Source organism: Macrotis lagotis, chromosome 1 (genome assembly GCF_037893015.1).
Source record: "Macrotis lagotis isolate mMagLag1 chromosome 1, bilby.v1.9.chrom.fasta, whole genome shotgun sequence".
NCBI lineage: Eukaryota > Metazoa > Chordata > Mammalia > Peramelemorphia > Peramelidae > Macrotis > Macrotis lagotis.
The window spans coordinates 700,244,828-700,389,006 of record NC_133658.1 but is presented as its reverse complement, the minus strand read 5'-3'; the positions used below and the strand labels follow the sequence as shown (position 1 = coordinate 700,389,006).

The 144,179-nt window shown below is 35.0% G+C and overlaps 1 protein-coding gene across 5 annotated transcripts; it reads right to left on the bottom strand.

Moving 5' to 3' along the window:
• Nucleotides 1-49,038: 49,038 nt before the first annotated feature.
• On the bottom strand, nucleotides 49,039-127,663 carry SLC38A11 (solute carrier family 38 member 11). Of its 5 annotated transcripts, none has more exons than XM_074236574.1 (15): nucleotides 127,618-127,663; nucleotides 126,858-126,893; nucleotides 125,567-125,650; nucleotides 120,861-120,924; nucleotides 120,314-120,434; nucleotides 118,783-118,857; nucleotides 109,567-109,701; nucleotides 107,167-107,232; nucleotides 99,197-99,303; nucleotides 94,851-94,930; nucleotides 72,026-72,096; nucleotides 71,257-71,418; nucleotides 67,946-68,058; nucleotides 62,933-63,064; nucleotides 49,039-49,363 (listed from the first exon to the last, which is right to left on the bottom strand). In XM_074236574.1, the coding sequence occupies exons 4-15, from the start codon at nucleotides 120,921-120,923 to the stop codon at nucleotides 49,076-49,078; spliced, it is 1,413 nt and encodes a 470-aa protein (XP_074092675.1). In that variant the 5' UTR covers nucleotide 120,924; nucleotides 125,567-125,650; nucleotides 126,858-126,893; nucleotides 127,618-127,663; the 3' UTR covers nucleotides 49,039-49,075. The 5 variants fall into 5 exon arrangements, with proteins under 5 accessions (XP_074092675.1, XP_074092683.1, XP_074092691.1 ...); XM_074236582.1 differs by having other exon boundaries at nucleotides 126,810-126,893; nucleotides 127,618-127,657; XM_074236590.1 differs by lacking the exons at nucleotides 120,861-120,924; nucleotides 125,567-125,650; nucleotides 126,858-126,893; nucleotides 127,618-127,663 and adding exons at nucleotides 113,047-113,140; nucleotides 117,532-117,583 and having other exon boundaries at nucleotides 120,314-120,327.
• Between the last annotated feature and the right edge of the window lie 16,516 nt (nucleotides 127,664-144,179).

Sequence of the window (144,179 nt, the reverse complement as noted above, 5' to 3'; positions counted from 1 at the left end):
GAGGCTGATGACTTTGTGCAGCTCTGCTTCCCTTGGTATTTAAGTATCTATCCAACATTTTCTTACTCCATAGGCATAATAGGAATAACTGCAGTAGCATAGACAAAACTACTTTAAAAAATGAAGAGAGAAAAAAATCCTAATTCTGCTTTGCTTATCTGAAGACTGAGATCCCTATGGACCATCCAAATGGACAGAGCAGGCTTTTAGAGATGTGAAATATTTATAGAGGTTATAAATTCCTCAGAGATTATGATATCACTAGGGGAGAGAAATGGACAGATAAAAGAGATTTCAAGCTAGGATCTGGGGTCAGGAAGGAAAATAGCTCAACAATCATGATGAGTCTATATAGGAGATTAAAAATGAACTTCTCAAACAGGTAGGAAAAGAACTAGGAAAACCTGTCAAAAAAAATACAAAGAGAGGGGTGGCTAGGTGGTACAGTGGATAGAGCAGTGGCCCTGGAGTCAGGAGTCCCTGAGTTCAAATCTGGCCTCAGACACTTAATAATTACCTGGCTGTGTGGCCTTGGGCAAGCCACTTAATCCCATTGCCTTGCAAAAAAAAAAATCTAAAAAAAAAATCCAAAGAGAAAAGAATACCTGATATCAAAGGTTCAAACTGTTTGAGAGAGAGATAAAGTCTGAGAAAGGGCTTTTTAGATTTAGCAACAGAGAGATCCTTGATGACTTTGCAAAGGGCAATTTATTATTGCAGTGGAAGTCAGATTGTATGGGGTTAAATATTGGGAAGGGAGAAATTGAAGGCAGAGATTATAAAAAGCTTTTAAAGTATATGTTGTGTTTTCTTCTTAAAATTTGAATTCCATTAGAGCAGAAATTGTCTTGTTTTTGTATTTTTATTCCCAATGCTCAGGTCATAGTAAATTCTTATAAATAATTTTTCATTGATTCATTTATGATGACAGTCATAGGTAAGGTCAAGCAAAGGTCATTTTCATAAAAGGATATGGCAGATTAGGATATGATTAAGGAAAATTTGGAAATTTATGAGAAATATAAGAAGACCCAGTGAAGATGTGGGATAATTTCCCAGAGGAAACGGGAGAAAAATAAAACCCCAATGCTACCATAAAAAGTATGCGGAATGTTAAAAACCTAAAGTGATTAAAAATGATATTCAGAGGGAATAACAAAGTTCTCATTGATATTAGGCCACTCACAATAAGTTTTCTTTATTGTAAAGCAGAGGTGTCAAACAATACAGTCTGTATGAATGCCTCAACACTCTTGAGATTAAAATATACTGATAATCTGATTCTAATGTGTTAATATGAAGATGGGCAGTTTTCTAAAAGTGGCCTGCTTTTTCGGATCTTTATATATATGTAATGGTTCCTGTTTCTATTTCAGTTTGACACCATTGTTGTAAGAAGGCATTTCTGCAATGGTTGGGGCACAGTAAAGCCACCTGAGGTTACATACAATACTAACCAGTGAAAGCTCATAAAAATCAAAGAAATGAAGTTTAAAAACATGCTAATTAAATACCTCAGGAGCTTTATTTTTAAAAAATGGATTTTTCCTGTTCATCTGTACTTTCTTTTCTTTTTTTTTTACACAAAAAGTCTTTATTGATAATGTGCAGTCTACTTGAACCATGTCTCATCATTTTCCTTTAGATCATCCCCAATTTTAAAGACTTCTGAGATCATGGTATTCATATATTCAGCCACATAGCATCATCAAAAGAATATTGGTGTTCCTTTTTTTAAATTTATTTTTATTAAATATATTATTTGAGTTTTACATTTTTCCCCCAATCTTGCTTCCCTCCCCCCTCCCCCCCACAGAAAGCACTCTGTCAGTCTTTACTTTGTTTCCATGCTGTACCTTGTTCCAAATTGGGTGTGATGAGAGAGAAATCATATCCTTAAAGAGAAGAGAAGTCTAAGAGGTAACAAGATCAGACAATAAGCTATCTGTTTTTTTTTTCTAAATTAAAGGGAATAGTCCTTGCACTTTGTTCAAACTCCACATCTCCTTATCTGGATACACATGGTACTGTCCTTTGCAGACAGCCCAAAATTGTTCCCGATTGTTGCCCTGATGGAATGAGCAAGTCGTTCAGGCTGAACATCACTCCCATGTTGCTGTTAGGATGTACAGTGTTTTTCTGGTTCTGCTCATCTCACTCAGCATCAGTTCATGCAAATCCCTCCAGGTTTCCCTGAAATCCCGTCCCTCCTGGTTTCTAATAGAATAATAGTGTTCCATGACATACATATACCACAGTTTGCTAAGCCATTCCCCAATTGAAGGACATTTACTGGATTTCCAATTCTTTGCCACCACAAACAGGGCTGCTATAAATATTTTTGTACAAGTAATGTTTTTACCCTTTTTCCTCATCTCTTCAGGGTATAGACCCAATAGTGGTATTGCTGGGTCAAAGGGTATGCACATTTTTGTTGCCCTTTGGGCATAGTTCCAAATAGCTCTCCAGAAGGGTTGGATGAGTTCACAACTCCACCAACAGTGTAATAGTGTCCCAGATTTCCCACATCCCTTCCAACAATGATCATTATCCTTCCTGGTCATACTGACCAATCTGCGAGGTGTAAGGTGGTACCTCAGAGAAGCTTTAATTTGCATTTCTGTAATAACTAATAATTTAGAACATTTTTTCATATGGCTATGGATTACTTTGATCTCCTCATCTGTAAATTGCCTTTGCATATCCTTTGACCATTTGTCAATTGGGGAATGGATTTTTGTTTTAAAAATATGTCTCAGTGCTCTGTATATTTTAGAAATGAGTCCTTTGTCAGAATCATTAGTTGTAAAGATTGGTTCCCAATTTATTACATTTCTTTTGATCTTGGTTACATTGGTTTTATCTGTGCAAAAGCTTTTTAATTTAATGTAATCCAAATCATCTAATTGGTTTTTGGTGATATTCTCCAACTCTTCCTTAGTCATAAACTGCTCCCCTTTCCATAGATCTGACAGGTAGACTAGTCCTTGATCTTCTAATTTGTTTATAGTATTGTTTTTTATGTCTATGTCCTGTAACCATTTGGATCTTATCTTGGTAAAGGGTGTGAGGTATTGGTCTAATCTAAGTTTCTTCCATACTAACTTCCAATTATCCCAGCAATTTTTATCAAAGAGGGAGTTTTTATCCCAATGGCCAGACTCTTTGGGTTTATCAAACAGCATATTACTATAATCATCTCCTGCTTTTACACCTAGTCTATTCCACTGGTCCACCACTCTATTTCTTAGCCAATACCAAACAGTTTTCATGACTGGTGCTTTATAATATAATTTTAGATCAGGTAGGGCTAAGACACCTTCTTTTGCACTTTTTTTCATTAAGCTCCTGGCAATTCTTGACTTTTTATTTCTCCATATGAATTTACTTACAATTTTTTCTAACTCGTTAAAGTAATTTTTTGGAATTTTAATTGGTAGGGCACTAAACAGATAGTTTAGTAGTTGGTAGAATTGTCATTCTTATTATATTATTTATATTATATTTATATTTATTATATTTTAATTTATATATTATATATATATTATTTATTATATTAGCTCTACCTATCCATGAGCAGTTGATATTAGCCTAGTTATTTAAATCTAATTTAATTTGTGTGACAAGCATTTTATAATTGTTTTCAAAAAGATTCTGAGTCTGTCTTGGCAAATAGACTCCCAAATATTTTATATTGTCTGAGGTTACTTTGAATGGGATTTCTCTTTCTAGCTCTTCCTGCTGTTTCTTGCTAGACATATATAGAAAAGTTGAGGATTTATGAGGGTTTATTTTATAACCTGCAACTTTGCTAAAATTGCTAATTATTTCCAGTAGTTTTTTAGATGATTTCTTGGGATTTTCTAGGTAGAGCAACATGTCATCTGCAAAGAGTGAGAGTTTTGTCTCTTCCTTCCCAATTCTAATTCCTTTAATTTCTTTTTTCTTCTCTAATTGCTGATGCTAACATTTCTAATACAATATTGAATAGTAGTGGTGATAATGGGCACCCTTGTTTCACCCCTGATCATACTGGGAATGCCTCTAGCCTCTCCCCATTGAGTATAATGCTTGTTGATAGTTTCAGATAGATACTGCTAATTATTTTAAGGAACAGTCCATTTATTCCAACACTCTCTAGTGTTTTTAATAGGAATGGATGCTGTATTTTGTCAAAAGATTTTCAGCATCTATTGATATGATCATATGATATCTGACAGGTTTGTTGTTGATATAATTAAATATACTAACAGTTTTCCTAATATTGAACCAACCCTGCATTCCTGGAATAAATCCTACTTGATCATAATGTATTATCCTAGTGATGACTTGTTGTAATTGTTTTGCTAAGATTTTATTAAGGATTTTTGCATCTATATTCATCAGGGAGATAGGTCTATAATTTTCTTTCTCTGTTTTAACTCTTCCTGGTTTAGGTAACAGTACCATATTGGTTTCATAGAAAGAGTTAGGCAGAGTTCCATCTTTCCCCATTTTTCCAAAGAGTTTATATAGGATTGTAACCAATTGTTCCTTAAATGTTTGGTAGAATTCACTTGTGAATCCATCAGGCCCTGGAGATTTTTTTTTTACTGAGTTCAGTAATGGCTTGTTGAATTTCTTTTTCTGAGATAGGGTTGTTTAGGTATTTAATCTCTTCTTCATTTAACCTGGGCAACTTATATTTTTGTAAATATTCATCCATTTCACTTAGATTATCATATTTATTGGCATAGAGTTGGGCAAAATAATTTCAAATTATTACTTTAATTTCCTCCTTATTGGTGGTGAGTTCACCTTTTTCATTTATGATACTAGCTATTTGGTTTTCTTCTTTCTTTTTTTTTAATCAAATTGACCAGAGGTTTATCAATTTTATTGGTTTTTTCATAATACCAACTTTTTTGGTTTTATTTATTAATTCAATAGTTTTTTTGCTTTCAATTTTATTAATTTCTCCTTTAATTTTTAGAATTTCTAATTTGGTACTTAATTGGGGGTTTTTGATTTGTTCTTTCTCTAATTATTTTAGTTGCATATTTAGTTCATTGATTTCCTCTTTCTCCAATTTATTCATATAAGCATTTAGAGCTATAATATATCCCCTGAGAGTTGCTTTGAATGAATCCCATAGGTTTTGGTATGTTGTTTCATTATTATCATTATCTAGGATAAAATGGTTAATTCTTTCTATAATTTGTTTTTTGGTCCACTCAATTTTTAAAATGAGGTTATTCAGTTTCCAATTTGTTCTAGGTCTATATCTCCTTGGCCAAATATTGCATATGACTTTTATTGCATTGTGATCTGAGAAAGATGTATTCACTATTTCTGCCTTTCTGCAGTTGATTATTAGGTTTTTATGTGGTAGTACTGCATGTACTGCAGAGAAAAAGGTATATTCCTTTCTATCCCCATTCAGTTTCCTTCATAAATCTACCATATCTAATTTTTCTAACAATCTATTTACCTCCCTAATTTCTTTCTTGTTTGTTTTATGATTCGATTTATCTAGATCTGATAGTGGGAGGTTGAGGTCTCCCACTAGTAGAGTTTTGCTATCTATGTCTTCCTGTAATTCTTTCAGCTTCTCCTCTAAGAATTTGGATGCTGTCCCACTGGATGCATATATATTCAATATTGAAATGACTTTATTGTCTATGGTACCTATTAGGAGGATAAAGTTTCCTTCCTTATCTCTTTAAATGCTATCTATTTTTGCTGCTGCTTTGTCTGAGATAAGGATTGCTACCCCTGCTTTTTTTACTTCAGCTGAAGCAAAATATATTTTGCTCCAACCTTTTACCTTTACTCTATATGTATCTCTCTGCTTCAAATGAGTTTCTTGTAAGCAGCATAATGTAGGATTCTGGTTTTCAATCCACTCTGCTATTTGCTTACGTTTTAAGGGAGAATTCATCCCATTCACATTCAAGGTTATGATTACTAATTCTTTATTGCCCTCCATGCTATCTTCCCTCGGTTTGTCTTTTCCCCTTTCACCCCCTTTTATCCATATTCCCCAGTCTTTTGTTTCTGAAAACCACCCCCTTCAGCCCCTTCAGTGTATTTGCCCTCCTATATCACACCCTCCCCTTTCTTTCCCCTTTCCCTTCCCTTCCTTTTGTTATTTCCCCTTATTTCCCCCACTCCCCTTCCCTTTCTCCATCTCCCCTCCCCTTTTCCCCTTTTAATACTTGAAAGGTTAGATGTTTTATAAGTTAACTGAGTATGTGTAGGTTGACTTTAAGCCAAGTCTGATGAGAAGAAGATTCAGGTGTTTCTCCTCTGCGCCCTTGTTCCCCACTATTACCATAGGTTTTTTTGTACCTCTTAGTGTAATGCAATTTACCCCATTCAGTCCCCTCCCTTCTCCCCTCTCTTTCCTGTCTCCCTTTTTAGGGTGGTAGTGTTTTTTTTTATATAATTCTATCTAAGTCATAGAAAATTCTAAGTGTCTGACCCTTCTAGTTCTGTATATTCTATCGAATAGAGTCTAAATTCCTGAGAGTTATTAGAGTCTTTCACCCAAATGGGGTTAAAACCAGTTACATCCCATTAGATAGTAGTCTCATGGATAGGTCATGAATGTCCATCATTTCTGGCAAGGTGTATTCTCTCTGTTAGAGTTACATTTATTGCATTTTTTTCTTTTACCGCCCCCCCCCCTTTTTTTGTTACCTTTTCATGTGTCTCTTGAACCTCCTGTTTGATATCCAAATTTTCTGTTTAGCTCTCGTCTTTTCATCAGAAATTTTTGGAATTCTTCCGTTTCGTTAAATGTCCATCTTTTCCCCTGGAAGAATAGGCTCAGCTTTGTAGGAAAGTAGATTCTTGGCTGCATTCCAAGCTCCTGTGTTCTTCGAAATATCTTGTTCCAGGCCCTTCGATCCCTTAATGTTGATGCAGCCAGGTCCTGCGTGATCCTTACTGTGGCTCCTTGATATTTAACTTCTTTCTTTCTGGCTGCTTGTAGGATTTTGTCTTTTATCTGATAGTTCTGCAGTTTGGCCACAACATTCCTTGGTGTTTTCATTTTAGGATCTTTTTCTGGTGGGGATCGATGTACTCTTTCAATAACTACTTTGCCCTCTGATTCCATGATATCAGGGCAGTTTTCCATCACTAGATCCTATAATATTAAGTCCAGGCTTTTTTTCTCTTCAATGTTTTCAGGAAGTCCTGTAATTTTCAGCTTGCCCCTCCTCAATCTATTCTCAAGGTCAGTGGTTTTGTTGATGAGGTATTTTACATTTGCTTCTATTTTTTCTATTTTTTTGATTTTGTTTAACTGACTCTTGCTGTCTCGTGGAGTCATTAGTTTCTGTAGACTCCATTCTTTTTTGGGGGGAGGAGTTTTCTTCATTAACCTTTTGCAACTCCTTTTCAAATTGGTCAATTCTACTTTTGAAAGAGCTTTCCATTTGACTAATTGAGGTTTTGAGAGAATTAATTTCTTTTTGCATTTGCTCATTTGAGGATCTCAGAGAATTGTTCTCATTTTGTAATTGTCCAATTGATGATCTGAGAGATTTATTCTCCTTTTGTGTTTGTCCAATTGTACTTTCTAAGGTTTTGTTTTCTTGTTGCAAGGTATTAATTGTCTCTCTCCCAAATTTTTAAGCTCCTTCCTTATTTCTTTGAGGAAGTCTTTCTGTGCTGGAGACCAGATTGTATTCTCATCAGAGGTTTCAGGTCTCTCTGAGTTGGGGTCTTTCCCTTCCAGGAATTTTTCTATTGATCCACCTTTTGCTGACCCTTCTTCATTATGCTAAGATGTTGAGTTGGGTGGGGGGCTGGTTCACCTGGGCTTGGGATGCCTAAACGCTTTACTCACTGAGTGCAGTTTCTCTGGCTGGCCAGTAGGAGGTGCTGATTGCCCTCTCTGTGACCTTGGTTGTGAGGCCTTCTCCCTTTGCCCGAAGGGAGGAGTTGGAACTATTGAATTCTTTTGCCTTCAATCAATGGTGGGCTTTACCCTGGCCTGAGGTCATTCCTCAGCTGGGCTGGTTCTTCTGCTCACACACCTGGGCCTGAGGCAGTTTGCAATTGTTTGTTTTGGAGGAGGCGTCAGTGCAATGGAGGCATGGGCTCAGAATTTCTCAGACCGAAGGAGCCCAGGGATGGTGTTTGCAGCTCTCCTGCACCAGACTTCTCCCCACAGCCCCTTCCCCAAGCTCCAGGGGGACAGCACCAACACCAGGGCCTCTGCTTCCCCACAGACCCAAGCCCCTTTCTTCCAGCCCCACCGCTGATCCAGCAGGTCCGGCTCTCCGGCCCTCAGACTCCCTGTTCCAATTCAGCTGTTACTCTGGCTGATCCGGGTTTGATACTCACCCGCCTGAATTCTACCAAAGCTGCAGCAGGAGACAAATCCTGAGGTAGATGCTCTTTCTCCTGGCTTTTCTCTCTGGGTTCCATGAGTCGGACTTCCTCTAAGAGGTTTGTTTCATGCGATAGATAGGGAAGAGATCAGGAGACTCTAGAACTGTGCCTGTCTTCTCTCCGCCATCTTGGCTGGAAGTCTGTGCTTTATTTTCTATCAGGTTTTATACCTCCTCCATTTTGACTTAGAAATGTCTTCATTCCTAAAGGTTTCTTCACCCTTGGAAATCACACATGCAAAGCACACTCAATCCCTGGAACTCTTTTCTCAGAATGGAGGGTTCCTTCCAAAACCTCCATTTAGGAGGGTCCCAGGCTAGCCAAATCTTCATTTTTCCACCAGGCTGACTCCTTTGGTCTTTTAGTATCTTCTTTTCTTATCCCCTTTACTTCACCACCCCCTACCCATGTGTTGCCTTCCCCATTAGAATATAAGTTCCTTGAGAACAGGTTCTGTCTTTTTTGCAGGATTTAGCACATGGGTCTTAATAAACATTTATTGATTGACACTCTGTATGAGATAGACACAGGGGAAAATTCTATAGACTTAGAAAATTCTATAAACTTCATATTGAAATCTGGGCAATAGATAATCCTTATCCACTTAGACTTTCCTTTGTGTAAAGACAAGCTCAATTGCTTTGGAATTTAGAATTTTTACCCAAGAGTCCATGATATTTAGGGATGCAATCACCCTATTACCAGCAAATAGGAACATCCGGAAGACCCTCTCTAGTCCTTTTTGATCTGGACTCTACATTAGAACTCCTCTACTATTGTTGGGAAATATTTTCTCCCTGTTTATGATATTTATGATCAGAGAACCATGAAAAAGAACTATTTCTATTATTTTACATACTGAAGAACTTTGGATAACATAGGTGGAGGATATTTTGTGGTAAAAGAGCATTAGGTAGTTATACTCAAACAATTTATCAAATAAACACTAAACCCAATTGAATCTTATATTCCCTATATCTTTCACTTAAAATTGTGAAATAGTAAAGCTGTGATCAATCAGAAAATGTCAATTATAAAAACTAATTTTTTTTCTTCTAAAGCCCTTTTAAAGTATGTCCTTAATGACTCTCATAAAGATTTTGTATGAATGGGAAAGCAGGCATATGGGTAAGAGGTAACTTACAGTTTTTCTTTTGTGTTTTTTTTCTTTATATTAACATGTTCCAGGAATGTCTTTGGCATCTTCCTATTTTTTAGAAACCTCGTATGTTGATCTCTCAACTTTTCAATTTCATAAGCATTTATCAATGTTGAGAACATAAATAAGAAAAAGAAATAGTTCCTTGCCTCGAGTTGTTCATCCTTCAGTTCTGAAGAGGATCAATGGCAAAACAGAGTGATGTTTTGACTTGCATGTGAATTGAATTTAAGAGATGCAGGGGACAGCTAGGTGGCACAGTGGATAGAGCACTGGCCCTGAAAGTCAGGAGAACCTGAATTCAAATACAGCCTCAGACAATTAATAATTATCTAGCTGTGCAACTTTGGGTGAATCACCTAACCCCATTGCCTTGCAAAAAAGAAAAGAAAAGAAAGAAAAAGTTAAAAATTTAAGGGAGGCAAAGCTGCACCAAGTCATCAGACTCATTCTTTCTTTAAAAATCATCCAAGTCCTGAGCCAGGACAAAAAGCAAGATGACTATGGCCTAGGATGTAGGGGTTGACCTTGGTGTCTTTTATTTCTCTAAGCACTTAATGGAGTCAAATTCATGACCAGTGAAATAAATCATTCTCAAAAGTCATTCTGTCAGGGTAATGGTGGGATGCTTAGAGCAAACATCCCCTAACTTAGTAACAGGTTTGAGGCCTGTGAGTTATCCTTACTTTAGCCCATCTGCTGAGACAGTTTTACCAGGGAGACCTCTGCATATGCTACAACTTCTTAGAGTCACAGGTGAGAGCTGAATGACAGTTGGATGCCAAAGTTAGATGAACAGTTATGAAAAGGGCTTGGCAAAATTTCACACCAGAGAGTCTAGTCCTCCCTGAACACCCAATACATCCTTCAAGTAGTTTTTAATCTAATAAGGGAAGACAAGGAAGCTGGAAAATAGAAAGGATTATGTTTCTTGAAGTCCAGACCAAGCAATATTGTTGCTGGAAAGTAGAGTTAGCTGGAAAGTTCAGATCCCAGCTCTCTGTAAAGGAAAACTTTGGGAGAAAATTAATGCTCCCTTATCCAGTCTTGTAGTAGGCTATAACACATAGCTATTGATGAATTCTGAAAAACAAGAGTAAAAGATATCATGAAAGAATTATAAGCTAGGAAGAAAAGACAAGAATAAAGGATGACAGGTACTCAACAACATTGCTTTACCGGTGCCTTCATAATGTCAGGCAAAAAGTGAAGAAAGCCTCTGAGCTTTGCCATTAATTTAAAGGACCATAAAGAAGATGGGCTCGTATCTTTTGAGGGAATTCCTGAATCAATGTGATTCCATATTCATTTGACTATTTTCCCATCCAGATTTTAAATATCTGGAATTCATTATGGTCAAATGCCTCCTGGAACAGGAGGTAGAATGCCCAACCTCTATGTATCTATGCCAGCATAAAAACCTGAAATTCATGCCAGATCTTATAATTATCAAGGAATACAATGAGAAATTACAATGAATAATTTCTTCTACCTTAGACTTACACACAGAGAAAACATACACACTAACATTCACAAAACCCAGAAGTGCATCAGCAAAGGGAAAGTCAGCAAAACCAATGTCAGTGCAGACAAACTGGCAGCCAGTTTAGACTCCAAGGCTCTATTCCCCCTAGACCACAAGAGCAGAGGGCTCTTTCTAGAAAAACCTATGGAGTCCTAAATCTCTTGGACAGAGAGCATGGGAGTCCTAAATAGTTACAGTAACCAGAGCAGAGTATCAACGTGATTAACTAGGACAGCCCAGGTCCAGAGGCTTCAAAGTTCCAAGATTTTGTCCTGAGACAGCATAGGGAGCTTTGAAGACAGAACTCTAAAGCTCCAAGGCGGCCTATCTCTGGGAGGTGGAGGTCATCACAGGAACCCAGGTGACTCAGGGCAAGGCCAAGTTGGGTCAACCAACCTACCTGAAAACATATCAAGGGATGGCATTTTGCTTTGGCACAAAATTTCAATTCAAGAAGTAAAGTTTAAAAGATGAGTAAAATCAAAGAAAATGACAATCAGTACTGATGCTATTATAAATCTTGAAATATACCCAAAGAAGAATTAACTCCATAACAACTATAAACAATGACAGTGAAAAAAATGGTTATTCCATAAAGACTATAAGGAGATCAAGAAGAAATGAAACAAGATTTAAAAAATGAAATAAAAGATCTGTAGAAAAGAACTAGGAAGAATATAAGTAGTTTAGAAGTGAAAATGTTTAATTCCAACTAAGTTATTTGCTTTGTGAACATACTAAATAGAAATCAATAACTATATGAGATAGGAAGAAATTTTAGAACAAAATCAAATTATCTCAAAAAAAGATTATTATATAAAAACAACTGCAAAAATATTTCAAAGAAAGGTAATTTAAGAATTAATGAACTCCATGAAAACCATTATTATTTTTTTAAAGCTACTGGATAATATATTTCATGTCATTATAATTGGAAACCACTCATATCTATTGGAAAAAGAAAATAAAGACAAAGAATCTATGGTTCATCTTAAAGAAATCCCCAAAAGAAAAATGTCATAACCAATATCCCAAATTACCTGATCAAAGAAAGAAAACTAAGCAAAAGTATAGTCTAGAGAGAAACAGTTCTAAGAAAGGGGAAAGGGGAAAGGAGCCAAGAAGGTGGCATTGAGGGCAGGAATTCCCAGAAACTCATCCTTAAAAAGCTACAAAACCTGTAAAATTATGACTCCATCCACAATTTAGAGGGGTAGAACCCACAGAAAGACTGAGTGATACAGTTTCACAGTCCAAGACAACATGAAAGATCCACAGGAAAGGTCTGTTTCACTGGGATGGGGGTTGGAAAGCGCCACAGTGCATTCAGGCCACAGCCTTGCCACCCCAACCAGAGCAAACCAGCTCCAGTCAGCCCAGAACAACCCATGGGGCACCAGGGTTCCTGGGAGCTCCTGTGTCTGAGACAATGGGACAGTTTCTAGACCTTTTGTCCCAGGGATCAACGGGATGGCTTGAAGGGGTGGTGAGAGAACTCTGCCGAACTAGAGTGAGCAAGGAGCCCGGGGCCTGCACAGGCCTCAGAGCAACCCTGTGGTGGGTACTTGCAGAGTCACCCAGCCATTCCATAGCACTCAGCCCACAGATAGTAGGGGGGTGGGGTGGGGAGAAACTGCAGAGGTCTCTCTGCTCTCCCTGGGGCAGGATTCTGCTGTTTTGTTCACATTCAGATCTAGGTTGCAGTCTGAGTCCCCATACTACCATAGAGAAACAGGGATCCTCCTCATAGCTCCAGGGCAGAGGGAAGAGCTTGTGGTGTTGTGGTGATCCACAGCCCACAGCACACTAGGAGAGTAGTCAGAGACTCTCATAAGATCTTAGAGGAATTAAGGTTCCTGTGGGGTGTCCCATAACCCCCCCCCCCCCAAAGCTTTGGAAGTGCAGTAAATCGGTCATAGGCTGAGGAAATGAGCAAATAACAGAAAAAGAAAAACCAGACAATAGAAAATTACTTTGGTCCCACGGAGGACCAAAATATACACTCAGAAGTTGTCAAAGTCGAAGTTTCTATATTCAAAGTTTCCAAGAGATATAAGAAATGGGCTCAGGTTATTGAAGAGCACAAAAAAGACTTTGAAAAGCCAATATGGAGGTAGAAGGAGGTATGGAGGTATGGGAAGAGAAATGAGAGCAATGCAGGTAAATCATGAAAACCAAGTCAGCAGTTTGGTGAAGGAAATAGAAAAAGTTACTGAAGAAAATAATATGTTAAAGACAAGTTTAGGTCAAATAGGAAAAGCAATCCAAAAGGCAAATGAGAAGAATGCCTTCAAAAGCAGAACTGGCCAGTTGGAAAAGGAGATATAAAAGCTCTCTGAAGAAAGTAGCTCCTTCAAATGCAGGACTGTTCTTATCATCTCAAACCTTTCCTCTGTTCAATAGACTTTACTGACATTACATAATACCTCTAAAATCAAATATTAACTCTATCATTTAAATCTCATCACAAATTTACTAATTCTTGCCTTTCCAGTATTCTTACAAATTACTCTCCTCCATACTCTGTGATCCAGACGTGTTAGCCTATTCATTGTTTTGCCTTTTTGATGCTACATTTCCCAGTTCCATGCCTTTGTACCAGTTTGTTGTCCCCATGTCTGAAATATATATCTTTCTCCTGTCCATGTCTCAGAACCATAGGTTTCCTTTAAGACTAACTTTAAATACTGCCTTTCTCACTAAGCTTTTCTGATCCTCCAGATGCTAGCCTATGTCTCTTCCAAATTATCTCTAATTCATTTTGTATACATTATATTTACTTATATATGCATATATTTTCTTCCCTTACACCCAGAAATATATGTCTATGTATTTTAAATATATAAATATACTTCTATCTATTTTTCTATTATCTATCTATCATCTCTCTATCTCTCTATCATCCATCTGTCTGTCTGTCTATCTATCTATCTGTAGGCAGAAACTAATTTGACTTTTGTTTATGTACCCACTTTGCTTAGCACAGTTGTGGCACATACTTAATGAATACTTAGATGATTGATCCAATAAATACAAAGAAATCCAGAAAAAATCTTATGAAAGAATGCAAAGTGATAAAAGTAGGATCAGGAGAGTGGAGTACACTGTAATCAGGGGAAAAAGTAAAGGAGGATGAAGGAACAAAGAATTCTGATGGTGATTTAGGAGTGACAGAATTGATAAAATATATCAGGGTATCAAACACTCTTTTGGACTCATTACTATATCACTCCTGAGTATTGTATCCAAGTTAAAAATGTAATTAGGAAATATTGAAGAAAATAGGAAAAATAAAATAAAATATAGATAATGCTAATATGTGATTTTTGAAGGCAATATTCTCCCTGCAGGATTCCTTATGGTACATTTAATATCTGCCAATTTCTTTTTGACTTTGACACTACTGCTTTATACACTGAAATTAATTTAAATGTAGTTACTAAGTAGACTTAGTTGTTTGTATTGATGTTTAATTTTTTTTTTAGATAGAACATAACAATAATGACAAAATTTTTTTGAGGAGTCATTAGATTACAAACTATTACAGCTGGAAGGGACATTAGAGATCATCTAATCCAATATGACAATTAAGTGGAACATGAACAACTTTCCTTTTTTTTTCCTGTGTTATACATTTCAGATTTGGTTCTTAACAAGATTGCTTCACCTTTTTTTTTTCTATTCAAGAAATGAAAAGACAAATTAATCCAACATTGAATAAATTGTGATTAGTAAATCATAATTTTAAAATCTTCTTTTGATGATGATATTGAAGCCTGGAGAGGTTAAAAGGCCTGCCTCAGATTAGATATGATTGAGACTATCCCGCCCCCCCCCCCCCCCCCCCGGTTTTGTTAGCTGTTTCCTGTCTTCTTCTAGCTTTGTCACTTGTTTCTTTGTGTCCCTATCTTAAGTTTAGGGTCTCACCTCTCTCTTTTTTTTTTTAGGTTTTTTTTTGCAAGGCAAATGGGGTTAAGTGGCTTGCCCAAGGCCACACAGCTAGGTAATTATTAAGTGTCTGAGGTTGGATTTGAACTCAGGTACTCCTGACTCCAGGGCAGGTGCTCTATCCACCGTGCCACCTAGCCGCCCCAAGGGTCTCACCTCTCTTGACTAGTTTCCTCATCTTTAAATTAAGACACTGGATTTGATGATCTTTAAGGTCTCTTCTTTCTAGAGGATTTTTATGAGATCAAAGAATCTTGGTGGACTTTTTCCTAGGAATATAAGAAAATGTACTTGATTTCTTATTAAGAAACTAGAGTAAAGGAACAAGATAGAGATCTTTTGCTTCAAGATTTAACAAATGCAGGGGCGACTAGGTGGTGCAGTGTCAGGAGTACCTGAGTTCAAATCTGACCTCAGGCAACTTAATAATTACCTAGCTGTGTGGCCTTGGGCAAGCTACTTAGCCCCATTTACCCTGCAAAAACCTAAAAAAAAAAAAAGATTTAACAGAGGCAGAAAGAGAAGTGATATTGTCATTGGAAAACAATATACATGACTTGGACTGAAAGAGGAAATAGATGTGTTTGGGAAATAAATCCCAAACCTGACCTGAAAGCACAATGAGGGACTTAAATTATCCTGACATCTACACTTCTCTCTCTGATTAAGAGAGTTGTAGTTAACATTTTTTCTCCTTGTCTTAATGGCAGTTTCATCATTCACAGGGTTTAGGAACCAGAAAAGAAAACTTTTGTTCTGAATCTAACTTTTTCCAATAAGAAAGAGCAGATTGCTGGATTGGAATTGATAGCAAAATTTAAGGGAAGTGATCGTCCCATTTTAGAGGTTTTGATAAAAGAAAGGAAAGCCAGACAGGGTCTAATATGCAGCCTAGATTTTGAGATAGAGAAAAATTCAAAGGACTCAGAGAGATGATAAGTAGAGTACTGTGGGCTACAGAGACAGTTGGGGACAGGAACCTTTTAAGTAAGAATATCTGGAGAAAAGGAAAAAACAAATCTGATAAAGGAAGAAAAAGACAGAGTTGTTCAAAGAGACTGATGAGGATACTCAGGGAATCTTTCAGCTAACTTAATCTTTTGAAGTTTTCTATGCAGAAAAAACATGAAGACCAAGTCAACAGCTTAGTCAAGAAGATCCAAAAAATGTTGAAGAAAATAACATACTGAAAACTAATTTAGGTCAAATGAAAAAATAGTTCAAAAAGTTGATGAGGAGGAAAAAACCCCTTAAAAATCAGAATTGGCCAGATGGAACTAGATAAGAAAGTTCTCTGAAGAAAACAAATCCTTCAAATGTAGAATGGAGCCAAAAGAAACCAATGACTTTGTGAAGAATCAAGACACAATAAAACAATATCAAAAGAATGAAAAACTAGAAGAAAATGTGAAATATCTCATTGAAAAAACAACAGATCTGGAAAACAGAACTAGAAGAGACAATTTAAAAATTATTGGGCTACCTAAAATCAAGATCAGGAAAAGAGCCTCATTTTAAAAGAATTTTTACAAGAAAATTGTCCTGATATCCTAGAAGGAGAAGGTAAAATAGAAATTGAGAGAATTCACCAATCTCCTATTGAAAGAGTTGAAAGAGATCCCCCGCCCCCCCCCCAAAAAAAACCTACCAGAACTGAACAGAAAGTACAGGCCTAAGGTGAAGCATAGAGAGGGTGGAGGAGAAGGGCAAATTATGAGGGATTTAATGATGATGAACTGAGTGTGTTCCTGCATGGGAAGCTGATACTGATAATATTCATATGAACTTTCTCATTTATTAGAGCAGTTAGAAGGAGCTTATATAGACCAGCACAGGAAGGAGCTGAATATGAAGGTATACTATATTTTTTAAATGGAGTCAATGGGTAAAAAGGAAATGTAATGGGAGAAAGGAAATAGGAGTAGAATAGACTAAAATATTTCATGTAAAAGAATCAAGAAATGGCTTTTGCAATGGTATGGAAGTGGGGAAGGTGGGGGGGGGATTGAGGGAACCTTCATTCTCATTGGAAATGGCTCAGAAAGGAAAGAACATACATACTTAATAGGGCATAGAAATCTAGAAGGAAAAAAAGAAAAAAGAAAAAAATGGGAGAAAGGGGATGTGGGAAGGGAGAGGGCATGTAGGGGATAGAGGCAAGGGTAGATCATGGGAGAGGATAGTCAGATATAATACATTTTCTTTATTTACCTTTTTGCAAGGTGGTGGGGTTGGATGCCTGTCTGGGACCATGAGAGTGGGTGGTTGCTGGATCTCTGTGGAGTAACGTGGACTTAGGGCCTCTTAGTCCTAAGGCTGGTGTTCTTTCCACTGTGCCACTCAATTGTTCCATAGTACACTTTTGAAGAGGGACAGAGTAAAAAGAGAAAATATAATAATTGGTAGTGGGGAGAAATGGATGGAGGGGAATTACAAGCAGCAACAGCAAAAATATATGGAAAACTATGGAAGTAGCTTCTCTGATGGACTTTTGATAATGTAATCCATCCCAGAGACAGTGCTGATGGTATCGGGACACAGACTGAAGCACATTTTTTTTTCTCTTTCTTTCATTTTATTTTTCGTGAGATTTTTTATTTTTGTTGGGGGGGGATTGTTTACTCTTACAACAAGACTATTTTATTAATGTGTAAATAAATTTTAAAAAAGTGGAAAAAATAAATATATTAGTCAAAAAAAGTGAAAAAAAAGGTCAAAGGATTTTATATTTGATCATAGAGGCAATGGACAGACAACTGGTACAGTGGAAAGAGCACCAAGCTTGGAGTCAGGAAGACTCAACTTCATGAGTTCAAATTTCACTTTAGATAGTTATTAGTTGTATGATCCTGGACAAATCACTTAATTCTGTCTACTTCATTTTTCTTATCCATAAAAAGTTGAAGAAGGAAATGGCAAGTGACTTCAGTATCTATGCCAAGAAAACTCCAAAGAGAGTCATGAAGAATTAGACATAATTGAAATGACTGAACAACAACAACAACAACAACCACAAAATAGAGACAATAGGGAGTGACTGGAATTGATTGTATGGGGATTGACAGGTGAGATTTGTAATTCAAGAATGTTATTTTGACCGTTAAGTCAAAGATGGACCAGAGTGGGGAATAAGTTGAGGAAGAAAGACCAACCATTATGCTATTGCAACAGTCCAGGTATGAGATGAAGAGGCTCTGCACTAGGCTAGTGGTAGTGTCAGAAGAGAGAAAGGGATATCTATGACATACAAAGGTGAAAATGGCAGAATTTGATAAATGCCTGGATATCAGTGGTGAGAGGAATCAAGAATAATGCTTGGTTAATACTTTTATAATAATAGGGAACTCAGAGAGAAGGGAAAGAATTTTGGGGAAAGATAATGAGTTCATTTTCAGCCTTGCTGAGTTTAATGGTGTCTGTGAGACATCCAATTTGAGATCTCTAATAAGCAGTTGAAGATGAGAGACTTGAGGCCAGTAGAGAAGTTAAGAATTGAACAAATAATTCGACATAGAATCATCTACATATCATTATAAAGATAATAGTTGTATCATGGGAGCTAATGAGATCACCAAGTGAAATAGTAAGGAAGAGAAGTGTCAACCTAGCCTAAATGAGGACCACAACACTCCCAAATATCACTCAAACCATATTAAAATGAAATTGAGAAAAATATAACAAAATAAATGAAAATACAATGAAGCATAGTTAACATTACATTTTAAAAATAAAACAGTATACAGTCCACAGGGATCTTATGCAAGCTTAATGACTCCCACTTCTATTTGCATTCCACATCATTTATATAGGAGAAGAGGGACAAGAATAGAACCTTGGGAGACACTCAAGATTAGCTAGCACGGTCTTAATCAAGTTTCAGCAAAGATTATTGAGAAGGAAGAATATGCCACAAAAAATTTTAGAGGAGGGAAGGAAAGAAGGAAGAAATAAAGAAAGAAAGAAGGAAATCTTTTTTTAAAGGGTCTACTATGTTCCAGGCATTGTCATCTGATGTTCTCCATAATACTATAAGCTACTTGCTATTAATGTCCCCATTTTTTCAGTTGAGGAAACTGAAGCATATAGAAATTAAATGATAAGTCCAGAGTCATACAAATAGGAAGCATTGAAGATAGATTTAAATTTGGGGTAGCTAGGTGGCACAATGCAGTCAGGAAGACCTATCTCCATGAGGTCAAGTCCATCCAAAGACACTAGCTGGTGTGTGATCCTAGACACATCTCTTAACACCATTTGCCTCAGTTTCTCATCTGTAAATGAGCTGGAGTATCTTTGCCAAGAAAATGCCATATGGGGTCACGAAGAATCAGCCACAACAGAAAGGACTCAGAAACAGCAACAACTTCCTGACTCCAAACCCAGCACTCTATTCAATGTGTGATCTTGTTGGAAAGAGCAGAAAAGAAACTTTTCTTTTTCTTGATCTGAAAATTTGCCTCTCAGAAATTGTCACTCATTGATGCTTGTTCTATTTATTCTCTGTAGTCATGAAAAATAAGTCCCAATCCATGTGACAATGCTCAAATATTTAAAGATAGCTGCTATTGCCTCCACCCCTCCCACCCCCAGATACACTCATTTTGAAATGACCAGAGGAACTTTACAGAAATGAAATATATAATAGCTAAATCCACTCTGTTTTTCTTGAACAGCAGCCCTCCTTAAAATGTATCTACTTTAATCTTTGACCTTGGCCTTTGGGTCCTTATTTTCATTTTTTTTCATTTGTTGTTAGCTAACTGTGACATTTCTATAATGTTTCATTATTCAATCCAACTGAATTGTGAAAGCAAATAATAGACTTGTAGAATCTGCTGTAGTATTACAGCTGGTAATAACAGCTGTAAAATAGCACTATCTTGATCATTTTCAAAGCTCAGAGCTAAGAATCTTCATAACATGGCTAGGGCTGATGCAACTGGAAATAGCAAAGCTGTTTGGCTTTGGAATTCAGGAATTAGAAGCAAGCTGCCAATTCTTCCCTAACAACAGGCTGAGTACAGTTCATTCTTTTGAGTTTCAAATACCAAAGCAGGACAGAGGTTTCAGACATCTCTTTTCTTTTCTAGGAGGAAAATCTTCCCATTACCCCTCTCCTCCTCCAACTCTGCCCCCCCCCCCCCCCCAGAATTTCAGGACACTAGAATTTTCTAGACTAAGTTTTGCACTGATGAACAAGGAAGTAAGCAATGGAAAGAGGGTGGGGGACTAACATCTTTAAAAATTGTTATCATTTTTTAAAAAGTATCCATAATTATCCCTCACTTCTTACTTTTTGGAATTAATGACTAACCTCTTAAAATATTTTTCTAGCATGCTAGGATATGTTTATTTTGGTATCTTTTTTGAGGTCCCTGGACTCCACCACCTTTTTTTCAAGATGAACTGGAAAAAATTTCAGAAGAAACTAAAAAACCTGAGAGGGAACCTTAACAACTGTGAAAACAATACCAAATTTTTAAAGTTTATTTTTATTGTTAAAAATTTATTTATTTATTTATATTCACATTACTATAATAGTTTTGTTGTAAAAGTAAACATAATTACCTTCCCCCCACAAAGAAATAGAAACCTCACAAAAAAAAGAAAAAAGAAAAAAATTCTGTACTTCAGTCTGTGTTCAGATACCATCAGCTCTGTCTCTGGGATGGATCGCATTCTATATAACAAATCCATCAGAGAAATTGCTTCAATATTTTTTCCCACAGTTGCTAATTGTATTTCTCTCCTATTCCTTCCCACTCCCATTTATTGTGTTCTCTCTCTCCTTTCACTTTGTTACTCCTCAAAAGTATGTTGTGGGGCAACCAAGTATTGCAGGGGACAGAGCACTGGCCCTGGAGTAAGGAAGACCCAATCCCAAATCTGGCTCCAGACACCCAACAGCCACACAGTCATGTCCCTGGCTAAGCCACCCAACCTCACCACCTTACAAAAAAAAAGTGTGCTGCATCTGACTACTCTCTCCCATGATCTTCCTTCTCTTCTATCACCCCTCCCCCATGCCCCACCCCCTTTTCCCATCACTTTCCTATCTTTTTTCCTGTATGATAAGATAGATTTCTATATCCTATTGAGTGTGTATGTTGTTTCCTCTTTGAGTCATTTCCAATGAGGATGAAGGCTCACTCAATCCTCTTCACCGTCCCCCCTTCCAGGCCATTGCAAAGCTTTTTCTTGATTCTTTTACATGAAATATCTTAGCCATTCTACCTCTCCTTTCCCTTTATCCAAGGACATTTCTTTTTTCACCCATTGACTCCATATTTATACCCTATTTTACCTTCATATTCATCTCTTTCCTAAGCCTTGTCTATATATGCCCTTTCTAACTACTCTAATAAATGAGAAGGGGACAGCTAGGTGGTGTAGTGGATGGAGCACCAGCCCTGGAGTCAGGAGGACCTGAGTTCAAATTAGGCCTCAGACACTTAATAATTACCTAGCTGTATGATCTTGGGCAAATCACTTAATCCTATTGCCTTGCAAAAAAAATCTAAAAAAACCTAAAATTTAAAAAAATCCTACAAATCTAATAAATGAGAAGTTTCATGAGAGTTATCAGTATCATCTTCCCATGCAGGAATACAAATAGTTCAACATCAATTAATCCCTCATAATTTGCCCTTCTCCTCCACCCTCTCTATGCTTCGCCTTAGTCCTGTACTTGGAGATCAAACTTTCTGTTCGGTTCTTGTAGTTTCAACAAAAACATTTGTTTCTTTGAAAGTTCATCTTTCCCCCCCTGGAAGAGAATATTCAGTTTTACTGGGTAGTTGATTCTCAGTTGCATTCCAAGTCTTTTGCCTTCTAGAATATTATATTCCAAGCCCTGTGAGCTCTTAATATGGATGCTGCTAAATCCTGTGTAATCCTGACTATAGCGCCATGATATTTGAATTGTTTCTTTCTGGATGCTTGTAATATTTTCTCTTTTACTTGGGAGTTCTGGAATTTGGCTATAATATTCCTGGGAAGGTTTTTTGGAGGGAGGGGGAAATCTCTTTCAGGTGGTGATCAGTGGATTCCATCAATTTCTATTTTACCCTCTACTTCTAGGATGTCAGGGAAATTTTCCTGGAGAAAAATCTTTAAAAATGAAGTCTAGCCGCTTTTTCTGGTCATGTCTTTCAGGTAGCCCAATAATTTTAAATGATCTCTCCTGGATCTCTTTTCTAGATCTATTGATTTTCCAGTAAGATATTTCACATTTTCTTCTAGTTTTTCAAATCTTTTGGTTTTTTAAATTATTTCTTGATTTCTCACAAATTCTTCAGTTTCCCTTAGCTCCATTCTACATTTGAAGGAGCTGTTTTCTTCAGAGAGTTTTCTTATCTCCTTTTCCATCTGATCAATTCTACTTTTTAAGGCATTCTTCTCCTCATTGACCTTCTGGACTGCTTTTTTTCCCCATTTGACCTAAATTGGTTTTAATATGTTGTTTTCTTTGGTATTTTTTGTATCACCTTTACCAAGTTGCTGACTTGGTTTTCATGATTTTTCTGAATCACTCTCATTTAACTTCCAAATTTTTCCTCTATCTCCCTTACTTGAGGTTCAAAGTCTTTTATTGAGCTCTTCCATAGCCTGAGACCAATTCCTATTTTTCTTGGAGGCTTTGGATATAGAAGCTTTGATTCTGTCTTATTCTGAGTGTGTGTTTTGATCCTCTATGGGACCAAAGTAATTATCTATGATCAGATTCTCTTTTGTTTACTCATTTCCCCAGTCTATGACCTGCTTGTAATGTACTTCCCAAGCTTTTGAGTGCTTTTGGGACACCCCTATCAATTCCTTCAGTGTCTTATGAGAGACTCTTGACTGCTTTCTTGGCTGGTGCTCTGGTCTGTGGATGACCATATACACTCCCCTCTGCTCTGGAGTTGTGACGAGGGTCCCTGTTCTGCTATGGCAATAGGGGACCCCAGACTGTGACCAGGATCTCAGTATGGACAAAGCAACAGAGTCCTGTCCCAAGGATAGTGGAGAGACCTTGAGAGTCTCCCCATCAATGGACTTGATTCTGGAAGCAGCTCCTGGGTGACTCCCTGCTATCTGGCTCTGCAGACCTGCTTCTGTTTCCTGGGGCAGGGTCTATACTGAGGGCTGAATTGCATTGGATTCCTTGCTTACTCAGGCAGAATTTTACTGCTGACCTTACAAGTTGTCCTTGGTGATCCCTGGGTTGGGAGATCTGGAAACTGTTCCATTGCCACAAATCCAGGCACCCCCAGGGATCTAGCTCCCTTCAGGCTGAGCTCTTTTGTTCTTATGCAATGCCCTGGCTCTGCTGTGGTCCTTTCTGACCCTGGTGGAACAGTGTCTTCCTAAGGATCTTCCAAGTTATCTTGTGTTGGAAAATTGTTTTGCACAATCTTTCAATGGGTTCTGCCACTCTAGAATTTGGCTAGAGTCATAATTTTAAGGTATTTGGAGCATTCTGGAAGAGAGCTTCTGGGAATTCCTGCCCTTATGCTGCCATCTTGGCTCCAACTCACCAATATCAAATTTTAAAAAAATCATTAATTGATTCAAGTTATAGTAGGGTATCTAGATGTTTTTGAAATGTCAGTCAGTCAGAAAAACAATGATTAGGTGCCTACTATTTTCCAGTAATTTTGTTAAGCACTGGTGATATGAAGAAAGGCAAAAAGATAGTTTATAGTCTCATGGGAAAAGATAACATACAATCTATATATAGTATAAATTAGAGATAATCAACAGAGTAGAATTAAGAAGCATTAGGAAAGGTAGGACTTCAGCAGGTGTTAAAGAAATCCAGAAAGGTCAAGAAGTGGAGATGAGGAGGAAAAGCATTCCGAGGAAGGGAGACAGCCAGAGAAAATGCTCCTGGGTTGGGGGATGGAGAGTCTTGTGTAAGAAGGAGCAAGAAGATTCATAGTTTGGGGTAGAGAGGAGAAAGAAAGGGTTTCTTGAAAGCCACTTCTAACTATCCATAAAGTTTACTTATGCTCTCATTAATTTAATACATCCCTACTCCATGGCTACATCAATTTAATACATCCCTACTCCAATTAACCCTCTCATTAATTTAATGCCTCCATACTCTATAGCTGTCTATTTTTTCCAACTCTCTATTTCTTTTATCCAGTGCAATATTATTAAAAATAAGTAAAAAAGAATTTTTCAAAAATATATCATATGGACAGTTATATTTTTCCTGTAAATGAATGCATCATTACTTGTGACCTTAACACCCATGTTTTTGCAATCTTTTTTTAAAAGAATGCTCTTAGAGACAAGAGACTGTCTTCTGTTATTAAATTTGTAATGAAGGATGTTGCTCATAGTCAGGTGCTATAACTTACTGCCAACCATGTATATAATAAAGGCAAAAATTTGAAACAAAACCATCTAGGTGTTTGAAATGGAGGGTGAAGACCTTCAGGGGCTTCACTTTGCTTTCCCTCTATTATTTGAATGAGAGATCAAAAAGAATTTTAGGATTATGGAGGTGAGGTAGGATGGCGCATTCAGTCAGCCCTTGGTGGCTTACTGAAAGAGTGGGCTCTAAAATGTATCTGAAGAGGTATGGTTTGGCAATCAGACATGAAGTGGGAGTTATAAACTTTTTTTAACCATAAAACAGGATTAGGGATGGTAACACTGTTCTTGTTGAGTAGGAAGTTGGGGCTAAAAATAAACTATGCCTCTGGTTACTACTTCTCTGAAGTTAATCCTGAGGAAAGGAACTCCTTCGTGGGAAGGAAAAGTCAACTGAGCCAAAGCTCTGGGAACAGGTAGACAATATGGACAAAATAGCTAAGACTTGGATTTTTTTCCCTTAGCCTGAGACTGGGGTTGTTCCTGTCTTGCCTTTCTAAAAGAGCTGAAGCTTAAACTTGGGTACTAGTGCTAAAAGGAAGATGGCAAAGTATCCTTTTATAAGGGAGAGGTATCTGACTGAGGATCCAGCTGAAGCCAGAAGCTAAGAACAGAGAGTTTTACAACCTTGTGTTCATGAGAATTATGTCTGATGGTGTACCATCAGATGGTACCAATGAAGAACACATATTCACAAGTATAGGGTAATCGGCAAGAAGCAATAGTCATCATGCTAAGGTAACCTACAGAGGCTACATATTCCAATAAGTTAGTCAGGATTAGGTTCACCACATGAAAAGTCACCCAAAGACAATAATGACCTTGCAGCATGAGAGTTATTAGGCACATCAGTCATGGAGACCCTATCAGAACTTAGGAACTTGGAAGAATTCCTGGCAAAGTGACAATCATTTTGCAATGCCTGTTGATGTCACTGTTTGTTTTGGCCTTCCTTGGGAAAATTTGGTAGGTAGCCAAGGGAACAAAGGGCAGTACTCAAAATACAGTTGAGAGAGGCAGTCAGGGTGGGTCTCTTGGGAAAGAGAGAGAGAAAAAATGCTTCACTGGACATAGTTTCAAAGGATACATGAGGTCAACAAAACAGATGTAAGTTTGAACAAGTAAAACACCACCAAAAGCTTGAGAACAAAGTGAGTCACTCAATATATACCTTACACTGGTCTATATCTCTTGAAAATATATGTATATTATAAAATACATATCTTATATATACATATACACACATAGAAACAGAGATAGGATTTCCATATGTATATCATGCTATTGTTCAGTCTTTTTCAGTCTCTTTATGACCCCATTTGGGATTTTCTTAGTAAAGATAATGGAGTGGTTTGTTATATCTTTCTCCAGCTCAATTTATAGGTGAGGAAACAGAGGGAAACAGGATGAAGTGACTTGCCCAAGTGTTACAAAGTGTCTGAGGGCAGATTTAAAATCAGGAAGATGAGTCTTGCTGATTCCAGGTCTGGCACTCTATCCTCTACTCCACTTAGTTAACTATATCATATTATACACCCACACCCACACAGACACACATGTGTATGCATGTGTGTGTATATATATATATATATGTATATATACATATATATGCATATACACACATAAACATTCTATCACCCATAGAAATAGAGATGAAAGCAAAGATAGAGTCCACTGGACAATCTTGATCACATTTTAACTTGAATACTGTTAATTGACACATATGCTTTATAAAAATTGATGATATCCATTAAATATGTCTCACGAATAAATGTGGAAGGAGGTTAAAAAAATCGAGAAAAGTCTTTGATCCATCTCCTTATTTAATTTCTCTAGAAGGAAGGAATGCAAAAAAACATACTGAGTGGTTAGTTGTTATGTGAATATAATGAATACTTATAGCTGGGAAGATATAGGACAAAATTAAAAAAGTTTTCTTGTTTCATTCAGAGAGATTTAAGGCATTATAATTCTCTAGTGTTCCATACTTTAATAAACCCACAAACTAATTATGTGGTCTTTCTGGCCAATTAAAAATGCAAACAGAATACCATCTACATCTTTTTTCTCTCACACACTTTTTATTTATTTATTTATTTATTTAATTTTAAATTTATGGAATAAAACAAGCATTTCTATATGGCTGCACACAAAACTGCAAATCCATTATGTACCACTATTTCTTTTCAATATATAATAAAGTTATCAGGTAGATTTTTTCTTTCTTTTCCATCCCCCTGCCCCAAGATGGCTACTTTTAGACACAAATGTACCATCTACATTTTTTCACACTTGTGCTCCTCTGGTGAATCCTTGGTGGGAAAAGGAGGAGTGACTTCCACCTAGTTGGAATTTTCACTACCTCATAAATCATTACATAGTGCTCTGCTGATCAGACCCATTTCTGAATGAGATGAAGGAAGTTTCAGTGTATAGAAACTAAGTGCCACTGTAGCTTTATTGCACATCCTTGCCAAGTTTTATTAACTGTTCAATAACTCACAAATGCCTTATTTTATCCACAAATCAAACCAGAACCAACAGGGTACCAATATCAAACCCACTGGGAACTATAAACCATAAACACAGAGGGAACTTGGGGTCTCTACACATTTCAGTCAATTGCGTCACTATATAGAGAGTATTGTTTGTGAAAACCTTCCTTTTCTCTTCCATTGCCTTCATAGAAGATATAAAAGTAGATTAGTCTCATTTTTTTTTGTAGAGATGGGAAAGTAGATATATATGGATTAGAAGATGTTAAAAGTCTCTCAGTCCCCTTTTTGGAGAGTACCAATAAGATACAAGTTTTCCCCGTAAGATTTTAGCTTCCAATTCCTTTTTACATTTCTTTGAAATTGATTCAACAACCTCAAAATTGTGTCTTATCCATTTCAGACTTCTTCATATATATTGTCAAGTTATATTTTTATTCCCATCTTTATTCTCTTTCCTTTCCTACTTCCTAATTCAGTATGACTGTACAAATATTATGATTGATGGAGACAAAACTTTGCTTTAAAAATTCTTTTTAAGAGTTATTTTCCTCTCACTGATTCACCTTTAAATGATTTTAAAATGATTTTACTTAGTTGGGTCTTTGGACAGATTTTCTCTGTATTTGTTTTGCATCCCATTACTCATCCCTATTTTATGAGGTGGTATTTCTCATAATCACTTAATCACATAATCACTCTCTTGAAAGATTTTACAAACAAGTTTATCAGAAAGATACTGAAAATTAGAGTGACAAAGTATTCCAGATGTTATCTAATCCAACCTATACTTAAAAAAGAATCCCCTCCCCCCTTTAATACATTCAAGAGGGCATCTCAAAGCCCTTGTATGAACACCTTCAATGAGGGAGAACCCATTACTTATTAAAATACCTAGTACAGTTTTGTTTGGTTTTAGTCTTTAGAATTTATTCCTTCTATCAAGTCTCAATTTGCCTCTTTGCAACTTCCAAATTCTGCTATCTGAGATCAAGCAGAGATAGTTCAATTCTTTTTCCATAGTCCATTTAAATGCTTGACGATAATCTCATCAACCCCATCTGCAGTCTTCAACTTCATCTCTTCCAAGCTAAACATAAGTTGTTTCTTGAACTGAAATTTATGTAGCATGAATTACAGATCATTCATCAGCTGGGTTGTCTTCCTCTGGATGTTTTCCAGCATATCACCAATGTTCTTGCTAAAATGAGATTCCCAAAACTGAAACAACAGCAACAGCAACAACAACAACAACAACAACAACAACAACTGATAATAATCACAAATCAGAAACAATACTACAGTTTCCTTATCAGGGGAGGGTAACAGCAGGATTATCACATACCTGGAGGCTCTGCTTCTCCTTGAATCCCAGGGCTAAGTTAGTTTTTGGCAATGCCATAATATTTTTAAATTTGTACTGAATTTGTAATCCACTTCCAAAATCCAGTTTTTTCAGATGAACTTTGATCTACTTAGTTTCCTCATCTTTAACTTGTGTTGTCAATTTCTTGAATTCAAATATTAAGGTTCACCCCTATTTAAAAGCCAGAGCCAGAGGGAGAGACAGAGAATAGAGATTCAAAGAGAGAAGAAAGAGGGGAAGGGGAAAGAGAGAGAGAGAGAGAGAGAGAGAGAGAGAGAGAGAGAGAGAGAGAGAGAGAGAGAGAGAGAGATTGTGTGTGCAGAAAGAAAATGGAATTTACAAGCTAGGTGCCTTAAATTTTGTTCCTTAGAAAATTATTATTTAAACTTGAATTATATTTTATATTCCAGGAAAATATTTATTGGGGAAGTCAGGTAGCAGAGTGGTTAGTGTGCTGGACCTGGAGTCAGGAAGACTCTTCTTCCTAAGTTCAAATCTGACCTCAGACACTTACTAGCTGTGCAATCCTGGGCAAGTCATTTAACTACCTTTGCCTCAGTTTCCTCAGCAGTAAAATGAGCTAGAGAAGGAATTGGTAAACCATTCTAGTGTCTGCCAAGAAAACTCCAAATTGTTTCACAAAGAGTCTGACGTGACTGAAATCATTGAACAGGGATAAATTGAATAAATTCAGAAAAAGTAAATTTTTTAAAAAATCAACTTTGTTTTTCACAATATACTTCAAATTACCTTTAAAGGGATAACTCTTAAAAATTAGCATGTATACACATGATATAGATTTCTTTATTTACATCAGTTCTCTGATATAATAGTTCACTGGAAATTTGGTATAAATCTTTCTTTGACAATCCATGTATTGTGTTTACTGATAGCTGAATTTACTTTTGATCTCCAGCCCAGGTTGGTTACAGTGTGGAAAGGAAATTAAACTTAGAACCAAAGAGGAGATCTGGAAATCTTGGGTAGAAGTTAAAAGGAAGTTGATTTCATCTTGATGTAAACATGAACTAACAATTAGAATTGTTCACTCCATTTCTGGACTGACTTCAGAAATAGTAAGTTTTCCATTAGTTAGATCTTCAGGATATCAGGGTAACTGAAAATGCAGGTGCTTAATAAATTTTAAAAATTGATTAATTATCCTATTTTCTAAGATTTTTATATTTATGCATAAATTATACCAAAATTCCTTAGAGGACTTTTGAATCCTCTTATTTTTCACTGGAAGAGCCTTTGTTTAACTGGTATCACCTAAACCATTTTATTTAGGTTTCTCACAAACAACGCAGTTAATCGGAATTTTCTAAGCTTTGGATTTAGAGACAACACTTCTAAATATACTGGTTATACTATTAAATCTAAATATACTATTAATATGTTGGCTTTGACTTCATGTTTATAATCATGTAGTTGGTACAATTAATTACAAATTTCTTTCCAATATCTAATTTGAATTACTTTAAATTCCATCCAAAAGCAAGAAAATTCAATTTGATTTATAGTGCCTTATGTCACAAGAAATCAGAATAATGTAGAACTTAATTTTAAGTTTCATTTAATATCCTTGTAACCCACTTCTAGTCACTTTTCTGAATCTTACTTTTCCCATTTATAGAGGAAGGAAAAAGGAATCAAGCCTCTTTTTGTTTTCCTAAAATCCTGAGTCCCATATTTTCTGTTTTTTTTTTCATAAAGCAAAAGTATTAGTATTATGTGTGATATCAATAAGAAGACATTAATAATTCCAGAATTATTAGATTATAAAAAGAAATTCAAAATGTAATAGAATGCAGACAAACAAGCCAGTTATGTACATTATGTTTATCTGTTCTGTTGCAGCTATCTCCATAAATCAACTTTTTTTACACCCTTATCTATAGTAGTCTATTTCCATATAAAATTAGCATTTTTTGTTAAGAATCTCTTCCTAATGTCTTATTTCTATCATTAAGAATTATTCCATTTTTCTCTAGTTTTTGTCCTTTGGGAAGAGAGAGGTAAGAACCCTGATCAAATGATAATTTATAGTTATGTGAAAATGAATATGTTAACTACCTTGATTTGCCTAGAACTCCCCAGTTATCCAGATAATTGAGGGGAGCTTTATGGGACTGACTTGATGAATCAGAATATAGCATAACTTGACAAATCAACAGTCCTCTGTGATGATCAAGAATAAAGCCAGGGGGCGGCTAGGTGGCACAGTGGATAAAGCACCGGCCCTGGAGTCAGGAGTACCTGGGTTCAAATCCGGTCTCAGACACTTAATAATTACCTAGCTGTGTGGCCTTGGGCAAGCCACTTAACCCCATTTGTCTTGCAAAAAAAAAAGAATAAAGCCAGCTGGAAGAGCAGAATCAGTGACCCTGAGACTGGCTAAGCTCAAAGCAGCCTTGGGCTGTCCCTGAGCTATAAACTAGCCTTGGACCCTTGGAAACAACCCATTTATCTTGTCTGTATTTGAGCCTTGGTTTCTTTATGTCATTGTCGACATAAAGAATCTTTGGTTTGTTAAACCATTATGTATCCTGATTGGTCAAGTCTGTCCTACATAGCTCCCCCTAATTACCTGGGGGTTCCAGGCAAATCAAGATGGTTAGGCTATTCATATTCATATTGATAGTTATTATTAATGAATACTTATCAAATGAAAAACTAATTAAGTTTAGATGTAATATTTTGTTGACTTAACCTTCAATCTCTTGATACCAAAAGGGGAAACACTGAGTTCAATTGAAAATCATATTTTAAAAAAGGAGAAAGTAATTGGCATATAGCTCTGAGAATGTTATTTCAATACTAGTTCTGTTTTTTCTTTTACTCTATTTTGTTATTATGAGATGTATTATTTCAGTGTAATTGATAGGTGATCTACCTCTAAAACTAAATGCAAGATAAAACTAGTTCATTAGTCTTGAGTCAAATTCTTAGATATTCTTGGAAAAAAGTGAATTTGAACACATTTGGAACTATTATGGACAACTGTGGATCTCTCCCAAACCCCTGAATTGTTGAAAAATCTGCTAATATAAACTGAAGATAGGTCTAATGCAATAAATGAATTAATTTTTATAGTCAGTTTGTATATACTACGTACCCTGTAATGTATTCTAGACTCTAGCCAATGTCCTTAGTGAGGGAAGAATAATTAGCAGTTTCTTTCTTATACTTTTTGTTCTCCTGGCTGACTAATTAGGTACTTACTTGTATAAGTAAGGTCTTCTTTACTTAAAAAGGTTTTTTTTTCATATGACCAAGAATCTTGCATTTCACAGCAAGGATCTAAACTCCGGGGGAAAATTCCCCAACTTTCATATGCTAATGTGTCTACACAAAAGACCTGTTTAAAAAATAAGTTAGTGGAAAGTTGAATTCAACAAATAATTTGCTAATGATTCTTCTCTCATTGCAGATGCAGAATATGAATATTATTTGTATTGTTAACATAAGGGATGTCTTGCAAAAGTCAACAAAAATGTATGTGCCTTCTTGAGGAAATTTTTATCTGATAATTTTAATTTTTTCTCACATGATTTGTTCATTATATTGTTTTTGTTTATGTACCATAAAATTACTTTGAAATGTGTGGTACATTTAGACTCCTAAACAAAGTGGAAGTTTTAGGAATCTAAAATGGGCTATATTTCTCACAAATCAGTGGTAAATAATAAATGATTCAGATTGTTTGGAAGCTACATGCTATTCCTATAGCTAAGAATAAAAATCAGTCCATTCACAGTGAATCTGACTGGAGATTCATCAATTCTCAAATCCCTATCTCTGGTGTTTTTGATCTTCTGAGCAAATATATACAGGCACCCACCATATATATATAACTTCTTCCTTGCTCAACACAGTGAGAAACAAGGAACCTGAGTCTGGATTCAGTTTCATGTTTCCCTCCTACTTCAATAGTACTCAACCATCATTACATACTCAAATTAAAATCATATTTAGGGTGCTATGATCAAGAACCAGCCATTCCCATTTCCCTCACTCCTGGTTGTGCTAAATATTCTGGTAGAAGGAAGTGGCAAGCCAGTCTCCAAGAATCTTAGAGAATATTTTGTATACTGTAAAAGACAATATCTGTACATCCTTCTGTACCCCATTCTTCCCACACACTAGGATACAGATCAGTAAATGAGAATTTGTGTGTTCAAACTGCTCTATAACTTCTGGAATTGAAGCCAAGGAAAAAAATCTTAACAGATTTTTAGTAATGGAAGTGAAAATTGAAAATGTTATTAAAATCTATCATCAAAGAAAAGCTCATTAGAAATTTAAAGTAAATTCTAGTATAAGTTTGTTACTTTAAAAGTTTTCCTGAACAAAGTAGCAAGGAACAGGAATAAATATCCTTTTCTCAGATAGAAATTTTGGTAGATTCAGGGCCATCAGTCTGGTTATACAGGGGTGCTGTACTAGAATTAAATGGAGACTAAATGGGGATTTCTTTAATTTGATAAGGGTATGCTTGATGGAAGTGAATTATGTGCCAGCAATGTAAGCTAATCTTTGATGAAGGGATGAAATGTGGCTCTGTATCAGGAGGGTTGGTGAAAAGCTGAAAGGTTTGGCAGACTAGTTAAGAAATAAGTATAAATGGCATTTCTGATACCTCCCAGAAGTTGAGTAGGAGCAATAGATCAGCAAAGCTTAAAGAAGGTAGGAAATGTGAACAGCCAGGCAATTCTCAACACACTTGAATTTTCATTTCCTTTGAAAAGGTGCTTGCCAAGAATTTGGGATGCAGGAAAAAGGAGGAAAGAGCAGTACCAAGCACCATATTGGACAAGCACAGGGGAAGAGGTTTTTCCAATGGTGAAAGGATTGAAGGGGGGAAGAGGGGACAGAAGTAATTATTAGTCTGGGGCTTATTCTCAGAGATCCAGATTCTCATTTTAACTGAAACAAAGGAAAGAGACTCCCAGAGACCATTGCCTCAGAGGTCCCAGAAGCTGACTCAACTGGAGATCTGACTTAGCCAAACAATGCCAGCTTTCTATAGTCTGAGGAGCCAGCTTGTCCTCTGGGTTTGTCTTCTTGGGCCTCATGCTGACTTAGTGAAACAGATAAAACTTGGGTTGCAGTTTTAGGAGAAGCTGCATCCACTGATGTCAATCTAAGCAGAGCAGCTGATTACTCTCTGGTCAGAATTGCCAACAGGACTGTGGTTCTCTTTCATCTACCTCTTGGTAGGGAGTTTCTTCAAAAGTAAAGGGAGCAAAGTCTTCAGGATATTGGTAAATATGTATCTGCACACACATTCTACCATCTCCATGGCAATTTCCATGACTCATGTCAGCTTTCAGGAGGCATTAGAAATATCTGTTTCAGAAAGATGCTATTAGAAGATCTGGGAAAAAAGAGGTTTTGGGGCTTTTAGGCTATAGGCTCAGAAAGGAGATAGAATTCAGAATGAAATGATCAATCCATTTTAATTCAGCACACACTTATTAAGTGCCTAATATGAGCAAGAAACTACAATAGCCAACATTTACATAGAACCTTGGGGCAGCTAGGTGGTGCAATGGAAAGTATGCTGGACCTGGAGTCATGAAAACCTGAGTTCAAATCTAGACTCAGACATTTCCAAGCTGTGTGTCCCTGAAGAAGTCACATAATCCTGTTTGCCTCAGTTTCTTTGCCAAGAAAACCTGAAATGCAGTCATGAAGAGGAACAATCACAGACCTACTTTAGCTTTCCAAGGTTATTTTTTCATGCTTTTCTTTTTATTTGTCTAATATATTTTCTTTCTTGTCTAATATCCCTTCTTCATAAGTGTTCTTTTTAGCATTAAGGCTATTATTAAATCAACTTTGTTACCTATTATTTCTAAATAGAACATACCATCTGATGGGTAGAGTATCTTAAAAATTTATTATGTGTCTCCTTTCTAAACACTTCCAAACATGAAGTTGTTCTTCTGTGTGACAGAAGAGTATTTTCAGCGAGCCTTTTTTTTGTGTGTGTTTTTTGCAACGCAATGGGGTTAAGTGACTTGCCCAAAGTAACACAGCTAGGTAATTATTAAGTGTCTGAGACCACCTGGCTGCCCCTTCAATGCACCTTTGAGAACAATTCAGGTCTCTCTTTTACAATTTCCCACTCTGGAAGCAGCACATAGAGCCAGGTCACTAATTTGACTCTATCCTTTTATAGGGCAGCTAGGTGGTACAGGAGATAGAGGTCTGAAGTCAGGAACACTCATCTTCCTGAGTTCAAATCTGATTTCAGATGCTTATTATTTCTGTGACCCTGGACAAGTCACTTAATCCCTGTTGACCTTAGTTTTCCCAATTGTCAAATGAACTGGAGAAGGAAATGGTAAACCAGTCTAGTAACTTTGCCAAGAAAACCCCAAATGGAGTCATGAAGAGTTGGACATGACTGAAACAACTGAACAACAACAAATCCTTTCGTAGATTATTGATGTATTTTAAAACAAGCTTAAAAATATTTTACTTTTTTTTTTAAATAAAGCTTTGAGATATTATAGAAATTTGGATTTTCCTGAAGGTTACCCATCCTACTTTTCTTCTCTGGTATAATTGTGGTCCTAAATCCTTGTCTATTTATACTTATTATTCCTTGTACATACAAACAAGGGCACATTCATATACACACATACACATATACATATATGCTATATATATATATATCAATATCTCAAAATACATATATGTGTGTGTGTGTGTGTGTGTGGACATTCATACACACACATAAACACACACACACACACACACACACTCTCACTCCACCTAACTACACATCATAGATTGGGCCCTAGGTGATCTTCAGCTATTTGGCTTTTTCTATATGGATAGGTACAACTCTCTTGAGCAGCTGTAGATCTCTTCTAAGAAGCTCTGAAATATTTTTGTGCTTCATATAAATATTATGATGTCATCTCCAACAAGAAGGAGAAAGTCACAATACTTCCCCACATGGACTCTACATTGACTCACTTTCATGATGGCTATATATCAAGAAAAAGAATGATCCCCTAAGAATTAAAAATAATTACTGCTTAGCAAAAAAAAGAAAGATACATACTCAGTATGAATAGGCTGAATAGTAAGGATATTGCAAAAGAAACTGATATCAAGAATGCTATCAGGGCTATGAATGAAAAAGAATATGAGATCATCATATGACAAGAGATAACATATAGATACCCTGAATACTCCACTTAATGTTAGGAGAAAGTAGAGGAAGATCCTTTAACATGTCACTGGAGTGGTGGGACTCTTGAGGCCAAGTGTTGATAGGATATAGATCAGAGTCATATAGCATGGGCAAAGATGGGTCATGTTAAGCATTGGTGGAGAAAAGCATCTAATGTGATGAGGTTACAGGTCCATTTGGATATTTGCATTCTTTTTTTTTTTTTTTTATATTTTTGCAAGGCAAATGGGGTCAAGTGGCTTGCCCAAGGCCACACGGCTAGGTAATTATTAAGTGTCTGAGACTGGATTTGAACCCAGGTACTCCTGACTCCAAGGCCGGTGCTTTATCCACTACGCCACCTAGCCGCCCCTTACTACGCCACCTAGCCACCCCAAGATATTTGCATTCTTAAATAATGGATTTCATTCATATATTTATGTATGAACTTTTCTCTGTACATTTACACATACACATCTTGTCCAGTGTTCCATGACTGGGCATTTACATTCATCACAGCTTTCCTTCTATCATTCCTTTTGTAAAAAACATTGAGCATAAATTAGAAATACTTCTCTATGAGATAAAACTTTTCTCATCTATTTGTCATAATTATAAATGTAGAATATTTAGAATTCAAAGGGATATCTTTTACTCTCTAATCCATTGCATTGCCCTTCTGGTCATCTTACAGTGAAGCAAACTTAAACACTGTATTTTTGCCAGTTGAACTGATAAATATGGTTTTATGTATATTTGTTTACAGTTAGGTCTGTTATATATTTATGAATGAAAATAGAACAGAATAAAACCCCATAATATCTGTAAGCACTACTAGGTCTGTATCTCAAAGACAACAAAGAAAAGGGGAAAAGATATACATGTACAAAAATATTGATAGTAACTCTGAGATGACAGAACAAGGAGAGCATTGTACAGAGTAACAGCAATATTTTAAGGATGATCAATTGTGAAAAACTTGCTACTGTGGTCAATATAATGATTCAAGATAATTCCAAAGAATCCATGGTGAAAAATGCCATCTCCCTCCAGAGAGACATCTGATGATCCCTGAAGGCAGATTGAAACATACCTTATCATTTTGTTTCTTGCTTTTTATTATTATTTGTACTTCATGACCAATGTGACTTCACATGTAAAATTAATATCATATTGCTTGCTTTCTTAGAAGGTGAGGGAGGGGAGAGATAACTTGGAACTCAAATATTTTAAAAATTAATGTTAAAAATAAAAACTTTGAAAATTGTCCCCATTGTAAAGAGCTCAGAATCTAAATGAGAAAACAGACAAATATGTGAAAAAGTTAAACAAGAAGAAATAATTGTCAGATTAGGTGGGGAAAAAATCTAAGGGTAAGGGAACTTAATATATTTTCATCCAGTTTAGCTTCTTGACAAAATAGGAATACTCTCTCTGATCAGCTTTCAGTCTGAAAGTCTACTTATATCCATCTATATACCATATTGTTGCTCAGCACTGAAGCTGACTCATTCTTTCCTAACCTGGATGGGGTCACCTCTCTTTAGGGCTTCCCTGTTCCTAGGGGTCATCATATTATCGCTGGACATCATATTGAATGACTGGGAAGGTTTTTGGTACCATAGTTCAGGACTCCCCAACTCAAGCAACTCTCTAGTCTTATTGTTGCCTAGTAGGTATTATAGACCAGTACCACTTCACTGGGTTCCTTTCTGAAACTTCTGATTTGTCTCTGCTTATATTGACAAGGAACTTACTACCTTGCTACCTTACAAGAGAGCCAATTTTTCTGTTGGATTGCAAATGGCAATTATTTTCCACTGTATTAAGAAACTTTGAAAGTCTTCCCCCTCCTAGACTGATTCTTTTGGGAAGGCAAACTAGACCATCTTTTGCCTCATTTCTTACCTAGCATTTCATTACTAGCTTGAAGAGGTCAATGTCTTTGACTGCATCCATGGTCATCACCAATGATTTTGATCACCAATGTCTTGATCAATAGACTTGCATGACCTGCAGAATGAACTCAGATGACTGGAGGAGAGATGAGACTGATGGCTCTACAGTTCTGCTTCACTAAAAGTCATTTCACTAGCAAGTCAAGACATCACCTTACAGAGAATGAAGGATGAACAACAAACAAGAAATAACAGCAACAAAAATTCTTCTGTCAGTAACATTAAGTATTAGGAAATTCATCTTCATTTGAACTTCAACAGAAATATGAACTATACAAATTCTAAGTCTATCTTGCTTTTGAGGAAATAGAGGGGTGAATCCTCATAAAATGTTTCATGCCCAGAGCCTTGGCTGAAATTTTGTTCTAAAACAATGATTCCCTACAATTTCAATAGATTACTTTATTTGGCAGAGAGAAGGTCAGATAAATCTGGGATTTAATAGCTAATTATAGTAGTGTTGACCTCTAATAACTACTTCCATTGTTTCAAAGATCACTGGGTTGGCCAACATCCTGAAAGAGAGATTCACCTATGCAGAGGTCTTGGCATACTTGATAAGGCAAAGTTCTTGGATTTGGCTAGCCCTCTTAGACATGCTACCTCATGGTTATGTTTGCTATCCAGTCCCAGACTAGGTTGAAGCACATGCTCTTTCTTTGATAGATAAACCAGAGGTTAGCTCTTTAGATCCCAACTTCTGATAGTAGAAGATATAAAGACTTCTTAAGAGAAAGATTAATAAATGTTTTTGTTAACCTAATTCTGTTTTGCTCTTTCTGAGCAAACTTTAGAGGTTAATGTTTGTCCCTTAATAAGGCACACTCAACCCTCAAATATATATTTATTTATTTTTAAGGTCAAAATTCAATGAACACCTCCCCTCCTCATTTTGGGGGTAACCCTTTCTCAATAGCTGTTCTTTATAGATTGCTTTATGGTTTTCAAAACACTTTACAACTATCATCTAATTTGTTTCACAAACAACTTAGAATGTAGATAATAGTAGTTCCATTTCATAGATAAGGAAACTAAAGCAGGCAACACTTGTGAATAATCTGGGGCCACACAGTGTCTCTTGTTGGATTTTGTTTTTAAATTTGAAGGCAATTCAGGATTACATGACTTGTCCAGGTTTACACAGTTAGTAATTGAGCCTAGATTTTAATTCAAGTCCTCCTGACTCACCAGCACTCAATCCACTGTGCTACCTAGCTGTCCCTGACAATGAATTTAAATTTAGTTCTTGGTGATGCCAGATCCAAAGATCTATCTATTGTGCTTCCTGGTTGCTTTGTGTTCTTCTGGAAGGTACTTTTAGAATATCATTTTGCTCCTGAAATGGCTCATAGCCATATTATTATGTAAGCTTGGGGAGGAGGTGTCTAAACCCTTTGGTAGGTAGTGCAGAGGATAGAATACTGGACCTGGAGTCAGGAAGACTTGAGTTCAAATCAAGCTTTTAACACTTACTAGCTATATAACCCTGGGCAAGTCACAACCTCAGTTTCATCAATAATAGGAAATAATAATAATAACACATATTGTGCAGGGTTGTTATGAGAGTAAAAATATTCATAAAAGTGTTAAGCACAATACCTAGGCATTATATGTGCATATTTATTCCTTTCCTATTTCTTTCCTGAAGGTTTTTTTTTAAATTCATAGTAATTTAAAAAATATTCCTTCATGGGAAGGAAGTGCTAAATTTTAGTTAGAGACTAGTGAAAATAAAGATGTACTTTTTTTTTAACATATGTTCAGAAACCTTCTAAAATCTATCCACAGAGAAGAACCCCTTTTATAGAGTACCATGTTAGTTGGGTCTATTGTAACTTTCCTTTGGAAAATCATAGTGTATATCAGTAGTGGTATACCCTACACAGACAGAACTCCCATTAAAGATCTCATCAGGAAATGGAAACTGGGAAAAACATTCCTCCAAATTATGCTTACAAATGAAACATATATCATGTGTCAGAATTTTTTAAAAAAAATTTATTTTTTGACCAGAAGAAATCTCCATAAGTTATAGTAGTTAGGAGAGGGTATTGGAAAGGAGAGGATTTTGAGTTTGAACTCTAAGAATAAATAACATTTCAATAGATGGAGAGAAGAGGGCTATCAATTCAGGGAACATTCAAACACATGGTCAGCAGCATTAGAGTCATTCATTCCTTCTGTTTCAATAAGCACCTAATACCACCCAATAAATACAATACTATAAAGCAGCTCTGTCATATATTAGCTATTGAATGGTAAGAAAGTCCCTAACTTCTCACTTTCCTAGGATCTATATCAGGGAAGAGTTTCCACACTGATGGAAGCATAAGTTCAGATCTTCCTCTCCTCCCTCCTTCCTCTCACTTAAGGAAAAAAAAAGTAAAATTATCAGATCTTGTTATTTCTGCCTTCATAGATCTCATAATTGAAAAGAAACAGGGACATAAATGTAATATATTTCTACTCAGGAAGTGTCCAGTCTTAAAAGAAACCCATAATTTTAACTAAAATGTGTTTTCTCCTTTAAAGAAAAAAAACCCCCACAGACTTTCCAGACAAAGGTCAAATTGTATTGTAGGACAAGGAAGCTTGTTGTGAAAATAGCCAAAGACCAGATTTCAAAACCTGTTTCCTTACTACTTTCTAACCTTAGATTATTGGACAACCCATTTTCCCTTCTTAGGTCTTCAATTTCCTTACCTGTACAGTGTGTGTGTGTGTGTGTGTGTGTGTGTGTGTGTGTGTGTGTGTGTGTGTGATGATTGGCCCCTCCAACTCTAAAAAATCTATTCTTTTGAGACATTTTCCTGATGTGTCTTTATAATTCAGAGACTCTTTTGTTGAGTATTTACATAGGTTGTTTCTTGCCCTCTTCAAAGATTTTTAAATTTTCTTTCTTCCTTACCTTTAGCCTAGGACCAGTGCTCCTGTCTTATCTAAACTGAGTTTAAAGTAGAACAGCTGAAAATAGTGCATCTGTCCATCAAATCTCTCCTTTTAAGGTCAATAATATCCTTTGAGATAGCAGAAAGCATCGGAATGGGTTGCCAATAGAGCATATCTTCCCTATGACCCTATAGTTATGTGAGAATAAATATTTCCCTGTTTAGTAACTATTATATTAGGATCAAAGTTACACCCCATTTTTACTTCCTCATCCAGAAATCAACCAGTGTTTTTTTTTTTCATAGATTTTTCTCATAGATTTCTCAGAACAAGAGCTACTCAGACAAACAAATTCTGAGTTTAGACTAATGGATGTATTCCTGTTCATTCTGTTTGTTCAGACAGGTACCTATTATCCAGAGAGGTGTTATGGAAATTAATATCTCTTTGACCAAAATTTGAAAGACCTAAGTCACACACCTCAAGATATCTCTGCTCCCATTTGATATACTAATCAAAACTGAGTAGGCAACCTTTGGGAATACCTTCTTTTTGAAGGGCATATAAACTGTGACTTCATCACTATTGGGGTGTCTTTGATCTATGAGAGATGGCCAAATGATCATCCTGTTATTAATAACCCACAGGTCTTATTAATAAAATAATTAAATTATCCAGAAACATCACTCAACCCTCAAACACAATTTAAATCTATTTATTTTTAAGGCCAAAATTCAGTGAAGACCCCCCCCGCCCAAAGATAATATGGTGTATCTTCCCCTCAAATCTCTCCTTTTTAGGTCAGTCAGTCAGTCCTAGTATTTTTTGGTTATGTACAGACTAGAATATTCTGCTAAAGGATTGTTAAAAAAAAATCACAAAAAAATTGAATTTAAAGGGACAAGAAACTTTAAACTTATTTTTTCACAATATGCTTTCATTTTAACCCTAGCATCTATAAATTTTTTTAAGTGTTTTGTTGCTACAACTCAGGCTGATTTGCAAGAAGCCTGTGCTGAATTTGTTTTCTGGAACTGGCATTGCTACCCTTAGGCCAAAAAGAATAATGCAAAGATAAATAAATTTGTGCCACAGTGCTTTGGAAATAAAATTTTCCAAAGCCTTTGAAATTCTAAATTGTAACCTGCTACTTTTGCCTGGAGGGATTTTCCTAAAATTATGTTTGTTCTTGAAATGTCACCTCTGTTCAGGAGAGTATCAAATTACTATGGGGTTTTCTGAGGTTAAGGTGACAATGGTTTCTGGTCTGTAAACAAATTTCTTCAAATTATTAGTTCATTTCTTCATGTAATGACTCAAGGTAATACTGAATGAGGACAAGGCAGCAGTGTCATATAAAGGGTCCTTGGGAAAGTTTCATGATTGAGTATGAAGTTAAAAATCATAAATATACTTGAGTGACAAATGTATTGAGGCAGTTTCCATCTGCTAAAAGGCTCAATAGCAAAGGGAAAAGTTTGTGGTGAGGGAGTATGGATTTTAAGAATTAAAATTCTCTAGAATGATTTCTTCAAAGATTAACCTCTGGAAATATTTCTGGATGAGCTTAGTTACTCCTATCCTCCTAGATTGTATGGCTTGTTATATAGTTATACTATTGTACAGTAGTGAAACATTGAACATTATATAATAAACAATTGGATCAAACAATGTCTTTACTATCTATCAACCATTTTCTGAGTATTTGATATACAAAAGATAATGTGCCCAGCTAGGACTGTGGGGGTAAAAGAGAGACATTGTTTTACCTTCAAGGAATTTACATTAAAGTGAGGACAAGTCTTATGTACATGAAAAAATAACTAAGCTACCAGGCAAATGGAGCAAGTGACAAATGAGTGTTTTGCTAATAAGAATCCACAAGAATTCAGAGGAGTAGGGGAGAGTATATGTGTCTAACCAGGCTTCAAGAAGTTGTGGTAGAGGGGAGACAATGTGTTGTTGTGGATTGGAGCACAAAACTATAGTCAGGGAGACTTGGGTTTGAATCTCCATTCAAGATAAGTAGCTAGTTGTTTGATCTTAGGAAAATAACACCTCTGGGTCACAGTTTCCTCATGAACAAAAAGCAGTGGTCAGAAGATTTCTTAGGTCTTTTCCAAATCTAAATCTATGATCCTATAAGTGAAATTTGAACTAGATTTTGAAAAATTTTGATTAAGCGAGAAAGAACATAGGAGATGGAAAGAAACTTGATAAAGTTACTGAGGCAGGATAGTACAAGCTGCATTTGAGGGACAAAGGGTTTGCAAATTTGGCTGAATCTGTTATTAAGTAATATTATAGTGATTATAAAAGCTAGGAAAGTAGAATAGGGAGACTAGGTTTAGACCTAGTGAACATACAGTTTTTAATGGAATAAGTTGAATCTATTGTTTTTATGACCTAGAGAAAATAGTGAAAAGGTGACTTGACCAAGTAGAGAGTTGAGGGACATCACCCATCACTTGCTTCCTACCAAGTAATTATACTATGGATGAAGAGAGAGAGAGAGAGAGAGAGAGAGAGAGAGAGAGAGAGAGAGAGAGAGAGAGAGCAATTTTGGGAACGGAAACTCATGATAGTCAAGATTCTAGTGGAAGAAAGTTGCCCTAGAGAGACTGAGCTTTGTGTTTTGTTTTTTTTTTTGGCAAGGCAATCAGGTTAAGTGACTTGCCCAAGGTCACATAAGCCAAGTAATTATCAAGTGTCTAAGACTGGATTTGAACTCAGGTCCTCCTGATTCCATGGCCAGTGCTCTATCCACTGTGTCACCCAGTTGCCCTGAGAGTGATTTATGACAAATAATAATGTTCTATAGGATTTGCTAGGCAGAACATTACTCTTTTGCTTCTTTGGTACTAACCATTTTTCTTTAGCTTTTTTTTATATTCTAATCTATCATCTCAGTAATATAGAGCTGATTCATACTCCCTAGAGAACCTGTCTCTTTGTTAATTATATTGGATTAATGTTTTTTATGTTTTCAAGTAGCTTAAAGTAATAAAGGTTTTGCTTTACAAACTGCATGTCCAAGGTGGGATGTGGTTGTCACTAGAGAAGGTGCCAGGCAGGTCAAATGAGCTAGTTCAAGTGTACCAGAAGAGTCAGTCAGAATGACAAATGTTGAAGACTTTCTGAAAGCCAGAGTGCCTTTCTTTTCATAGACAACAGACTGGGGAAGGTTTTAAGAGTGAAGTGAAGTGAAAGTGAAGTGACTTAGATCTTATCTTTCATTCTCTTTCTCTCACAAAACACCTATCAGATGTAGGACTTTTCCTTAATACATATACACATATACATATATATATATATATGTATATATATATATATATAACATACATATCATATAATATTCAGTAACACAGGTCTATTTTGCATTATAAATGCCATTATGTGGAGTTTTAATTTGATCCTTTGGAAATGGAGAGCCATAGATAGTTGCTGGCAATAAAATGGCAAGATACGGAGAATTCTTTAGTGATTAATGTGATGGTGGTGTATTGGTTGGAGCATTGATTGTAGGAGGGATAGCCAATTTATGAGATTTAGTGTAATAAAGCACAAGGTATCAAGGCCTTGATTGTATCAAGGTATTGATTGTATTAGTACTATGTGGTAGATAAGAATTTACTTCAGCTTGTCTTGTGCTTTAGGTTTAGAATTGAAACAAAATGAGACAATCATGGATTAGGCATACATAACCATATCTTGAAAAGCATAACTGACTAAAGGTACAGCATTGATTTCAGTTTTGTGCTGGTCAAACTGGTCTGCTGATCCAAAGCTTAAGAATGTGTCTCCTCCTGGATTCATATTGGCTAGCTTTTTTATTTAGGTCACTAGGAACTACATCAATGGCTCAAGACTTAGTTGAGCCAATTAAATTTTGAAGATGTTTTCAATACATTTAAAGGAGAAACATGGCAGATAGTGCTTCTACCATATGGACAATAAATGAATAAATAATAATAATAATAATTTAAACTTGGCTAGATTAACCTGTATCATATGTTGGAGAAGACCATATCTCCATTCTTGGGGAGCTCACAATATTAAACTGATAATTTATCTTTTAATTAATAATATATGGTGATTATTTGGGGAGGCAGGACATATACCAATAATAGGAATAATAATTTATGGAGACTTAGAATTAAAGAGTTAAAATCAATAGTGCATTAATTCAATGAAAATTTATTAAGCACAAAATTAAGAAAGGTCACATCCTTGTTCTTATGGAGCTTACAGTCTACCAGTGAGACAAACTTAAATACTATGGTATACAATGTTACACAGTAAGTATACCGCAAAGGTACAAAGTGTTTTGAGAGGCCAAAATGGAGAGGAGTCATTACTGAATGGAGTGAGGGATAGGTCAGAGAAAGATGAATCAGGAAAGATTTAGTGAAAAAGCAGACAACACATGTTACAGAAGTTGAAAGAAAAAAATCAATGTGGATCAGAATGATTGAAGAGGATTCCATGAATGAAGCAGGACTATTTTTTGACTAAATTACTTCCAAGGGTTTTATCCAAGTAAAAGAAACAATGGAAAGGATTGGAATAGAAACGTTTATTGATGTTTAGTTCATATGTAATTTGCATGAGCTTACACAAAGACACAGTTATTTCTCAGGTGATTTCAGTCTCCTGTAAATATACTTTGTCCTTTTCATTGTCCCAGATTCTAGACTGCCCCAACTCTCAAATAAAAAAACAAAACAGAGAGCTTGGCAGCAAGTTATAACAAGAGTGCTTGTCTTGTATTTTGAAATTGGTAGTTTGATTTCTAATTCTATCGCTATCATAATCATATTCATGGATTATGAGCAAGAGGATAGAATGGAAATGTCACTGGTTTTGAATCAAAAGATTTGGATTTGAATACTAGTTTTGCTATTTTTTATATACATCATCAGAGATAAGTCACAAACTCTCTGAGTTTCATTTTTTCCATGTGTAAAATGAGATGACTAGACTAGATAATATTTGAGGTTCCTTCTAACTAAAGATAGGGATCCTCATAACAAATATCTTTCAACCACCTGTTGGCTATCCCAAGAACGGGAGTACAGTTGATTATGATAAAGATAGCAACAGATTCCTATGAAAGTTTTATCTATTTGCCATGTGATAAGAATTGAACTTGATGGAGATTTCACTGCTATGGAGAACTCCTAAATGCAGAAACTTCTTTTACCAATGCAGGTCAGTAGTTTTTCTGCAATTTATAATCTTAGTGAATTGCCTAGACCATTAAGAGGCTAAGTGACCTGAATGGGATCACATTACCACTATGTGTCATATGTTACTGATTTAGAGGTCATATATGTGTCATATATTCCTGATTTAGAGGTCATCTCTTCATCTACTGTGCTACACTGGCTTTCTAAGCTCTTAATAAACAATAGTAAATAATAGTTTCTATATGAATGAGTTAAAATTATAAGTGAAAGTCACAATGAAAGTCATTTGTGTATTTTCTAGATTATTTTTTGCTAGTAAATGTTGGAACTTTTACATTTACTACATTCAAATGACAAAACTGAATAATAATATATTTTTATGTGATAGCATCAAATTCAAAGACTATACATGATAGGGAAAACAAAATGAAACAAAGCTCCTTTTAAAAAAAATAAAATGGTATAGCAATGATCAGTAAACCTCTTTTACTTGGCAACATAAATTGGTTACAAAAGGAAGTTTTACTTTAATTTATGATATACCTATATTTGTCACAGTAGATGTGCAATGAATTCTTGAATAAAGATGCTCCAAAACAATGATTTGATTTGTGTGTGTGTGTGTGTGTGTGTGTGTGTGTGTGTAATGTTAATGATATTGCTGGTATAATGTAGCATTTATAAATATATTCCATTATATATAGTCTATTCTAATTTGTTTGTATGTGCATACATACATTTATATACATACACATGTATACATATATGTATATATGTATGTATGCATTATATTGGAATTCACCAGATTCTTACAAAGTAGCAAGCAAAGAACCAAATATTGCATCATGGCAATGTTGATAGAATGAAGCATAACAAGGAAAAAAAAGCAAATTAGAAAGAAAAAATATGTCCTACACTTTTAAGTATAACAAATCTATATATTTCTAGAAGGGAGGGTGGGACATTCCTCAGAACATTGCCTATGGTCAGTGTATTAATTAATGATCCCTGTTTACCAATATTATTGACCTGACAATAATGAGCGACTTGCCCACTATTATAAGTTATGCCTTTTAATACTTTTAAAAGGAAGGAAAGAGGCACTACCCTGTCAGTACTGGTAATTCAGCTGAGTGCCTAAGCATCCCTGGCCTACCTTGGAGAAGCAGTTCAGTCTTACTAATATAAATGATGATTTGTCTAAATAAATTTTGGTCCAAAACTTCTATATATAAGTCATTTGTGTTCTATAAATCTACTGTTTTCTGCATCCACAAAAAAGTTTTTTTTACAAAGTTTCTAAGAAAAATTTCAAATCTCAAAGCAGATTTATAAGTAGCAAGATGCAGTAGGCATCTTACTTCAAAATAATTGAAAACATTAAAAAAAAACCCAATGCAGAAAGAAGGTGGACACCTTCTTTGAGAAGGAGTCCTTGCAGCTGTACAAAAAGGAAGAATGAGGGCACCATCATAGTGGTGTACTTTTGCAAGTTTTTATGAATCTCTTGGAAAAGTTTTATAAACAAACACTGGCATTTTATTGAAAATATGTGGAGAAATCCGTCAGCACATATTCCTTTTGCTTTGTCAGTTCTACCAAACAAATCCCTTTATTGTTAAGATGCTAAAAATGGGAAAGTACAATCATTTACTATTTCTCCAAGCTGAGTGAATAGTGGCAAAGCTATGTGTCTAAATTAAAGAGACTATGCATTTTCCTATAACTGTTATTTTCCTCCAAATTTTAAAGGAGTTATCTCAGTGTTTGTCATTGGTGGAGTAGGTATCTTGGAAAGTAGCTTCTGTGTGTGATGGAATATATCAAAAATTCTTAGATGTGGAAATCAGTGGTGGTGTTGTAAGCAAAGAGATTATGTTTATAAGGAGATCAAGGTATGACTGGTTTATGCCTAGGTATGGATGAAAAATTTATCCCAAATCATTATTTTAGGAAATGTAGTGAGACTAATGATTAGGGCAGAATGTGGAGATATGTACCTCTGGACTGTATTGTTGGCCAGGGGATTAGGTATTCTGTATTCTTGCTGTAAAATGACTACTGTCTTTTGAGGTCATATCTTATCTGTTAGCAATGATATGTTTGAATGGCTTTGGAAGAGAGATATCCAAGGGACCAAATAGACCTAGAATTCAAGGTGTGATTAAAACAAATGTCTTTGAAATTATTGTTCCCTAAAGAATAATGGTACACTTTTTGTAGTTAATATTCATCTGGATACTCAAATTAGTCAATAAACATATTAAACATCTATTATGGTGCCAGAAACTATACTAAGCCTTGGCTATATAAGGGGAAGACAACATATAAATAACTGTACAAACAGAACATATAAAAGATAAATTTGAGATAATCTACAGAGGGAAAGTACTAGCATTAAGGGAAATCAGGAAAGACTTCTTGTTGAAAGGAGGATTTTTGTTTTGACTTGAAAGAAGCTGGGGGAAAACAGGACATGAGATGATAAGGGAGAGAATTCTAGGCATGAGGAAAAACCACTGAAAAGTGCTCAGGGTTTCTAGTTCTAGGCACAAGGAAATTAGTGTTCCTGGGATCATCAAGTATTTGGGGAGGGGTGCAGAAAAAAAGGTCTAAGAAGACTGAAAAGGTTGAGGTGGGAGGAGAAGGATTTTGATTGCCAAATAGAGGGTTTTGTATTTGATTCTGGAGGTAATAGGGAGCCACTGAAATTTGCTGAATGGGAGGGTAACATGCTCTGACCTGCATTTGGGAAGGTCATATTAACAATTGAATGGAGGATGGACAGTAGTGGAGAGAAACTCGAGGCTAGGCAAACAAACCAGGAGACTATTGCAATAAACCAAGCATAAGATGATGAGGGCCTGTACCAGATGAGTGTCAGTGTCAGAGGAGAGAAGGGGCAAGAGATGTTACAAAGGTAGAATTCCTAGTACTTGGCAAAAGAGCAAATAGGTGGTAAAGGTGAGGAATCAAGGAGGATGACCCCCAGGTTTCAAGTTTGGGTGACTTGAAGAAATAGAAGTTTGACAGTAATATGGAAGTTAAGAAGAAGGAAGCATTTGGTAGAAAAAGAGACATGTGCTAGAAAGACACAAAATAGAATAGGTAGTTTATTTTATCACTTTACTCAAAAGAAGGTATATCACTGGATATTTCCTTCTTATCTGCTTTCAATGAAGATATCTTTGTTGGCTTTTGTTCTTTCCTTTTAAAAACTTGATCTTGTAAATTTTAAATTATGATGTAAAGAATTGCAATCTTACTTACCATTCCTTATTTCAGAAAACAATGGTACTTACAGATTAAGTGGATGAAATTATAATTTTGATTTTGAAGACTCCAGTTCTCATTCTATTTTTAACAATCATTCAAAGACTTGTGAACTAATGCAAAATAAAAGTCCATCCAAGTTTACTTTCTTCTTTATATCACAAGTATGGCCTCACAATAGAAAAGAAAATGAAATCTAAATAAAGGTCAGGGTATCAAGGGTATCTCCTGAACCAAGAATAGGAAGGAACAGAGAGGTATATAATTACACAGCTCAAAACTTATGTCTCACATAAAAAATATAATATCATATTTTTATTAGCAACTAAATCAGTAGAAAGTACTAATATTCAAAACAGGAGGTTGTGTTGGCTCAAGAAAAGGTGAGATATTGAAGAAAGAGGCATTTGTGGAAAAGCAATAGGCCATTTCCTGTCCGTGGCTGCAGTCTTGGGGACGTGTAACTGCCATGATGAATCCAACTACCATCACAACCACACCATTAAGAAGCATCACACTGGACATAATCTTATCTGGGTGGATCCATCTTTCTTCTGAGAGCTTCAGGTAACAAGCTGATGGGATAATAAAAATAAGTGGAGCTGCACAGAGGACACCCTGTGAGTTGGAAATGAGAAGAAATAAGGTAATTTGGCAGAACAAACATTTTTTTCAGACAGTTACCAAACAAAAAAGTGTTTGTAATGGTTCTTTAAATCTTATTTCATGACCTGCAACTGAATTAGAAAGATGAGGAGAAAATATCAAAGAATTTAGAAATTATGTTTTATTTTTTTCAGAGTATGTTTACAAATAGAGGATTTTGCAACCACAGACACAAAGAATATTAGAATTGGAAAGAGCCTCAGAGACAATCTTATACAATCCCTTCTTTGAACTAAAACCTACAGAGATCTAGAGTGATCCACCAAAGATCAGAGAAATGGTATAGAACTCAGGCTTCTATAAAACTTCAAAATATGAAAATTAACTCAAAACAGTGTATGAAAACAACTTTATTAAACTATTGTTATTTCAACATATAGTTAAGAATAAGAATATTTTTCATGACTACCAATGCAACCTTTTTTTGCAAATGCATTTTTGAATCATTTTAAGAAATTGTTATCTATAATACCACAATTTTGTTCAAATATCCCATTTATTAAACTAAAACTTATAATTCATATAGTCAATAAAATAAGTTATAAAGATTTATTTTAGATTTATTTTGGGTTATGTTCCTTACTTTTCTACACCACTTGGCAGACTATCAAATAGAAAATGCCTAAACCTTTAGTTAGTATGAGATTAGACTGTTTTGGGGAAGTAGATCTCCCTTTTTTAGCAAGGAAACCTTCTCAGTATAAATTTAAGTGTATACCCATAAATAAAAATAGGAAAAATAGCTCTCTAAATGCACTTAGCAATAAATAGCATGTCTAAACCCTTATCTGTGTAAAAACCAAACACACTCATTACCTTTACAAGCAGACACAAGGGCCTAAATAGACTAATTTTCTTTTTTTTTTTTAAGTTTTTTGTAAGGCAATGGGGTTAAGTGGCTTGCCCAAGGTCACACAGCTAGGTAATTATTAAGTGTTTGAGGCTGGATTTGAACTCAGGTACTCCTGACTCCAGGGCAGGTGCTCTATCCACTGTGCCACCTAGCTGCCCCCCTAATTTTCTAGACCAGATTAGCAAATGGATAAATTCAGCCAAAGGGGAAAGTGTCAGACTTAAAACAGAGATTGGGAGATAAAATGCAAAATTAAGAAAGAGGGACTTGGTCATTCTCACAATTGTCAACATTCCCTTCCACCCCCCCCCCCCCACCATGGGTGTTATTGACAAACCTCTGTGGTATATTAAAGACAGGCTAGAAGCTTTTAATTTAAACAATGAATAACAAAAAAATCTTGCTTTTCAGGTCACACAACTATTGCACAAAATAGAAAGTTGTTGGATTTCATTGGATCCATAAATAACATTTTTCATAAAAGTAGTATTTTCAGTTTTTAGGGTTTGTTTTATTTTCTGGTATGCCACACTTTGTCTTTGATAGATTTGTAAAGGCAGATTTTCAGAATATGAAAAAAAAGGAGAGATGATATCTATAGAGTAGCTTTAATGGAAATACTTTTGCCAATGTATGTCAATTTGGAAAATGTCTTCTATATTCAATGAGAAGTCACCAGGTATTTTGCTACCACAACACTCTTAGAAAGACTTTTTTTTTAGGTTTGTTTGTTTGTTTGTTTTTTTCAAGGCAAATGGGGTTAAGTAGCTTGCCCAAGGCCACACAGCTAGGTAATTATTAAGTGTCTGAGGCTGGATTTGAACTCAAGTACTCCTGACTCCAGGGCTGGTGCTCTATCCACTGCGCCACCTAGCTGTCCTTAGAAAGACTGATGAAAATAATGAGCAACTGTGATTTACCAAATTATATAATGAGTAATAATGATAATTAAAAATGATAAAAGAGAATGGCACTATTTTAAAGGTTTCAGGATTTTATGAATAAGAAAGGTTATCACAATATAATGCTGTTATTGGAAGTTGGGAACACCTGGGTTCAAATCCCTGCTTTGATACTTCCTAGCTGTTTAATAGCTGTAAATTACTCAGCCTTATCAAGTCTCATGTATAGAATGGAGGGAGTACCTGTAGTCATTATCTCACAAGGTTTTCGCTAGGCTTAAACCAGAAGGAAAAACACTTCCACAAGAATTCAAATTCCTTGAAGGCAGAAATTATTTCAGTTTTGTCTTTTCATTACCTGATGCTTATGGATGTTGAACTGAGTTGAAACAGGATGAAAGAAGAAAAGAAACAAGAATTTATACAGTGCTTACTATATACTAGGCAATGTGCTAAACATTCACAAATTTTCTTTTCATTTGATCCTTACAATCACCTTGGGTTTATTGTTGTTCAGTCATGTCCAAGTCTCCATGATTCTATTTAGGGTTTTCCTGGCAAAGATAAGGAAGTGATTTGCCATTTCATTCTCCATTCATTTTACAGATGAGGAAACTGAGGCAAACATGGTTAAGTGACTTTACCAGCATTACGCTGATAGTAAAGTGTCTGAGGTTGCATTTGAACTCAGGACAAGGAGTTTTCCTGACTTTAGTCCCAGAACTCTATCCACAGTGTCACCTAGCTGACCCTTAATCTTGCAAGATAAGTTTTATTATTAAGCTCATTTTATACTTAATGAAAATGAAGTAGTCAGAGGTTCAGTGGCTTACTCAGGATCACACAACTAGTTAAGTGTGAGACTGGATTTGGAATCAGGTAGGACCCAGTGCTCTATCCACTTCCCTCTGCAGTTTGGGGAAGAAATCAGCAGACCAGAAAAGGCACTGAACTATTAATAATCCTCTGTGGGAATGTGATAACATGATAAGACTATAAAAATGCATTCCAATAAAAAAGCTCAGATTCTCTATATAGTTTCCATTTAGAAAAGCTAATTGTAAAATGGATGACTGGTAATAGACATGGAGAACAAAAAAATTTGCTTTCAAGTAAACCAGGTTTGAATGTATCAGTAACTGCCCAGATTTTGGTCACATAATAAGGAGCCAATTAACTATACTTAGGTGTATTATAGAAGATTTTATTTCTATGAAGTAAGTGCTAACTATTGGTGTGAAATAAAGGCTTATAAACATCTCAAATGTAAATATAGAAAGACTTTTTAAAAATCAACTTTTTGGTAGGGATAAATTTATGTGGTGTTTATTCCTCTAGAATCACAGAGAGGTGTAGAAGCACTACAAAGGCTGGCAATAGTTCCTCTTGAGTTATCGCTATCCAGAATTTTAGAACTGTTCCAATGTCAATGTTCTAGGAAGGGCAAATCAATAAGCATTCTGTTTCTTTTATACTTCTCACAATTGAGAAAGTAGTTATTAAGAATAAATCTTATTAGAAATGAAGCTAATGTTTGAACTAGAGGAAGTCTGGTCAGATGTTGTATCTGAATATAAGATTCCTGCCTCAAAATCTGCTAATTCCACCAATATGATGGCAAATCTGATGACAAATGTCAACATTGACAGCACAATCATTATCATTTTCTTTGCTTTAAATGATTACACTTTTAAATTGAGAACACTGTATGTGCTTTTGGAAGCATGTCATTATATGTTATACAACAGAGAAACAAGGCAGGATCTATAAAGGTCCAATATTTTACCATCCTTTTAATGGTTCATTAATTCAACTGCTAACATTTACAGCATGATGGGATCTTTTATACATGGCAAGTAAAGTTTCCACAACTTCATATTGGCTACTACAAATAAAATAAATCTATTATGAGTCATTTCCCGCCAGCTACCACTCAAGCTCAAATTAATTTTTGCCCAAATTTTATCCTTTAATTTCTTTCCTACTGGGTCAAATGATTCTTTTCTTGTTATTAATCCAATTCTGGTTATTAGATAGTTAAGTAATGTAATGACTTTAATCTCATGGCAAATCCAGTCTCCTTGATTCCTTTAATTATATTGTTTTTTTCTCTTAGTTCTCTTCAATATAACTGTATGTGCCAAAAATAAGCTCAGGACTTCAGAATCACTCAGAAATCTATTATCTTGCCTAGGTATTACTTTTAAAGTTGTTTTGATAACAACCTTTCTGGAGAGTAATTTGGAATTATGCCCAAAGGGCTACAAAAATGTGCAGACCCTTTGATCCAGAAATACCACTACTGGGTCTATACCCTGAAGAGATTATGAAAAAAGGGTAAAAACATCACATGTACAAAAATATTCATAGCAGCCCTCTTTGTGGTGGCAAAGACTTAGAAATTAAGTGAATGTTCTTCAATTAGGGAATGGCTTAGCAAACTGTGGTATATGTATGTCATGGAACACTATTGTTCTATTAGAAACCAAGAGGGATGGGAATTCAGGGAAGCCTGGAGGGATTTGCATGAACTGATACTGAGTGAGATGTGCAGAACCAGAAAAACATTGTACACCCTAACATGGGGGTGATGGTCAACCTTAATGGACCAATCATTAATGAGCAATCATTCTTCAAGGACAATTTGGGCTGTCTGCAATGGAGAATATCATCTGTATCCAGAGGAAGAACTGTGGAATTTGAACAAAGACCAAGGACTATTACCTTTAATTTTTTAAAAAACGTTATCTTGTTATGTAATTTTGCTATCTCTTATATTTTATTTTTCTTCCTTAAGGATATGATCTCTTTCATCACATTCAATTTAGATCAATGTATACCATGGAAATAATGTAAAGGGGGGAAGGAAGCAAGATTAGGAGAAACATTGTAAAACCCAAAATAAATAAAATCTTTCTTTTATTTTAAAAAAAGATTGTTTGGATGCTATTTTACTACTCAATTAAATGGCATCTATTTCCAGTTTTGGACAGTTGGATGGCACAGTGGATAGAGTGCCACAACTGGAGTTAGGAAGACTCATTTTCCTGAGTTCAAATCTGGCCTCAGACATTATTTATTTTGGGGCAAGTTACTTAAATTTGTTAGCCTCAGTTTCCTTATCAATAAAATGAGGTGGAGAAGGAAATGGCAAACCACTCTAGGGGTTTCTTTGTGAAGAAAGCCCCAAGATACCCTGATTTAAACAAGAATAGAATTTCCAAAGATGGTCCTAAAAGAAAATTGGAGACTATGATTGGATGTGGATTCAGAGGATCTGTATTCATATCAGTCTTAGACATTTACTTGCTGTGTGATTGTGGTCTCAGAGTTCAAGTTAAAAAATGATGGGGCTGGACTTCTAAAATTTCTTCCAACCCTAATCTACCATACTATGACAAAGGTCACTTCTAACCAAAAATCTGTGATCTTCTGTTTTCAACAGAACATTGGACAATGATAGAATTGGAGTCCATTGCTAATGGAGTCATGAAGACTCCATTCATTTAGATGGTTTTTTTTTTTGTTAGCAATCATGAGTTTCTGTGAATCAGACTCAGTAGAGCAGGTAAAAAAACATAAAAGTTAAAGAAAAGACTGATTGGTTCTTGTTCTTCATTATTGAAGAAGACCAAAATGGCATCATTATGTTGGAAATATAGTGTGTCTGATTGTGGCTGATCAGACCGACATGAGCACAAGGACTTATGTATCACACATTTCTTCTGAACTGTTTCAAGTCTGCCTTGCTCACAGAGCACAGCAACCTTTCTGATGAATGGTCACCATGCTGGATAGTCCTGTGCCAGTGTCTCTCATGCTTCACAATGAATTCTAAAGTTCTCCAAGAGAAACCTTCAGGGTGTTCTGGTATCGCTTCTTCTGACTCCCTTGAAAATGCTTTCCCCTATGGGAATTCTCCATAAAATAGTCTTTTTAGCAAGTATACTTCTGGCATTCTAGCAATATGCCCAGTCCATTATAGTTGAGTTCTCTATAATAATGTTTGAATGCTTGGTTTTTTAGCTTGAGGAAGTACCTCAGTGTCTGGTATTTTCTCCTGCCAGATGATCTTCAGAATCTTCCTAAGATACTTTAAATGGAAATGATTCAGTTTCCTAGCATGGAGCTGGTAGACAGTCCAGATTTCACAGGCATACAGCGACGAGGTCGGCACAATGGCTCTGTAGACCTTCAGTCTGCTTAATACCTCTTCTCTCCCACGCTTTCTTTTGGAGCCTCTCAAATACTGAGTTAACTCTGGCAATGCCTCAATGTGTACCTGCCTAGAAATACACTGCCAAGGTAAGGAAACTTATTTAGAGTTTTCAAAACTTCTACATTTGCTGTAACCAATGATTCCATATATATGGATGGTGTGGTGCTGGTTGATAGAGCAATTGTGTTTTCTTGTTGCTAATTGTTAGACCAAATTAGTACAAGCAGGAGAGAATTAATGCATACTTCGTTGAATTTCAACTTCAGAGGTTGCACTGAGTGCACAATCATCTGTAAACAGAAGATCATGCACCAACACTCCTTCCACTTTGGTCTTGGTTTGTAGCTTTTTCAAGTTGAAGAATTTACTATCAGTGTGGTAACTTACCTTGAGGTTGTATTTATCCTCAGTGCAGGCATTTGATAATATGGCTAAAAATATCATGATAAAAAGCATGGGAGCAAGGACACAGTCTTGTTTCATTCCATTGGTGACCAGGAAATCATGAGAACACTATCTAGAACCCAGACAAGCATACCATCATGAAACTGACTTACAATACTTACCTGAGCAACCAAATTTTGACATAATTTTCCATAATCCCTCATGATTGATGGTTTCAAAGGCCTTCAAATGTCATTTACAGACCCCAGTTCTACTCTTAGCATTTTTCCTGGATTTATAAGGCAGTACATATTGTTATTTGATTCTTCCTGAAGCTACTGGCTCTCTGGGAGATGACTCTGGCAAGAATCTTACCAGCAATGACTAAGAGACAAATAGCCATGTGATTGGCACAGGACAATCTATTCACTTTTATAGAGATGGGAGTTAGATGACAGATAACCTGGAAAATTTCAGTCAGCTTTTGGATGAACAATGGACCCCCACCCCTACCCCCACCTTGTAGGCTCAGTGGGGATAGAATCAGCACCAGATTTGCTTTGCCACTTGAAAGAAGCCTAATGACAATCAAAATTTTTTCAGTTGGAACTTCAGCTAGGGATAGATTGACTTCAATTTGGGGTAAATGGTCAATGGCTTCTGCATTGATTGAAAAGAGTCTATAAAAACACTGGGAAGTGTTAAGCCCATCTCTCTAAGATCATGGTCCTATGGAGTAGTTGAAATGTACTACAGGTCTTTTGACCCTTAAATAGCCTTCAGTATGTCATAAAAGCACTTTGGTTTCTTACTATTGAATTTCATCTACCTTTCTAGTGAACTAAGAGTCCTGCATCTCTCTAAGCTTCATTTAAACTTTAGGTTTGATGGAATCAATGCTGCCTTCTTAGAAATGGATGCCCTAGGGGCAGCTATGTGGCTAAGTGGATGGAGCACTGGCCCTGGAGTCAAGAGTCCCTGAGTTCAAATCCGGCCTCAGAAACTTAATAATTTCCTAGTTGTGTGGCCATGGGCAAGCCACTTAACCCCGTTGCCTTTCAAAAAAAAAAGAAAAAAGAAATGGATGCACTATCCTTCTGGTAAACCCTGTGGAGTTTTCATTTTTCATTTAGTAGTATCTGTAGTTCCCCATCATTTTCATCAAACCAGTCTTGGTATTTGCAAGTGTTCTGGCCCAGATGAGCAAATGCAGTGCTGTATACCAGATCTCTGAAAGCTGCTGTTCTTTTTCTGCTCCATTGTTGCCAACTGTGTATTTTCTCTCCAAGTTAAGAGCAAACTGTACTCAAGGAGACATTCTAATGTCTTGAAGTTAATTTTTCTAGTATTCATTTTGCCTTGGGGTCACCACTTTGGTTGAATGTGAATATTTAGCTTGGAAAGGATGAGTCTGTGACATTCAGTACTCTGTACTACACATTTGTCCCTTCTTACAATCTCATAGTCTATTAGATGCCAATGTTTGCTGTGAGGTACATCCAGGAAGTTTTATTGCTCTTAGAAGACAGTGTTTGTGATGAGGTCAGGAGATGCATAAGTCTTCAGTAGTAAGCCTACTCTAGGATTAAAATCACCTAGAACTATAAATTTGTCCTCTTTTGGTACATTGATGATAAGGTTCTTCATGGTTTCATAACATTTTTCTTCAACTTCCATTGGAGTTCATCATGGTGGGAGCATAGGCACTGATGATGGTGGCAAGGCATTTTCCCACAAGTGGCAATCTCATTCACATGAGTCTGTCATTCATTCCTTTTGGTAGGCATACAAGTTAGTTGACTAGATTAGTTTTGATTGCAAAACCACTCCAGTTTCCTGGTGCTTCCCTTCACTGTGGCCACTCCAGAAAAATGTGTATCCAGTTCCAGTAAATTAGAATTGGTAGAGTCGGTAAAAAAGGCAATAAAAATTAAAGACTAGATTAAAGACTAATTAAAGGCTAATGTGCAACAGCATCTCATTGTGAGGAGTGAAGATACAAGCCCGTTCTTCATTTTAGGATTCTTTGTGAAAGGTATTTACTGGAACTTATCTCAGCAACAACTACATTGTTTTTTAAAAATGTCTGTCAAAATGCATCTACCTTAGGTCTCTTCTACATGGTACAACATTCCATACCTGTGTTGCATATTATTTTCTCCAAAACTAGGAATTTGCTTTTTTATAAATTTGAATTTCCTTCTACTTTTGCTCTAATAACTGGGTTAGTTCTTTCTCTATTAACCAAATATATGAGCTCCTTTTCATAACATGGAAACTTTTCCTGAACTGCTTACTCCCTTCTTCAGATCAAAAAAATGAAGGATACAATCTTTGAGGCATGCTTTCCCATACTCTGAAATAACATTAAATGTTAGAAAAAGAACATTTAAGAAAAGACTCTACTTTTCAGTCTTGTCCATCTCTCTTTTGTCTCTTTCCCCAATAATTTGAGTTCCAAAAATACAAGCAGGAGAGCTACAATGACTTAGGAAGTAATTGGGATTAAGTGATTTACCCAGGGTCACATAGCTAGTATCTGAGTCTGATTTGGACTCCAGGGCTAGTGCTCTATCCACTGTGCCACTGAGTTCATATTGACTTGGTTCTTGTTTATTTGACATAGGTTTTCCTAATCCTAATTTACCTGTTTTCTGCTTTGTCCATTCATTTTCTGGTTAAGATTGGAAACTGAGGTATAATTATAAGAAGAGGGGAAAAACCCCCAGTTGTCTCACTGTCCCATGGAGAAGGGACTGAGAACATTTAACCTGATTATCTTCCTATCCTGGGGAATCAGGGAGACGATGGTGCCACATCACCAATATAAGGTTGATATTGTAACCCTTACATCAATACCAATGCTAGAATTGCATTACTTCCTCCCTTCCACCAGTCTAACTCCTTTACCATTTCCTCAGTCCAAAGATGGCCAGAATGCAAAATTCCCTGATATTATCGATTCTTTAGGGTTATAATAGTTCTTTTAGCAAGAGGTTTTTAAAAGTGTGGTAGGTCAAAGGAGCAGTCAGAGGAAAGTAGAAACTGAGTATTCATTAAGGAATTCAAATAACAATCCTGGTAAATGTTACTATGGTTTTGTAAAATGAAGACTGGGATGCTTTGTGCACATCTCATTTGTGAGGTTCATAGTTTACCACTGTTTCTCAATAGCTGCAATCAAACAGGATTGCCAAAGAACTAAAGCTTATTAGCTAAAATAATATTTTCCCCTTAAGGTTTATTTTTATTTTCTTTTAAACACAATTCACTATCACAGCCTATCCATAGATATCACTTTCCAATAAATTTTTTAAACTTAAAGAATTTACAGAGAAGGGAACTGAGTTATATTGTAAACTTTGAAGTTCAAGTTGAAGGGGAGAACCTAGTTTCAGGATAGTCTTTTAAAATGTTACAATAATAATAATAATAATAATAATAATAATGATAGCTGACATCTACATACATGATTAGAAGGTGGGTGCTATTATAATACCCATCTTACAGTTGAACGAAATTGAAGCAAACAGAGGTCTAGTGACTTGTCCAAGATCACACAGCTGGTTGATATTTGAGATCAGATTTGAAGATATTCCTGACTCCTTGGCTTTCTATTGTGTCACCTAAAAGGCAACTAGCCCTTTTAGTCTTTGTTACTCAATTTAGTATCAGCTGCCAAAAAGTTTTTCTTGTTTTTTTTTTTTTTTAGACATAAGACTTATTTGTCACCAACCATATCATAAAATCTTGTTTAGGCCAGGGTACATGTCTTAGACATCTTTTGTCTTTACCCCTGTCCCTTATCACTAACCTCTTTTCTGTAACTTTCAAGACCAAATACTTACTGACTTCCTGGCAGTATGTTATCAGAGGCAGTCAAATGGTTAAAAAGGGTTTTCGATTTGGAAATATATTTCTCCTTTTTATAGATGGAGGTTCAGGGAAATAAGGAACTTGATTTATGGCCAAAAGGGCTGAAATGCACTGATTTTGTAGCATGAGGAAGGCTGTCTGTCTATTTTGAAGGAGGAACCGAGAGCTATTTGGATGTTGTTGTTCAGTTGTTTCATGCATTTCCAACTCTTTATGATCCTCTTTAGGGCTTTCTTGTTGAAGACTCTGGATTGGTTTGACATTTATTTCTCCAGATCATTTTATAGATGAGGAAATTGAGGCAATAGGGTTAAGTGATTTGTCCAGTGTTTGGGGTCACATTGGAACAGGATACTACATAGTAGTAGTGAGTAGGGTGAGGAAGTTACTAAAGTTGTTCATTTCTCTTGTAACAAAATTCCAACTAGTTAATATAATGAACTCAAATGAGACATTTCACAAAAGAATTGAGCCAGAAATGACCATGTTGATCATTTACTGTACAGATGATGAGATACTTAAAGGTATTTGTGTTTTTCGGTGCTAGATATTAGGTGCAGAAATAATTTCTGAACTACACTCTCTTCTGAAGAGAGTAGAGATTATCCTCAGTATGTTTTAATTTCTGTAGTATTTTGTGTGAGGGGTATAGAGGAAGTATAAACTATATCAGACCCTCCTCTCAAGGAGTTTCCAATTGAGTTTCACAGTCATAACTAACAGAAAGCAGGTCCACATGAATTTATTAAGCATTTACTATGATATGTCAAGCAAAATTCTGTATTAGGGATAAGCAATATTGGCATAGAAAATGACTTGTAGTGATACAATAAGAGTTAAGGGACCAGAGGAGGGTTAATGTCTATCTGGTAAATTAAGGGGCCCTCACAAACTAGAATCCAGTATTTCTAAAGAACCGATAGATGAGAAAGTATGTATTACTATTAATGACCTTTGAAAAAAGATAGAGAATAAGATCATTGCCTTAGGATTTAAGAAGGGTAAATGCTATACTGATTTTCTTTAAAAAAAAAAGTGAAGAGAGTAGATTTTGTAAAACTGTAGTCCAGTGAGTCTGACATTAATCCTTGGTAAATTTCTAGAACATATTATTAAGGGATGGTTTGTAGACATTTGCAATAAGAAATGATGATTACTAAAAAGTAAACTCATCTTCATTAAAATACCTAAATTTAAAAGGAGTATGGAAATTCCTACATTTGTTTTCAGAAACTGGCTTCAGTTTGACTGGATAGCAGTTTATGCAAAAAAGATTCATGAAAAAGAGTTTGATTTACTCTCAGAAAAATGTGAATCAACTTTGAACATGGCAACCAGAAAAGTTTATGCAATCTTAGGCTGCATTAAGAGAGCCTCTGAAAGAAGAGAATATGATAAAGGACCTAAGGTTGTTAGCTACCCCTGTACTTGGAGTGGGGTGGGACCTAATTGCTGTCTTCAAGGATTTAAAGGGCTATCATGTAGAAGAGAGATTGGATTTATGCTGCTGGTTCCAGATAGAAGAACTGGGAAGTTATAGAGACAAATGTTAGTTTTAATAGAAGGATCATGGGATCAAACATCTAAAGCTAGAAAGGAGCTTCAAGGCTATGAAATCCAATCTCTTCATTTTACAGAAGAAAATGCGCCACAAAGAGGCTAAGGAACTTGTTTAGTATTACCTAGCCAGTGGCTGAGGTGAGATTTGAGTCCAAGTCTTATTAATTTCAATTTCATTGTCCTAATGACTACATCATGCTACATCTTTAAAAAAAATAGGAAAGGATCTGAGAGACCTTCTAATGCAATATTTTCATTTTATGATTAAAATGAAATTTAAGGAATTTATTAGCCCAAGGTCATTAAAACAGGAAATGTCAGAAACAGGGTTTGAACCCAGGCCCACTGATCACAGAGTCAATGCTTCTTCCATTATACCAAAAAGGCAAGTAAAAAAAATTGCAAAAGTAGTGGCATATTCAGAGGTGGCTAGGTGGTGCAGTGGATAGAGCACCAGCCCTGGAGTCAGGAGGACCAGAGTTCAAAATCGACCTCAGGCACTTAATGATTACCTAGTTGTGTGACCTTGGGCAAGTCACATTTAACCATATTGCCTTGCAAAAAACAACAAAAAAAATGAAGTGGCATATTCAAAAATGGCATGGGCTTGAAGCAGTGGGCTTGACCTGTTTTCAAGCAGAGGCTGGAGAATCACTTACCTAGAGTTTTATAGAAGAGATTCCTCTTTTATGTTAGTTAGATGAGATGTTTCCTGTGATTTTATACTACTCCTAAGATTCTGAACTTGATAATATAAATGAGTACAAGTGATTAAGATTAGAATGGTGTTTTGAATGGATGAGAGGAGAAAACCTGGAATCAAAGAGAATAGCCAGAAGGTTTTGTTAAAATCAATTTAGACTCGTGTCTAGATTGAACTGAACTGAAGAGAAAAGAATTGATATTAAAGATAAATTGAATTGATGTATTGTTTCTACATTTACGAAGAAAAAGAAGGTTTTGAAGGGCGAGTCATAAGGACTTGATGACAGGTCAGATCTATGATATGGATAGATACTTAACTTTTACATACATGGAAATCAATCCATCAATAAGCATATTAAGCAATCATGAAGTGATAGGATGCAGATAAAAAAATGAAATGGTTCCTCCCCTCAAGAAGATTATATTCTACAATATGTACATCAAAGTATTAGTCTGGAAAAGTAGTTTGGAATCAAGTTTTAAAGGTTCAATCAAGTTTTTTAAAGGAATCAAGTTTTAAAACTTGCTAACAGAGGGGCTTATCTTTGGTTCTAGAGGAAAGAGACACTGGAATCTATTGAGTATGGGAAAGACAGCATCAGATATGTAAATTTAAGAAAATCACTTTGGAAAACTTTGTGAAGGATGTGATGGAGAGAGGAGAGACATGAGGCATGGAGATAAATGCAGAAGCTACTGCAAAAGTCCAAGTTAGAAAGAATGAAGACATGAACTAAGGTAGTATCTGTGTATGTGAGTAGAAAGATGTTATGGAGGCAGAAAGGCATGATTTGGCAACTGACCATATGTGAGGAATAAGTGAGTCTCTCTGAATATGTTTTTGCTTGGCAAAGAAAATTCAACATCTATAGGATTATACTTTAGCAGCATATGAAGGCACTACAAATACTATACATCATTAATCATGGAATATATATATATATATATTTCAGAATATATATATATATATATGTTTCAGAATGTGTTTTATTGCAATTTGAAAATAACTTAATTATACTTACATTGAACTCCAATACAATCCCAAGGCAATCAACAATCAATGACACTAGTGTAGCCATAGTAATAATGACTGTTGTCACTATAACATGAGAAATTTTTGAAAGGTTCCCACCAAAGAAAACATTGGCAATTACCTGTCAAAAAAGAAGATTAAGAAAATTGAGTGTCTATTTCATGTTTATGTATTTTTTCTTTATACACAGCTCTTTGTTACATCAATTGTTTCCTAAGAAATAATACTTTCCTGTAATTGCTTTCCAGAAAAAAAAACTAACCATATGCAAGTATTGGATAGGATATTTTTAGTATTATACCACTAGACTATAGATGTATATATATATATATATATATATATATGTGTGTGTGTGTGTGTCTGTGTGTGTGTGTGTGTGTGTGTGTGAATGCACATACACATATTTAAAACTTTTAAGGTCAAAATAAAATTTAATAATAATGTCTCTATTCCTTCCAAAACACATGCTTGACATGACCAGTTTTGCTCAGGAAATAAAAACATTACAGCTATACAGACAATTGAATGCCAACATTAGGATAAGACATAAACTATCCTTGGGATGGAAAAGGCCTTTTCTCTGGATACAAACAGATCTACAACTAAAATAAACTAGACAGATGGCTATTTGAAAGGTTTCTAAGGAAGGAGATTTCACAACTTTGCTCAGTGATCCATTGCTTCTTTGTTTTCATCTAAACTCCATCTTGTAGTTAAAAGCTGTTTTCACTTATCCTTTTTTTTCAGTGAGGATAGAGAGTAACCAAACATCATCCTTTAGAAAATAATCAACTTTTATTGATCATTTACTATTTATCCTCCACTATGTTAGGTGTTATGGGGAAAATAAAATATGTGTAAAGTATGAAATTCCTGCTCTTAAGAGCTTTTAAACAGTCTTGGAAAATAAAAGTGTGAATATAAAATTAAAGGGCTAAAATGGTTAGCTCAGTGCCAATCTATAGGAACCACTTAATGAATGTAATTTACCTGACTGTTTGACTCTCTGGCATATTAGGAGTTTGTGGATAGAGTTTACAGAATAGCAGAATTTAAAATTGCAAGAAAACCTTTGAAGTAACCCGGGCCTTATTAGGCTCTTCTTGAATACTTCAAATGACAGAGAGCTTACTAGCTAATAATATTGTATGGACTGGGGTAGTCACAAAAACCTTTGAGGAGAAAGTTGAACTTGAGCTTCTACTAGAAGTAAATGGACTTGCATATTATTAGTTACTTCCAGGAAGGCAAGAAGAACATGAACAAAGTCATGGAGTCATAAATGACCCTGTTATATGAGCAATGTAAACAGGAGGGGAAAAAAAAAAGATCAAGGTAAATGTAGAAAGCTACCTCCTAAAACTAGCTAATTCCTAGGACTAGAAGTCATCTAGTTAGATGACTATTTAGATCTGAGACATTAGAGATCTTGATTTAATTATCATTAATCTAGATTGTTAGAGACCATCTAGTTTTAGTTCCTTTCTTTACAGGTAAGGACATATTTTTCAAACTTCTTAGATTTTCTTTTAATGCCTATCCATACCTGATCATTATCTACATTTTTGAGTTACATTTCCTATTTACTTGCCTTCAGGCAATAAGTGCTTCTGCCACTTATTTCTTTAAACTTAACTATTTGCTTTCTTATAGGCTTTCCCCTATTCTTCAAATGTACCCTCTCTGTACTTATGCTTCTTAGAATTCTTAGATTAATTTAGGGCTCAGGTAAAGTATGACCTTTTCCACGAAGTTTTCATTTGTACTCCTACGTGTTAGTAAACCTTTCTTCCTTATATTGGTTTGTTTTTACTTCTCAATTTACCTCTTGTATCCTACCCAGTAGCACATAAAGTTCTGGAGGGTGGGAAATGTTTCATTTTTTTAAAAATATCCAGAACCTAGCACAGTATTTCATGAACATAATAAATTCTTGTTTAATTAAAAACATAAAAAGTAATAATGGTGAAACAATAAAATGATAATCAGATTCTTGAAAGAAGTAAATAGCTTCTAGATAAGTCATTCCCCCCAAATGATATAATGTAATTCTGATGTATAACGGTCCTTGGAATAAAGTTACAGTTCTGTCTCTGATACAAAATCATTCATTGACCCAGGCAATTGTTTAAGGTTCTAATTATGTATGGTTTTCCAACTTGTACCAGTAGACAGATTTTCCATAACTTGAGTTCCCTAAGTAGATGAAGTCATAGGCCTGTTCCAAACTAAACCAAACAAAAAACCTACATAATAATGCCTTAACCCAATTAAAATACACATCCTTGTAAGACCTTTAAAGAATAATTGTACTGATGGAAAGTTCAAAATTGAAATAGTGGTAAAGGAGTTATTTTAGGGCTAAAAGACATTTTGGCACCACTTAAATAATACACTGTATGCTCTCTACTTAGAATAATCCCTGTTGAACTCATGCTACATGGTTTGTGTACGTGTTTGTGTGTGCATGGAAGCAAGGATAAAAAGAAAGAGGAAAGGGGAGAGAGATCTAAATGAAGGTTTCTTCATATCTTCATAAGGGTATGCTATCCTATGGCAGAGTTTTTAATTTAATTCCTCTTCCTGGTTATGGCACTTGGAAACAGAACAAAAAGCCCCACCAAATATTCAGTCCTAAGTCCTGCAAGATGAAAACTTGAAGGTGGAATGATTCGAACAATTAATGCTTGGCAATTAAATAAGATATGCACAATGCAAGAGTTTTGATCTAAAAACCAGATTTGGACTTGAGAAAGGATTGGAGAAAAATTAAAGCAGAAGATGCCTATGCTTTCCTATCTCAAAATCTCAAAAGCTCTTTTTTTCCCCTACCAAAGAACTAAGAATCCATACTTAACCATCTGAAAAAAATATATATAAAGAATGAAATCTATTAATTTGTCCAGTTATTTTGGAAATCAATTCAAAATGATGCAAAAAAGTCCCTAAAATGTATATAACCATTTAATGATATATTTCTTAGGCCTAAATCTCTAAGAGATCAAAGAAAGAGGAAAAGGACACACACACACACAGACAAACATGGACACAGACACCAAATAAAATATTTAGGGTAGTTCTTTTTTCTAAAGTTGCAGAACTGAAAACTAAGTAAGGGAATACCCATCATCTGAGGAATGACTCCACAAATTATAGTTTATAAAGTAATACTATTGTATTGTAAAAAATGATGAAAAGGAAGGGTTCCGAGAAACCTGGAAAAATTGTATGAATTAATGCAAACTATGGTAAGAAGAATCAGGAGATCAAATATACAATAACATTAATATTATAAAGGCAAACAACTTTGAAAGGTATCTGATCAATGCAATGACTAATCACAATTCTGGAAATTCTATGATACCCACCTCCTGGAAAAATAAAAACATTTTTTTTGGAGTTGAATAATGGATACATTTGCTTTGCTTGACTATGCCTTTTTCTTTTAAGATGGGGGTGAAGGAGAAGGACAGAATGCTTATTTGGAAAATAAGATGAAGCAAAAAGTATAATTAGGGTTTTGAATTACAGATTCAAATTGTCCCTGGCCCAAGACTGGCACTTTAGGTGGGACCCTGTCTGGGAAGCAGCATGATATAGTGGACAGAGGGTTATATCTGACTCCCAAGGTGTGCTACTTGGACATATGACTCTGGGCAAGTTGTCAATCTACACAGTTTGGGGGAGTTTCCATACCTAGAATCTCCTCTTCTAAGACTATAGGGCTGGACAAAACTCCCCAAAAAATCTTCTTGCCTTCTAAAGCACATTAAATTGGACATTCTATTAAAGCTTCAGGCTGTCCACTTAATATATTAACTATATTATAATATATTCACCCTAGACTGTGCAAATAGTCTGTAGGAATGGGCTCCTAAGTTTAGGGGTCTTCTTAGTATCACTTTTAAAAAGTTTACTATGAATCATATTAAACTACAAATGTATGCAAATAGGATTTTTAAGGGATTATGTGATGGACCACCTTACAGCCACATTTTTTTCACTCCCATCTTAATATAGCTCTCCCTTAATTTATCAAATCCAATTGAATGGAATTTCATAGTGGTTACTACAAAATTAACTAAGGAGATATGAATGAAATTTAAAAGCAAATTATAGGGGGCAGCTAGGTGGTGCAGTGGATAGAGCACTGGTCCTGGAGTCAGGAGGACCTGAGTTCAAATCCAGCCTCAGACACTTAATAATTACCTAGCTGCATAACTTTAGGCAAGTTACTTAACCCCACTGTCTTGCACAAAGGCAAAAAAAAAAGTAAATGTATTATTATAGGTACAAATAAAGGTTTAAATTTGAACTTTAGGGATTCAAAAAAGCACAAAATATTTTCAGTTTATATACATTAATACATACATACATATATGAATCAAACTAATTCTACTGAGGGGATTCTATACTTTTTTGGTTAACTGTGAGGAAAGAAAAATCTAAGTAGCAAAATCATGAAAAAAGTTTGAATAAGGGCTTTGTTTTTTAAAATTCAGTTTGTCTATACCAAATGCCAGGAAAAACCAAGGAATGTACCTATATAAATATTTGACCTTATGTTAATATAAACTCAAGCCTAACCATGATTAACACATTCTGCTTGTGAAAGTTTCTCATAAATCTCCGAATGGGCAGCAATATCAGTTGGGTAGTGGAATGAACATTAATTACCCAGAAAATCAGAGACTATATCAAGTCTATTTCCACTCTGCCACTAATTAGCCTTGAACAAACTATTTAACTTTTCAATCTTTATTGTCTTCATATATTAAGTAATGGAAGTCCTTCAGATGATTTTTAAGGTCCCTTTCAGCTCTAGAATTTCAAGAATGAAACTTTTCCTTAAATCCTGTTGCTGAATAGTTAAAAAGAAATCTAACAAGTGGTAGAGATTGTCTTGAATGCACATATTAGCAAAAAAAAAATCTAATATCAAGTCAATGAAGAAACTACATGAGCAAAACCTATACTTGAAAAGTGAATTGTAAATGCTTACCTCTCTGGTCACGAAACATTCTATTGGATATGTCAAAATGACAGTGATTCCATAACAAAATCGTCCAAAGTTAATAAGGTCATCATTTTTACAATAATTTTCAAACAAATCTCCTAGGGAATAACATAAAATTGAAGTATTTAATAGCTCAATAAACTTGAAAAGATTTGTATGAATTGATATTGACTGAAATTAAACCAGAAGAACAATTTATACTGTAATAAATGTACAATTTTGTAATAAATGAATAATTTTGGAAGACTTAAGAATTGTAATGTAATGATCAACACGATTCTAGAGAACTGATGATTAAGAACAATGCCCACCTCATGATAGAGAAATATCAAGGATAAAAACAATCATTTTTGCATATGGCTAATGTAGACATTTGTTTAATTCTGATAAAGGTTTTCCCCCTCAGTGGGTTGAGGGGTAAGAGGTGGGAAAATGCCTGATAATTGAAAAAAAAATCCAATTGTTTTAAAATAATGATTATGACATTGCCTAAAACTTCAAGTTTCAATAAATTTTTAAAAATCATCTGGAACAAACATGAAAACATTTTGTCCAGTTTCAGATGTCTAAGCAAAAAATTTCCCAAGTTTCTTCCTGAGACATGACTCAATACTCCCCCTCAGAAATGAGTTATTAATTAATGATAACTAGGTGACAGTCTTCCCTTGATTATAACATTCATTTTTGGTAGCCTAACTACAAATTGCTTCTGAAAATTGTATTGGAGGTGTTTCTGGCTGCTTGCAGTATTTTTCCTGATTCATGAGCTCTAGATTTGGGAAGTTCTGGATTTTGACTATGACACCCCTTGAAGTTTTCATTTTGGGATTTCTTTCAGGGGCTGATTGGTGGGTTCCTTGATTAATGAAGTGACCCACTTTAGGCAAGTTACTTAATCCCACTAAAAGACCAATGAGAAAGAATGCTTCCTAAACCACTTCCTAACAAAGAGGTGATAGATAAAACATGTAGCCTGAGAAACAATTATGGTCAACATGAGAATTTGTTTTACTGAACCAGACATATTTATTACAAGGGTTCCTTTTTCCTCTCCCCCCCCCCCCCCCCCAGAGAGTAAAGAAAAATAAATTTTTGTTGATTGAAAATAAAATTTAATTTAAAAAGAAGGGAAAAACTTATATTGGAGAACTCTGGAATTAGCTTAACAAAATGTCCTTATGCTCTTTGCTTCTGATTATTCAATTAGTAATAGAAAGAAAAATTTCTGGTTAAAATAAACAAGTTTTCTTTTGAAGTGTTATTCTCAGAACAAGGACAGACTCCAAAGGAAGTGGAGAGACGGACATCTGGAGACCTGCATTTCCTGAATACCACAGTACAAGATCTAAGCATAGTCTCTGTACCATGGGGAGGAATTTCAGGCATTATCCTTCTTAGCATTTGGCATTTGTTGTTAATAGAAAAAATAAATACAAACTTCATGGACAACATTATATGGAATCAGGACAAGAGAAATGACAGGGTAATTATACCTTTAAAAAAAACTGAATTAGTGACTAAGTATCTCCATCAAAATAGGTTTTCAAGAGAGCATTATCATCTCTGAACAATTTAGAGAAGAGGATGCAGAGGAAAAGGCAGGAAAGGGGAGGGGAATGATAAAAGAATAGCTATTTAGGGCCTGTTCTTTTCGGTGTAAAGTGTTTTTCCTGCTTTTAAATTATTTTGCCACCTTGTTTCAATCAGTCCAGATGGAAAACTAGATTAAAATCATATACTCTATTTAGTTATTCCAAAAGAGAAAAAAAGGGAAAACAACCTCTGATTTTTTTGTTTCAAAGGACAAACCTGCTTATGAATATAATATATGACTCCTTTAATTCCTGTCATAATAGCTTTCTTCAGATATTGAAAAACTTTCATTGGGAATAGGGTTTAGGTTTGTTCCACATGTGACCCCAGAAGACAGAATCATGACCAATGAACACAAGTTGCAAAGAGCACATTTAGATCCAGATTAGGTTTTAATAATTAAGAGTGGAATTCTAAAAAGTGGACTAGTCTTTCCTTTGAGGTAATGAGTTACTCCTTCTGTATACCTTCAAGGTCTGGTTTTTCATTTGTTGGGTGAATAATTGAAGGGAATCTTTTCTCAGGTATGGAGGGGACTAGATGATCTTTGAGGTTGCTTCCTATTCCTGATTCTGGGATCTTAAACATACTTTTAGCAACATTTTTAGTGTGTGCTGCAGTTTAATGATGATTCGGATTCCAGATGAGACTATCATGATTGAAATACAAACAAAATTAGTTTATTTTTTATATGTTTTACTTTTATTCTTCTTCTATTTTAACTTTTATTCTTATGAATTATAGATGAATGATAAGAGTAGATAGAGAGCTGGCCTCAAAGCCAGGAAGCCCTGAGTTCAAATCTTGCCTCTGATATATACTTGTTATGTGACCATTGGCAAGTCCCTTTAATCCCTTAATTCTCTGAGGGAAACTCTCTAAATTTTTGAGTTGCAGCAAAAATGCTGACTTGCCCAGTGTTTTCTCATCTGCAAGTTCCCTACTATTAATGAAATCACAGATCCAGTCCAGTTCCCATCATTACTATTGATAATGAAAAGGTGAAAGTTATTTCTATCAAGTGATCAACACGAGTTATGGTACAGGGAGAAGGTGAGGTATGGTGTGTTTGGTGAATGGTCATTATCTGGCTGTTTGGGTTGGTTCATGAAGGAGGATAATGGGGCATGAGTGTGAGAATTGCATGCAAAGCTGAGGAGCTTATTTTTTATACAATGGAAAAAAGGAGAATCATTTAAGATTTCTGAGCAGGGAACTGATAGAAAAGTAACTGAATTTTACAAAGATTAATCCCACAGTTTAGCATGAATTGGACACCAGGGACAGAGAAGCCAGCTAAAAGGCCAGCCATGAAATTAAGTGTGGTCTTAACTAAGGAGATGGTCGTGGTGCTAGAAAAGAGTAAACAGAGAGATTCCATGGGAGGAACAAGTTAACAGACTTTGGTGACTAAATGGGTAATGTGGGAGGTTTCACAAAGTAATTCATTATTAGAGAATAATGAAATTACTGAAAAAAAAAGTTTGAAACAGCAAGGAGAGGTAGATTTGTGAGAGAACAGGATGAGTTTTAGGCAGCATGGCTTGGGCAATTAGCATGGAGGAGTTAATACTTCTTTCTCTAAGACAGAAGGGAAGGAGAGGATGGACATAGAGATGGGGGAGAGGAGTTAAATTAAAAATAAGAAAGTGTTAAATACTGCCAGAAAATAATGAAATATAAACTTGAATTTCTCACTGTACCTTGTGTGTGGTCAGTAAATGTCAGATAACCAGAAGTAGCAAACAACAGACTGATAAATACAGAAATTATGACTGATATATGAATGATCCGAGACCACTTAGCCACTGTGGGTTCCTCCAGGGAACTATAAACTAAGAAGCTGTTATGATGGCAGATGAATGCTATAATAGAAAATAATGAGAATATTATTAAAATACACTTCATACTTGACCCAGGTTTTCTTCTTTATTCTGGAAAAGGTTGTGAGATAGATGTCTCTGGGGAAGCCCTAAAGAGTTACTAATTATAAGGAGGTCAATAAAACTCTCTTTTACACTTATAGGAACAAAGAGCCCCCTACTCACACCAGGTATATGAGGAAGTCTCAAGCCATGTCTAACAAAAATCATTTTCTCTTTTAGAAAGTTGTAAATTCCTTCCTCTTCCTATCAGGCTCCCTGGACAATTTTGTGTACAAATATTAGAGCAGTTTTAGAATACCATGCAATTAATAACAAATCTCAAAGCTTTGTAAAAATATCATGACACATGTTAAATTTCCAAGCTAAGAAATCTAACTGTCATGACAGAATTATTGGGCTTGGAAGGTATTTATCTATGTATAAACAGAGACTTTGATGATGAATAGCAAAGGTTAATAGATAACTTTCCTGGGGTTCATGCTGCTAATAGGAAAGCTAAAGTATTAGACATCTAAAAATGAACCAAAGCACTTTTATACTGTACAAATGCCCATGGGCTGAACAAATATCTGAGTTACTCACTTACCAAATGACATAATGCCAATTGCTTGAATTGCATTGGGCTTTGCAAATACCCAAGCATCTTCTGTTCTTGATCTGGGAAGAGAAAGAGTTTTAGTATTATAACTTTTAAACAATGTTGTATGGTTTAAAATACTAAAAGAATGAGATTATCAGTTTCCTTGAGATGCCTCATAAGTTTAAATTCTTTATTGCCAACCAGTAGGTAAGAAAGGGTTCCATTATCCCTAATTAACTTGAAAAATAAATAAAATACAGAGGAAAGGTGAGATAATAGGAAATTCTGATTAGTTTTCTTTCTTCCACTGCAGATAACTATATCCAAGCAGGCTTTATATAGTTCTGTAAGAAATAGACTGATTCATATATCCTTCTGTATTATGGGAGAAGAGGGAAGGAAGGGAATGAGCATTAATTGAGTACCTCCTGGATGCTAGGTACTCAAATATGATAGCATTTGATATTATCAGGAATGGAATAGAAAATATGGTCCTTTTTCCCCCTCCACAATTCTTTATTTATTCCCCAGGTCATACTGGCAAGCTAGTTCTGTGAAGATTCCAAAAGGCCTAAATGCAGATTTAGGACTGGAAGGAAGGGAACTTGGAAGTTATCTAGTCCAACTCTCTCATTTTATAGTTAAGGAAAACAGGAACCAGAAAGGCAAAATGCTTTTTTGAGAAGAATCATTCTGATAATAAGTAGGGAAGAGGGGAAAAGAGAATAGAAGGAAAAGGAAAAGAAAGGAGGAAGGGAAGAGAGACTGAGATAGAGACAGAGAGATTTGAACCCAGACCCTCTGACTCTAAGTCTAGTGCTATTTCAACCCTATCACAAAATTTGTGGTCCCTATTTTTACCTGTTAAAGGGACTAAGAATTTTAAATGGATTAAGGCATTGTGTTTTCTTGGCAGGATAAATAGTCAAGGGATTGCTTCCTACTATTTGCATAGTAGAAACTAGTTAACAACTTTAATAGATTATTTTATTAAGCCATTATTATCCCAACTTTCCTTACTGAGAGAGCCAGTTTTTACAGTATGGCAAAACAGTCTGGATCCTAACAGTAATTAGGGCCTTGGACAGTTTAAGACCACTAGGAATAGCAATTTAGACTTCAGAATTCTTTATTTCAGATCCACAAACTTGTTTTTTTTGTTGTATATTTTGAGAAATGTGTTTCTAAATAATTAAATTTCCTTATAATACTATGTATTTTAGTTTATGCATTTAAAAACATTCTGAAGAGAAGTCCACAGGTTTCACCAAATTATGTAAGATATCTATGATAACAAAAAAAAGGATTAAAATACCCTGACCTAGAGAAATTAATTTTGAAGACAAAAGTGGCCCACGTGTAGTCATTCAATTCCATCTACTCAATAAGCATTTACTAAAATACCTCCCATGTCTCACACACTGAGTCATGAGCTGGCAGACAAAAATGAGACAGTGGCTTACATTGATTGGTTATATTTTTAAGCTCAAATGGTTCTGTGATCCCAATAATAAAAATTGTCCATGTCTGCCTATCCTGTGGAACAGTTCTCCGTAATTTCCTGTATTTTCACCACAGGAGGTCAACCAACTAATTTCTCTTAGCATCTCTGAGATACCTGTAAAACACATGTGTTTTCTATGTTATTTCTTTCTCACTATGTTATCAGCCCATCTTTTTTGATCATATATTTCTTGTATGACATAGGTTTATAGAATCATAAAATGTTAAGACTTGCATGGTACCCTAGAGATAATTTAATATAGAGGTTTTGTTAGAGGTTAATGTGTATTTGTATGTCTGTCAAGTGAAGTCTTGCTTTTAAGTACTTTTAAATGCATAAAATATAGAGGATTGAAAAACAAATCAATTATGTTGATTGTTTATCAAAATATTTGTAAAAAACATTTGTAGGCTTCAGGTTAAAATTCCCTGATCTAAGTCAACTCATTCTCTTTCCAGATGAGGAAATTGGACACAATTTTGTTTGGTATTCATAATCAGTAGAGCTAGAAGGCACTTCTAAAAACTGAGTTGGTGAAAACTGCTTCTCTCTACCTTAATGGGCCAATTCTCCATAAAAGTGAGATGGCCAGCATACACAGAAGAGCTTTAAAGAGAAGGAAGCCTGCATGTCAGCCTGCTGCCTGCTACTAATTAGCCTGATCCAATTCCCAAAGTTTTTGAGTGGGAGATGCTGCCACCTGCTGCCTCCATCTCTTCTCTTGCACTAAGAACGAACAAAGTGCCATACCTGTCAACTTTCCCTATTAATGGGGAGAATGTGCTTCCGCATGAGCACTTACACACACACACACACACACACACACACACACACACACACACACAATCTTTAATTTGTTGCCATTCCTAATGATGACTCAGCTCTGCCAGAACCAACTAACAACTGTCAAAATTCAAAAGATTGTCACACTTTCTGATGCCTTTGGGAATGGGTTTTCTCTCTCTTCAAATGCTGCTTGCATTTGAAATCTCTGCTCTTGCAAGGGAAAAATTTTGACAATCTACTTTTCAAAGCTTTGGACTTCAAAACTGGGAGGTAGATAACCATTCTCCTCCTCCCTTTGATTCCTACCATCCAAAAAGAATGAAGCCTTCCTTTATGTTTCTATCCAATTTTGGCAAAAGCAAGGAAAGAAAAAAGGGAAGTACAGGTAAAGGTAGGTAAAATCCATGTGGCCAACATCAGGGAAGAGAAAGAAGTGTTGAGTATGTTGTTTCTTTTCCCCCCAATGAACAAATTTTTAGGCAATTTTAAAGACTTATCTATTACATTTTGTGTAACTATCAACTACAAGTTGTTCATGTGGTTATTAGATGCTCCATATTTTAATACTGTACACTGGAAAGTGAGGCTTGGGGACGAAGGTAATGTAAGTCATTAAAATTCTTCTAGATAGATTACATCATTTTTGGCTTAGACTAGTTGGATTTCAAATCTCTTCTAAATTCCAAATATGATGAACATTCTTTTTAATCATTACTCTTTTATAAAAGCAAGGCAGCATGGTAATGTGGATATAGAACAATCCTTGAAGCAAGGAAAACCTGAGTTCAAGTCTCAACTTTGACATATTCAGTCCATATGTTCATGAAAAGAAAACTATTTAATATCTCAGAGGCACCTAAGATTATGTGTCAAAGAGAATTCTTTGAACCACATTGGAACATGGAGTTTCCTCACTTCAAAACTAATGGTTTCAATTCCTATCTTCCATTATACAACAGAGGTGTGGATAGTTGCTGAAAGGTAGAGGTGCATCAGATAATAATAATGGTTAGCATTTGTGGAGCATTTTAAAGTTTTCAAAGTGTGTTATCAATATTATGTCATTTTATCCTCACAACCACCATGGGAGGTAAAAGCTATTATTCCCATTTTCATAAATTAGGAAACTGAGGCAAAGAGAGATTAAGTGACTCATATAGGAACAAACAATTAGTAAGTATCTAAGGCTGTATTTCATCTCATATAGCAAAGACTCCTTTTCCACTTTAGCATCTAGTATGGTTTTCTAGGTCATCACCTGGCTTCATGTGAATCATTTAAAGTGGGTAGAGAATATGGTTTCCTAGGTCATGGGAGATATTCAGGTCTCCTCTCTGACTCATAGTGGTTATATGAACATAGACAAGTCACTTAACTTCCAGGTGTCTGAGAAAATTCTCCAAGATCTCACATTTCAGAGAAAATGCTTATCTGAATGGCTAAAAAGAGTTTCCTTGCTGAAAGTTCCATATCTAATGAAAACCCAGGTCTGCTGCCCTTAATATTTTAAATGGTTTTTTTAGGGTTTTTTGCAAGGCAAATGTGGTTAAGTAGCCCACCCATGGCCACACAGCTAGGTAATTATTAAGTGTCCGAGGCTAGATCTGAACTCAGGTACTCCTGACTCTTGGGCCTGTGCTCTATCCACTGTGCCACCTAGCCACCCCCTTAAATACTTTTCTTAATATTTTAAATACATATTCCAGGAAGGTAGTGATTCCTTCTGTCAAGTTAATAACAATTTGACAAATAGATGCCTTGGTAGTTCTCCCCCCCCCCCCCCGTGTATTTGTATGTGTGTGTGTGTGTGTGTGTGTGTGTGTGTGTGTGTGTGTGTGTGTATGTGTGTGTATACCTGTGCATCCACAGCATTATTTCCTCAAGTAAAACATTTCAGAAAATCTAGTTACTTTGCCCCTCACTAAAAGAAGAGCTAATTATTCTTTAGTTCTAAGTGGTAATGTTGTTTTTTTGTAAGACTCTTCTTCTGTGTCACACTATTCCACCCTCTTTTTCTATCATAAACAACTCAAAATATAGTTATGTTTCTTCAGATTTTTTCTTATTTGTTTTTACCTGGAAGCTCTTTTTCCAGTTTTTATAAAGGAATTCTCCATTGTTCCTGATAATCTGAAGATTGGAAAAGTGATTCTCTAGACTTTTAATTTTTCATACTAGGAAGGAAATCAAACCTACATTTTTAGATTTTAAATACAGATATCAATTAATTGGACATAGCAGGATAACAAACATCACTTAACAGAAGTGTAATTACTATTCCTCTGTTGTCAGTAGCTCTTGTGCTGAATTACTACCATTTGTCTTTTGGGGGCTTCTGAGCATGCCTTATCATAGCCCTCTCCCTTCCTTTTTTAGATGAGACTAACTCATCCAACTATCTTAGAATGATAGTTACCAGTTTTATAAATGTTGATGAAGGAAATTTGGAAGGGCAGCAGACCTGAGGTATCATTAGATATGGAACTTTCATCAAGGAAACTCTCTTTGCCCATTCTGATTAGCATTTTCTCTGCAATGTGCGATTCTGGAGCATTTCCTCAGTCACCTAGAAATTAAGTGTCTTATCTAAGTTCATATAACTATTATGAGTCAGAAAGAGGACTTGAATCCAGGGCTTCCCAACTTCTAGACCAGTTCTCTATCTACCATATTGCCTTTCATGTATATTCATAATAAAATCAAAACGTACACCAAGAACTTTTGTAGATTAGTATAGTTTGTGGTATATACATATATATATATATATATATATATATATATAAAATAGTGCCACTTTTTTTAGATTTTTTGCAAGGCAATGGGGTTAAGTGGTATGGCCAAGGCCACACAGTTAGGTAATTATTAAGTGTCTGAGGCCAGATTTGAACTCAGGCACTCCTGACTCTAGGGTCGGTGCTCTATCCACTGCACCACCCAGCCTCCCCTCCACTTTTTTTTTTTAATAAAGCCTGGAAACAGAGATAGAGCATGGGACCTGGAGTCAATATACCTATATTAAAATCCTCCCTCAGGCACTCCCTTGCTTTGTACTCATGGAAAAAGTCATTTGATTTCTTAGAGATTCAGTTTCCTCAACTGCAAATTTGCAATGAGGGCATGAAAACTTTTACTTCCTCCCTCTTGGAGTTATTGTAAGGAAAGCACTGTGCAAATCAGAAATTGTTATAGAAAATATCAGTTATCATTTTACATCAATTCTCCTGTGGAAGCCTTTGTAATTTAATGTCCTTTTTAAAACATACAGCAAAAGGCATTGAGGGACATAAATGACTGGAAAAAATAGTATAATAAAGTGAGATGAAAAATAGTAGATAGATAACCTGAGTTATACACAAGTATCTTAAAAAGTATGTTTTTTAAAGCAATGATAGTCTCCATTATGCATGGAGGACTTATAAAAAGTAATGGGCAAGAATTGCATAGGATGAGATAATATGGCATATGATCTATTATAGAAAAGAGCTTTTGTTGTTCAATCATTTCAGTGATGTCTGACTCTTTGTAACTCCATCTGAAGTTTTTTGTAGCAAAGATACTGGAATGACTTGTCATTTCCTTATCTAACTCATTTTTCAGATGAGAAATGGAGGCAAAAGGGTTGTGATTTGCTTAAATAGCTAATTTGTCTGAGATCAGAAGATGAGTCTTCCTGACTTCAGGCCCAGTGCTTTATCTACTGTGCCATCAACACCACTAAACCTTCATTTTAGTAGTTTAAGATCTATAGAATCTTCAACCATTAAACCTATTGGATCTGTCGAATTGGTTTTGTAGCAGTTCCAACTAGCACAGAGCAGCCTGATCTTCCTTAAATTAAAATATATTACACCTTGGAATCTCCCCATGTCTATTAGTCATTTGCTTATATCCTAGTCTTTCAATAATCCTGCGTTATTGTAACACTCACATTGACCTGCTATCCATTTAGATGTTTCCTCCAAGATCACAGATCACAGTCCCTTCATACCTATTCATCAAATGTTTTCCCATGAAAGTTAATCTATGCTAAGCATAGGTGGTTTAACCTAAGCTTTTGGAAGACTCCTTTTTCTTCACTGGGATAATAATTGAACACTGAGCTGTTTAATTGTTATTGCTCATTCTTACCATGTTCTTTTTGAAGTATACATTTCTCTAATAATATTCATTACTCTGGTTCTTCAAATTTCTCTCATTATATATAGTAGGTTGCTCACATCTATCGTACCTCTAAATTTCATTCTGTGTGATTTTTAATTCTTTGGAGATGAGTATTTTATGACTTGCAGCTAGATAGCAATATCAGTAGACGACTGCCAGTAAAAGAATGAATCTTAGTTCCTAGGAAGATGGGGTCATTAAAAGAGCTTTACAATTTCCTAAGGGGATTCTACCTTGCTTTCTTCCTGTTTATTCTGTGTACAGTAATTGCTACTCATATATATTCATGTATGTGTACATACAAACATTATATATACCTCCTCCATATACACAGGTAAGCTCAAAACTGGCATGTCATAATTTGAGCAATAGTTAGGCCATGCTTTTCCTATTCTTTTACTTGTATCTTCCAGAACAATCAGTGAGATATCCTTACATTTAGATACTCTTTGCTTCTTTTAAAAAATGTCAAGGTTGGGGTGGCTAGGTGGCATAGTGGATAAAGCACTGGCCCTGGAGTCAGGAGTACCTGGATTCAAATCCAGTCTCAGACACTTAATAATTACATAGCTGTGTGGCCTTGGGCAAGCCACTTAACCCCATTTGCCTTGCAAAAAACAATGTCAGGGTTGATATGATTTAGTTCCTTTTATCATATATTCACTCATTGGGTGCAGAAGAAGGATTATTATACAGTTAGCATCCCAAGATGGTCTAAAAATGGAGATCCTTAGCTTCCACTAAAACCCATGAAACTCTGCCATTGTCATTGCAAAAGTATGGGATGCATAGAACTGAGAGTCATTTAAAATGTTTTTTTTTTTTTTTTTTTGCTTCAGGGGCTGCCATGGACAAAGAATTCACCACTGGGTGGCCTATTGAAGATGAACCTCTTCATATTTAGTGTTAGAGAAGACATTTTTTCTTTTTTTTCTTTTTGCTAGATCTATACTCACGTCTTTTCAAAATGATAAATCAATCAGAATTTGTGCCTTATTTGTATTCTCTTAAAAAAATGATGGTCACAGGGTGGCTAGGTGGTGCAGTGGATAGAGCACCAGCCCTGGAGTCAGGAGTACTTGAGTTCAAATCTGGCCTCAGACACTTAATAATTACATAGCTGTATGGAACTTGGGCAAGCCACTTAACTCCATTGCCTTGCAAACAAACAAACCTAAAAAAAATGATGGTCACTATTACACCATAATATAGCTCTGCAGTAATCACATATGGAATGGAATGCTTGATATGATAAATACAAGGATGTTGCTGTGAAAAGAATATATAAAAAGCTCTATAAATGTATGAACAAAAGAGGGAGATAGCTAAATCTTGAGAAATTTTACAAATGAAACTGATAAAGGAAAAGTTGTTCAACTAATTATTTTCCATTTTAGTCCAATAATTCAAAAGATAAAGTAATCTTTAATATATGTTCACCCTGATATCCTTTAGACTAAAATGGAAAATCTAATTGAAGTGTTATTTAGTTATATTAGTAATTGATGTTCTGCCTCTTCACCCCTTTAGCATGAAACAAAGAGTATATATACTACTACCATAGCAACAGTAGAGTTCATTTTAATTCCCTTGGATTTCATCCTAGGGCATAATAAAAGACACTCCTTACACTTTATCACTGATCAAACTATTAATATTTTTCTTTGAGCATGCTCCTTTCCTGAAAATAAAAAGTCATAGACTACCCAGGTTATCTTGGCTTCTTTTATGATATATGTTTGACAATCCCTGTGTGTGTGTGTGTGTGTGTGTGTGTGTGTGTGTGTGTGTGTGTGTGTGTAAAAATACACATATAGGTTTTAGGCAAATATTTTAAATTATCAGTGATTTAGTTGAGAGGTGGTAGCTTCTCTAAATGCAATTTAAAAGACTGACCTTAAAAAGTAAAGAGCTAATAACTTGAACTCTGAACTTGGAGGTTTCTGCTCTTTTATATAATCAGGGATATTTAAAAGATTTCCTGATGGTTTTCCAAGTCCCAGCTACAAATAACTAGATCTATTAGTTTGAGCTCTTCTGAAGAACTCCAGTCTAGAGAATGCTGCTCAGCTTCCTTTCTCCTTTTAGGGCAATGCATGAGGCATCACTCATTTAAAATGAAGTTGGTTTCCCTGAAGAAATCCAAGGTCTACAATTTTGTATTTAAGTTCTGTTGCTTTAAATGTCATACCATACTTGAGCTCTGAAATAAATTTATTAACAGAAGATGAAATTTTATTAATTTTAAAAAATAAAAGTAATATAGGAGATAGGCTAGATTGGATATTAGGAGGCTTTTAGGATTTGGAATTAGAAGCCAAACAGATCTGTACATTTAGGACACTCCACTATGCAGTTTGTAATTTCTTATCAAAATTTAAAAGTATAAATAAAATATGAGAGGGAATAGGAGAAATTTTGATGCTTTGGTACAGAGATCAAACCGACCTGAGTTTACATTCAGGGTACTTCAATTGCTTCAGTCTATTCAGTTCTAGGTATAGGCATATCTTCAAAGGGAATGGAGAGAAAAGACAGAAATAACATTTCATTTCCTAAGACCAACAGAGAAACAAAAAACACAGAGCAATAACTTTTCCCTTGAAACCAAGATAGATAGCCAACTAGAAAGATGGATATACTCACACCATTAATACCAACTTGTCTTCTAAAACAGAGAGAGAGAGAGAGAGAGAGAGAGAGAGAGAGAGAGAGAGAGAGAGAGAGAGAGAGAGAGAGAGAGAGAGAGAGAGAGAGAGAAACCCGGACATAAAGGATTTCAGTCACAAATTTTAAAGTAATATTTTAGGCATAAGGAGAAGGCACCTGGACTAATAAATTCATGCTACAACTTTAACTGCAATTACCCATTATGCACTTAGAATATCCAGTTCTGAAAAATAACCTTCTTATTTCCAAACAGCTAAGCAGTGATAAAAACGATTAAAAAAACAAAGAGGAAGGGTTTGGACTATGTGATCTCTGAGGTTTCTTCCAACTCTAGATCCAGCATTCTAAGATAGCTACAATGATCACAGGCTTATGAAAACATGCTGCAGGGTCATTCCTTATCATCAGAACATTTTGCTTCCACACCAGGAGATCAAACATTACATCTCTCCATGGCATTGTTCCAAACGTTTTCTGTTAAACACAGACACCTTCCAAAGCACACAGTCTCTACAGGGACTCTGTTACTGGCAGGAGGACATCATGCATTAACCTCTTTAACCAGACACATCACTAGAGTTAAGTGCTTTGACTGGTGTGTAAACAGAGCTCTCCATTTCCTGTCCCATTGCAAGCCATTAATGATACAGACAGAACTCTCTCCACTTTTTGAACCCCTTCTCTTATCTGGTTTTGTAATCACCATCTGCATCAGTTGACTACTTCCCACCTCCCCCCAGACTTATTGTGCAACATGTCTTGGAAATCAGTAGATGAGCATATACAATTGTTCAGAAAGGAATTGCTTTATAAAATTTACTTCCAATATCACCTCTACAACTAACCACCTAAGCCACTGTTTCTGTGCTTCATTCTCTCCATCTCAACTTCACTCAGTTTTTTCTTAACCAAAGGGAAAAATGAAATTAAAATTTACAGTGAACAGAGCAAGGATTACCCTATTTAATCCTATCTTTTACTGACACACCATTTTTACTTTCCTTTAAATCATGTAAAAAGCAAGGACTGTCAGATAGCAACAATCATTCAAGAGCTTTTTTTAAAGAAAAGGAGGGAATTAAATATTGAGATTTTTATCACTACTAAAATTCAGACTTCTCCTTAGGACAAAACATTTCCTTCACTTTATGTTTAAAATTAGGTATTTTCCATGAATGGTTGGTATAACTAGACCACTTATATTCTCTATTATGAACTATTATAAAAACATGCTTGAAGAATGGTTTAATTTAAATGAACATTCAAATAATACATACATTTCACAAAAATGGAAACCAAAGAAAGAAGAGATATCATTTGATAGGACAATCCACCCAAAGGACACTTGAGAAAAATATTAGCGGGAATGAATAGGCTGTGACATGACCAGCTGTCTAACAAATATCTCCTACTCAACACATCAAAAACAGAATTCATCATCCTACAAAATCCATTCTTCCTTCTAATTTCCAGGCTTCAGTTGAGGATGCCATTATTTTTCCAATCATTGGCATGAAACTGAGGTATCATCCTCAATTCTTCACTCTTATCTATCCCTTCTATCTAATAAGTTTTCAGATCTTACTGATTCTACCTCCATGGCACCTCTCCTATCTTCTTTTCTTTTAATAAATTTTATTTATTTGCAATGGGATTAAGTGACTTGCCCAAGGTCACAGAGATAGGCAATTATTAAGTGTCTGAGGTTGAATTTGAACTCAGGTCCTCCTGACTCCAGGACTGGTGCTCTATCCATTACGTCATCTAGCTACCCTGACTGCCTTCTTAGTAGCAAGCTGGAGTTCCACAGTTAATGGAAATAACAATAATTGACAGTTTTACTCGATTTGAATAATTCAGAAAAGTAATAATTGGAATGCTTGATTAGCTCCTGAACAGGTTATAAAATCATAGGATTAAGAGCTAATAGTTTTGCTCCTGAAATAAAAATAATTTTTTAAAATGCTAATATGAATTGAACAAAATATTTGATCTTTAATATCAAGATCAAAGAGAAGCCTATAAAGGTAAAAAAGGGAAAAGAACAAATGAGAGATTCAGTGGAGCTAAACTGTTTAATCCCCTACCTGGGAAGATGAAATATGTAATTCTTAAAAATTGTACCACGAATATTATAGCTAGAAGGAATATATATTGAGTATATATGTATAAGGTGAATTTGAGGGAGTGAAGTTAAAAAATACAAATAAGGAATAAGAAAGAGGTGAAGAACATGAGTGGAGAAGGAAGGGAGAGGTCGAATGGAATAAATTATTTCACATGAAGAGGGACAAAAACCTGTTAAAGTGGAAGGAAAGATAGGCATTGCTTACATTTTACTCTCATCAGTATTGACTCAGAAAGGAAATAATATATTCAATCAATTGAATATAGAAATCTGTTTTACCCAATAGGAAAGTAGGAGGGGAGGAAGTTAAGTAAAGGGGGTACTGACAGAAGAGAGAGCAGACCTGGGGAGGCAGTAGACTGAAGCAAAACATTATTGAGGGAGAAAAAGGTGAAAGAGAGAGGACACACTGGAAGAAAAAATAGGATGGAGGGAAATACACATTTAGTAATCACAACTATGAATGCGAATGGGGTGATTTCTCCCATAAAATAGAAATGGATGAAGCTACCTATTTGACAAAAACTTCCAGGAAAACACTAGAGCACAAACCCTAGGTATAGACTAACATCCCACACCATATACTAAGATAAGGATAAAATATTGGAAATTGAAGAAATCCATTAATTGGGAAATGGATGAACAAACTGTGATATGTGAATGTAACTGGAATACTATTGTGCAATAAGAAATAAGGGGGCGGCTAGGTGGCATAGTGGATAAAGCACTGGCCTTGGAGTCAGGAGTACCTGGGTTCAAATCCTGTGTCAGACACTTAATAATTACCTAGCTGTGTGGCCTTGGGCAAGCCACTTAACCCCATTTGCCTTGCAAAAAACAAAACCTAAAAAAGAAATAAGGCAAATTTCAGATAAACCTGGAAAGACTTGTATGAACTGATGCAAAGTGAAATGAGTAGAACTCAGAAAACATTGCACACAGTTTCAGTCATATTGTGTAATTTTGAATGACTTAACTCTTCTAAGCAACACAGTGATCCAAAAACAAATAAAAGGACTCACAAAGGAAAATGCTATCTACACAGATATAAAAATTCTGATGGACTCAGAATGAAAACTGAAGCATAGTTTTTTATTCACTTTACTCTTTTTCATCTTATTCCCATCTTGATCTGTTTCTTTCACAACTGTGACAAATTGGAAATATGTTTTACACAAAAGCAAATATATAATCCATAACAAATTGTCCACCATTTTAGGAAGGGGGAGGGTAGAAAGGGAGGAAAAAAACATTTAGAACTCAAAATCTTGCAAAAATGCATTCTAAAGGGGCAGCTTAGGTGACGTAGTGGATAAGGTACCGGCCCTGGAGTCAGGAGCGCCTGGGTTCAAATCCGGTCTCCAACACTTAGTAATTGCCTAGCTGTGTGGCCTTGGGCAGGCCACTCAACTCCGTTTGCCTTACAAAAACCTTAAAAAAATGCATTCTAAAAATTGTTTTGACATGTAATTGGGGAAAAATAAAATACTATTTTTAAAAAAGTTAATAGTGAATTTAGAGACTATCTAATCCAATTTCCTCATTTTACCCATGAGGAAATGACACCAAGAGGTAAAATGAGTTGTTCAACATCACACAGATAATAGTAGTATAAATGAGATTTGAATTTAGATTTTCCTCCAATATTCTTTCTACAATATTCCTTCCAATTCCTTTGATGGAAGGACAGTAATGCTAGGTGGTATCAAAGGAAGAGACATCAGAATTATTACTGAACATGAACATGGGAGTTATGATGGAGACTGTGTTAAAATTCTATCTTGTCCTGTATAGAAAGTTTATAAGTGGCCAGGATAAAGTAACAATAGCAGGAAGCAAGACTGCAAAGCAAGAAGAATAAGATAGGGCAGCTAGGTGATGCAATGGATAGTGTGTCAGAATGGAGTCAGGAAGACTCTTATCTTCCTAAATTCAAATTTGACCTCAGATGCTTACTAGTTATATGACCCTTGGCAAGTCATTAGCCCCATTTGCTTCATTTCCTCATCTGAAAAAGTAAGCTGAAGACCTCTCCTGTTTCTTTGCCAAGAAATCCCTCAATGGGGTCACGGAAAATCAGACACAATTGAAACAAGTGGACAACAAGAGCAATTTTGCATAGAAGTCACAGAATGTCCCAAATATCAAGGTAGTCCCAAACATCAAGTTGCAAACTATATCCCATATTAATTAAAAAATTGTATACTGAGACTATTTGCTGTCATGACATTTTAGTCCTAAAATTTCAGATAAATTCCAGAAATCCTCAATAAGACCAGCAGAACACTAAATATTGCTGACAATTTTGATATAATGTGGAAATGTTAATGAAATAACCCCAAGGTAGCAATGTTTAGTCTATAACCCCATAAAATGAGACCCCAACCTCCTGCCTCCCCCCAAACTCAGCACTGATTTTTTTTCTTTTTTCTTCCTTCTTTCATCCACAGCTGGGTCCATACACCAAATTGCTTCCAATTCTAATGCAAGATTACATAAGTGACTCTCTGTGTCTCTCACCATCTTCATTCTCATCCCCACAGCTATCTGCCTTCCTCCACTACCCCATCCCTTTCTCCACACTGTCTACCTCTATACCCTCTTTCACACCATTTGTTTCTATATTTTTCTGTGCTGCTTGCCCTGCTACCATTTCCCAATAACTGGGAGTACTTGTCCCATTTCCCCATTTGATTAATTCCATTAATTATCTGTTCAGAAACTTTCAAAAAAAAACTAGAATTCAGCAGTAGACCCTATTCTGGAAAAAAAAAATACCTATATGACCAGAATCTGATGAAAACCAAAACTAAGGAAATAATCTCAATAAGGATGTGTTCCAGATTTAGTCAAGCATCACCAGAGCAATCACTGGGAGAATTATATAGTAGATAATAAGAGCAACTCTTGAAGATCCTTTCTCCTTCCCACCTCCTCCACACACACACACACACACACACAGCCTTGTCAATGGAAATTGCACAAAAGGACAAAGAATTCATTAGTTTTCATTTCTTTGCTGGGAGACAGCTGTGCTCTCTTTGGAGTGAGAAACAATATCCAAGGATCCCTCTATGGAAGCATAGAAGAACAATACTTTGAAGTACCTGCTAAGAGGAATGAGAACTGTAGAGAGAACCAATTCACATTACTAAGAGCTACCTACAGAGAGGAACATATGGCAGGTGAAGGCAAGAATCATGGACATTTGAGAGAATCTTTGTATTTCAGACAAAAAGTGATTATGAAGGATTTTTATTGGGGTTCATTCAGGAGTTTCTATTTTGTGTTCCTTTTAAATAAAACTTCTGTAAAATTATAAGCTATTCTAATTTTTCCATGAGGAACTAGTTTCAGTATTCGGGGGGGGCTTTCTCAGTTTTTTTTAAACGGGCATATAAGTCAAGAAAGGTGAGAAAACCCACCCAAGTGGAACCATTCTCATATCATATCATTAGAATCTCTGAAATAGGTCAATGAGCAACACCCAAGTCAGTGATGATCAGCAATGGAGACAGCGATGATCAGCAAAGGAGATAAATCAAAACTTTACCTAACAAGAGGATACACATCATAGCTCCACTTTACCTTGCCCTGAATAGTATCCATTTTTAATATTATATTTACTTCTGGGTTCCATATTCTGGGAAGGATATTAAAAAACTAAAGTGTCTAAGAGAAGATGACCAATAACATGGGGAAAAGTCTCAACATTATGCCATTTGAAGCTCTATTTAAGGAACTGGATTATTTGGCTCTGAGGGAAAAAAACCTAGGGGAAACATGAAAAGGTTTTACCTTAAAGAAAGTCTGTACCGTGGACAAGAGCTTTGACTTCTTTTACTTGGACCCAAAACGCAAATCTATAAGGATTGCATGAAAACTGGAGAGGCAAATTAAAACTAACTGAAAATCAAGGAGAATCTTTCTTTTTTTTTAGGTTTTTTTTTTTTTGTAAAGGCAAACGGGGTTAAGTGGCTTGCCTAAGGCCACACAGCTAGGTAATTCTTAAATGTCTGAGGCCAGATTTGAACTCTATTCACTGCACCACCTAGATGCCCCTTATCCATATTTTTATTGTCATAATATAAATGATGAAAAGATTATTTTAATTGATGACCCCGTTTTAGGTATAGTCTGTACCACAAAATCTCTGGTTAGACTTTCTTAAAGGATGTAATAAGAGGATCCCTTCACTAGAAATGTCACTGAATTTTACCTCAATGAAAATTAGTATTATTTTCATATATAACACATATATGAACATTTAGTCATTACAGAAATTTGATCAATTCTTTCAAAAAATTGTTATTCCTCTTACAATGGCTCCATGTGGTCTACCAAATAAAGTTCAAATTAATGGTATGAAATCTAAACCCATAGGTAAATTTTAGGAAGTGGAGTGTAAGCATCACAAGTCATGCATAGAAGAAAGCATTGGCTGTAATATAATTTCTATCCTGAATGAAAATTATATAGGACTACCTCAATTGATCTCCATTTCTAAAAATGGATGAAAAACAAAAGAAATAATTTTGATAGGAGGTAAATGAAGATTTTCATGGTGAAAGTAACTTTGGTTGAAGAGACCTTTGATTCTTGAAGGTAAAACATCAGGAGAAAAAAAGGAATAACTTGGCTATTGCTTTGGTAAACTAGCTGAGCTTCTAGAAGAGAATTAAACTGTCCTACCACTTAAAAATTTTAGAACATAAATGGTTAAAAGTACAAAGCAAAGCTAAACATTATGTCTCAGAATACCCCCCCCAAAACCGTGAACAGTAAATATTTGCAATCATGTCAATAGATAAAATTTAAGGCACTATGGAAGAGAACTTGAACTGTGTGTTTTATTTTTAAAACACTGCTGATAAAAATGTGTTACCATAGTAACAAGGTCAACATCAGCAGCTACTGAAGACCTTCCCCCACCTTTTTTTTGATAGTAGGTTTCAAGATTTGTTTCAAATACCCACTTTAGAAATTCAATGAGAGAATAGTTTTCTTGATCATCCATCTGAAGCAAAATGAGGCAAAATACATGCACATACAAAGAGCACTGAAAGGCTCATGTTTTATGTATTATAAACATTCATAGTTGCCACATTTTTAGCAAGAAGTCGGTTCCACTAGCTACCATGACAACCCCAAACATGCTCTGCTATAAGCCTGATCTTCTATCAAGATAAAGTTATTTACAATCTAATTCAAACAGAAATGGGAAATACATAATTTCTAAGAACACCCTTCTTTTAACACCTAAATACTGAAAAGACCAAATGCACAATCCCAATTATTAGAAAAGTTGCATATACTCAGGTGAATCTTATCACTTGTTAGAGGAAGAGCAATCATAAAGTTGCCAAATTTCATTGCCATATGAACTAAGCAGCTATTTGGCCAGAAAAGAATATCATTTAACTTGAGATCTGCCTCAAACAAATGACATTTCCATGAAGTAGTCTCTGGTCACCCCAATAGGACACAATTCCCCACATCTCTGTATTTCTATAATTCTCCTATCTTGTAATAGGTATCATGTACTATCATGTTTATCTATTATAGTTACTTGTTCATACAGTTCCTCTACTGAGAGACAACTGGAAAAGGTTTTGGATTTGCATTCTCTTTCACTTCTACCTGGAGTGTTATTTAACCTGATTTGCTCAACTCCAAAATGAAAATAGTAATACCTTCACTAATTACCTCACAGACTTATTAGGAAGAACTAAAGTATTAATGTACATGTAGTATTTTGTATACTGTGCATTGATAGCTACATAAATTATCATTAACTTATAAATCTCTTAAAGGTAGAAACTTTGTAGAATTCATCTTTAAAGAACCTAGAGGACCTGGCAGAGGGCCTTGCATATAGTAGGCAAATATTATTGAAGGAAATTCTCTAGATTTCCCAGCATGCTAGATGAACCTTCTGATAACGATTTATGGGATGACCTGGGGGAAAAGATGGATAGGATGAGAAGGTATGGAAAAGTTACAATTTATACTGTAGGTGCATATTGGTGAGATAAAAACTAATGGTGTCTAAGAAGAATGATAATATTGAATAATTATTTAGTACTTGATCCAAATTTAATGATTGGAAACATACACATCTAATAGATGATGAATATTAAGATGGAAAAGCTATGAATTTGGAGTCAGAATACTTGGATTAAAATTCTTTTTTAAAAAAATTTTATTTATTTAAGGTAATGGAATTAAGTGACTTGTCCAAGGTCACAGAGCTAGGCAATTATTTAGTGTCTGAGGCTGGATTTGAACTCAGGTTCTCCTGACTCCAGGGCTAGTGCTCTAACCATTGTATCACTTAGCTGCCCCTTGTATTAAAATTCAAGGTCTGCCTCTTAGTAATTGTGTGACCTTATACTAATCAGTTAATCATTCTAGGACTGAATTCCTTATTTGCAAAATAACAGGATTGGATGAAATGACCCCTAAAGTTTCTTCTAGCTCTAAATCTATGATATTATCATCTCTGGTAAGAAGTGACAGTTAAAAGTTATAGTCATCATTTTAATTTATTCTAAAAGACATTTTCACCTGAAAGCCATTCAATTCAAGCTGCATTTGTTGCCTGCATATTCTAATAATGAAAGCCTTGCATTAGCTCCAGGTTGTCTACCAAAGTCCAAATTAATGGTATTAAAGATCCTCCATAATCTGTCACCAATTTACTTTTTCTTCCTCTCAATATCTCCTTGTCAACATGTACCAAATATGCCAGTTAAACTATTATTTGCTATTCCCCAAATATATTCCATTGATTCTTGTTTCCATATCTTTGGCTATACTGATCATTCTGACTGGAATAACCTCTACTATAACCACCATATTCACTTATCAAAATTCTACTTACTCTTCTGGACTCACTTCAAATACTGTAACTTTCCTTAAAATAAGGATAGGTACACTAATTGGAGATTTACAGTGATTTATTGTCTTCACTCCTCTTACATTTTTGTCTTTCCCACCTGTCTTCAATCCTCCTTTCTCCTTTTTCTCTCTCCTCTAATTTGGTATCATTATGTTTAAAAAAAAATCAACTGTTAAAAAAGTGTAATTGGGGTTTGAAAAATAAGTCAGTGGAATTAGCATTCATTTAAAATCTTAAAATTGATTTGAATTACTAAAATCTTTGAACTAGAAGACTGATGAGTCACACCCTGGAGTTTTGAAAGTGACATCAACAATATGAAAGAACAATCAGAGATAAATTAGAGGGAACTACAACAACAAATAAGCGCAACAATAGGTTGAGTGGTATGACCTGCACTTAAACTTAGCTGGAAATAATTTCAGACCAGGGGTAAACAACCAAAAGGAAAAACTAAAGGAAGGTTAAGGTGCATAAGAGAAAAGAAAGGCTGAGGTGAGCCATCAAACTCTGCATTTCTCTTGGAACAGAAGATTCAGGCTGAAGGTTTCAATTGTACTCACCTCTTTGAGACAATGGGAAGTTACTCCCAAAGGATTGTTTTTTCCCTCCAAATTTCCCTCCCTATATTTGTCCAATAACAAATTCTGGTCACTTCTTTTACCTAAATATTTCCTGTCTTGATTTTGCTTCATCAAACTTAACTGGTTAGGTATTAGCTAGTTATACAAAAGACTTTAAATTAGGCCAGAAAATTATAGTCCTAATGATTATTTTGACTGCTCTAACAAAGTCCATAAAAAGAGTACAGAAAAGGGCCATGTGGAACTAAGAGACATTTTATTGTCCTATAACTAAAGGTTAGTAGCTATTACAGTTATTAAATCTCTGGCCTCTAATGTGAGAAGGGAAAAAGGCAAGATGGAATTGAATGAGGCCTAGGTGAGAGATTCAGTTTCATCTTCTCTAAAGGAGAGGAACAGAAAGGAGTAAGTTCCTTCCACAGAACCTTCCACATTTGTCACAAAAGTATTTGTAAGGGGCGGCTAGGTGGTGCAGTGGATAGAGCATCAGCCCTGGAGTCAGGAGTACCTGAGTTCAAATGTGACCTCAGACACTTAATAATTACCTAGTTGTGTGGCCATGGGCACACCATTTAACTCCATTTGCCTTGCAAAAACCAAACCAAAACAAAAGTATTTGTAAGCTTAAAGTCTGACAGAAACCATGCCATATTTATCTTTAGTCTACCCTTAATGCCCTACACTTGCAAGGTACTCAACTTATGTGAACTGAATAAATAATGTATTATTTTTGTTTTCTTTACTCATGTCAGTTCTTTCTGCTATACTTGCCCCCAAAACCCAAAACTTTCATGGCAGTTTAAAGATTCATTTACCAGAACAATTCTTCATGAGACAATGTTTAAGAATCAAATAATTTAATCTATTAGATGAAAGATTATAATGAAACCAAACTTTGTAGGGTGAAGCATAATAGGAGAACTTTAGATTTGGAAATGGGAAAGCTAAGTTTGAATCCCAGTTCCCATTTTTACTAGTTGTGTGATTGACAAGTCACATAAACACTTTCCATTTTAAAGTGTTAATTTTTTTGTTCTTGAAGAGGACCATGATATCAGGGAGGTGATGTCATGACTGAGGTCATGGTTGTACTTTTTTCCTCAAAGGGTGATTGTGGGCAAATCATTCTGGACATCAAAGTGTCATATTCAATTATCATTATTGCTTATTCTTCCTTAGAGTGTTTATATATGTATTGAATAGTATGGGCTAACAATACTAAAACAAAATATTAATGACTATAAATACACATTCATTTTCTTACCTAGAACCTTTCTAAAAATAGTCTTAAAATAAAAGCCTTTTATTTATCTAATAAAACGTCTAAACAGGGGCAGTTAGGTGATACAGTAAAGCAAGCACTAGACCTTAGGTCAGGAAGACTTGAGTTCAAAGATAACCTCAGAACTTGACACTTATTATCTGTGTGACCTTGGGCAAGTCATTTAACTCCAATTGTTTCACAGAAATAAAAACAATTAAAAATAAATGAAAAACTAAATAGTTTATGTTTCTCTAAAAATAAACTTGAGATATTAAGTTGTTTTCTGTGTTAATTGATTGGTACTGAAACCAAGGAGAAGCCTGCTATAAAAAGTTACAAAATTACAGAACAAAAATCTAATGAGTCAATTATAAAAATAAAAAAAATTTTGGAAGGGATTTGAAGGATTAACTGTTTAATAGATAATTGTCTAATTCCATTTCACATGATTTCCTTTAGATTAGAAGAGAATCTAAGAAGTGAATTTGTGCCAATTGTTAAAGTTATCCTAAAAAATAATGAGAGATCAGGAAGGCTTTTTCAAATGATTTCCTATACCATATCATATCTTTATAGCCACAATACTGATTGAAAGGTACAGTGAGTACAAGATTTTATTGGACTTCTTTACCAGAAAGCTTCTGACTTTGTATAACAAAACAAAGTGTTAAATGCTCTCTTCCAATAAGAAGTCCCTTGTATATGTTAAAATTAGATAAGATTTTTTTTTGACCTGCAATCAGAGAGATAACTTTAACCTACTGATTGTTAATGCCAAGGAAGAAATAAACAGGGAGAGATGTTCTTGCCTAAAATTTTTACCACCGTTATGGAGGATGTCTTGCACAAAGTTCAAAAGGTGGTGGGATTTCTTATGGAAGATAAGATCTGCCAGATGGTATTGATTCAAAACCCCAAATTGATTCAAACTCCAAACTATAGAGTCTCCTATAATTGGAAGTATGCAGGTGGCTCAGTAGGCATCTAGATGATTCAGTGGACAGAGCACTGGGTCAGGAGTCAGAAAGACCTGAGTTCAAATCTAGTCTCAGACATTTATTAGCTGTATGACCCTGGGCAAATTACTTAATTTCTGCTTACATTAATTCACTGGAGAAAGAAATGGCCAACTACTCTAAGAGCTTTGTCAAGGAAACGTCATGCACAGTATGGTCCATGAGGTCAAAAAGAGTTGGGCGCAACTGAATGACTGAACAATAACTCAGGGGAGAGACTCGTGGGCCTAAAGTCAGGAAAACTTGAGTTCAAATCTGACCTCAAACACTTCCTAACTGATGACCAACTTCTATCTACCTCAATTTCTTCAATTATAAAATAGGGAGAATTATACCACTTATCTTGCAGTGTTGTGAGGATCAAATGAGATTATATTTGTAAAGTACTTAACATGGTGGTTGGCATATGGTAGGCATTAATGAATGCCTGTTCCCTTCTTCCTTTCCTCCTCTTAAGTGAGATCTATGATTATTCAAAAAACTCAGAAGAATAATGATTTGGATTATGAATGCTTTTTATGAAGATCAAAACATGTAGTTGGATAATCATTCTAGGAAAGTTAGTGCATCACTACCACAATATGACATTGTAGATGGATAAGTTAGACATAGATTTGAACAAGTGGAAGAACCAAAATGCTTTTTTAATGGTCCTAAATCATGCCTTGTCATAAATTAAGAATATTTATGATGTTCCTTTACTATCTTAAATGAAGACTTTTATGGAGGAAAAACAGCAGCTTACTTCAATCTCCTACTATTTGGTTCTGTGTTTTCTTTGTTCTTAAACTTTCAGAATTCCCATTCCAAGATATTTAAGTCACTGCTCAGGGTCTCCTCTTAAAATTACAAGTAACCCACAATTAAAATCCTGCTAGCAGTGATTTGTGAATTTCTTATCACTCTGGTAAATAGTGTAGATGATGATGAAGAAAAAAATGATAAGTCAATCTACATAATGCCTTAGAGTTTACAAAGTTTTTTCTAAAATTATGTCAACAGGATGGCTTTATTAAGTGCCTTCTTTTTGTAAAACATTATTCTTTCTATAGAAGATCTATGTAGTCAAAAGAGAGCTGGGCTTCAACTTAGTTCAAATTTGACCTCTGACACTTAATAGCTGCATGACTTCATCAATTCATTTGATATTATCTGCCTCTGTTTCCTTAACTATATAATAATAATAGAACTTGTCTCCTTGGATGTTGGGAGAATCAAATGAGATATTTGTAAAGTGCTTTCCCTCTCCCCCCTCCCCCTCCCTTCCTCCCTCCCTTCCTTCCTTTCTTCCTTTTCTTCCTTCCTTCTTTCTTTTCTTGCGGCCTTCCTTTTTTTCCCCCTCAGAACAATCTTGTGAAATAGGTAACATAAGTATTATTATTTACATATTGTAGGCAGGGAAAATTAATGTTAGTTAGCATTTCCATAGCATTTTAAGTTTGCAAAACTCTTTACATGTGCTTTTTCATTTACTCCTTTTGAAACCCTTATGAGGTAGTTGCATATAGGTGCACCAGGTAGGTATGTAGGTATTATCTCCATTTTACAGATGAGGAAATTGAGACCCAGAGAGGTTAAGTCACTTGCCCAGGGACATACAGTTAGTAAGTATCTGAGGCAGTATTTGAATTCAGGCCTTCTTGATTCCAAGTCTAGCATGCTACTCCCATTCCATTAAGCATGAAATACATTAGCTACATTTACACAGTTACCATATAAATAAATCCTTCTCTTTAACCCTCCATTTTTAACACATATATAATGACTTTAAGGTCAAGATCAAATAAACAAAAAAAAAATCAAACCACCCAACTTACATGTATGGGCCTAGGGTGAATACCCTAATAATTACAAATGTCAAGATCACTGCAGTTAAAACTGCAGAAACAAGGGATACCTGCAAGAGAAAATAGAAGTGTCATAAGTTTGTTAATAGATATTTTAAAGTTCTTTTATTCCTTTAATCAAATATGACTTTTATGAAAGCTTAAAACTCCAAGAATCTTAGTTTATCGATGTACTTCAGCCTACAAGTCAGATTTGAGGTCTAATTCAATGCTTATGCTTTCCCTTTAAAGTTATTTCTATTTTATCTTGTAGAGATGTTAATCAGTCATGCATCAATGTTGCATGTTGCCTCCCCCATTCTACTGTGAGCTGGATTGGATTTTTATTTAATTATATACTTATTTATCTATATATCCATTTATTTTTTATTTGCCTTTCTTTGTATTCCCAGCACTTAGCTGAATGTGTAGTAGATATTAGAAAATAAATAATTGTTGACTCTACTTATTTTCATCCAGTCTGTTGGTTAGGTAATGACTAGTTCTATCACCAATTACACCTACTTCTGCAAAAACCACAACCAGATTTGCAAGATTTTAGTGGGTTTTGATAGATAGCCCTAGATTGGTAATTGGTATATCTCTTTCTTTGTGTCTCTATTTGTGTAGATGTTTCTATTTATATTTCTGGTTTTTTTTTCTCCATGTATGTGACTATCTTTTTTGGCTCTTTGTCCATGCATTCTTTCTTTGTACCTTTTTTCTTCCTCAATCCTTTTTCTATCTTTTTTACTTCTCTTTTAAATGCCAAATAACAGATTTAGAACCAAGATTAAATTTAAATTGCACATATGAAGAGTATATAAATTATAGAAAATAGATGTGCATATTTCATATTTTCTATTCTCAATTCTAAAAGGTTTGTAGAAAATTTTGTGTTTTCTTATAGATTTATAGAGAAAATACTTTTAAATAAATTCATCTGATCATTCATTTTTTTTTCTTTTAGTTACTAGTTCTTAATATAAAAAAATCCCACTTCTATATAAGCAGTGTGTGTGCTGGAATGAGCTCATGTCAGATCTTAGGATTGTTGCTAAATTTTAAGTATAATTATTTGGTAAAGGCTACAAATCAGAGTTTGATTTATAGTTGTGTTGATTAAGTCTTAAGTTATAGAAAAATATTATTAATGAATATTAAATTTAAAAGTGTAAAGGCATAATTTTTTAGGAGAGTCAGTCATTAAACCTTTATCAGCTGGGGTGGCTAGGTGGTGTAGTGGATAAAGCACTGGCCTTGGAGTCAGGAGTACCTGGGTTCAAATCTGATCTCAGACACTTAATAATTACCTAGCTGTGTGGCCTTGGGCAAGCCACTTAACCCCGTTTGCCTTGCAACAACCTAAAAAAAAAAACAAACCAAAAACCTTTATCAGCATATCTTTGCCTAAAATGTTAAGAATAGAGATTGGATCTGTGATTTTAATAATTTAAGATACTTTCTGAGAGAAAACTCCTTCTACCAACAGGTCAGTACCTTCTCTGCAACTTCTAGAAAATTTCCTAGAGCACTATGCAGTTAAGTGACTTGCTCATGATCCCAGAGAAAGTATATGTAAAAGTGGGATATGAACTCATGTCATCCTAGCTTCAAGACAAGATCTCTACCTAATACTTGCTGACTTTTTTCTTCTATAAGGCAGGCAGAGTGATGCAATGTACAACCAAATATACTTCTGCTAGGAATTTTTTTTATTTCCTAGTATTTGAGGTCTCTTAAAAGATTTGCCTTCTTGAGAGTTTTCCTTTAGCTTTTATATATATTAAATCTAAAATAGAATGTAGGCTCCTTTCTAGTAGGAATTATTTTATTCATTTTATTTATCTGGCAGAGAGGCAAAGAGGAACATAGCATTTAATAAAAGACTGTTGATTTACTGACATTAAAGGGAAAATCAAAAAGAATGTTAAAAATGGATCAGATATAGTAGGAATGCTCTTCTTTAATTCTTTTGCATTTTCTACAATATACAAATATACAGATCAGAAAAAAAAAACATATAGGGGTATAAACATAACCAACCTGACTGAAATAAAGCAAATGACAAATGCAGTCAGGGAGGTTATATTTATACCCCTATATTAAGCAAAAGAAAAAGCTGCCTTAAAGAGATAATTCAAGCAAAATTGCACTTTCGATAAAACCTGGGCATTTCAGGAGAAAAGTTTTGGGGAAAGCATGGAATCAGAATTATCTGTATCATTATAATTTGTGGTTGTTCAGTTGTATTAGTCATGTCTAAACCCTTTATGACCCTTGGTTGGGTTTTTTTGATAAAGATAGTGGAATGGTTTGCTATTTATTCTCTAACTTCTTTCACAGATAAGGAAACTGAAGCAAACAAGATTAATTACTTGCCCAATGTCTAGAATTGGCTAGAATTGGATTGGATTTCAGGTCTTCCTAACTCTAGCAACCTAAGGACTCTATCATCATCCTAACTCTATAATTTATGTTGCATGTATAACCCTTTAACTGCGAATGTATGAGAGAGAAGCAAAGTGTAAAATTAATTGAATACTAAGAAATTACTAGAAAATTCCTAATGAATGACAAGTTTTCACTTTTCATCATCATGTTTGTTATTAAATAGGGACAAAGCTTTAGAGTTCAGTTCCAGAGAGATTAAGTGACTTGCCAAAGTTTGCCTAAGTAGTAAGTGACAGAATTGGGATTTGAACCCATCTTTTCTGACTCTAAATCCAGTGGGGTTCTTTTTTTTCCTACTTCACACTGAGCATATCATTTAATGTTCTGAACAACAAGAAGTATGCTCAGTGACATACTTGAATAAAAGCGCAGTAATAAATAAAGTCTAAAGATTTGTCTTTATCGTGAAGTGTAGAGTTCATTATTCTTTTGAGAAAAGAGACCTGGCATTTATCAGTGTTTATATTTTGCAAGCCTTGAACCACTTATAGGGTAGCTATTCCTGGTATCTACAGAAATAATCATTTAAAAATTTATCAAATCTGACAAAAAGTGTTAGCATCAAATGGATATTACTTTGCAAACAATGAAAATTTTAATATAGTAGAGAGACACAAAGAGATTATAGAATCTAATTGGAAAATGACCTCAGAGACTATCTGGTCTAACTCAAACCTAGACAGAATCTCCTCCATATTAGTGCATAATTTAATTTTTTAAAATTATCATTATTTCATTAACTATTTCTTAATTATATGTAAAGAATTTTTTAACAATCATTAAAAAAATTGATTTCCAAATTCCTTCCCTTCCTCCTGCCCATACCCTAACTTTGAGAAGACAGGCAGTCTTATTTTGAATATAAAGATGAGGTCATATTGGTTGGTTGTTGTCCTTCATTCTTAAAGGAGACCAAATCACTATATTAGAGTCAAGTTACATTGTGTCTGATTACAGCTGATTAGATCAATATGAGCCTGGAATGCTTTACCACAAGTCAGGCACAAATAGTACATGAGATCCCTTGAGGTGGATTTTCTGTTTTTGCTAAATCTCTAATTTCTTTTGAAGTCATATGGCAAAGACTTTAACAAGATTTGCTCTGAACGCCCCAGTAGAGGGAACCCATTTCTTTCTGAGGTAGTTCATTTCACTTTTACATAGCCCTAATTGTTAAGATTTCCTCTGTAATTTTCAACTCATTTCTTCCTATTCTATTCTCTGAGATGAAGCTGATTAAGTCTAAACTTGTCCACATCCCCTTCCCAACCCCCCCCCCAAGCCCTTCCACCAATATTATCTTCTCCATGTTTCAAATATCCCAGTTCCTTTCATACCAACTTCATTGGGAATCTTTTCTAGTCTCACCTTTCTTCTCACCATCTTCTGGATGAGCTCTAGAATGTCTTTCTCAAAATGTAGTATGAATAACTAAATGTATTATCTCAGTTGTGACTGGATGATAACTTTCCTGATTAAAGATGCTGAAATTTAATTGAAATACTATGTTGAGTTTTGACTCCTAATGTCACAGTTTTAAATCTTGTTATAGTTTAAGCTACCTAAAAAGGTTGGAAAAATCTTACTTGCATGTATATATGCACTTATATTATATAAAGTCCTTTTTCATTTGTGATCTTAAGGTACAAAGCTTGTGGCTTGCAATGGTACCTGCTTTTAACGAGAAAAAGAAAGGCCACAGTTGATCTGATCTTTAAAGACCAGTCTAATGATTCAACTAGTTTACTTTAGTATAATCATAAATCATTTGGCTTTGCAGATAAACACTACAATTAAGAACTCTGCATCGAAGACTGTGATTTGGCACAATTACTTCAGTTGACAAAGAGCATTTCTGCCTCTATTTTAATTGTAGAAATTACCTTCCCCAGCTTTGCTATGTCACGGTACAGGGATAAAGGAAGGGAGAAGACAATTGTGGAGAGACCAATGATGAAGTGTCGGCCAATGAAAAAGTTACCAGGATCAACTAAAATATAAAGAAGATTAAAATATGTTTAGAGGTATGCATAACAAGAGCATATACACATAATTATATACAACTTTTTGATTTTTTTTTAACCACACCTGTGATTTTCCTGGTGTCAGGAATTTCCCTTCCCAATGAGAATTGGCACTTTACAGCTGAAAGTATGAGTTGCCTGGGGTAATCCTGACTGGATCTCACAAGTCACTATGAGTCAGAGATAGGACTTGAACCCAGGTCATTTTGACTTCTAGAAAAGTTATGCATCCACTATGCTTTTCTTTCCCTATGCAGAGCATATATATGTTCAAGCAACAGAACACATTTTTTTTTTTCTGTCCAGATCTGTGATTTTATAATTCCACTGAAGCAGGGCACAAAGAAAATGCTGTAATCTTTTGAGGCTTTTCTGTACTATGGAGGGTATTCTCTGTTGATTATTTTGCTATCTCCATTTCCTAAACCATGTTGGTCGCACCTCTCATGGGAAATGAGTACTGTCTTAGGTACTTCCTGGGAACTGCCCCTGTGGCATGTGCATTGGAGAATAGCTGGAACCAGATGCTAAATCTTCCTCAAGCATCATCCTTGTTCTGGAAAGGATTGAACTGAGCCGACTTCAATTTAGCTCTCCCTCCTTTTTCTTGCTTTTCCTCCTTCTAGACACAAACTTTGGTGTGGTTGCTCGCATGGAGGGTGCTCTCTGTCTCTCCTCTCTCTCTTCCCCCCCCTTTCTCTCCCCCTCTCCCCCTTCCCCTCTCTTTTTCTCACCCGAGGTTTTTTCTTTCCATTCTTCCTTTTCCCTTTTTTAACTCGACTATTCCTTTCCCACTTTGTTACTACCAATATGACCCCAGCTCCATGAGACTGGATCTGTGTTGATCTAAGCTTTTCTTTTTCTCTTAAGTACTTAAGCCTTTTTAAAAAATCTTAACTTCTGCTAATCAGACTGTCCTTTAAGTAGCTTACTGTCTTGCTGCCTCTCCAGAGAGCTTAACCTGTGAACTATTTGCAATCACCTGTGAGCTTTATGTAGTAACTTGTGCACTTTCTGTATTAACATGTGAACTTTGCAGTAACCTGTGAATTAAAACCTAATCCTAACAAGTCAGATGGCTTGTGAATTTTTCACTTAGACCAGAACTAATCATCTCTCATCACAATCATGTCTCTAATGCATCGTTTTAGAAAGTTGGGGAGGGGGATAATTGAGAATTTAAAGAGACATGCTCAGGGACCCCCTCCTTCTCTCTCCATACCACACACACACACACACACACACACACACACACACACACACACACACACATACACACACACACACACATACATCAGAGACAGAACTTGAAACTGAACTCCAGGTAACAGGATTATAGCATCATGAGATCTACAACTCAACCCTTTCAGTTTTGGGGGGTGGGGTGGGGGGGAGTTGCAAAGCAATGGAATTATTAGTAAGTATCAAGTGTCTGAGGCCACATTTGAACTCAAGTTCTCCTGACTCCTGGCTGGTGCTCTATCCACTGTGTCACCTAAATGTCCCTCAACACTTTGATTTTTATAAGTAAGGAAATTGAGGCCAAGGAAGGCTAAGGAATTTGTCCCAGATCAAACAGGCAGTAAGACTCTTTCTAGTGTACCCAGGACTTTTTGACTCTAAGACTACTCTTCTAGCCTATAACATATTGTCATTCATTTTTTAAACTCAGCATATTAAAATATAAGTCATATCACAAATATTTTAGGAAGAAACAATTCTCATGAAAACATGGCAAACACATAAAACTACAAATGTTCATACCAAATACCTTAAGGCTAAGTCTCAACTTAAAATGTCCTAACATTGCAAACCAAAATGGGAGATTTTTTAAATCTGTTTTATCTTAAAACAAGAAATGGTTAGATCATTGAATGTACTATCTTTATATCTTTATAACCTGCCTGGGAAAAAAAAATAAATGGATAGTTCTTTTCCATCATAAGAGCAGCTAAAAATTCTGTGGTGAGCACTGCAATCAATACTCCATGGAATGACAACCATAAATACTTATTGTGTCCTGAGATAAAATGGAAATAATTTACTTTGATAGTACAATGGTAATGATACTTTGTAAATCTAAAGGTTTAACTTTTCTTTTAGCTGTATCATTGACTTTGAGACAGACCCCCTTTGAGAAGGGAATTGATTAAATGTTTTCAGGAATAAGATGATCTTTTTATATTATCATTTTTGAGAGATTAGGATCCATTTTCATCTCTGTTTTTCCAGGAACACCTATACGCCTATGCCTTTTGATCCCTAGAGAAGTTCCATGATTCTGATACTGTGTTTTCTCATATAGAGGACAGCTGACTAGAGGGAATGATATTGGCATCTTTTTTCTTTCCTTCTTTGTCTCCGGTTTAAGTTAATTGTGAGTGGGTAGGAAGCATCTATTAGTAAATATGCATCCCAATGAGTGACTTACCATTAAGTGATGGCAGCTGGAGAAGAAAAAAGATGTAGAAGAAAGGAGAGCTTTTTAAGTATGAGAGGTGAGGGGGTGCTCTGGATATCTGGTTTTTATCTTATACTTAGTGGGCTGCACTGAAAAACTTGCCTAGAAAGTCATGCAACAGAAATGGAGAATATTGTGCTTATCTTTCATTCTCAATGAGGACTTCAGGAAAGTGATGTTATTATGACTTGCAAATGAATTAGATTCAAGTGAGGCAGGACTGTGCAAAATCATTAGTTTCATGTCTTCTCTGGGTCCAAAACAGGCCAACCAGAAACAGCCCCAGATGCAGTAGGAGACCTTGGCCTTTTTAAACTAAGGTCTTTCCTAGGTCTATATGTTTGAGGCAATGCCCATTTGGTGATTTAGGCTAGGTAAGCAATGAGGCAAAAAAAATGGCCTCTTTTACTCAGTCAGAAGAAAAAAAAATCTGGGAAGGGAAGAACCTCAGGATTTCTGGCCAAAACAGAAACAATTACTAGTTACACTCATTCTGAGCCATTAGAACCCAACAAAGACCAAGAGAGGCTTGGGTTGGGACTTACTGTTGATCAATCAATAGGAGCCTGAGTGATGTGGGTTTGAGGCATGGTCTTTAAAAAAGAGATCTAAGAAGCAAAGTGAGATGGAAAGGGGAGGAGGGAACACAGCCAGAAAGATAGAGACAGAGATTCAGAAATAGGGGGGGAGAGAGACAGACAGACAGACAAAGAGAGAGAGAGTGTGAAAAGGTCACCAATTTCTACCCCAAATTTGACCAGTTGGGGCATAGGTCAAATGAAAACAACAGGATTTTTTGTTGTAAAAAAGGTCTCTTCCAGAGAAACCCTCATATCAGGAATCTAAATAACATTGGAGATTTAAAATTCGGTAACTCCTCAGAGCTAACAGTTGTTTTGCAAGCATCTGTTTGTTTTCTTCCTTCTAATAAGATTTTCAACTCTAATATTGTGATCTCAGCTTGGGGAGGCAAGGAGGTGAAAGGGGAAGGAAAATCTACGAGCCAAAAAAGCAATAAAATCCTCCAAAGTACATTTAGGTATTTTGTGTTAAATATTTTGGGGACACAAAAGATATACTCTTAAATGATCTATAGTTCTCATTTTAAGCCTCTTGAATAGTCCTTTGAAAAAGTCTAGGACAAAGGTCTGTATCTAATAATGTAAAATTATTAATAGCTGTAACTCTAAAGTCTTATACTTTTGAATCAAGTGTACAAGTAGAGAGTGAGGTGGGGGATTAGACAAGTTCAGCTAAAAATGATCTTTGTTGTTATTATTGTTCTATTGCAATATTATTCTGATTTGAAGGTCATAGGAAAGCATAGAGAGCTCCAAATCAACACCTCCAACCACCTAGATGCCCCATATGCATCTCAAAATCCACATGCATAAAAAAATTTTTAAAAAATCCACATGCATAAAAGGGAAATTTCATTTTCTAACTCCCAAGTAACTTAACCTCCTTTAAGTTTCCCATTTCTTTGAAAGGTACCACATCTTGATCACCCAATTTTGTTCACAAAATGAGTCATTATCTTTTACTCTTCCATCATCACCTCTCTCATCATACCCCACACCTCATACACAGAGGCTTTTTTCTCTTTACTCACATGACCTCCAAACTAATTCAAGGCTTCATCAGATCTGAATAGCTTCCTAATCATTCTCCTTACTTCTAACTCTTCCTTCTTCAATCAATCCTTCATACAAGTGCCAAAGTAATCTTCCTAATGAATGAGTCAGATGGGTCCTAATTTACATTAATTCATATCTGTTCAAAATTCTAACTCTTTAACCTGGCTTTTAAATAGAGTAGGCAGGATGCTGGGCCTGGAATCAGAAAGACCTGAGTTCAAATTTGACCTCAGTCACTTCCTAACTATATGACCCTAGGAAAGTCACAGAACTCTATTTGCCTCAGTTTCCTCATCTGTAAAATGGGAATAATAACAGCTCTGATCTCTCAGGGTTGTTGTGAGGATCAGATGAGTGATAATTGTAAAGCACTTTACACAGGGTCTGGTACATAGAGCTCTATAAATGTTAATGATTATTATTATTATTTTTAAAGTCCTATATAATCTTTTTGCAGCCTGCCTTTTCCTATTATATTCCGCACTTATTTTACTTTTTTTAGTTTTTTTTTTTTTTAAAGATTTTTCAAGGCAATGGGGTTAAGTGGCTTGCCCAAGGCCACACTGCTAGGTAATTATTAAGTGTCTGAGGTCAGATTGGAACTCAGGTACTCCCGACTCCAGGCCGGTGCTCTTATCCACTGCACCACCTAGCCTCCCCTCCACTTTTTAGTGTTTTAATAGGTATTAGAACATAGAATAATAATAGCTAATATCAGCTAATTTTTATGCAGCTCTTACTAAGTACAAAGCATTGTGTCCTAAATGCTTTGGGGGCAGGGGGAGGAAGGACAAAAAAAATTATTTACGTATTGCTCTGGTTAGCAGAAGCTAAGGGAGAGGGAAATTAGCATTAGCAGCATTAGCAGCAGCAGCAGCAGTAGCAGCAGTGGTTTCCATGAGGTAGGTAGGTAATAAGTAGAAAGGAAAGTCATAGGGGCATGAAAGTTTAACTGGGGGTATTCTAGTTCCTAAGAGTGTGCTAACTTCCCAAAAGATGATGAGCTATCAGGGGATAAGCAGTAAAGAAAAGTACAGAGACATGAAAGGTTATTTGGGGGATTACACTCCCCAAGAGCTGGTTGATCTCCCAAAGGAAGCTGAGTCCCTAAGCACTTTACAATCATTTTAATTTGATCCTTATAACAACTGTGGGAGATAGTTGCTATTGTTCCCATTTTATTAGATAAGGAAACTAAGGTAAACAGAAGTTAAGTGATTTCCTTAGTCACACAACTACTAAGTGTCTGAGATCAAATTTAAGTTTAGCTTACCTGGTTTGACAGGTATTCAATCATCCTGACCTCTAATGTCCACTCTAAGGAGACACCTCTCCTCAAGGAGAGAATGGCTAATTGAGAAAGAACAGAATTTATATAGTTTTTGGACACTTTAAGTATGCTGAATAGGGCCTCAACACTTATACCTAGTTAAAGAACTTATATAATCACAGTCAACCTTTTACAATGGATTCTAATGTCCCTTCAATGATGAGATTGATAGAAGAGATAGTCAGTAGTTGCTTTATTCTCTTGGGACAGTAGTCTCTGTCAAGACTTCTCTTTGTCCTATATCCTTACAAGTTCATGGACTGTTAAGTCAATAAAGTAATATCTACCCAAATTTTGTCTCCCCTTAATTTGTATGATATTCCATATCAGAAAGTCTTCCATGTCTTCAGACAAGTGAGCCTTGACAATCAGAACTGACACATTTTATAAATGAAAGTTGGATGACAGGGCAGAGGAGACAAATAGTGAAAATGTTTTCTTGTCTAGAATGTTATGGTCAAGCAATTAAAATCATTTAATAAGTGCCTACTTAATAAATGCCACTCCATCAAGCAAAGTAGTGTGATGATAAATAAGCTAACTTAGTTTCCTCATCTGTAACATAAAGGGACTAATTACTTAACCTCCCAGGAAAGTAAATGGTTAACCATTTTATAAAATAAGCTATATAAACTTAGTTATTGTTTATTTCTGAATTGTATTTTTTTTTTGGTTTTTTAGGTTTTTGCAAGGCAAATGGGGTTAAGTGGCTTACCCAAGGCCACACAGCTAGGTAATTATTAAGTGTCTGAGGCTGCATTTGAACTCAGGTACCCTGTCTCCAGGGCTGGTACTCTATCCACTGTGCCACCTGGCTGCCCCCTGAATTGTATTCTTAAAATAATTTTAACATTTTACTAGATCTGGATGTCTGTAAGTAATGAGACAGTCTTTCATGCTACTAAGATTAGATGTATATGATTTCTTTGATAGAGGGAAATTGAGAACATTCTCTTTACAAATACAAAATGGTACTTTCTCTGTATAGTTTTAACTCCCTAAGTTGTTTTGGGCACAGTACTTTTACTGCCTTAACTATGATCACATAGATAGTATATGTAAGACTTGAAGTTGAACCAAAATGTTTTTGATTCTGAAATCAGCTCTTTATCCACCTTACCTCAATGCTTCTTATAGATAAGATGTATAAACAAAGGCTGAACATAGCAGTTAGGTGGACCCAAAACAAAATGTATCCACAAAATTAACAGATGGTTGTTAAGCTGAGAAAGCTTTCTGGTGATAATGCTATATAGCTGTCCTACTAAATATTTTAAATTAATAATTTGAAGGTATTCCAATTTTATCAGCACAGGAGATGTTACAAAAATGAGGGACATGATTAACTACTTTGATGACAGAATCAGGAACAAAAGAAACTGTAACAATATGAAACATCAGAGGAAAACTAATAAGTTGAAATTTAATGGGGCAAATGTGAAGTACCACATTTAGGGTACAAAGAACCAATTGCCTAAATATAGGACTGGAGAAACCTGGTTAAATAATATTCAAATGATAAATTTATAGAGGTTTTAGGGGACTGAAAGCTCAATATAACTCCAGAATGGGGAGCTACTGAAAAAGTTAAACAGCATAGAAGTATTGTATCAGGATGGAGGCTAACAAGTCCACTGTACTCAGATCACATGTGCTTTATTATGTTCAATTCTGATGATATTTAGAAGTTATATTTTCAAAGTAGAAGGTGCTGAAAGGAGTGTGACCAGCATGTTTTTATGAGGACCTAAAAGGACTAGGAATTTAGCTTGAAGAGAAAACTGAGCAGAAAGTAGATTGCTAGCTATGTCAGTCTTGTGGAAGAGTGTTTAGCTTTATTCTGTATAACTTGCAAGTGATGCAGTAGGATCAATGGGTGTGAATTATATTTTGGTTCAATATAAAGAAAAAATAGCTACCAATTATAACTAAACACACACACACAAAAGAATCAACTTCCTTTTAAGGTGATGAGTTTCTATTCCCTGGAAAGGTTTTAAACAACGGCTAGATAAAAATGCATTCAGGATGCTGTTGAGGAGATTCTTGCATGGAACAGGAGGTTAGACTAGATGATCTCTAAGGCTCCCTCTAAGAAAACAGAGAGCATGAGAATATATTATTAGAATCACTGAATGTATAAGTACAAGGAGCAAAATATGGATTTGACTATATGATAATTTTAAAAATTCTTGGTTTACTGAGAAATAATTACATGCAATATTTAAACATAAAATGAATTATGTATAATGAAGATGAATATTACTGCTATTAGTAAGCATGGCTGCCCAATGACTAAAACCTCTACTTTAGGATTTTTTTCATAAAAGTCAAATATAACATAGTGAAACATATGAATATAGTATAAATCTAAAAAAAAATACCTTTCATTAGGACTTACCTCCAGGAATTCTTTGAAAAACTTTGCCTAAAGTGTCTCCTGTTATTATATTATAGCTAATCATAGCTAGAAACAAAATAAAGATAATAGGTTAATATCAGATACAATTATCAATCATATACTATATGGATCCTCAAAAAAAGCTCCCAATTAATGTCTGTCACTTCATGTGTTTTTTTGTCTTTTCAATTTTGTGAAATTCAGCTTTGATCTTCAGAATTTCTATTTTCAGGTTTAGTTGGGGAATTGATTTGTAGCTTTTCTGTATTTTCAAAAGTTACTTACCCAGTTCATTAATTTTTTCTTTTGTTTATGAAAATATTTAGTTATGTATTTTCCCCTTAATGAGTACCTTAGTTGCATACCATATGTTTTAGTATATTATTTTATTGTCATTTTCTTTGATGAAATTTTCCATTGTTTCCAATTTGTCCTTTTCCTCACCAATTCTTTTAAGTAATTAAATTTAAATAATTTAAATTTAAGTAATTTAATTTAAATTTAATTAAGTAATTTAAATTTTAAAAAATTTAAGTTATTTCTTCTGTGACCCTTTATAATTATTTTGTTACAATAAAGATTGTTAAATATTTTTGCTTTTCTGCATTTGAGTTTTTAATGCCCCAAAACATGTCTAGTTTGTATATACTATACATGATTTAGAAGTATATAAAATCCTTTTTTGTTCTCATTCATTGATTGTCAGAGATCTGTCATGTCTACTTTTTCTAAAATTCTATTGATAGTTTTAATAATTTGAAGAAAAGTTTGAGGCTTCTTCTTTAATATGGGGATTCTCTGGTCTAACTAAAAGATAAGAATTTAATTGTACACACAGTATTCAAGATGACCCTAAATTTAAAAAAATCTCAAGTCAAAAAACAGAGTAGTTATTTATATTAAGAAAGTGTTTACTTTAAAACAGAATTCACCCAGACCTCTTTGAGTATCAGATTTCCTAGCACACTTAAAAATTTTGAATTCACAAAGGTACAATCAATAATATCTTATTAAAAACACATATACTGAGTTGTAACAGAAGCAAAAAGGTAAAGAAATTCTAAACCATTTTCTCATTTGCAAAAGTAAGGAAGACTTTTCCTACCAATTTTATAACTTGACTTTTCTGAATTTTTTCTAGCCATTATACAATTTGTGAGATAGCCAATATGACATGTTAAATCACCAATTAAATTTGTCATGAAAACAATTGGGAAGATACCATCAACTTGTTAGTGATGGTATCTTCAGTCTACTCAGGTCAAGTATCTATGCTGAATAGATTTTGTCTGTTAACAATTAATAGATTACCATTCCATTCTGATACTACACATAAGAATATTTAGTATAAATTTCAAGTTTACCATACCATAGTATGGCTATGGGTCACACCATAGTTAGAAATACAAATACACTAATAGTTTTGCAGATGTTTTATATGAACCATTAAGTTTATAGAAATTCTGTTCAGTCTTTAAGTGTTTGATTCTCTTGCTTCCACTTATTATTTAGTTATTCCTAAGCCTTAGCACATTCAGATTTTAGCACAGTATACATAGTAAATGCTTAAGAAATACTTGATTTGATTTGTTGGTCTAAGATTCAAGAAGACATGTGTATGTTCCTGTGATACTCTCATTTTACTCTGCATAGATTCTCATGAATATGAAATAGAAGAGGACCACCAAATTAAACACAATATTCCATTTCTTTTATTTTCATTGTCTGAATTTCTTTGAGCATGTCCTTTTTGGGATTACTTTCTGAAGTGGATCATGAAAGGGATAATATCTGCCATGTTGACATAGGTACAATACTAACCTCTACATCTAAACAAAAATATTGTTTTGTATATAGATACTTGACAGGTCAAGTGTCACTTGTATTGCTACTATGACCTGGATTGACTGAAGAGAATCTCTCACCTGGAACCTAGCAAGTGAGGTCTGAAGAAGGTAGAATTGATTGACTTTTTTTGTTTTTAGTTTTTTTGGCAAGACAATGGGGTTAAATGGTTTGGCCAAGGCCACATAGCTAGGTAATTATTAAGTGTCTGGAGTTGGATTTGAACTCATGTCCTCCTGACTCCAGGGCCGTTACTCTATCCACTATGCCACCTAGCCACCCAGAACTGATTGACTTTTAAAGGTCAGGGTTTTAGAACAGTGAAGGAAGAAATATGGGCAAAGAGAAAAATAAAATTATAGTGGTCTTAGGTTTCTTCTTAGAATTGTTATTTTATAAAAATAATTAGGTAAACAATATCTACATTTATTCTTTCTAATATAACAGACTATATAAAATCTTGAACATTGTTTCATTTCAAATGCCATTTATTTTAGAGGTAATTATCACGGTCATGAAAACAATTGTTAATATTTAACTTCGTAGTGGTCTTACCAATAAAAGGATATAAAAATTGTAGAGATGAGAGGAGCAGATAACCTGAAAAGCCAAATGTTTTATGGACCAAAGACTGATAACTATCTGTTCCAGAAAGGGTTCCTCCTTTAATCAATAAAACAAGGGAAAAATCTGGGAAGAAAAAAAAACAAGCTATGCATGAGATTATATATTATATTATATTATATTATATTATATTATATTATATTATATTATATTATATTATATTATATTATATTATATTATATTATTATTATTATATTTATTATATTTATTATATTATACATATTATATATTATGTATTATGTATTATGTATTATATATTGACAAAGGTAGAGGAAAAACGCTAAATTATGCTGCCATTTTAAAATGAGATGACAACAAAAAAAACAGGTTAAATGGATCACTGGTGAGGAATTAACTTGATAGGGTCTGATTTTCAGGAATTAATTTGATAGGGTCTGATTTTCTTTTTAAGATGCTATGACTACCTATTCCTGTTGTTTTTCATCAATATTTTCCATGCTATTGACAAATATGCTTAAAGGATTAGTGCATTGACCTGAACAGAAGGAAAGACGATGAAATGAGTGTCAGGAATTCCATTTACATTTCTTATTCTGATTTCTGTAATCATTATCTCTTATTTCCTCACTTTGACAATGTATACAAACAAAATTACATGAAAATTAAGTTTAAAAAAAAGCAAACCCATATAGTACATTGTGGAAAAGCATACAACTAATCTCACAGAATAAAAAGAAATGCTAATATAAAACATAAACATAAGGAAACATTTCCATTATATGTCATTTAAAGTTTTTTGATTCTGAGGGAGTCAATCTTGGGTGAAATATATAGATCATAAAAATTTTAAATGTGATTTCCCTAATCATATCAATTTTCTAAACTATTACATTGTGTTTCTGAGTAAAATTTTCAATGTATTTTTTAAGTTATGAAATTTACTGTGTCCTTAGTTCTAAAGAAAAACAAATGTTGATGACATGTGCATGAATGGAATTCCTCCACTAATTGGCTGGTCATATAACATGAAGGTGTTTTAAGGTATGAAAGGCCATGCTGGTGGGGCATAAGTTGAGAAAATCCCTGAGCTGGAAAGCTAGGTCTAACAAGGCAACCTGAGACTGGAAAAATTAGGGTAGATTTAGAGGCATAGGACCATTGGAGTCACTGGATCTCTGGAGTCATTTATTAGATGTACAACCTTGGATAATTCATTCAATCCTTCTGGATCTCAGTTTACTATAAAAATGAAAATTTCAGATCAAATGATTCCAAAGGCCCTTTACATATATGAATAGTTAGCAGTGGACTATAATGTCATTTATGAGGGGACTAGTCGAATCAAATTTGTCATCACCAGAAGCTTGACTACCAGTGACGTATCTGTATCCATATATTTATCTATCTCTATATCTCTATATGTCTATCTCTATATCAATATCTATATTTAGTCCACAAGAACCTTGTGAAACTATCTAAAGTATGTTGAGTTCACAACTGGTGTCTATTGAAGGAGGACATTCAATGATAAAAAATATAGATCCTCTTAATTATTCAGATATGAAAATAATACTCATTTAGAAGCTTTAATATAATCAATTTAAATCCTCATACAATTATGATTTCATTTTTACTGTGACCGTAAACATATATAACCATATACAGTATGTTGTTTATATAATAAATGGTCACTTCTATCATCACATATGAATTTTCATTATAAACATTTTTAGATATAATCAACAAGTAGAAATATTCAAATAATTTAATTGAATGATGGAAAAATAATCACTCTCCATTTTTACCCTCAAATTAAGCTTATAATATCTCATGAATAGAAAAACAGGGCAGAGACAAACCACTTGTCTGGCTGAACATATCTCATTAAAGGTTTAAAATAGACTTAACAAGTCTGGAAGCAAACCACCAGCCAGTCAAATTAGAATGTGAAGTTAAAAAGAAGAGAGATATACATTTATTCCTTACTTGAAGATTTGTCTTTAAGATCCTTAGTTAGGAAAGCAGCATTTCTCTGTAAAGTAGCATTGTATAATAAGAAAATATAATACATTGTGGAAGACTAAGGGTCAGCTAAGGGGTACATGAGGAAGAGTATTTTGAGTAAAGATAAGTGCATGGAGAAACAAGATTTTATATGGTTTGTTTTCATATTTAAAAAGTAAATTTTTATATTATAGATCCATAAGCAGAAATTGGGTAATGAGTTCCAAATGGCATGATATAGTAATGGTGAAGAATTTCAATTATCCAGAAATCTAGAAATTCCTCTTTGCTAAAAGCAGAGATGTTAAGAAATTTTTAACTTGCCTTAATGATCATTTCAACCTTTTGAAGGTAGAGCAAGTGATAAGGTAGCATAGGTGAAGTTTCCAAAGTAGTATGATAAGAACATTGGGGGTTGTAGCTAATACCTATCAAAATTCATGATAGGAGACTTAAGGGATATGAAATCCAACTTTCTCATTTTACAGTTAAGGAAATGGAGGCTCAAATAGGTTAAATGACTTGCCCAAGATCATACATGTAGTAGATGCAGGTGATGGGAAACAAGGAAGAGAAGGCTGAGCATAGAGCAAGGATCCATGACTATAAGAGAATAGGTTTCAAATAATTCATAAAGGAAAGGTAGAATTTTATGTTAGAAGGTGGAATCTTTCTACTGCAGATGATATTGACTGAAAGGGAAGTATGTTCTCAAAGCAAATACAAATAATTCTAAGGAAGAAGAAAAAGGGACAACTTTCTAAAGAGATTGGTCTGGTTACTCAGGGAATTCAGTAACTCAGGTTACTCAGGGACCACCTCTGGTTTTTAAAGGACACATAAAGAAAATGTAAACAAGAACAAGTAATTGAGTTTGACTACAAAGAATAACTTGATACTTTAAGATTGTTAGGAATGTTAAATTAAGTTAAAGTTAAATTAAGTTTGAGACCTTGAGTGAATGCTAAGGACAACCAAAGAATTTCAAAAGTTGCATTAGATGCAAAAGAAAAATTAAAGAATGTAGGAGCACTATTTGTGTTACTGGAAGAATGCTAATGCATGGTGGAGAGAAGACAGAAGTCCTGAGAAGATCAAGATTGATACTATATTATTTTCCTCTTACTCCTATTTACAATGGATTATTTTGTCCTATAATTGCTTAAGTTATGACTGACTCTGTCTCTGAACTTGTTTCAAAATTCATCTGGTCTATGATCGGTTAAGTTTAAAAATTCAAATATCGGGTGGCTAGGTGGCACAGTGGATAGAGCACCAGCCCTGGAGTCAAGGAGTACCTGAGTTCAAATCATACCTCAGATACTTAATTACCTAGCTGTGTGGTCTTGGGCAAGTCAAACCCCATTTGCCTTGCAAAAACCTAAAAAAAAATTCAATTATCTTGCTAATTACTGATCTTTTCTTGCCTCAAGGAATTTGGCTAACCTTGGTATCTTTACACCATCAAGTCATTCTTCAAGGATGTCTTGTTTGCTGTCCAAAAGGGGGTGCACTTTTATCTTTTGACCTTGTACCTAGACTGCAAAAATCAACACTTCTTAATTTCATGAGAGATGAAGAGAGGTCGTTATTAACCCCCATTACCAAACTTCCAACCCTTTCATTTGTCACCAATTCCTTGATGTCATCTACTCCATTCTGTTCTTTGCTCTGTATTCACCATAATCTTTTAAAGGGAACTGTCCTTTGGACTGGGATTTTTGGCATAAATGAAAGCAAACCACTGCTCCCTTTATTGACAGGCAGCATGCCTTTGTTAATAAATGTTATCCTACTAGAATTGTCTGTTTGCCCTATTATTAAATTTCATTTGTGACAGTGCTTAACTTCTATTTTTACTTCTCTATTCTCTCTGCCAAGAAAGACAATCTTCAATTTATAAAATACAAAGAGAAGTATTCAATAGTAAATGGAAACCCAAGTTAAGTAAGGATATGATAAGATATTTTTAATAGCTCTCAATGATTTAAGGACATCAAATTTGTACCAAATGAATGCTAGGTTATGGAAACAATCTATGAATATTATTGCTAAGCCAATTTCTCTCAGTGTTATTTGGAAAGAGATGGAGAATGGAAGAAGTACTACCATAATGTAAACAAGTAAATATAATTTCATTTATCCAAAAAGAGGTAGGTGTTTCCTTCTAACTATGGGTCAATGGGTATTGAAGTCCCTGGAAAAAAAATTTTAAATATATAATTGAAGCAATAGTTTGGTAGCATTAAGAAACAGAAGCAGCAATTTATATATATTTTATATAAATTTGTTATTGTTGTTGTTTGTCTTTTATTCTCAAAGAAGATCATGACATCAGGGAAGTGATGTCATAACATGAATGTGAATTGTATTTGAGTGAGGGGTGCTGTGCAATGTCACCAGTCTCATTTTCTTCTCCAGAGCCATCTGAGTCCAGTGGGTAGATATGAATCAGGACCACTGGAGGTAGCCCAGGATATGAGGAAATTAGGGTTAAGTGACTTGTCCAAGGTCACACAGCTTGACATAGTAAGTGTCAAGTGTCTGCGATCAGATTTGAAGTCAGGTCATCTGACTCGGTCCAGTGATCTAAATTTGCATAAATTTGTCAATGCCATGGCAAACTAATCATAAATCCTGGTATATCTGGATTTTAATCAGTAAGTAATTTTAATCTGTCATGATATCTTTGTATGTACATGGTGAAATGATAGGGAGTAGAGAATAAAAATTTAAGTGGATTTAGAATTAATTAATGACTGGACTTACTTAGAGAATGATAATCACTTCATTAATATGAATGTAGAAGAAATTTTCCTAATACATGCCAAAGAACTCTATCCTTGGTCATAGTCTAATATTCATTTCAATCACTTAAATAGAAGCATATATGGTATACTTATCAAACATTTGAGTAATATAAAACTGAAAGTATGAGCAATATAATATACAATAGAATTGAGATATAACAATATTTCAATGAGTAGTTTTATGGTTTGAACCCATCAGATGACATTTAATAGTGTCAAAGTAAAATCTTTTAGTTTGAGGGTTTCTTTTAACTCAACTATACACATTGAATAGGTGAAAAATGTAGCTAGAGTCAGTTAGGTGGTGCAATGGATAGAGTACTGGGTCTGAAGTTAGGAAGACCTGAGTTCCCAATCCAGCCTTTGTGACAGTGGGCAAGTCATTTAATATCTTTCGGGCTCAATTTCTTTATTTGCACAATGGGGATAATAGTCACCTACAGGGTTGTTGTGAGGACAAAAGATTGCATAATTTGTAAAATGCAAGGCAAACCTTAAAGTGTTTTATAAATGGTAGCTATTAAAGAATTGTCAGTGTATTGCATATTAAAAATGACAATCTTGTGACTAAAATTTCAAAAAGAGTCAGTGATATTGGGATGTTTATAGAATGTAATCTTCATAAAAAGTTCATAGGCCCCTGTATTTCAGACTTCATCCTGTGTATTGTGATCAGTTATGCGTTCCACATTTTTAGAAGGAATTAAGTGGAAGCAACAAGGAAAAAAAAATCCAAATATAGTGAACCACAATTAGAATTACACAAGATCAAGTAGCAGCTGATTTAATAGACCACAAGTCTCAGAACACTACATATTGAAGAACAAAAGAACTGGACTTGCAGCTGAAAAAATTTATGCATAATCCAGAATGAAAAAAAGTAGACATTCAATGATTGCTAGTCTTGCAGGATTTTGTTGCAAAGACTTGAACTTATTTTAAATTTGACATACAAGAACTAAGAGAAAGATAAAGTAAAAATCAAAGACTAAATCACAAGGGACTCAATAAGGATAAATTGTTTACTATCTATACATGGAAATGTAAAGCATTTGTCCAAGATTAGTTTTAGTATTGGGTAGTATGAAGGAAAGATTGAATTAAGTAGGATGGGATTCTTAAAAGTAAAATGCTATAGGAAAAGATTTTTAAAAAAAGTTATCATCTCCATACAAATGAGGTGTAAGAAGAAGAATTGATAGAGAGGAATTACATTCTGAAGGCGAACTGGTAGTTCTGGAAACCTATTATCACCAAGAATGGGTTAAAAAGGGAGTAATATATATACAGAATACATACATTCATAAATACAAACATACATACATACATACATATGTATAAAATTCTTTGAAATTCAGAAAGAAATAAGAGGAGGGAATAGGGAGAGTAATGAATTAGAGGATGAAGGAATGGGAAAGGAGGGTATATAGAATAATATGTAAGGGAGGGATTTTTGGAAGGTCAGTAGGTTAAGGTATAGAAGGACAAGGTAGGAAGTAGAAGAGTTGTATTTTTCAGCAAATGCTATAAAAATGAGAAATATACACAAATCAAATGTATTACTATCTATTAATATGTATCTATATTTATATTCAGGTATATGTGTATATGTAAACATATACATATTTATGTAAATATCTCTATATGGTCACATGTCTATTTGTATATATATATATACATATATTTATATATATACATTATATATACATCATATATATATATATGTGTGTATATATATATATATATGTATATATATATATATACCCTCATAGGCCCCTGTATATATATATGTGATCATGGGGAAGGAAAAATAAAGTAAGTAATGCAGAAGAAAACCTTCAAGGAAGCAAAAATGGATTATTTTTAACCCAATGGGTAGTATTAATTATATGGATTTTCTTGAAATGGAAATTTATTCCTTTATATTAGGAATACTCTCATGTTTTGCTTTGTACATGACAATTTTTTTTTATTTTGTATTTAAGTTTAAAATAAAAATACACCCCCCAAAATAAAAAAAAATAAATAAAAACTTAAAAAAAAGAAACTGTGGAAGAGGGCTAGACTTGTTTTGTTTGCTCCCAAGGGGCAAAAATAGGAGCAATGAATAGATATTGAAGAGAGCTTTTAAATATGGAATAAGTTATTTCAGGAAGGAATAAATTTCTTAATGCCAATCTGAATCTGAATAGATACTTATTGAGTGAAGTGAATTAGGTAGAGATATAGTTTGAATTTGATGGTCCTGGAGTCAACAAAATCTAACTGATGACCTTCCTACTCTGTAATTCTATTACTCTATGAAATACAATGATGGTCCAAAACCTGTTTCCTTTTATTTTGTGTGCTTATCTTTTACCCTTTACCCCTCAAATATTTTTAAGGATTAGTATTGTATCCTAAGAACATCATGTTATTATGATTATTTTGGGCAGGGTGTGTGGATCTGTTAATTTAGCAGCATAGTAAACTCCCATACTGAAACAGCTCCACAAATGTAGATTAGGAATTCATCTGTAATTTATAGTATTAGAATCACTTGCATGTCATGACATCACATGCCAGATGTCATGGTCCTCTTCAAGAACAAAGGACACACAACAACATTGACTGAGGGAACAGAGAAGGTTAGAGTCTTGCACAGTTCCCTGTATTTGAATCTAGAACTTTGTGTCTACAAGGTTGTCCTTCTGACTATTATGTTCTACTGTTCCTCACTTAATCTTATATTTTTAAAAAGTTCCATTGGCCGGAATACACAGCAATAATAATAAATGACATCTGTATAACAATTAAAAAATTATAAAACATTTCCCTAGTAAGAACCTTAGAAGGGAGTAGTAAAAAGAATCATTATTCTCCTTCTACAGAGGAGGACCCTTAGGCTCAAAGAGTTAAAGGGACTCATCTAAGATGAGTATGGTACATTAAATATAAAGAGTACAAATGGACTTGGAGTCAGACAACACAGGTCTTCAGTCCCTTGATAGCTATGTGGCTTTGAGCAGGCCAAGGGAGTTAAACTAGAAGTTTTATATAATTACTTCTAGTTCTAAAGTTCTATGATTCTGTAACTACATAGTAAGTGGCAAAAGTAATAAGGTCTTATGACTCTAAGCACCTGGAAAAGAAGAAAAAACTTTAAGATCCACTTTTCTTTCCTTTGGCAAATTCTGTAAAAACAAAACAAAACAAAACATAAGAGCATCTCAGAGGGGTTGCCAGTAGTTTTGGCTAAGCTTTTGTGATACTTGTTTAACTCATTTTAAGAGGTAATTCTGACTCCTCTAAAAAGTGGATGAACAGAACTGAATTTATGAACAATCTGAACTTTACTAGGCTTCTGTGTGTTTGTTATGCACATAATGTTTCAACGTCCTCAAATAAGCCATAAGTAAATATACCTGGGAAGAAATTAATTACTTGACAGTACAAATATACTGGGAAGCCGGAAATTAAAAATTACTAGAGGAAACCTCTTAGGAAATTGGATAGGAAAGACTAGATACATTCAACATTTCAGTCAAGCTTTTAAGATTAAACTCAAGAAACACCAAGTTCTATATCTCTCACAAACGAAATTAGGCTACAAAGCAAGAGTTGCAAACAGAGGGATCTTGGGGAAAGTTTCTTGGCTTTCAGGTGGTTTCTTTCACCTCCTAATCCTATCCTTAATTTAATCTTCACCACATGCTTCATTTGCTATTTCCCTAGCAATAGAAAGAGAACTAGGTCATAGAGTACATATTTGAAAGTAGCGATGGAAGTGATGGTCACAAGAAATGAGGGTAAGTTATAAAGTTTAAGTTTGGAAAGATGTGAGGAACTCTTTCTAATAATTAGAATAAAGGATAATAGATGGAAGTTATTTAAAAGAGAAAGGAGAGAGAAATAGAAATTATCATTGAGTTCTAAATAGCTGAACTTCAGGAAAGGTTCATGGACAGTGTATGCACACTGTGGGGGAAAACAACTAAACTAATAATTTAGCATCTGTGTTTTCAGTTACTCCTGAACAGATGGTGATCAGGACCATTAATTCTGAATGCATCATACCCTGTTAATGATTTTGTGAAGGAAACCAATGTACACTTCCAGTTTCTGTCATGATTTAGACAAACCTTAAAAAAGAAACCTTTCACTTTCCCACATAAAGAGAAACTTGAAAGGGTTTAAAATATAGTCAATAATTATGCTCTGCCTTTAATAATCAGATTTTCAGATTAGTAATGTAAGTAATACAAGTGTCCTTATTGTTGACATAATTTTATGAATGTAGTAATAATACCTCAAATCCAAATGCAGATATTCTCTGAACTATTCAAATAATAATGATGACTATGCAAGGATAATTAGTTATAGAGTACACTACCTGTCACAAAAGAGACCCACAATAAAAGCAGTATCCCTAAAGGAAGACCAGCTTGCTGCATTGAATAAGGTAATCCTGAGGAAAAAGAAAACAAATATACCCACTGATTAAACATGCAGTAACCCTTTCATAGTCTGTTTATTTGTGCAAATTTAATCTTATACACTTCAATGGTATCAGTGTAGCTCCATGCACCACTGTCATCTGACTAAATGGTAATTTACATGTTGAGCATGGAAATAGAACAAAGTTCTATAAATAATAAAAAGTGAACAATTCAATCCTACTAATGAAGCTTCAAATAAAAAGGAGACACTGATTATTAACAAATAATGGTTACTTTGGCTATTGCTGAAATGGAAATCTAAGATATCATGTAGAAAATGTGTTATAGATTGGAAATTTAATCAAATAAAGAAATGTTAACATGTAAAAGCAGAAAAATTATATAGTCACAGTCTGGTATGATGGAAAGAAAATTGGATTTTAGAGTGAGAGGACCTGAGGATGAATCTCAGCATTGCCACTTACTACCTATGTGAATCTTCAGAGGGCCTTAAGCCCCCTAGGCTCAATTCTCTTCTCTGTAAAATGAGCAAATTAGATTTGATAAAATTTAAGGTTACCTTCCAGCTCTCAGTCTATGTGCTCTTATCTCTAGTATCTAATAACACAAGTAAACTTTTGATTTTCATGTATGAAAAGATAAAAATCATAAGAAAAGCAGAATTGCATTATAGCTCAGAAAATGTCTTTGACCTAACACAAGTTGTATTCAGTCAGTTCTTTTTATTTTCTGTACTTTTCTGAGTTGCATGCAACACTACTGTGAAAGACAGATTCAGAAAACATGATGACCGTTACTTTACTATGTTCATGCAAAGCTTTTGTCTACTTATTTACTCTGGGGGGGACACTAAAACACAAAAATACTAAGTTCTTTAAATGTAGACAAATTATAGCTTCATTTTCTAATGAATTTTGTAAAAAATTCATTTTTTGGGCAAAACATGATCTACATAAATTTGTTTCCAAAGAATCATAGTGATTTTATATCTGTAAACAGTGCTAAAATATTGCATCTTTTCCATTTTCCCAAAAATATTGATTTTTGAAGTGACAATATTTCCATTATGACTTCATAATTTCCAAAAAGGTTCTTAGAAAGATAACAAAAATAGTGACTATTGAATGTAGAATGAGAAAAAAAAATCTTAATTTCATAGCTCACAGTTCACATACAGGATCAAAATTTAATAATCCCTTGAGTTACCATATTATTCTATCCCAGAGAGAATACTGACCACAACTGGGTAGAACATCAAGAGGAAATTCATTTTATTTTGACAGAGATGAAAGAGGTTGGTATTCATTCATATACATGAAAAAAAATTTTCTAGAAAGAAAATGACTAAATTCATCATTTAACTAAAAATAGTGCATCATTTGAATGATAGATTCAAATTAATATTTTCTTTTAAAGTATGACTACATTTGCCTAGGGCTAGATTAAAATTTAAAATACACTCACCTATTATTCCTGATCCTATGATTGAGTTGACAACATTAAAAATAGCAGAGGATTGACGATAATTTCCCTTTTCTTTTTGTTTATGTTCAGAAACCAGAGCTTCCTTGTCATCTAGCTCTCTCTAGTCCAACAAGACAATATTGGTGTTAAGCAAAAGCCCAAGGGGGGAGAAAAAGAAAAGTGTCAGATAAGATTATCAGTGATGAACACAGAAAAAGTAAGTGTTATGATGATAATAGTAATAACAACTATAGCTGAAGAATTCATTGTAAACATCACTCCTCATTCCCGTTCTTGAAATTGACTATTTCCCCCACATAAACAGAGCTGGCAGTGAAGCAATAAATGTAACTTTGTCAAGTGGCTGAGACATTTTTTCTGATGTTAGAAAGCTTTTGTCGGGATCAGTATAAGACAAAACTTTTTTTTTTTGGAAAGTGGAGTGAGTTCCAGAGAATGCTCTGGACTTCTGCAGTGGATTAAGTTTTCCAGGACCACTGGCTTCTCTGCCCAGCCCATCAGTGTCCCGCACATAGTCCTAGGTTACCTTCAGTGAGCCGTGAGACAGCTGTCCCTGGTAGCCCATTGGTACAGAAGTGATCAGGTCCATGCTGGAGAGGAAAGTAAAACGGTCAAATGCCTAGAGCCCAGGGTCTGCCTTTGCCCCAGTGCCTGCAGCCACCTCCTCCTGCAGCCACTCCTCCATCCCAAGCTGCAGCTTCCCAAACTATAGGGCTCCCCAGTCTGAAAACCCTGGGGAGACTGTTCCATTCACTTGACAGGGGCCCCCTGCCAGAGCACACTCTGAACCAGACTGCTGAGGGTGAGCTCCTTCTCTTCACCCAACTGAAGCTCAGTAGTCCGGGGTTAGGGTTTCTTAGCCAAACTGCCTTCCTGCTGGGTTCCTCTCTTGCAGATGGTGCAGGGTGTTTATATCTCTAGGACATCCCCTATTTCCTCAAAGAGAGCTGTTCTTGCCCCCAGGCTTTCAGTGGCAAGTAACAGCTTATTCTGCTCTCTTCCAGCTCTCTGACTTCTATAAGCAGAAAGGGGCTGATAAAAAGTCAACTCCTGTTCTGGTTCCCTTTCTCCTGATTCTCAGGTAGGAAAACAGGGGCTGCAGGCAGCTTCACTTCATTCCTCCTACTTTGCCATTTGTACCCATCATCCTTAAAATCCTAACACCTTTGTCTTTGAACTTTTCCTTTCTTTCTACACAAGGAGCCTGTATAGAGACAAAGTGTAATTTGTAGTTGGAAAAATGGGGAATATAGATGGGAGGGTTAAAAAACTTCTTGTAAAAATATAAATAATAATAATTCATATGAATTTGGCCCTGTAAAGTTTGCAAAGCATTTTCTTCACAACCACCATGGGAGTAAAGTAATGGAAAGTATCCACCTGCATATTACAGATGAAGAAATTGAGGGACAGACTTCAGGTCACAATAGGTAGTATCAGAGGAGGTCCCAAATTCAGATCTTCTTTCTCCGAGTTCTTAGTTGCTTCGCGAATATCATTTAGTTTGACAGAAAGAATATTGGATTTGGAGTTAAAACACTTGAGTTTGAATCTAATTTATCTTTTGCTACCTGTATGATCTTAGGCACTTAAAGAGTGGAGTGGCATAGTATCACAGGGTTTTTGTATAAACTAAAAGCCATTATTAGCTTTAAGCTTTGATCTGCTCACCTGCCCTAACTGCTGAGTATACTAAAATGAACAGCTAGTTAGGGTCATTCAGTCTGTTCAATCTGGGATTAAAAGAGGGAATAGAAAGAATTTTAGAAGTAAGGTCAGTCTTGGTGATAAACCTGAATATAGGAGGGTTTATTAAAACAGCAGGAGAGAGTATAAAATACAATGAAATATTTTCTTTTTTTATCATTTCCATTTTACATTTATTTTTTATTCTCATTTTGTACAAATGTTTTTTTACATTAATAAAATATTCTTGTTTACAAGTAAACAAAATACCCCTCCCCCCATGAATATAGATAGACTTGCTTGGGTGAAAAAAAAGTAAAGGGGAGAGAAAAAAATTAAAATTAAAAAAAAATAGTAATAATTGTAGGTATGGCCAGGTGGCGCAATGGATGAAGCACCAGCCCTGGAGCCATGAGCACCCGAGTCCATATCCAGCCTCGTAAACCCAACAATCACCCAGCCGTGTGACATGCAAGCCACCTGATCCCCACTGCCCTGCAAAAACCAAAAAGAAGAAAAAAATAGACCCCAAATAAAATAAAATAGTAATAATAGTAGGGGTGGCTGGGTGGCAGACAGAGCATTGGCCCTTGAGCCAGGAGCACCTGGGTCCAAATCCGGCCCCAGACACCCAAAAATCACCCTGCTATGCGGCCCCAGGCAGGCCACCCACCCCCACTTGCCCTGCACCCTCCCCCAAATAATAATAACAAAAAATGTGCTTCAGTCTTTGTTCCAACACCAACAACTCTGTCATGGGTGGATCACATCCTTTATGATAAGTCCATCACAAAAGTTACTTCCATATTTTTCCAATGTTGCCATTGCTGATCGCAACTCCCTCCTTTCTTATTTCTCCACTACCATATACTATATTTTCTCTCTCCTTTCACTCTGACTCTGCTGTAGGGTTGCTGAGTGGCGCAGCAGACAGATCCCTGATCCTGGGGCCAAGAAGCCCTGAGCCCCCATACCACCCCTTAGGCCCAGAATTCACCTGGCCCTATGGTCCTGGGCAGGCCTTCCAATCCCAGCCCCTTGCAAGAAGTAAAAAAGAAAACGTGTTATAATCTGACCACTGTCCCCCCATGGTCCATCCTCTCCTCCTTTATTCACATCCCCACCCCTTCCCCCTGCTCCCCGCTCCTTCTTTGCTGTTTCCTCTCCTGTCCACCTCAGATGAGAGCAAAGGTTCCCTCATTCCCCCTTGCCTCCCCCCTTCCATATCATTGCAATAGCTCATTGTAATAAAAAAAATCTTATTATGTGAAATATCTTGGACTATTCCCCCTCTCCTTTTTCTTTCTCCCATTCCATTTCCCTTTTTTTCTATTGACTCCATTTTTTACACCATATTTTATCTTTGAATTCAGCTTTCTCCTGTGCTTTAACTATAAAAGGTCCCTCTACCTGCTCTATTAACTGAGAAGGTTCATATGAGTATTATCAGTGTCATTTTTCTATGCAGGAATACATGCAGTTCATCCTCATTAAGTCCCTCATAGCTCCCCCCTCTCCTCCAATCTCCATGCTTCACCTGAGTCCTGTATCTGAAGAGCAAACCTTCTGTTCAGCTCTGGCCATTCCAAAAGGAACACTTGAAATTCCCCTGGTTCATTGAAAGTCCATCTTTTTCCCTGGAAGAGGACATTCAGCCTTGCTGGGCAGTTCATTCTTGGCTGCATTCTAAGCTCTTTTGCCTTCTGGTATATTTTATTCCAAGCCCTATGAGCTTCCAATGTAGTTGCTGCTAAGTCCTGTGTGATCCTGACTGCAGCTCCATGATATTTGAACTGTGTCCTTCTGGCTGCTTGTAATATTTTTTCTTTGACTTGGGAGTTCTGGAACTTGGCTATAATATTCCTAGGGGTTGGTTTTTTGGGATCTCTTTCTCAGGGGGATCGGTGGATTCTCTCCATTTCTATTTTGCCCTCTGCTTCTAGAATATCAGGGCAATTTTCCTGGAGTAATTCTTTGAAAATGATGTCAAGGCTCTTTTCCTGACCATGACTTTCAGGTATTCCAATAATTTTAAAATTATCTTTCCTAAGTCTGTTTTCCATATCAGTTGTTTTTTCAATGAGGTATTTCACATTTTCTTCTAATTTTTCATTTTTTTTGCTTTTGAAGTATTTATTCCTGATTTCTGGTAAATACATCAATCTCCCTGAATTCTATTCTTTGTCTGAAGGATTTGTTCTCCTCAGAGAGCTTTCTTATCTCCTTTTCCATCTGGCCAATTCTGCTTTTTAAAGCATTCTTCTCCTCAATAACTTTTTGAACTATTTTATCCATTTGCTATTTTCTTCAGCATTTTTTTTGGATTTCCTTGACTAAGCTGCTGACTTCATTTTCATGTTTTTCCTGCATCTCTCTCTCCTTTCTTTTCCCAGTTTTTCTTCCAACTCCCTCATTTGATTTTCAAAGTCTTTTTTGAGCTCTGTCATAGCCTGAGCCCAATTTCTGTTTTTCTTGGAGTCTTTAGATGCAGGAGCTTGTGCTTCCTCATCTTCAGACTGAGTATTTTGATGCTTCTTGGGCTCATTTGCAAAATATTTCTCAATAGTCTTCCTCTTATTTCTCTGCTTGCTCATTTTCCCAGCCTGGGCCTGGTTTTGGGGTGCTTCCTGAGCTTTTGGGACTCTCCCACAAGGGTCTAATTGTGTGAGGCTCTGTCCTCCCTCCTGGTCTGTGAATGACCATAAGCACCCCCTTCTGCCACGGGCTGAGGTGGGGGGGGCCTAGACTGTGATCAGGATCTGAGTGTGGTCAGAACCCCAGTGTCCTGTTCCAGGGACAGAGCTCTGCATTCTCTCTCTCTTCACTCCCCTCCCTCAGCTCAATGGGCTCATGCCCTGTGGGCTCCTGCTTACTGGCTCCGCCTGCTTCTGTTTCTCAGTCTGGGCTGCTGAAAGACCAAGTTGCTCTCTGTGTGCCCTGAGGGCTGGGCTCCATGTGCTCGCTCTGGCAGAGGTCCCCCCACTGTTCCCCCACTTTGTGCTCGGTGCTCCCCGGGGTGCAGCTCAGGAGACTCCCCCGCTGCTGTGAGCTGAGACTCCCAGCGCCCTGGGGCTGCCTCCAGAAGGCTGAAGTTCTTTCTCTCTGGCAGGCCACCCCTCCGGCGGGTCACCCCTCCGACCCCAGGAGCAGAGCCTTTCTGCTCTTTTCCAGGTTACCTTGAGTAGAACTGCCTCACTGGGTCCCTTTGTGGGTTCTGTCTCTCGAAAGTTTAGTTAGAGTCCTTAGCTTATGAGTTTTATCAGAGAGCTCCTAAGACTGGATCCCTTCTTGTCGCCATCTTGGCTCCGCCCCCAAAATATTTTCTTAATGTTGATTGAACTTTACCAATAGTATCAAGTAAGTTATCAAAGATTATACAAAATGTACAGAAAACTTGAGCCTTAAGAGGGTGTACCAAGTTATATACACAAGTAGAGTTGTTATAACTTTTGGCCATGAAGAGAGGTCATGGGATGTAGAATATGTAGGGAGATATAGAAATAGAGATATAGAAATCTAAAGGAGATAAAACTGTTTATTCCTTACCTTTTTTTCTACTCAAAATTGTCCATATATAATATCACCTTCTGTGATAGATTCATTTAGATGATTTCTGGGACCCCATCCACTCTGAGAGAAAGAACATTCTTTCAATGCTAGAGTTACTTTGATTATTTTAGCATTCAAGTTGTTTGTGATAAAGAAGACCCACAGAAGGCATGATTTTGTTGGAGGGAAAAAAAAACTATGAATAGAAATGTATAGAGATGAAATATATTCCACATTCTCATGTATTTAATATATTTTCATATTTCACAAATGTTAACATGAGAAAATTCTTTTTGGTTAACTTTAATCCAACTGGGACCCAATTTCAGCAGATTCTGGGAAAAAAATCAGATCATTTCAAGCCTCTGATGGGTAGGGTTAATGTTCTGTTGAACTTGGGTCTTGGAGTTAATATAGATAAAAGCTTTCTTTGGAAATGGAGGTCAGCTGTTCACTTTTATCTCCAGGGTAATCTTTTAAGTCTTAACAGTTTATATTTATACAAAATTTTAATGTTTATAAATTTTTGAGGTAGGTACTATTTAAGAGATAAAATATCCCCATTTACAGATTATCAAATGAAGAGAAATTTAGCAATTTGACCCAAATTACATAGCTAGAAAATTGGCAGACCTGGAACTTAAATCTTCTGATTCACAGACAAGTTCTCCTTAGTGCTCAAATGACAAGCCCATAACAATGTCCCTAAATTTATGGTGTCTCTTTTCTGAGTTACCTTTTAATCTAATCATGAACAACAGAAAGTAATTGCATATATGATGAATGATATTAGATTTAGGAGTATAGAAACTGGAAAAATGGCAAGTTTGGGAAAATAAGAAATGGCACAATGGAAAGAACCCTGCATGTAAAGTAAGGAAGACTTGAGTTCAAATCTGAAATCAAACACCACTTGCTATATGACCCTGGCAAGTTGATTAATCTCAGTTTTGGTTTCCTTAACTGTAAAATGAGAAAAATAATAGCACCTACTTCCAGGACTGTTGTGGGGGATCAAATGAGGTAATATTTGCAAAATGCTTAGAAAAAGGGCATGGCCCATAATGGGTGCTTAATAGATAATTTTTTTTTTAAAGAATCTAAATATAATGAGCTAATAGAAGAATCTTAAAGTTGTGTGACTAAATTGAATGTAGATGGTGATTGAGCAGAAGGTCTTGAGAAAGGGATCATGATTTTAATCTGGTAAATAGATGATTAGATGAAGGTAATAAAATACTCATAATTAGCTGAAGCAAAGGACTTCAAATATGTAAAAGCTTCCTACTCATCTTGCCAGAAACCTGCCCACTGATGACTGGACCTAAAAACCAAAGAGAGATGACAGTTTAGATTTCCAGTCTTATCACAGATCAAAAGGCTTACTGATTCAGACTGGGGAGTACTATGTGGGGTTCAAGATGTCTAACTGCTCCTGCCTTCTCCATCTGCATCAACAGCAACAAACATTCATTAAATCGCCATTATGATCATATTCTGCATAGGATACATATTATGTAAGCTGTATATACAAAATAGATGAGTATCATGAACCATTTATTAAGTGCTAAATGAGTGATATATACAATTACTGCTATAGGAATTAAAAGTAGCGATTAGCTACAAGAGGGTATAGGATAATAATAATAATAATAATAATAATAATAATAATAATAATAATAATAATTGCTTGTATTTATATAATTCTATGTTGAGAAAGAAAAAAATTATGATAATTAAATTGGCTCTTTGAAGGTCTAGGTATCAGAAAGTCTGTGTTACAGGTCTGAATCTACTGCAAAATAAATTGTGTTATCTTTTAACTTAACTTCTTTGAAGTTCAATTTCCTCACCTGGAAAATGAAAATATTAGATTAAGTGACTTCTAAAATTTTCCTACTATGTAACTCTAGTCACTTTTAATGTAAAATATTAAAAAGATGACATTTATATAGCACCTTAAAGTTGGGAAAGCACTTTACATACTGTGACTGATAGTTTCCAAACCTCCCCAATTTAGGGGCCCTTCTGAGATCCATAAAACTCACATGAAGTAGGCTGCCTCAGCTCTAAAATGTCTTTTCTAGAATCTTCTATATTTAGGAAGCTTCACATCCTATTCCTTAGCCAGGGTTCCTCTGGTTAATGACAGAATTTCCCTGTCTGTGATGTCATAGATGACAAACAAATCAGAGGCATCTAAGTATTCCTTGCCATGTACCCTAAAGATTCTACTTTGCATTCTCAAGCTATACTGGTATGGAAGAGACAAAAGGACTTAAGCACTCTCTGTACTGATTAAAAAGAATGGTGAAAACTTGGCAGAAACTGGGCAGGTCAAGTTCAGAGTGCAACTTCTTGGGGGCGGCTAGGTGGCACAGTGGATAAGAGCACCGGTCTTGGAGTCAGGAGTACCTGAGTTCAAATTTGACCTCAGACACTTAATAATTACCTAGCCGTGTGGCCTTGGGCAAGCCACTTAACCCCATTGCCTTGAAAAATCTAAAAAAAAATAGCTTTCAGAGTGCAACTTCTTATAGGACAAACATTGACACTCATGGCCTCCCCCACCTCCTTCTTCATAGGATTTTAGATGAAGGGCTAAAGTAACATCAGAGGTCTTCTAGGTCAGCCACCTGATTTTACACACGTGAAAACTGAGGCCAATAGAATGGAAATTACTTGCCCAAGGTCACAGAGGTGGCAGAATCCACATTCAAGTGATTTGAATCCAGGACTAATCCAGGACTGTCCTCTCACTCTGGATCCAACATTCTTTCTATTGTCACATTTCTTAACTCCTGCTTTGACCTGAATTAATCAACAAGTAATAAGCACCTGTTATACTTGGCTCTATAGCAGGCATTGGGAATATAAATGCAATGAATCAGACAGTCCTTCTCTGAAAAGAAAAGTACTGAATCTCAGGAAATCCATTACCTCCCTGCCCCTACCACCATGTAGACCTTCTGATATTCTTAGATTTAAATCTCTTTTCCTTTATCTCTGTTTCTCCTATTCCCCTGTCCCTCAGTGTCTGTTAAGTTTTATGGCTTCTGTTATACAAGTTAAAATGTACCTAATAAAGGACTAAGGCTTTTAAGCATTTAATGGCTTGTCTTACTCTTATGAAATCCAAAGCTTTAGTCTAAGGTTAGTCAACTGCTACAGGTATGACCATGGCATATCATTTCCCTAGGACTATGCTTCTTACCCTGTAAGAATTGGACAAGTCCTGCTTTACAAGTTTTGTGAAGATAAAATAGTATAACTTTAAAAATCATAAAATGTTGAATAAATGCAAAATAAGTTTTCTGTATTAAAGAAGTTTTTGAAAGTTGTAGTTAGATTCTAGTTAAAAATTACCATGATGAACTAGCAAATGATGGCGGCCTTTCAGCTCATCTTCCTAAGTGATTAAAACAAAAAGAATAGACCTTAGACTTGTTTCTGAATTATAAAATCATTTCCATGTACATCATCTCCCCAGTCCTTGCTTTTCAATTCCCTTTCCTGTGTTATCTTCCTCCAACAGAATGAAGCTCCTTGAGGAAAGAGACTATATTTCTTTTTTAGTAAAGTTTTCCCCTCCACAAATATATTTTTAAGAGGAAAAAATTAATACAATTGAAAAGTCCAAAAACATGTATGATGTGCTTCTCCCAATTCTACAAAGGGATGGGTTAAAGATGTTTTATTTCTCTTCATCCAAGTTATGTCTGAACTTTACAATTTTGTTACATTCACTTTTGATTTTTTTAGTGTGCGACTATTATTTATATTTAGATATTGCTTATTTTTTGGTTCTGCTGACTTCACTTAGCATCTTTTCATGCAGATTTTTCCATTCTCTGCAGTTATCTTATACACAATTTCTTACGGCACAGTGATATTCCATGACATTCATATAATACATTTATTTAAGCCAATCCTCAGTTGACAGGCATCTGTTTTGTTTTTAATTCTCTGCTATCACAAAAAGTGTTGCTATTAATGCCTTCTTTAAAGACATTAAAATTTCTGCTATAAATTTCTTTTTATTGATGACTTTCTGGAGGTATAAACCCAATAATGAAGTCTCTGGTTCAGAGTATTGGCATTTTAAATCACTTTATTTACATTATTCCAAATTATTCCCCAAAATGGTTGTATCATTTCTTCTAACAATGTATTAATGAGATTATAATTCCATAACCATTCCAATATTGATTGTTTCAAGTTTGGGATGATTTTTTTGACAATTTGAAGGGTATAAGGAAAAATATTAGGATCCTTTTCCTTTCTTTTAATAGTGATTTGGAACATTCTTTCATGTGGTGGTGAATACTTAAATTTGTCCTTTGAGAACTATTCATATTCTTTCACCATTTATCTACTGAGGAATGGTTATTAGTATATATTTTCCCACATAAATATATAATATGTTACATATGCTTTTTATACTACATACTTTATATACTCTATATAGCATATATGTAAAATATACACTATATAGTGAATGTTATCTGTACTATATATATATATACATATATGCAACATATTGTGTATATTATATAAATATTCATATGTTCTACATAAATATATAGTAAAATTAATCTATTATGTTATATAGTATATAAAGATTGTGGTTATATACTATATACATATATAGTAAATATTACATGTAACATATAATTGTATATATAAACAGAATTTCTAAAGTGTAAGTATGTAGAGTAGATCTCTTATTCATAGTTGGGAAAGGTATATAATCTGTTTAACTTCTAATTTCTTAATAGTATGATCTTTAATAATAATTAATATTAATAAATATTAAATTTAGAAAAAGCATTGTGGAATATGGTATAATGTGTTGATCTCAGAGTAATTTATACCAGATTACTTTCCAATTTACTCAGTAATTTATCAAGTAAAATCCATTTCCAGTTTATGAAATGCTAGTTTTTTGAATTCTATTGTTTTTAATGTTCCTTTTCTTATCTGTTCCATTGATCAAGTTTTCTATTTTTAAACTAATATCAGATGGTTTCAGTCACTGATGCTTTGTAATATATTGACGTCTGTAAACACATTTTCACTTCATCCTGTTTCATAATTTCCATTGATATTCTAAATCTTTTGTTTTCCATATGCATTATTTTTATAATTTTCTCATTAAATTTCTCAATAAATTATTAGCATAGTAATTTAATTAGTATATCATTGAAAGTACTAAATAATTTTGGATGTATTGTCAGTGGCATAACTTGAGCATGAGCACTGACTATTCCCTTTCCCTTAGCTATGTAAATCATACTTTATTTCTTTAATGGATACTATGTAACTGAATCTACATAAATCTTTTTTTGTGCTTTGGCAAGTTGATCCCCAAATATTTTATGTACTCTGTAGGTATTTGGAATGAGATTTCTTTTTCTATTATTGCATTTTGCTATTTGTAGAATTGTGTTGATTTCTGAGGATTTATTTTGTAACCTGTAACTTTTGCCAAAACTATTCTTTTCTTTGAGGATTCCCTAGGACTTTCCAAATAAATCATCATGTCACTAGCAAATACTTATTTTTATGCTTTTAATTTCCTTCTCTTATTTTATTGCAACTGTTAAGTCTGTCCAGAGGTATATCAAATAATAATGGGAGAGTAGACTTCACACTTGTATTTAATGGGAAAATGTCCAGTGTATCCCCATAGTATATATGGTGCTTGTTTTGGGTTTTAAATAGATGCTTTTAATTATATTTTTAAAAGCTCCCTCTATTTCTATTTTTTGGTTTTTTTTCCATACTTTTTTCTTTACTTTTTTGGCATAAAGAGTTGTGCTTTTTCAAAGGCAGTTCTGCATCTACTGAGATCACATGGATTTTGGATGTTTTGGTTTTTAATATGATTGTGTTGATTATTTTTCTAATGTTGAACCATCTTCACATCCCTGGTATAAATTCCATTTGACCATAAGGAATGATTTATTGAAAAAAGATGTTTTTAAAATGTCCATTAATAATATTGACCAATATTTTCTTTCTCTGTTTTAGCTTCCCAAGTTTTTGGTATTAGGGCTATATTTGTATCATAAAGGGATTATGATTGGGTGTTTTCCTTCTTAATTTTTGAATATGTATGAGTATGAACTATTCTTTAAAAGTCTGATAATGGGGCGGCTAGGTGGCGCAGTGGATAGAGCACCGGCCCTGGAGTCAGGAGTACCTGGGTTCAAATCCGGTCTCAGACACTTAATAATTACCTAGCTGTGTGGCCTTGGGCAAGCCACTTAATCCCATTTGCCTTGCAAAAAAAAAAAACCTAAAAAAAAAGTTCGATTAAAATTTACCTGTGAATTCATAATAACCAACAGTTTTTTCCTTTAGTATTTCTTTTACAGCTAGATTTATTTTTTTCTGAGCTTGAGTTATTTAAGATAATTCTATGATTTTCTAATTCTTTATGTCTTTTATGTATATAAGGTATTCCTTTTTTTTGTTTTTCAATTTTGTTAGCATGTAACTGTGAATATGTTCTGATCATTCTTTTTTCTTTTCATTTTGCTCATTTGCTATTTTGTTTATTTTACTATCTTTTTTTTTTGGCAAGGCAAATGGGGTTAAGTGACTTGCCCAAGGCCACACAGCTAGGTAATTATTAAGTGTCTGAGGCCGGATTTGAACTCAGGTACTCCTGACTCAAGGGCCGGTGCTCTATCCACTGCACCACCTAGCCATCCTGTGCTATCTTCTTTATAGATTTGATTAGGGTGTATCAATTCAAAGAATCAGTTTTCAATTTTATTTATAATTTCTAATGATATTTTTATTTCCACTTTATTCATTTCCCCTCTAATTTTAATATATCTCTTTTGTACTTACTTTAGGTTTATTTGTGAGTTTTCTACTTTTTAAAGTGCATATTCAGTTCATTTTTTCTATTTTGCTAATACAGACTTGTAAGAATATGATACTTTAGTAGTATCCCAGAAATAAATATATATTATTTCATCATCATTTAATTTTACATAGCTATTATTTTATGATTCGTCCTTGACCCATTCAAAATTTAGGATTTCATTTTTAAGCCTTTATTGGGAACTGTGTCTTTTGTTTGTAGTCCCTGAACCAATTATTATTTTTCTGTTTTAGTCCATAAAGGTGAATTAAATATTTCTATCTTTTTATGCTCATGTGCCTTATCTCTGTGCCCTAGTACATGATAGGTTTTTTAAAAATTTATTTTGATGTCAATTAGTCTTGAATTCCAATTTCCACAGCAATTTGTTCAGTTCCATATTTTCCCTTTTGTTTAATTTTATGTGAGGCTTATCCAAAATCAAGAAAGGGATATTTAAATATTCTGTCACTTTGTGTTACTCAGTCTTCTTGTAGCTCAGTTAATATTTCCTTTATGAATTTGTATGGTAAGGTATTAAAAGCATATAAGTTCATTGCTGATATTAGTTTGTTATTTATGATTCTTTTCAGCACAATATAGTTTCCTTTTTATCTTCATTTATCTATTTAACTTTTTTTGTTTTGTCAGATAGAATTATTTCAACTTCTGATTTTTTTTGCATTCACTTGCATAGTAAATTTGTTTCCCACTTAAAATTATGAGTGTTAGACTTATTCTTTGCTCTGTCTCAAATGGTCCTCCCCCATTCCCAACTATGACTTTTTCCCCTCTTCTGTTGTAAACCCATTACTATGTTTATCCAGTTCCTTCATCTTACTCTTTTTTTGAAGCTGGCCCTGTTCCCACTGGCTCTCTTTTCCTCAACTCCTTCATCTACACTTTACTTTGAGATTTTGCTTATTAGTTCCTTTTTCTGTTTTGCTTTTATCTGATAATTCTTCACCTTCTCTTTTTCCCCTCAGTTGAATTAGTATTCATTAGGTTAAAAAAAATCTATTTTGCTCATTTCAGAAAGGATTTCTCTTACTCTCTTCATTATTTATCCTCTCTTACTCTACTATAGATTTCCATTCTTTGGTTCATGACCTCTATAATTATCTAGTCTATCTCTAGTTTCTTTATTCTTCATGGAATCAAAACTTCTAAAACATTCACTACAATCTCTATCTTTCAGGACTGCCAGACAACAGAAATGCAGGAGGGATAAATGAACGGACAGCAATAGTAGCAGAGTGGCTTCTTTCTTTATTTATACAAGGTTACAGAGGTAAAGCTGGAAGTCAGGTGGAGATAACAATGAAAGGTGGGCCTGGAACAATACAAACAGAACTTTGTGTTATTTTGTCTACAAGTGAATCAAAATAAATTACATTGGTTTCCCTTTTCCATTGTGTCTCATTCCTGGAATGTCAGTTTCTGTAGATGACAGAGAGGAAGGTGTTCCACGGTAGGACCCCACCATCATATCATATCCGTAATTATGAAGCTCACCACTTAATTATCTTCTTTTCTCCATATGATTCAAAATCTCCATTCCTTTCCACTCTCCCAGGTCCTCATTTCCCTTCACAGAACATCTATCTCTCTTCACTTATATGATCATTCATCAGTGGAATCTCATCTTTCAGGAAAGGCAAAGTCTCCCTCTTCCTGTGCCCCTCAATACTTTCCTTCATCTTCTCAATTAATCCCTACAGGATCTTCCCTTCCTGGAACAAAGAGGTCACTTTCCTTTCATTAATAGCTCTCAATTTAACCAGGGTACATTACAACATTTAAAGAAAAGTAGTTCCAATTCTATATACAAACTCTTTGAAAAATAGGTGAAGATGGAACTCTGCCTAACTCTTTTATGACCCCAATAGTGTGCTGATACCTAAACCAGGAAGAGTTAAAAAAGAGAATGAAAATTATAGAACTATCTCCCTGATGAATATAGAAGCCAAAATCTTAAATAAAATCTTAGCAAAATGATTGCAACAAGTTATCACTAGCATGATATATTATGACCAAGTAGGATTTATCTCAGGAATACAGGGTTGTTTCTATATTAGGAAAACTGTTAGTATAATTAATTATATCAATAATAAACCTATCAGAAATCATATGATTATATTGATACTGAAAAAGCCTTTGATAAAATATAGCACCCATTCCTACTAAAAACACTAGAGAGTGTAGGAATAAATGATTTGTTCCTTAGAATAATAAGCAGTATCTATCTGAAACCATCAACAAGCATTATATGCAACATGGATAGTCTAGAAACATTCCCAGGGGTGAAACATGGATGTCCATTATCACCACTACTATTAAATATTATATTAGAAATGTTAGCCTCAGCAATAAGTGAAGAAAAAGAAACTGAAGGATTTAGAATTGGGAAGGAAGAGACAAAATTCTCACTCTTTGCAGATGACATGATGGTATACCTAGAGAATCACAAAAAAATCATCTAAAAATCTACTAGAAATAATTAGCAACTTAAGCAAGGTAGCAGGATATAAAATAGACCCTCATAAATCCTCAACATGTCTATATATTACTAGCAAGATACAGAAGAAAGAGCTAGAAAGAGAAATCCCATTCAAAGTAACCTCAGACAATATAAAATACCTGGGAGTCTATCTGCCAAGGCAGACTAAAAAACTTTTTGAAAACAATTATAAAACACTTCTCACACAAATAAAATCAGATTTAAAAAACTGGGCAAACATCAACTGCTCATGGATAGGTTGAACTAATATAATAAAAATGACAATTCTATCAAAATGAAACTATCTGTTTAGTGTCCTACCAATGAAAATTACAAAAAAATTACTTTAATGACTTAGAAAAAGTTGTAAGTAAAATCATATGGAGAAATAAAAAAATCAAAAATTTCCAGGGATTCAATGAAAAAAGTGCAAAAGAAGGTAGCTTAACCTTACCAGATCTAAAATTATATTATAAAGCATCAGTCATCAAAAGTCTGGTAATTGCTAACAAATACAGTGGTGGATCAGTGGAATAGATTAGGTGCAATAGCAGGAAATGAAACCCAAAGAGTCCAACTATTGGGATAAAAACTCTCTCTTCAATAAAAACTGTTGGAAAAATTGGAAGTTAGTATGAAAGACACTTAGATTAGACCAACATTTCATACCCTATCCAAGATAAGATCAAAATGGATACAGGATTTAGACATAAAAAACAATATTATAAGCAAACCAGAAGATCAAGGAATAGTTTACCTGTCAGATCTATGGAAAGGGAAGCAGTTTATGACTAAGGAAGAGATGGAGAACAACATTAAAAACAAACTAGATAATTTTGATTACATTAAATGAAAAATCTTTTGCAGAGATAAAACCACTGTCACCAAGATCAAAAGAAATGTAGTAATTTGGGAAATAATTTTTTCAACTAGTATTTCTGACAAAGGACTCATTTCTAAAATATACAGAGAACTGAATCAATTTTTTTTTTTAAAAAGCCATTCCCCTATTGACAAATGGTCAAAGGATATTCAAAGGCAATTTACAGATGAGGAAATCAAAGCAATCCGTAGTCATATTAAAAATTGCTCTAAATCATTACTTATCAGAGAAATGCAAATTAAAGCTTATCTAAGGTACCACCTCACACCTCTCATATAGGTCAATATGACCAGAAAGGACAATGATCAATGTTGGAAGGGATGTGGTAAATTTGGGACACTAATACATTGTTGGTGGAGCTGTGAAGTCATCCAACCTTTCTTGGAGAGCAATTTGGAATTATGCCCAAAGGGCAACAAAAAAGTACGTACCATTTGATCCAACAATACCACTAGTGGGTCTATACCCTGAAAAGATTATGAAAAGGGGAAAAAATATCACTTGTACAAAAATATTCATAGCAGCCCTCTTTGTGGTGGCAAAGAATTGGAAATTAATTAAATATCCTTCAATTGGGGAATGGCTTAACAAACTGTGTTATATGTATGTCATGGAACACTATTGTTCTATTAGAAACCAGGAGGGATGGAAATTCAGGGAAGCCTGGAAGGATTTGATCGAGATGAGCAGAACCAGAAAAACATTGTACACCCTAACAGCAACACGGAGGTGATGACCAAACTTGATGGACTTGCTTATTCCATCAGTGCAACAATCAGGCACAATTTTGGGATAACTGCGATGGAGAATACCATCAGTATCCCAGAGAAAGAATTGTGGAGTTTGAACAAAGACCAAAGACTATTATCTTTAATTTAGAAAAAAAAAAACACTGTTATCTTATTATGTAATTCTGCTATCTCTTATACTTCACTTTTTTCCTTAAGCATATGATTTCTCTCTCATCACATTCAACTTAGATCAATGTATAAAATGGAAGTAATTTAAAGACTAAGAGATTGCCTTCTGTGGGGGATGGAATGGAAGATTACAGAAAAATTGTAAAACTCAAAATAAATAAAATCTTAAAAAAATAAATAGAGTAATAGATCCATGGATTAGGATAGTTCTTAAGAAGTTGCAGTAAATGATTATGGAATACACTATTTGACAAACCCAAAGACATCAGCTTCTGGGAGAAGGATTCACTATTTGACAAAAACTTTTAGGAAAACTGGAAAACAGTATGGCAAAAGCTAGACATAGACACACATCTCACCACCCTATATCAAAATAAGATCAAAATAGGATTTAAACATACAATGTGGGGCAGCTAGGTGGCGCAGTGGATAAAGCACCGGCCCTGGGTAGTACCTGGGTTCAAATCCAGTCTCAGACACTTAATAATTACCTGTGTGGCCTTGGGAAAGCCACTTAACCCCATTTGCCTTGCAAAAATCTAAAAAAAAAAAAAATAAACATAGAATGTAACACCATAGATCAACTTAATAGAGTAAAAAATATTCTATCTTCAGATCTATGGAAAGGGGAGAAATCTATGACTAAGCAAGAAATAGAGTACATTATAAATTGCAAAATGGATGATTTTGACTACATTAAATTAAAAAGGTTTTGTACTAATGAAACCAATGCTGCCAAAATTAGAAGGAAAACAGAAAACTTGGAAACAATCTTCCCAGCTAGGAGTTCTGATAAAGGTTTCATTTCTAAAATTTACAGAGAATTTCAAAAAATTTATAAGGATACAAGTCATTCCCCAATTAATAAATGATTAAAGGATCTGAATAGTTTTCAAATGAAGAAATTAAATCCCAATCTTAAGAAAAATTGCTCAAAATCATTACTAATTGGAGAAATGCAAATTAAAACAAGTATGAGTATCACCTGATACCTATCATATTGGTTAACATGACAAAAAGGGAAAACAATAAATGTTGGAGAGGTTGTGGGAGGATTGGAATATTAATGCATTGTTGATGAAGTTGTGAAATTATCCAACCATTCCAGAGAGCAATACCCTTTGATCCAGCGATTCTAATACTAGGTTTATATAAGAAGAAATCACCAAAAAAAATGGGAAAAGTCCCACATGTTCCAAAATAATCATAGCAGTTCTTTTTGTAGTGACAAAGAATTGGAAATTGGGGAATGACTGAATAAGTTGCAGTATATGAATATTACTGAATACTATTGTTCAATAAGAAATCATAAATGGTCAGACTCTAGAGAAGCATGGAATTATAGGAATTGATGCTAAGTGAAGGGAGCAGAACCAAGGGAATATTGTACACAATAACAACAACATTGTGAGTTGATCAACCCTGATTAATTACAGTCCCTCTCAGCAGTTCAGAAAGCTAGGACAACCCTATTATACCAGCTATGGACAATGCTATCCCCAATCAGAGGAAGAAAAACAAAACAAAACAAAGAAAAAAACCCCAAAACTTCAGAGTCTGAATAAACATTACATTCACTTTTTAAAAATTTCTCTTATCTATTTCTTTCCTACCTCATGGTTTTCTTTCTTTTTCTTGACTAAGTAAATATGTTAAACACAAATGTATAAATACAATATTCATCTCATTCTTCACTACTGAGTGGGGTGGAAAGGAAGGGTGGGAGGAAATTATGTTACTTAAAAATGTGCATATGTTTTTGGATGAATGTTGTAAAACTTTCATAACATGTAACTGGAAAAATAACATAAATTGTCGATTTAAAAAAAGAAGTGAATTGGAGGAGAGCAAATGGAAGAAATGAGAATAGCTGTTTTTTATTTCCTAAGAGTGTGACTATGAAGGGGTTAGAGATCTAAGATGACAACTTAAGGGAGATGGTTGAGTCAAGTGAGAATTTTTTTAAAAAATATTTTGCTTCAAATGAGAATTTTTAAAGAATTTTGAAGAAATGAGAATTTTTTAGGTATTCGAGAAGCACATAGATGAATGATTAGAGAGAAGGGATGTTTGAGGAGTGTAGAGGGCCAATTCCTGGGAGTGATTTTTTTTTTAGTTTTTTTTTTTGCAAGGCAAATGGGGTTAAGTGGCTTGCCCAAGGCCACACAGCTAGGTAATTACTAAGTGTCTGAGACTGGATTTGAACCCAGGTACTCTTGACTCCAAGGCCTGGGAGTGATTTTTACATATCTTTGGTGACTTTTTCCATCAGGGATATGTATATATTATTGCTCGTCGTATGGATTTGTTGGCTCTCCAGTGAACCCTGACCTGGGATAATCTGTAGCTCCAGAGGTGGTTGTAAAAGGCTTTTCTGATAGAGAAGTATGCAGATTTCTAAGAACAAATATTGTAAATTTACCCAGGAAATTGTGAAACTGGGTCTCCTTTAACCAGTCATTCCTGAGATAAGTTTTTATTATAAAAAGTCTGAGTTTCCAAAAATAAATATAGTAGATTCTTACATCACAACCTTGTGTGTGAGTATGTCTCTACTCAACCTGACTCTCCTAAGTTAATGTCCAGACCCATACCAGAGCTATCACAGGTGGTAGAGGAGCATTTTGCTAGAAGTTAGGAGAGAGAGAGAGTCGAATCAAACAACAATCTTTCTATAACTTAATGTCTTAGTGATTTGTCCGAAGCTCAGAGAGGTTAAGTGATTTGTCCAAGGACATCTAGCTAATAATTGTCAAAAGCAAGAATCAAACTCAAGGTTTTCATGAGTCCAAGTGCTACATTTCATTTTGGATAGTGTTTAATTTCTCTCCATTTTACTTTTATTTTTTTATTCCTTTCTTTATATCTGATTCATCATATCTCCTCCATAACTTTAGTTTCTTTTTCATTACATATAAGTTTTCTATTTAAAAAAAATGTGAGAGTGATCAAACTAGATTTGTATTCTAACAAAATGACCTATTGCCATTTATCTTCTTAGGAATGTAGTTTAATTCTGCAATTACAAGTTCCAGGTAGGATTATTGATCTGGAACAGGAAGGGCTCTTAAAGGTCATCTAGTTCTTAGAGATGAGGGCAGTGAGAGCAAGAGTGTTTAATAGACTTGTCCAAGGTCACAAAGGTAAGTAGCAAAGCTAGGATTTGAATACATGTCCTCTGACTCTAAAACCAGGCCTCCTAAAAGAAAAAAATATGACATTATATTAGGAATGTAATATATATTTGACGTAGGGTCTTTAAAAAATATTGTTCTATGGAACTAAATGAAACTTTTCTTTAGAATAGTATTTTTTTCCTTAGGGAAGTTTTCTTAGAATTTTGTTGTTACTGTTCAGTTTTTTTCAGTTGTATCTGACTCTTTGTGACCCCCATATGGAGTTTTCTTGGCAAAGATCCTGAAGTGGTTTACGGTTTCCTTCAGTTTCCTTTACAGATGAGGAAACTGAGGCAAACAGGATTAAGTTCCTTTTCCAGAGTCACATACCTAATAAGTATTTGAGGCCAAATTTAAAAGAACAAAGGTAAATCTTCCTAGTCTAGCCTTCAGTATGCCACCTAGCTACCTGCATTTTTCTTTAGAATAGAAAATCTTAAACTTTTTTATTTCTTCCATCCTTTTAACAGTCTTATGAAGCCTATGGACCCTTTCTGAAGATAATATTTTTAAGGGTAGAAAATAATGTGGGATAGAATTACAAATAAATCAATTATATTTAAATAATCATAAAAATATTTTTAAAACAAGTTTAATGCATCCAAATTAAGAACTATTGCTGTCAAAACACACACACACACACACACACACACACACACACACACACACACACACGTAGAGGGAGAATTGAAGTCCAAGGTCTGTTGTTTGCTGACCACTTGCAGAGGAAGGATGGTCTGATCTGTTCATATCAGGAATATTATTTTAGCAACTGGTGGAAGGATGAGTTGGAGAGAGAAGAAATTGGGCTGGACTCTCTCCATTAGGAGGTTATCAAAGCAGATATATTCTTAGCACTAAAGAAGACTACAGAAGTCACAACTCAAATTACAGTTAAACTAATCAAGAAGCTCCTCTACAATATGAAATAAAGAAAAGACAAGATTAAGATTAGGGAACATCTTTTTATGTAAAATTTAAAAATAAGCAAAATTTAAAAATATATATTCACTTGAAGGTCACTAAGGTGGGGGACAACACTATTTCTTAAAGCGATCCATTATACTTAATAATAGCATTGATTCTTAGGAACTTTTTTCTTAACTTCTTTTTCTTCTTTCTTTGCTTCATTTCTTTTACTTCTTTACTTCTTTTTCTTGAGCCTAAACCTATCTCTGTCCCCTGGGATTTGTGAGTGTTTCTAATACTTGGAGAGATTTGTCATATTTTCATTAAATCTTCTTTGTCTCCTGGCTAACAATTCCTTCAGTTGTTCCTTATGTCTTGATACTCTTACCATTTCAGTCACGTTCCTCTTTTTATATTTTAGAATTTTAATTTCCTTTAAAAAATGTTGTGCTTGGAGATGAACATGATAATTCAGATGGGTACACTATACAGGGCAAATATCCTTTCTTCTGTTCTGTTGGAAATTTAGAACTTCAAGAGTTAGATATTCAGATTTGGGAATTACTTGCATAGTGGAAAAAATAAAGATTAAGGAGAAAAGAGACTGAGGGCTTAGGACAGATTCTTAAAGTTAAGACAGATTACATAAATTTGAACACTGAAGAAGTAGTGTCATTCAGTATAAACTCTGAGTGTCTTAATGTGAAAGAGCAATAACTTGAAGGGTTGGCAAGGTCTGGAGGAAACCTGAACATATTTGTAAATTGAGAGAAAAGTCACTGAAATCATAGCTGACATTTATATAGTACTTTACGGTTTGCAAAGCATTTTCCAAACATTATGTCATTTGCTTGTAAGAACAATCCTAGATGCCATCATTTTCATTTTACAAAAGGAGAAATTGAACTTCAGAGAGAGGTTATAATTTGCATAAAATCATTTGACTGTTAAATGTTGGGAGAGGTTCTCAAAATTAGTCTCTTCTGTTCTGACATCCAGCTCTTTTCTCAACATACATTTATTTTCTCAGGAAATTTGAAGAAATTGAAGGAAGTTGGGGGAAGAAGGAAGAAAATAATAAGTATAAGATCTTAGAAGGGAGAAAAGAAAATTAGATCAAGAACTCAAGTAGAAGGATTAATGTTGCAAATGAGTAGGTCTCATTTAAAACTAGAAGGAAGGTTAAGAGGATGTGAAGATCACAGATTTTGAAATGTGGAAGAAGAAAGATGAGGGCACTAGTCTATAGTTGACAAGAGAACATCATTTGCTAAGAAGATGAGGATGAGGCAGATTTGGCACCTTGAGGACAGAGGTTTGCAAGAGATGCTATTGGGAGTAAGATGATGAGTTAGTCAGAAACCAGGAAAGAATCATGTCATTTCTATAAACTGTTGAGAGACTATTTGTAATTAGTATAAATTTAAGAGAATCCAGTAAACTATTTGAGAAACAACTAAAGGATTTAGACATGTTTAGGTTAGAGGAAAGAATATTTAAAGGGACATGATAGTTCTCATTATTCTCATGATTTTGTGATTTCTGTTATATTGGGGTTTAGGATTAGATAATGTAGGTTTTAAGGGTGACCCAGATTTGAGGACTAGCAAAATGGAAACAATGGAATGGCAAAAGGGAGAATGATTCCGGGTAGTGTTATGTTTGATGAAATGGCTAAATATGAGTCAAGAGAAACCAGAAGAGAGATGATAAATTAGGAAAAGAGGGGAAGGAGAAAAAGACTGGAGGGTCATGGTGAAGTGAAAAAGGTGGCAATTGAATTTTATAGGAGACATGAAAAGATGATAGAAGATTGTGATTAAAGAAGAAAAATTCAGACTTCGAGATTTTGGAGATGGAGTTTTCCAAAAGACTTTAAGGTTTAGAGCAGAGATTCCCAAGGCATAAAAGGTGAGGAGGTTAATGAACTGAAAGATCATGAGAGTGGAAAAATTATCAAAGAACAATCTGGGTTCAGGAGAACAAATACTGAAACAGAAATGACATTGTGGAAGAGAGAGGAAGGAATTATGAGTGTGGAATGTTACATACCACTGAGGACCTGGAATACCATCTATGAAAGGGCAAATGACTTGGCATTACAAACAAGAATTTACTACTCTGCAAAATTTAGCATATATTGTCAGGGGAAAAGATGATGTTTGACAAAATAGAGGACTTCCAGAATTTCCTGACACAATGACCAGAACTTAACAGAGAATTCAATTGCCAAATACACAATTCAAAAGATTCATAAAACGGTGAATGAAAAGGGGAAAGAAAAAATAAAACAAAACAAATGTTAGTCAAGACTATCAAATTGTGAACAATTCTAAAAAGAAAGATAATAACACTTGTAACTCTTAAGTATTTTACTTCTCTTAGGATAATTAAAGGGTTGAATATAATTGAAGAGATTGGACCTAGAGGATATGGGTATAGCTGGTTCTTATCTCTCCATTGAAGAGGTACAAGCTAACATCATTCTATTTGAGAGAAAAGGCCCTGATGAAAAACAAGTATGTTAATTCCTGTCTCGTTATCCTTTGACTCACTTTAATTCTGTACTGCTGACAAAGCTTAGCACTTTCTCTGATGGCATCATAAACTGGGCCCTTCTGAGTCAGTGTCTCCCATAATTTATAATCATTTATAAAGTTCTCAAGTAAGCTTTTTAAGATTCTTATAATTAATTAAATGAGGGTTTGAGTTAATTCTTACTTGACTTAAGAAGGGATTAAGCAAATACCCTGGGTGGGGTAAAATGTGAGAAAAATTAGACTTGGGGGGAGGGGTACAAATGGTTCATGAAATGATTAGACATTGGATGAAACTAGCTCATGATGACTGTGTGTCTTTGGAGCATACCTGAAAAGGTGGGGAAGAAAAAAATGATTATAAGACTCTTAAAAATTATACTTCTAATGAGACAGAAGAAGGGAGGGTACTTAGTGTCTTTGAGACAATGCTGCTTATCAAACAATCAGGCAATTAATCAATCAATCTGTGATGATACTTTGATAACAATAGAATAATAGATTAACAATAGAACAATTGATTAATCAATTGATTAAGGTGTGATTGATGATACTTGATAAATAGCATCTGAGTGATAGATAACATCAGCTGAAGAAGCACAAAGATTTATAATTTTATTTTATTTTATTTTTTTATTTTTTTATTTTTTGCAAGTCAATGAGGTTAAGTGGCTTGCCCAAGGCCACACAGCTAGGTAATTATTAAGTGTCTGAGGTTGGATTTGAACTCAGGTACTCCTGACTCCAGGGCTGGTGCTTTATCCACTGCGCCACCTAGCCGCCCTAAGATTTATAATTTTAGAAGGAA

Bases quoted from the DNA above. Each gene is read 5' to 3' on its own strand.
- SLC38A11 (XM_074236574.1), bottom strand. From the start codon at position 120,923: ATGGACCTGATCACTTCTGTACCAATGGGCTACCAGGGACAGCTGTCT. The intron at 120,435-120,860 runs GTAACCTAGGAC...TTGTTGGACTAG, and splicing joins TGTCTCACGGCTCACTGAAG to AGAGAGCTAGATGACAAGGA. The intron at 109,702-118,782 runs GTAGTGTACTCT...TTTTCTTCCCAG, and splicing joins GTGGGTCTCTTTTGTGACAG to ATTTTTCCCTTGTTTTATTG.